This window comes from Numenius arquata, chromosome 2, assembly GCF_964106895.1.
Source record: "Numenius arquata chromosome 2, bNumArq3.hap1.1, whole genome shotgun sequence".
NCBI classification, from domain to species: domain Eukaryota; kingdom Metazoa; phylum Chordata; class Aves; order Charadriiformes; family Scolopacidae; genus Numenius; species Numenius arquata.
Window position 1 is genome coordinate 15,453,948 of NC_133577.1, and position 144,179 is coordinate 15,598,126.

Sequence of the window (144,179 nt, forward strand, 5' to 3'; positions counted from 1 at the left end):
GGACATCGCTAAGGAGCTGCGACAGACCTTCCTACAAGTGGCAGTAAAGCCTGTTTGTTTAAAGAACTATACGCTGTTTTTTATTGCTTGTTAAAATATTTTCCTTCTAAGCAATCGGTCCTGAAGCAGCTATTTGCAGACAAATCTGTGAGCAATTTAAGTTGTTGCGCCGCGGAGCCGGCTGCGGCTGTCCTGGGGTGACCCCGGGAAGCTGGAGTGAGCGAGCGCCTTGGCAGACAGCCCCCCTCAGCGCTCCGCTTCGTGACTCCACTCCCAGTATTTTGACTGGTTGTTTATGAGGAGGCTTTAAGGCAAAGAGACGATCCATATGCTCATCAAGCAAGCCGCAGAAAGCAGCTAGGTCGGTGGGATCTCAGCAGCAGCATAGGATGACTCCCTTGGTGGGAAGTCAAGACTCGGGGCAGTGCAGAGCCACAGCCTGGCCCCGTGAGCCTTTGCTCACTTGCAGGCTTGGACTTACCAACCTGAGCAGGGCACTTGAGTATTCAATCTGTCACCCAGACCTTAATCTTATGTAGCCATTTTAGCTGGCGCTTCCCACTGAATCACAGAGCAAGCCTCAGGTACTCAGCATGGATCAGGCCTTTAGTTGACTTCTCATCTCTGCTGTGAAGTCTTGTGCCCTGCTCTTGTGTAAGGTGAAGGAACAAGACATATATCTTCTTTTTTTTTTTTTTTTTTTTTAAAAAGCAGATCCATATCGTAGCTGCCTTTACCCCAGCCTAAACATGGTGAATTCAGATATTCAGCATCACAGTACCTTGGTGTTAACTAACAGGTCACCTCCTCACAGTGCCTTATGGACCACAGGGATTGTTTTGGTCAGTAAGCAGAGATGAAGCACTCCAAGCTTTGGTGCTTTGGCACACTGAAGATAAATTTAGAGATAAAATGTTCCCCTCCCTGTGAAACTGTTCCAGATTCGGGACAGCCCCTTCTCTGCTTTCACTCTTAGTCTGCCATCTGTGCACCGTCCCTGCCTGGGTCCTTTGCAAGCAAAGGAGAAGCCCCAGTAGGGCCTGCAGTCTCTTATGAAGAAATATATATGTGAAATATATATATATATATATGTCAAGGCCAGGCTGGATGGGGCTTTAAGCAACCTGCTCTAGTGAGAGGTGTCCCTGCCCATGGCAGGGGGGTTGGAACTAGATGATCTTTAAGGTCCTTTCCAACTCTAGCCATTCTATGATTCTATGATTCTATGATTCTATGAAACCTAGTGGAAAAGAAGGTCCCCTAGGAAAACTGATGGAATACGGGCCAGGAATGTCTCTTTCCAGTTGCATGAACTTCATACCAAAATCTTGTGGCTGAGAGTTCCAGAACATGGGCCTCATCCTGCCAAGGTATCACTCCAAGCTGCTGTTTCATTCTCAGATATGAAGCATGGTGCAGATGAGACAAGGAAAATCCAAACTTAAAAACTCTGAGAACAAATTGAAGCGTCACTCCTCAATACATGGACCTCACCAGTGAGACTGCCAGCACCAGCAAAGAGAAAGTGGGCTGGAGTCAGAGATGTACGAGGACTGTGTTAAGGCATTATCTTTTGGACATGAGGTATGTTTACTGGGAAATGAGGAGGTGAGGGGCAGTAGGTTTGAGGGATTACAGTGCTTAATAATTCTTAAGAGGAAGAGATTTCATCCCTCATGCTGCCCTTATGGCAGTTAGCTATAAGCCTTTTGCTAAAAGCTTATCTCCACCATCCCCTCCCCCCAACCCCGACTTCTCCAAGGACACTACCAGAAAACCTAACGTCATGAACCAGGAACAGAGCATTTTTCTTGGCAAAGCTGAGCAGAGAACTTCAGGCCTTGTCTACACAAAGAAGATAAAGGAGGATGTGAGGATGTGAACGCAAAGTAAAATGCCTGTTCCTGGCTGTCACTCTGTGGGGAAGCTCTTTTCCCGCAATAAAAATATCTTAAACTGAAGATAAGGACCTGGGAACAAGCTGCTTGCAGTAAATTAAATGTGAGGACACATCAGCTACTCTGTAGCTAGTGCCCATTGCACATCCTTACTTTAATGTCATATATGAGGTCTTCTGCCTCTTTCTTTGGAGGCACTTTCCTTGCCTCACTGGGGCAAAACAGGGCAGAAAAAAATCCACAGGCAGCTGCCACAAAGTAGTTAACTACAGGGATTCAAACCCTGATTTCCCTTGCCGTAACTCACATGATTTTGGTGTGAGCCATTTAGGAAACTGACTGCAGAAATTCAGCATAAGTCTCTCTGGCTGAAGGGTTAGAGTGCCTCAGCAGACCGGGGAGGAAAGAGCTGCAGAGGATTTACCAGGGCCCTGTGAATGGATCCCAAGGACGTAGGGGATCGCAGCCAAGACAGCAGGGCGATCCTTGCATACAGGCATCTCCCATTTCTCCGCTGTGGGCTGGTGAGAAGATGGTTTGAGGCACCCAGGGTTACCCACCCACAAAATACTACTTCCCTTTGTGTATGTCACAGCTTCATCTGGTTTTTTTGGGGGGGACGTTTGATGAGTCATATAAAGAGTTTTTGTTAGGAAAACAGTAGCCTCCAGTCGCAACCAGAATGTGCTGATTTTGTTGTTTGCCAGGCAAGGTGGACCTGTGGGGTGCCTTTGCCTCTGCAGGACAGGGCAGGGGTGCTCTGGGGTGTTTCCAAGGGCCCACGCACCTCTGCTGCACCCACATGCCCCCCCAGCACTCAGCTTACCCCACCAAGCTGCAGGCACCCACCTGAGGCACCTGAAAGCCAGTGGTTGACCCTGTATATCTTTGTAATCTTTGGGAAGGGATTCACACCTGGGAGGTCAGCTACAGCCTTTGGTGGCTTGGTCTTTCTCCCTGCTGGTTGAGCCCTCTCTGACTTTTGCCTCCCATCTAGCTACCATGGAGTGCATAGGGTGAGTTGAAGGAGTAATGGGGTTTTCTCCAGTTTTCTGCTTGGTTTGGAGACTATCCTCATGCAATCTTGCGGCTCTGTTTGCAGGATTTTTTTGTTACCTGCCAGGGTTTCGTCAGAGGGAGTTGTGTCCCATCTGTGTTAGTGCACGGGAGGATTAAAGAAAAGGGACTGTTGCTGCTGCAGTAAAGGAGACAGCATTGCGGCTGAATTCTCAGGGAGCAGAGCCAAAGTGCCACTATTTTCGCCCAAACTGGGGAATTAATGAATTCCAGGCCTCTCTGTGACCTCCTTCACATATCACTTTTAATCACCCTGTCCCTGATGTCAACAGGTCTCCAAGCAAGAGGTCAGTGCTGAGCTTGACTGTTGGCCCTGGTGTAGCCTCAGTGCAGACCACTTCCGTTTCCTCCTTACTCAGTCTTCTGTCGGTCCTTTCCATCCCATTTTTCCCCTGCAAGCAGCTGGTTACGCTGTGACACACTACCCACAGCAGTCGCACTGCTTTGCTACTGCTTGACATCCCAGCCATGCAACACTTCTTCCTGGTGCTGATACCTCAGTTTCCTTCTTTTAAGGATGTTTGAGGAGACAAGAACAATCATACTTTGGCAGACCCCAATAGCCTATGAATAATTGCTCTACTTTGGGCTGTCAGTGAGCAACTGGCTTGTGTCAGCTGCCCAGAGGAATAATCTGGGGAAGACTGCAGCTCCAAATTAACTCTATCTGTACACATTTTGAGATACACTTGCATGAGAACCACAGACCCGGGCTGGAGACCTTCCAGAACTGAATTCTCCCCCATAGTTGCTGTGGCTAGAGTAAACAGAAAAATAGTGTTTATGAAAGCAGTCTAGATGGGGAGCAGTAACTCTGAGCAGCTTTTCCAGGGTGCAAGCAGTGCTAAACCCACACCCCTGTTGCGAGGTCGGGCACTGGTGAGATGTGCTGTGGCCTGTAGTCACCTGCTGGTGAGCGGCTTCCCATGGGGACCTGCCTCTTTGGCCACACCAGGCAGCCCATGGCTGCCTCACTGATGAGGAGCATGGCTGCAAGGGGAGGAAGGCCAGAGGCTTTGCCAGCTGTGGGTGCCCATGCCAGCATGCAAGGGGCTGACTTCTTTTGGGGGACTTTACTGGGTGAACGGTGTACAGCTCTAGTTGGTTTTTGTGCTTGTGGTGCCCCTGGAGATCATCCCAAATCCTGCAGTCAGGCCCCCTGGGAGTGCAGTTTATAGTCCACACCAGGCTCGGTATCTGTAGCATCACACAGCATCTGCTTGCCTGGAAGCTTGTCCCATGGGGCTGTGTCATTCCTGGACCACAGGATCATCCCTCAGCTCCCCACAGTGCCCCTGACTGTGGTGAAAAAAATCTCACGATGAGCTGACACTCCATGTGTGTATGTGCGTGTGTATTACACACAGACTGGGCCAGCAGTTGGATAATGTATTTTTAAGTGCTACTCCTTTCAAGTGTCATCTTGGCACACCCCAGATATCTATCTTTCACTTTCAAACTGAAGGAAGACTGATTCATCTTGAAAAATCTGTCTTCTAGACACTATGAAGTTGTGGCTTATGAAAACACGCTCTTCCCAAGGATGCCGCTTTGTTTATGATTTCACACTGCAGAGATGTGGATGTTCAGAGACTACATGCAAACCCCTCACCTTCCTGTAAGAACACTGCAACCACTTGATAGATGTGCCAGAAACAAGTACGGGCCAGAAGCAAAACTTGAAAAGGGCAGGAGTCTGCACCACAGACAACGCAGGAGCTTGAGCACTCTGAAGCAACAGCAGCTCTTGTCTTTCTGGTTTTACCCTGCTTTTCAAACTAGTTAATTTAACATAATGAGATTGTTGTGCCTACTGGGAAGGCTACTCGCCATTGTGATTTCTCCTTTGCTGCTGTGTGTACCTGGAAGAGGACCCGGTAACACCCATGTCTACTTTTTTTCAGCTTCAAATCCCTCCTTAAAATACTTTTTAGTTATAGTACTTCCAATAGACTTGACAGTGGTTAGATCCTGAGTGAGATGGCCACCTCTTGGGCTGTCTCCCCGTTTCTTCATGCTCTTCCACATCTTTCTAGATTCATCACGCTCCCTAGCCAGAGGTTAGACCTTTTATGGCTATAGGGCTGGTTTGGGTTAGTGTAAGCTCACTGCCGCTACTGAGAAGAGAGAGAAAACTGCTTAGAATAACAAGATTAGGTTATTCGTGTAGTCGGTTAGATGGGCTTTGGTTCAATAGCATTACCTGTGTGTCTTTCCTCATTCAAACAGCCCCTGCTTCATACCACCCCGTTGCTCAGGAACTCATTTACCGGTGGGGCAGGATTTAATGCACAGAGGTGTGACGAGAGGGACTGCCACCAGCTACAGTGGCATTACCAAGTGAGTTGCAAAACCATGGCAGCTGGAAGCCCTGGTCCCCACTGCTGGAGCTGGGTGACAACTGCACACAGAGGGGTCTCCCACAGGTGCTGGCCCTGCCCAGTGCCCACCCTGCCAGCAGTGATGCCCCAGCCAGTCCCCAGGCATCTCCTGAGCTGCTCATTCCTTCGCATCTGCTGTCTTCTGCTGTCCCCTAGATGGGTGGCACAAAACTATCACCTCAGTCCCTCTCTCCCTCCATCCTGCTGCCCATATCTCTGTGCCATCCATACCTGGTGCTCTGGTTTGACCTCCACGCTTTGATTACCTACATCTTTGCTGAACAGCATCTAAGGGAGGAAGTTGCTGAGGCAAGCTTTGCCAACAAGCTGGGCGACCCCACATCAGCAATATCTGCTGGTCTCTGCACCTATTCCAGTGTGCAGAAAAGGGAAGAAGTGGTTGTCCATGAGCAACACAAAACTTCTGGGCTCTGGGGTGCTACCTGGGAAGCATCCCCTGTCCTCAGAGAAACTTTAGCATTTCAATGTGTATTTTTGTTCACTTCAATTAAATAAGAAAAAAAAATACTGAAAGGTTTTGTGCAACAAAGTATTCCAAACTGTTTTTGTTAGGGATAGCTGAAATATAAAGTTTATTTTATAATATGACAGTTTACACCCAGTGAAGAAAATGGAATCCGACATAAAAAACCCACTTGAAATAAAACACTGTGATGCCTTTTAAAATCTTTTTTTTGACAGTTTGATGAAGATCAGTGCATTCTCCTAAAATATTTCAAGTGTAGTTAAGGCATTTTCCTACTTAAATGCTATTGTCTTAAAAACTTCTAACTGTTTTTACTTGACCTAGAGCTTTGTCTCTTGCTGCAATTTAGCCATTCACCAGAAGGTGGGGCTTAATGTCTTGCAAGTGAACTAGAATTGGAAGACAATTTTTACAAAGTCCTTTGGATTCAAAGGCTTGAAATGTGTTTTCTCTTTCCCCTGTTTTGCAGAGGAAATCCTTCTGGATCAGCATGACAGCTCCCCAGGCCATAAAACCTCAAACTCGTGAGTCTTAAATCGTCCCAGCCTGCCTGATCCCAGCATAATCTAATTCAGCCAAAATATCATCACCTAAGACAAGTCAAAGTCCAGAATCCTTGTTCCAAGAGCGAGAATCATTGTGGCCCTGGAGATGCTACTGACTTTCTTCAGGTTTATGGGAAACTAATGAATGGGAGAGAGGAACGTTCGCCTCATGTTTCTGCCCCGGTCCCAGCAGGCACCCAGCGCAGTCCCTGTGTACCCGCAGGCCAGAAGGTGGGCAGCTGGATTCCTGCATGGTGGGTCGTGATGCTGTGCTCCACGCCCCTCTTGGTAATCTTGGTCTCACAAAAGCTCCCAAGAAGGCGCTCTCTGGCACCCGAACCCCTGCTGCCTTGCAGTGGAGAGTGCTTCTGTACCGAGGTGTTAACTCGTCAACTACAATCATTATGCTGCAGTAGCAGGAAGCCTTTTGGATAGCACGGACCCAAAGCCCACAGTGCTTCAGGGCCAAGTACCTCCAATATTGAACCTGCATTAATTCTCTGTGAGGCCGTGAGAGAGCAACAGGGGTGGATGAGGGTCTCTGCTGTCTCTGGGCTTTCTGCTTAGATGCTTAAGTTCACTCCGGGTCATGCCAGGTAAGTGTAGGTAGGGAACGGGAAGCTGGCTGGCTTTGGCTAGCTGCTTTATGGATGTGCTCAGGGCTAAGACTTCATACTGAACTACACTTGGCTCAAACCATAGCATGTCCTTCAGCTGCAGTTTGGGAGGAAGGATAGCTGCCTTCCCTGCACAATGCAGGGAGTGTGTGACTCAGAACAGCCCTTGTTCATGGGCCTCTTTTACGGGCCAGAAAGATGGAGTCTGTGTTCAGACATCTTCAGTGAAAGTTCATTTAGATGCTTTTCCTGGAGGATGTGGGTGGGATGAGGCACTGACACCTCCTCTGTGTGTGAACTTTCTACTGAAACTGGGTGACCAGAGCAGCTCTTCTCCGTCGTGGCAATTCACATCACAGCCACAGAAATGTCTGTTTTGGGTCACACTGACATTTCACCTAGATCAGTGTCTTGTCTTTGGTAACGGCCAAAGGCAGGTGCCTAGGGAAGAGGATAAGAATAGAGCAAATGTATCGTGATTGTTCCTTACAGTACTCATCCAGCCAGCAGTGATTTCCAGCTGAGAGATTCATTGAAGTAGAGGTGGTACCTCTACATTTGATAGCCCTCTTGGAGACTTTGAGCAGTTCTAGTGGGCAGTTTTCTTAGCTCCTATTTGTCCTATAGCTAATTTCCCACCACTTCAATTTAGAGACACTTTGAAAATTGTTTTGCTCTAATGGACCCATTGGAAATCATTTCACAGTTGAATGCAACAGATCCTTTTGATTAGCCATCTGGGTGCTGGCAACATTGATTAGTGAAGATTCAGTTCTTTCAGTTTTACACCATCCATCTGCCATTCACTGAAGACAGCAAAACCCAAAAGGAGGGGCCAAAAAATCAACCTATTGAATCAGAATGAGAGGCTCAGTGTGCTCTCATGAAAAAAAAAAAGAGAAATCATTTTCTGCATATTTTATTTCAAAATAACAGTCTTATCTCCATTTCAGTTAGTGTGTGGTTTATTAACAGTGAAGGTAAGTCCCACTGCCTATTCAAAACACTCCTCTCTCTTGCATCCTGAAAAGCAATCAATAGGCTCATAGCAATATTGGCACTTAGCACAAGTTAACCACAACTAAGAGTGATGTTAACACGGCAAACCTATTTGCTCAGGAAGTTCTTGAGACAAATCTGAAATGCAGTGTTCTTGTCTGGCAGCAGAGAACGAATTAAGCATTTTTCTTAGCTCTTAAAGTGCATTTAAATGCCAGCATTCTCATGGGGAAAATTGGTTTCTGAAAAGAATTTACATGAAAATTATCTTTGTACCCACTTCTCTAGAAAAGAGTTGATTGTCCTTTATTTTCATAACCTCTGTGCCAAGTATCCCAAATATGAGGAAATATTGAGCTGTGCATCCTACTTGCAGCAGCAGTTTCCCTTCAGGCGGCCTCTTCTCCTGCCAGAAAAACTGATGCCAGTTCCCCTTGCAGTATGGTTTGGATGGGGCACTGCCACCCAGCACAGCCCTGACTGGGAGGCGCGGCAGCTATAGACCTTGTTATTCTGGTGCTGCCAGAGCCCTGTGGAGGTTGAGGTCTTATTCCTCCAGCTGTTATACAGCAGGAGAAAAGAGAAGAACCCTGCCAAGAAGTGCTTACAGGCAGAAAAAGGAAAGACAGCCAGGCACCAGAGTTGGCTGAGAAATAACCATGATGTGGTGATGGTTTTTCAAAGGTGGGTGCCTGTGGAGGTAATCTACATTACTTGGAAGTATAAATGTGAAGGGAATTAGTTATGTCTCATCTCCATCCATCTGCATGGACATTCTCATTCAAACTGAAGATAACGCGGTTGATGTTATTAAGCAAGTTTCACATCACAATTTTCATGAATTCCAGTGAATTTTTCTGAATGTCCCGATGTAGACAGGCCACGGTACAACTCCATTTTCCAAGCTGGGGCTAGAGAAAGGAAGGATTGAAGGAAGAGGAGTCATTCTGCTTCGACAGGGTAGGAAACGAGAGCTGAATGCCTTGTTAAAGAGATGCGGCTTGAGCAGAGACCAGCCTTTCTCAGCAATTTGTCACACACAGAAGTCCTACGCTGGAGAAAGCAAGGCAATGTCAAAGGCTGGAGGATGACAGAGGCTGAAAATGGTCACCTAGGGAAGGTCTGAAAGGTGAAAAGAGAAGCCTTTGGTGACATGGAGTGAGCGGTGCTAGGAAGCAAGCGGGCAAAAATAGAGTTAAAATGATTTAGAGTAATGCTCTGAAGGGAGTGGGTGCAAGAGCAGACAAAACTGGAAAGGAGGAGGGCTGTGAAATAATGTGAGAAGAAATTACAGAATTTAGAGACACTGCAGAAGATGAAAAAAACTGAGACATAGAAACAGTCATATCCAGAGGAATGAAAGATGATATCCAAGAGGAGGACCGAGGGGACTTAGAGGAAGCTGGTATTGACTTGTCAGACACAGAGAGCAGCGCTAAAGCAGGTATCAACATCGCAGTCAAAAAGACCAACAAAGGAGCAGTCCATGGCAAAGGCGAGATCCGTTTCAGTGGGTTTGAAACATAGACCATGGCTGCAAGGCAAATCAAGGGAAAAAGGGAAAGATGCCAGGTAATCAAATGGGCGCCAGTGTGGAGGTGAGAGTTGGCAAGGGTGTGGTTGGGAGGAAATGATGTAAGGGAAAGTTAAAGTCCAAGGGAGGTCATCCAAGCTTTATCATGGGACAGCAATGCCAGGATGGGGCAGGAAGAAGAGCTGGATGAAGTGGCGATGATGGGAAGAGGGTAAGAGCAGAGAGTGTTGGAATTAGTAATAATGAGAAGAAAAGCCCAGCAGCTTCCCTTCACTTTCTCTCCCTGGAACAGAGGGCTGGACCTAGTTGCTAAGAAAGTTGGAGAGAGAAAAGGAAGGAGTAAGAGGACCATAAGGATGAAGAAATGGTGAGATGCTATGTGAGGATGAGGGATGAAAGGTAAAAAGGGAGGAAATATGACTAGGCAAAGGAAAACTGACAGAGGACAAAGCAACAGTTTTGGAGAGGACAGGAAGGTGAGTCCAGTTGAAGAACACCTTTGGAGAATGCTACTTGGACTCTAGGCTGCTTGCAATTCCTAACAGAAAGGGAGGGAAATGCAGGTCCCTGAGACTCAGAGATGCCTCCACCAGCTGCAGCATGCTCAGACCATCACTAGCTCTTCCTTTGCCAGGCTGAGCTCCATCTCCCTTTGTGGCACCTGGGTCCTGACAGCTCATAATCCACAGTCCCAGGCCAGGTGTCTCAAATAAAAGTACCTTGTCCCTGAAGCAGAGAAAGAAGTTAATCAATGCAAAGCTGAAGTATAAAACACCCTTAATGACACAAATACCACAGAAGAGCTTTGCCAGTATTGCCATATGCTGTGTTTCCAAACAGGTGTTTCAAGTATGTAGAGCCATCATGAGTTGGAAAAATCCTTCTCCTGAGGCAGCAGCAGAGATGTGCCCCTCCCAGCGTGGTGGTCTCATGTTCAGTGAAGGATTCTCTTTGTTCCTGGGTTGTGGGCAGAGCTGGAGCGTGTCAGCAGCATCCTCCAGCCCCATCCATCAGCCCCAGCTGTGCCTGGGGGGGCATGCTGCCCTGCAAGCTGCCCCCAATGAGATCAGCCAGGCAATGCAATGCCGTGCCACTTCGGGACCATCCGTCTGAGCCTGCAGGTCTGATGGAGATGGTAACTGCACGTTCAGGGAAACCTTCTTTGGGCGATAAGTCCTAAGAGCCAAGTACCAGCAGTGCCTGCTGCCGAGCACTGTGGCAGAAATCCCCGACTCTTGTAGGGTGGCAGGCAGGGCGTGGGGCGGGGATCTGGCCTTCCTCATGGCCCTGGTGACAGTCACACCATTCATGAAGAAATCAGGCACAACTCTTCAACGTTCTGAGGGTCGGCTTGTGCAACTGCGGTATTGTTTCCAGTCCCCGGGCTGACATGAAGATTTAGGCAATGGGGCTGCTTGGCGGGAGGGCTTTTGCTGAAGAGGAAGGGGAAGCGCAAACATCTCAGTGCTGCAGGAGACTTGCCTGAAGCGTGTAAGGAACCCAGGGGGCTCTGGCTCATTCCTGTATTTAAAATGAGTGAGAGGGAGGAGGCTGGGGCCAGGACCCCCCTTTAAAGCTGGCATTAAATAGCCCGTGCTCTGCGTGGGTCAGAGTGTTTAATGGGTCTGAGTGATGGTTTGTATTCACGTTCGTCAGGTAGCATCTTGTAAAGCTCTTTGGGAAACCTTGGCTTGAAAACATATATAACATCAATTTTTCTTGCGGGGGGAAATAATATTTTTGGGAAGATCTCTTGACCTCAAAAAGTTCATTTGTTCTTCTTGTCTATCTACTTAACAAAAAGTCATGTCTGGTCAACACTTTTTCAATTATCTGTTTAAGATCTGAACCACAAATAACTCCAAATATTTTAAGTCTTTGTGAATCACTGTAAAGGTTAAAAATCTTTTATCTTTCTTCCAAATGTCAGCAGATACACCCACAGTTAATTCCAGGTATTAAATACCACAGGTTCAAAGTCTCCTAACTCTGCATATCACCATCTGCACTTTACCATGTTTTCGGGGTACTTTTACTGAGGGATAACGTGACCTCAGCGGTGTGACTGGCAGCAAATTCATGGGGTCATGCTGTTTAGCAACTGGAAGGATTAGTCTTGACTAGTGAGATGCCTCTCTGCCTTGTAGCTGACAAAATCAAACACTAGTTTGAAATTCATTGCGCTGGGTGCCTGCCAGAAAATGCAATGCAATGCAGTTTATTTGAATTCCAAGTGTTCTGAGTGGGGCTGAAGCTGGAGTAAACAATATCCCTAAAAAAAACACTGCGAGAGCAAAGCAGTTGCAGTCATTAAGGAAAAAGCAACCCCAAGCCATTGATCAATCTTAGTTTTTTTCTTGCCAAATAGAGACATAACAATAGCCTGCTTTTTTAGTAGAAGGACCTCAGAGAAGGAGTACACTCTACTGCTGTAAAAAAAATAGATGTGCCTTCTCACTCCCTTGTTTCCAGGAATGTGAGTTTCTTGGAGGTGCCTATCAGGAACAGGCTATCTCTTGCTTCCTGGTGGAGGAGCAGGGGGAGCGTTAGGGAAAACGAGCTTGGACAAATCTCTAAATCAGCAGAGTTTATGTGGGTCCAGCAGACATTTATTAGCGTTGGGACATGAATCCTCTGAGGCGCTTATCATCACGAAGCACGCCTGATTCTCTCACAATCCCTGTGAGTACTGAGCCTGGTGAGAGCCTTTCCTTGCAGGACCAGAGTTCCCTGTCCTGGTCCCCATCCCGATCCCAGTCACTGTCCCAGGGCCAGCAGCACGGGAGCTTCCCTTCAATCACTACTCTGAGCTGCTGCCTGTGGTGTCACCAGACAAAGAGAAGCAGTGAGTAAGGGTAGCCCCTCCTGTGTCCTCAATGCTCCTGATGTCTGGAAGTGCTGTAGCTCCTGCAGTAGGAGTTAAGGGGAGGAGGGTGAAAATGAGGGTCTAGAAGTCCATCACATATCTGGGCTGTGCTTCAGGGCCTGTCCATTCAACTCAGATGCCCTCTACCCCTCGGATCTGTAAGGAAAATCCATTTATTTTGGCCAACTGGCATAGGTTAGCATTTTGTGTAGACCCCCAACCTCTGTCTCCACTTGAGGCTTTTTCCAATGTCATGTCTTGATGTTACCACCAGCTGCAATGTGGACACACAAGAGCTGCGGGAACTGCAGCTTTGAAATTCTATGTGCCTTTCCCGTTCAGTGATCTTCCATTGTGGGGGGCTCAGTGCAGAGGGATGAGGCATTTTTTCCTCTTCTAGTAGCAGCCACAGTTGTGTTTAATCTGGAAGAACCCATGGTAAGAGTGGCCAAGCTGACACACCTTTTGTTAGACTGCTGCTTGCCAAGACAAAGTTTTCAGGACTCAACACTTCTTTGTGCTGACTGTGAGCTTTAGCAATTGAAATGATCTTGAACCTCGTCAGCCAAGGTTGCTTCTCTCATGGTGCCCATCATCAAAATTCGTGTCAGTTAGTCTTTCTCCTGACACTTCCCAGGGTGTGAACACTGATGTCCAGGCATCACACTGGCAGAGGTCCCATGCCTCTGGGGACGGTGTGCTACAGGCAGTCAACAGCACCGAGGTTTGACAAGCTTCAGGGCTTGCTTCATTTACACACCTAGCTTTTCATTGAGTTGTCAGTGCCAGAGCTGGGCTCAGGTTGTGTGACACCATGCCAGAGCACAGGGATCTTGTTCTTGACGCTTTGAATGTAAATTTTGCAAAGGCTTTCATAAGCAGCACTCGTATTCTGCTATTTTATTGCTGGGTAGTGGCAGTGTTGAAAGGTGTCTGATGAAGCAGCAAAAGCTAAAACTCTACATGGCTGAATTACATCAACTCAGTCTCACCAAGAGATGAGGAATGGGGAATCATGCCATCGTATTCTTATACTCACTGTTCTGACAAAATCACATTGTAGAGCAACACAGTGCCGTCTCCATATCCATAAACACTCAAAGGAAAATATTAATTTGGTCTAGAAGCTGAAGCTGTTTAAAGGAGAGGAGCAACAATCTCTTACTGCCACCCACTCTCGTCATCTCAGGTAATTAGTGTCTCTATAGGCAGCGTACTTGAAACAGAAGATGGAGAATCGGGATTTGGAGGCAGATGCTACCATCGCAGCAATAACTGAGACACTCCTGCTGAGGCAGAGTGATAAACAAGTGACAAAAATGACCAAATGAAAGAATCTGAGAATAAGCAGACTAATATAACTAACTTCTGGAGGTGGCAGGCTGGGGTGCTGTACCTTCCCAAGGCTGCAACTCCACAAACCCCCAGCTCCCAGTGCCTTCTCACTGTAAAGCCATCAGCCTGAATGAAGCCATGGTGCTTCCCAACTGCTCTGCTTGCACTGCTCTGCTTCATGTTGTCAGCTCAGCCTTCACCAAAGCCTTTGTGGATGGGTGGCCTCACCAGCTGTCTCAAAAGCCATTCTCATGGGGTTTGCTCTCTGGACCAAGGCGAGCTTGCACTGCACGTGCAGGCAGAACTTGGTGTCTCCTTGGAGGAGAAAGTTACAGCTCATGTTGTGGCATTTGGTGCCACAGGGCTGGAAACCAAACCATCTTGCCTTGGCTTTGTGGGAAGGAGGAGCTGCTAAAATGGAACCCCATAGAAGTAGTGCCGGGCATTTTGCACCTAAAAGTCATAGAATCATAGAATCATTTAATTTGGAAAAGACTCTTAAGATCATTGATCACCGACATTTTTGCGAAGGGGATGACATGGAAAAGATACAGTTTCAGACATAAAAAACTCAAGAAGCAAGAAACGCCAGCTCTACTGCTGCCTGAAAAACCTTACTTGCTCCTTGTTTATGTGCAGGCATTCTTTAATGACATAATCTCCTCTTCTTTAGTTTTTGTTTAAATGAGTCTACCAGATGGCCACACAAGAATTCAGACTGCATTGACATTCATCTGGTAATTTAATTTAACTTAAAGAACTTTTCAATTTCTTCAGACAGTTTTTTTTTTAACCTGTATGTCGAAGCTTAATTGGGTAAATATCCCAAAAGGCTTCAGGAACGTGGGTCTGAACCATTTCAGTATTAAAACAATGGAAATCTTCCCTTTGACTTCAGTGGGAGGATTATCAAAATATATAAACAGAAGTAACTAATGAATATAGCAAAGAAACTGTTTGCAGACAAGTGATCACCAGAAGAGGAGGCAAAACTCAGCAAATGAATTATTGATTACTAGTCATTTGCCCATAACACGTATGTATTCTACCTTGTCTTATTTTTTAAAAATGAGCATTTATTTTATGCGATGCAGCTATTTGTGCTTCTACCAATCTGTGCATGTGCTCATGCTGAAACAGGACAACCTGCAGGGAACAGGGGTAGTTACCAGGTGTTCATAGGAGTTTTATGTGGCTGGTGGGCATTTCCTGGCTCTCCTTCAGTCTCTTTTCTCTCTGCTAGTGTCCTACAACAGAATTGTAGGCTTCAAATCAAAAGTATTACATGATTAACATCCTTAAAACTGTTTCTGTTCATCTTGAAGTAGAATAGATGCGAGGCTTATGCATATAAATAATCCTTGCACTTTGTGCAGGTTTAATGTTGTTAAACAGATGCAAAATGTTTACAGGACAAGGGTCTCAAATCATTTAAACAGAGTTGTTCTGAGTGATGATAGCCATTAGAATAAGCAGTCAGAAACTCTCTTAGCAGTGTTTAAAGCAGCATTCCTGCTTTCTCGTGCGTAAATAAAGTAAATGTCACTGGAATTTTGTGAAAGGCAGCTATGTTTTCACTTGGATCCAAAGCTGTGATTGCAGCTTGTGTGGAAGCTTGCTCTCTTAGACACTCGTCACAGCAGATGTGGCTTCAGCTGCTGGGTGGTGAGCCATGCCTGTATCCTGTGCTGCTACATCCATACCTGTACTGATGCTGTGGCTGAATCCTGCCTGCTTATATCCAAGTGAGCTGCAGCCAGTGCTCCGGATTGCAGAGGAGAGAAACCCTCTGTACAGAACCCTTGAGGTTGCCTATAAACATCTGGACAATTTCACTTACTATAATACTTTTTTTACATGCCTCTGTCTGTCTCTTATAGTTATAAACCTGCCTCTTACAAATGGTGGGTTCACCATTTCTAGCCCAGAGGCTGCAGCTATCTTTCCTTTGCATTAATGACAAACATTCTAGAAGTCAAGAGTGAATAAGTTAATTTGCTAAATGCAAACAGGTGTTTCATTAGCTGGTATAATTAGCAGAGATGAGGGAAGGAGCTCTGCTAGATTGTGCCAGCTGAGGGCCTGCTCCAATGAGTTTCTTAGAAATCCAGAGAGCTGCTGGTGTGCTGCATCTTCTCTGCTCAGGGATTCTCCCACGTGCAGTGATTATTTGTTTGGCTTCATGTGGCTTGAAAGAGAAGCATTGGCATAAACAAGAGAGAAAGTATCAGCAATCCCAAATATCCCTTGTCTTGGTTTGGGCTATAATTTAATATTATTTGTTACACATGTCAGCTGGGCTAATTACAGATAATGCCCTTCCTGCAAAAAAACAAATTGCACATTACCATGGGAACAGGTCCACACTCATTGAAACATGTCATCTTGGTTGATTCCTGAGTTTTTGACATTTTCAATGGAGTTCTGCCTTTTAAAAACCTCTAAGGCTGCAGAGCACCTGCAGGTGAGCGGGGTGGGTAGCTTCATCCAGGTGGATGGCTGCACTCCTGCATATTCAATCCTCTGTTTCCCCTGGATGTGCTTGCACCTGGTGAACTGTGAAGAATCAGCTCAGGGAAACATAAAGCCTTTCAGATTTGTAAACACTGCAAAGATTCACCCTTTCTGATACATCTATATACCATTTTCCTTACAATTGCAGTATTTTGCCTTTTCCAGAGCTATTATTTAAACAAGTGGTCTTGATCTTGCTGAGCAATGTCAGCTCCCATGAAGGGTCCCCTGCATTGCCTCTGCCACCCATGACCAGCCTGGGGGAGATGGGGGAGCATGTGGGTTCTGGAGGGGCAGCTGAGGCTGTGCCTCCTGCCTTGCCAGGTACCCTTTGCTCCTGAGAGTGAGCTCAAATGTCCCTGTCAGGGAGTACTGGCACAGCTGTATTGTCCAGTATCTACATCCACTGAAATTCCCAAATGGCACCATGTTCAACAATACTTTCCTCGCACTTTCCTCTTGCTACAGATTCTAGGCAGGATTTGGATTTCTTTGGTGCCGAGATCCCAGATTCTAATAGATCTTTACCCAGTTCTATTTACTAAAGCTTTTGACCCAAATATTCAGATCTCTCGGTTTGGGTGTTGTTTTTTTCCCCCTCTAGCTGTCATGCCTTGCTCGTGGAGTTTGCCTTCTCTCAGGAATATCTGCTTCTCTATGTGAGTATTGCATATTGAGTTAACTAGGCAGTGTTCAAGTCCTTCCTTGATTCATAATGCAGAAAAATGCATAAACTCTTTAAGAGTTGCACTCAGCGTGCAGGGGGCATTTAATGTACGAGGCTCGCTATGCACAATACCCCACTGCACGACTGCAGCTATTGCACTGCACGCCCCGTCCTTGAGGAGGCCCATCAGGAAGGGAAAAATCGAAGCAGTGATGCTCAAGCAATAGGGGTAGCATTCAGAGCAATGAGGGGGACGGTGAAAAGTGAGGAGAAAGTTACCAACTTTTCTTCTTTCAATGCGGAGCCAACAGGCTGCAACTGGCAGCCACATATTGAATGTGTAGTATTACAGATGTGCCTTACCTTGAGCTGTCTGAAAAACCCTGTCACCTAGAGACTCCTTCTTTTTAATACACTGCTTTGTTTTTAAAAGCCTCTCCCAGGCTGCAGCAGTCAGATTCTGGGCGGAAATATTCCAGGAGTGGTGAAAGACAGTCTTCTGGAGACCCCCACAGCTAGGGGCTGGGACCAGCTCCCTTTGCTTGTCACGGCATGCCTATGCTGTCGCATAATTTGGCTCCTTGCTTTAGTTCTGGGCTATGGTCCCCACCTTGCACATGGCTGCTTAAATCTCAGCCTGCTCCCCGGCCCCTGACTGGGGTGCAGTGATCACCTTGCTCTGAAGCAAAACCCAAGTGCTGTTCTGCAGGGGGCTGCCCCATAACCAGTATGGATAAACGGGCACCAGGTTTGGCTCCCTGTGCCCCAAAGAGCCCTCCAACACCATCTCCACTATAACATCACCAGGCTAGGCAGCCCACAGCGTTTTGCTATAAAAAAACCACCATTAAACTCACCAGTTAATACTGTCTTCCCCTTATTTTGGATGCTGCAAACTGAAGAAAACGCACACAAGTAACACGAGGGGCCCAAAGGTGACAGCATGCCCACTGTTAGCAGCAGAGACACCACCAGTGTGTTCCTGTGGGCAGGGGGGTCTGGGCAGCTCGGGTGGGAGGGCCGGAGCCGCGAGCAGGGCCAGAGTCCCTGGAGCAGGTATGTCCAGCAGCAGAGGTGCAGTCTGAGGTTTTGGAGGTGGCTCTGTGCCAGTCCCCTACACACTCAGCCATGGGGCTGTGCAGCAGCATGCCAGGATGGGCGTCTGGGCAGAAAGCAGGTGCAGAGCTGGCACCTGCCAGATTCCTGTGCGAAGCCTGCCCGTGTTATTTACCTTTCTTTGAATTGTGCTTTTGCTTCTTTGGTATATTTGGGATTAATTATTTTTTTTTTCTTGTCAGAAAATGTGGAGTTTATTTTTCCAAGTGCCTGCAGAAACTCTTGCATCTTACCTCTCCCTCCATAGCAGCAAGAACTGTAATGTGTCCCCCCTTTTTCATTTTTTGGTTTAGTATCTGCAGCAGAGGACCCATTAGTGATCGTTGTGAAAATATGGGCCTCCTTCAGCGATGCAGCAAAAAGTAGATGGAGTCGTGGAGGGAACCAGAGAAGTCTGACTGAGAAGTCCAAGATTGGACTGAAGCAAAAACCCCAGCCAGATGTGAGGTACGGAAAGTACAGAAAGAGCAAAAGATGATATGAAGAAGGAAAGACACCATAGAATCATAGAATTGTCTAGGTTGGGAGGGACCTTTAAGATCATCTAGTCCAACCATCAACCTAACTCTGATAAAAAAACCCATCAATAAACCATGTCACTAAACACTATGTCAACCATGTATAAGTCCTGTACAGTCATACCTGCCGGTGCCCTCCTGGAGCTGAATGCCCACCCCGGCCGGGAGAGCGCAGTGCCACAGAGGATGAGACCCCTAAGACGCGTGGGGCAGCTGAAACTCCCCGGGGTGCAGGGCTCGTCATCTCCCCGAGGAGAGGTTTTCTGAAGGAGCCAGGTGAGCGCAGGGAAGGACAGGGGATGCTGCGGGCACCGACAGCCGGGGCGGGGCGGGTGTGCCGGGACGCGGGCAGGGCCGGGCCCCGCAGCCGGGGCGGGCAGGGGGTGCCGCGGGGGGCGGAGGGCCGGCTCCCGCCTCCGCGGGGCCGCCCCGCTGCAGTCTCCCGGCAGCCCGGGAGGAGGAGACGGCGGGGCGCGCAGGAAGCAGCGGGGCAGCCCCGCGGAGACGGACGCCGGGCGGGCGGCAGCTCCGCGCCCCGCCGCTCCCCGCGACCCCCGGCCCCATGGCGGGGCCCGCCGCCCCCCGCGCCCCGCCGCGGCCCTGGGCCGCCCTGCTGCTCCTCGCCGCCCTGCTGCCCGCCGCCGCACCAGGTAGGCAGCCGCCCCGGGGGCAGGCGACCGAGCCGGGCCGCCTGCCCTGCCCCGGCGCCGCGGCGGAGGCACCTGCCGCCGTCCCCGTGTTTGTGCCCGTCCCTCCGGCGGTGCCGGTGTCGGTGTCGGTGTCGGGCGGCCCGGCCGCTGCGGCGCTGCCCTCCCGCAGGCTGGGGAGGGAGACCGGGGCGGGGCGGGGGGTTTGCAAAGCCGGGGCAAGCCCCGGCACCGAGCGTCTGGGGGATCGCCGCGGCTCCGGGAGAGCGGGACCCTCCGCGGGAGCGCCCTTGCGGGCTGCAGCCCGGAGCTGCCCCAAGCGCAGCCGAGCCGGCTGCGCTTGGGGCAGCTCCGGGCTGCAGCCCGCAAGGGCGCTCCCGGCCGGACGTGAGCCGAGGGTAACGGAGGGCTGCATCCCCCTTGCCTCTAGCCCGTGGCCGCCTTATTCCCGCTGGCACCGGGTGCTGGCCCCTTCGTCCCGTCGAGCCCCGCTGACTCGGGTAAGGGCGTTGAGGAACGGGGCAGCCCCCGCGCTGAGCATCTTTTCTGAAAGTCGGGCGGGATCCCTCTTTTCTTCATTCCCGCCGCCGGAGCCCTGTGGATCGGACCCCGGATTCTCCCGGGCGAGGCTGGGGCTGCTGCCAGGATTCCCCCGGCGCTCAGCCTCTGCTTTCAGCTGCTCCGGAGGTCGGGTCGTGGGGTGGGGTGGCAGAACGTCCCCGTCCGTTCCCGCCTGGAAGCGGTGTACGTGGAGAGCAGCCCCCGCGGCGCTGTCCTCACGGCGGGCAATGCTGCGCCCCGGATCTGCCTCAGCTGGTGCTCGCATGGTCTTTGCACCAGAGCATGGCTAGAGGCAGGGTATAGAGGGACGTATGGAGGCATTTCAGCACCAGATCTTAAGTGCTGGGGTTACAGTGGCCAGGGCAGCAGGGGGACACCTGCTCCCTGGCTCTGGATGCAGTGGCTCTCTCGTCTTCAGCCCGATGCTGTAGCTGCAGAGGAGCCAGTCAAGGACGGTAACATCTCACCCTGCGGCAACTCAGGGCTGGGCAGGACCTAATGTCACCCGCGGCTCCTGATGTGTTTTAGTGTGCAGCTAAACAAACTGGAAAGATCTGCTTAACCTGGAACAAGGAAAAGATCTTCAAGCCTGGTTTGAAGACCCTGGTGCAGCCCTCTCTTTGTGGGCTGCTGGTGGTGCGTGGCTCGCAGGGTGCACAGTCGCAGAGTGTGTTTGCAGGAGGCTGAGTGAGCACAGCTTTGGGGGCAGGTGCCCATATATCCACTGCTGTCTCTCTTTCCGTGACGTGCTGTGCTCGTCCAGGTTGAGCCTGGGATTGCTCTCCTGGAAGTGGGTTTGCAGAAGCACTGCTTTGTGGTGGTGGGGAATGGAGGGGGAACCGGGTCTGCTGTCCCTGGGGCTGCCTGCTGGCAAGCGAGAGAAGGAGGGAAGGGAGCAGGGGAGTTTGTGTACTGATAGCGTGGGTGACATCCATGGGAAATGTCATAGCCTGTGAGGAAGAGTGTTAGCTGTTGAGGACAGGCAGGCTTTTGCTTCTCTGACTGTATAACGTCAAAAATGATTCTAGGGGAGTCTGAAACTTTATGGATCTTACATCCAAAATTTCCAGTACAGTCTTTCTTCGTTTGCAGTCCCACACCAATGTGATGTAAAACCAAGCCAATTTCTGAACAAACCCAAATGTCTTGGCATAGCATTGCACAGTGCTGCATGCTTCCCAGCTACAAACCTCTGGAGCACACCAAAACCTGCTGAAGTGGGAACACCATGCTGTTTACCCCCAGAAGGGCTGTACAGGACTTCAGTGTGAGCTGCATGTGTGTTCCTTGTCCCTGATGGTGTGCTGGCCACACAGAGTGGGCATCATTTTCCTTCTGCAGTCTAAAGAGTAGTTTTTAAGCCACTAAACCCAGACTGTGCCCTGAAGAAGTGCAGTCTCAGACAGGAGGGCTAGTGGGTACTGGAGGCCTTTCTCAGAGGTTAAAAGCTATTGCTGAGTGCCTGTGCTGCCCTTGGCCCTGCTTCTAGCTATGTTTGAAATGGTCCCTTCCTGTTCCCTTTCTTCACCTTTCCAGCACATGCTTTGTCTAGGTGACCTGTCCCAAACTCACTCTGCAGTTTGGAACCTTTGCCTGAGTGCTGTGTCTGGGAGACAGGGAGGCTGCCTTGGCTCAGCGGAGGCTCTCTGACAAATGAAATGAAAGAGCCCTTCATTTTTTGTCCATGGAAAGAAAGAAAAGATTTTTCCCCAGTGAGGGTCTGTCATTGGGCTGGTACTCTCATTGACTTTGCTTCTGTTTATCAAAATGGAAAATCAGCATGGAGCCTGTGCCCAGGATTCCTGTGAGCAGTCTCTTGGGCCAAGGAAGCATAAGAGAAGGGTGTTGTGCTGGAGGCAGTTTGGGGACAGATCCCATTTATGGTTTGCCAAGAGAGATTTTAGTTGCTTGCAGCCAGATCGTGAATGTGGAAGGATGTCGAGCACATACTGACAGCAGAAAGCAGCCCTCCTGTAGAAACCCTCCTCCGTTGCTGTTATACAAACAATATTCAAGCAGCACCTGTGGCCAGTGGGAGAGGTTTGGGAGGAACGTTAGGAAGAGGCTGAGCTCAGAACAAGAGCCTTGCTGAAAGCAGCACTAACTCTCATTTTCCCTCCTTGTCTAGACTGTGTGACATAAACAGAGAAAGCAAAAGGATCTCCAAGGGAATTTGCCACTTCATTTAGCTCTAAGGAATGTATCTTCTCAGTTATTTAGGACAGTGCTGTAATGGTCTTAACTGTATAGCTCTGTACCAGCCTCTGGGTGTGCCAGAGGTATGAAAGCCCTTCTGCTGTCCAAGTCTGTAATTCCAGCTCTTCAGACAGCACACGGACCGAGGTTGGCTGGACATGTGGTTACAAAGATCCTTTCAGAAGCTGAGCTTTACAGAAAGAAAATATAGGGGGGCTGAATAGATCATGGAGCAAAATAAAGACATGGAATGCTTTCCCTCCACCTGCGGAGGGAATGGGATCTTGTCTGTACGATCCAGTACATTGAGTGAGTATTCATACGCCCAAAAAGTACAACTCTCTCCTCAGACACATTCCGTGCTCAAGCAATGGACATTTCTCATGCAGGACACTGAAATGGTAAATGTGGCTTCTGAGTCCCAAGATAAGAAGACGGACTTCATGTCTGCTGCAAGTTGTCTGTAGCCTTCTGCAGGTGGTCCATTATCTTCAGATCAATGAAGCAAAGCAGTATTTTCACCAGACTCAATTTCTGGTGCTCTTACAGAACCCATGGTTTCACCAGCTGGCAGCTGTGTCATTGTGCCACCCAGCTCTCTCCATCCCTGGGGAAATGCTCAGGTGTGTGGCTAAGGTGGCATCGGGATGTGCTGGCGTCAGGCATTGGGTCTTTTAAATTTACACTGCCACAGTTCAAGGACTGGGACCAGGACTGGGACCAGGACTGGAACCTTTTCCTGACCAAAGACCTCTGAGTGAGCCGGTGTTTGGTAGCCTGAGAGTGATCCCAAATATTCAATAACCTGCAGCCAAACCAGCACCTTTTTTAAAATTTTTTACTAGTTTTGAAATGTCAGGATCCACTTATGTTGTTTAACTTGAATTACCTGTTTTCATAAGTTAGTGTTCCTTAACGCCCCTTGTTGCCTGCCCAAGTGAACCATTTGTAACTAGGTGCATGTGTGTATCAAGGGAACTTTTACCACTTGTGCCTGTGATTTCTGCTGCGGGGGAGGACAGAGCGGGGGTGTTTAACTCTGCCTCCCTTAGACCGCTAACGCACTCAGCAGGTGAAGTGGTCGCTTCTCCAGAGGCAATGGCGTAGACATTGATGTGCCTTCCTCTCAGGAAGCTCCGTGCTGCTCTTTTCTCCCTGAAGCTGCAGAAGGACTGTGCTCTTGAGCAGCCTTGGGAGGGCACTCCCAGCCCTGCATCCTTGATCCCTCGGGCAGGTACCAGCACTCCCTCTTCTGCTTTTCTCCCCGCCAGAATCACCACTTGTCATCTCTGTTTTACAGCCCCCTAAAGCAGCAACGGTTTCTCTGGTGTCTTGCACTGCAGGATTGCTTTTATTACTCTGAGTGAGATTTTATTTGCTTGGAACTATGAGTGGTTTTGTTATTCCCCAAGATGAGAGATCACTTCACCTCGGCAGCCTGTGCCCCTGCCCAGCACGGGAGAGAGGAATGAACCACCTGGGTGTGAGGCAGTGAAATCCAGAGGAGAGCAGCAGGTCTGGAAGCCGGGGAGATCTTTTCTCTCTGGCTCATGAAGAGCCCCAGTGTTTTGCTTCCATGTGGGCTGGGAACATGTATTTTTGTTATGTTTGCACTGACATTGTAGCTTCTAAGGAGAGGTAAGGCTTATGTCTTCAGGGCAATAGAGGAGTGATGGGTCTCTTGAAGAAATGGCAAGTTGTTTGGAAGATCCTTCGCTGTGCGTGACCCAGTATAAAGTCTTTGATCTCAGATTTACATTTTCTTATACGTGTTTGCTATACTGCCGCTTACTCTGCCGCGCTGTTGACTGCAAAACCCACAGTCTGTGTTGAATGTTCGCAAACTGCAGCGCCAAAATAAGCACTGCCAAGATCAAGACAGTGGCTTAAAAAGCACAAGATTTAAAAAACAAAAACTGCTGAGATATTTTGCTTTGCTGTCTGTTCTGAGTCTCTGGGACACACGTTTCTAAGCTTTCCTCCACACCCTGGATGTCTAGGGATTTAGAGGGACAGCATGGTTTAGGCTGCATTTCCACTGCCTGCCTCTTACCAAAGGGGCACTTAGACCAGAGAGGAGATTTTGCACTGACTCTGTACCTGGTTAGATGGACTCCTGATGCTTTCATCCCAGCTCTAGCATTTATTCTTACTTGCGGGCACCAGCAGCTTTTGCCTTCAGCACCTCCTCAGTTGGATTCATTTCCTTTGGGGACATACAAGCACCTGGAAAGTGTGAGGTTTCCCTGGTTCCTCTTTAAGCTTTAGACAAGCTTGTGATGAAAAGGAGCTTTTTCTACAATGGACCACATGGCTGAGTGCTTAACTACTACACTGGCAGCAGAGTTAACAGAAGCAACATCAAACAGTGTTTACACAGTGGCTCCTTCATTGCGTGGTCTTGGCTTTCCTGGGGAGGTGGGAGGTTGTGCTGACAGCTCATGTACTTCTGGTCCCCAGCAAGACCTGTACAGGCTGCTGAGCTCCCTCTGCCTCCTTCGTCCTGGAGTGGATACTGGTACCCACCTCTCTCCAGACCTCTCGTCCCATGTCCTGCCTTCCTAAGGCACGTGGCTTCTGGGTTTCTGACACAGGTAGCTCTGCAGACACCAGTTCCTCCTCACCGGTTCCCCAAGACTGCTCTCTGGGTTATAATGTAAGGTCTTCTCTCTTCCTCTGCTCCTCAGAGTTTTCGCAAATATATGTTCAAACTTCAGCGTGTTTTGTACCATTCACAGCATTTTCAGGATGGTTAAAATCTGTGTAGGTTATATTGTATGTTTGCTGAGCAGCAGTCACCATACCTCACTCTCATCGAACTCATAGCCCCTGACCTGCCGTTAGCTCTTCATAAATGACATCTGCACAGCGGGACGTGGGAGCTCTTCCCGTGTGCCAGGTCGTGCCCTGGCTGTGTCACACCCCTGTGCTGCGGTAAGAGCTAGACGTGCTTCAGTGCTGCTGAAATCGGTTTGCGTGTATGGCTTCATTTTGGTGTAGGTGCTTGCATTTGGCAGGGTTGGTCGATATTGAAAGCACGTAGCCCCAAGAAGTGGAGAAGCAAGGAGAGGTGGAAGAAAGACCCAAGTCATGTAGAAATTGTGTGCTCTAAACAGAGAGCTTTTCCTAAACAAAGAAAAATTGTTAGTTACATCAGATGAAATACTGAAATCCTGTTGTAAGGAAGTCAGTCCAAGTTTCTCCTTGCCCTGGAAGAAAACCTAAAAGGTACATCCAAATTTAACTATGTATGGATTAGAAAGTGGTCTGGAGAAGCGTGCATTTTAAATCACCCCTCTTCAGTGAGTAACTTAATCATCAAATCAGCTCTTCATTGAACAGAGAAAATTACCCTTTGAGGACTGTGGAGTGTGTTCGTATTTCCTTGTTCCAGTGCAGCTATTTCGCTGTTACTCAGTCATCAAGTCCTCTTGGGCATCTTGCAATGGTCCCGGTTCCAGCAAATCTTTCCGACTGTTGTATTCTTCTGGCATTAAACTGATTATTTTTCCACTGGACAAGTCAGACGTTCTTAATATATACATCTGCTGTAAAATAAGAGGCATCCCTTCAAATGGTTATTTGTCGTCATGTTTACTGTATAGTTGGCTGCAATATTTTGGCTGAAACTCTTTTTTGGGAAAAAGTGCAGAACTGCTGGAGCTGGAATGTTAGTTTTTCCTTGTCTCCAAAAAGGAGACAAAAATAAGAGAAATTGAATAGTTAGTGTAATTTGTTGTGCTATTCTGTAATGAAGTGCTTTATCCCTCCTGTCACAGTGGCATCCTTGGAAGGGTGTACACGGTGGGAAGGGCTTTAGTTAGTAACAGGCAACAACTGCTGAGTTTACCTTAAAACTCCCTCAACAGAAAGCAGCAGATGTGACTGACAAACCATGCTGCTGTGGCTGGTGGCTTGTGATGCCCGGTGTCCATCCCAAGCCCTGCCACCTGCATAGGCAGCCCTCACAGAGCCCCGCGATGCTCCTGCTGCCAAGGGAGGGGAGCATGGGAGCAGCATCCCATGCCCACCCCTGCAGCCTGAGAAGTAGCCAGGCCTCACGTTTTCAGCCTCGGGAAGCCAGCGTTTAGTTTTACCTGTGCTGCTGAAGTCCTTGGGCCAGCTCTGAGAGCACCGCAGCCCGCCGGCTGTGGCCAGATAGGTGGAGGGCTGGATTTAGATGCTGTTATTCCTGCCGGGCAGTGTCTTCACGTGGCAGCCCCGCTGAAATACCCAGCGGCATCGGAATCCGGCCCTGCATGAGCAGTTGAGCTGCACTTTCGCACAGTCTGAATGTCTTTCCCTTTCATCACCTCTTGAAGCCGTGCCGTTTGGTGACATAACTCTGTGGTCTTCAGCGTCAGATGCTTTGCAGATGGCCCCGGAGCTCATGCACGGAGAGGCTGTAGCGGCGTGAGGCTGACAGCGGTCCGGGGACTTGGCAGAAGGACTTGCTGCACTTTGCAGGAGTGGCTGCTCTGTGTTCCCAGCCTTACTGTCTGTGTCAGCAGAGCTTCCCTTCGGCTTCTCTCCTAGCGGTGCCGTTGGTTTGACATTTCTGCTCTCCCAAAGTAAATGTGTTATAAACAATTTAAGGGCGAATGGCAGTGATTGAAAGGCTCCATCTGACTTGGCTGGACTGAGGCTTCAGCCTGATTTTGGGTTGCGTCTATGTTTAATATATTTATTTGGTATGTGGCTGAGGTCTTATTCCTGGGGAGGTGGGCTGGGGATCAGAAGACCTAGTGTCATTCATAGGTCTGAGACAAACGTTCAAAGTGACATCTCACCTTTCCTGGGCTCCATTGGCACTGTTTTAAAAATGAGTTGAATGCTTTTTCCACACTGTGGTGCCGGAGAACCGCCCAACCTAAGCTGCTGTTCTTTTCTACTTGAAACTTTCCAGATGAGAAGTTATGGCTGAAATCTTTTGTGAGATCCCCAGTAATATCTCGGCAGGGTTTCATCAAACTTCAGTAAGAGACTGTTGGGTTTGTACTGTCATCACACGTGGCATCCCTGCAAAGCAGTGAGCTGACTGTCCCCTGAGGTGGAGAGGGGTGCATGGGCTCAAGCTCCCCTCTGCGACTGAGGACACAAGTTCTGATGCTGTCCCTGCTCTAGACCCCCTCTTGTCTATTGTGTATTGTGCTGTGATGAGCTTACACACACGCTTATCTGCTGTGTGCGGTGGCACTCCCTGGAATCACTGGGCACAGCTGAAGGAAGTACATCCATGTTATTTTGTTGGATCAAACCTGCAAACTGATGTGGCTTGGTGTCTGCCTCTCCAGTCTGGGGATGTTAATCCAGCTGTACCACACAGAGGTTCTTGAGGATAAATTCATCTTAGTGATCAGGCCATGTTTCTCTGGTGAAAGAGACTGTGACCACAAGCTTGGAGAGCCTGAAAATGTAGAGTATCCCAGCTTCATTCCAGTCACTAAACTTCAGAGTCTACTTGGAACTGTTTAGAAAATGACTTTTAATTCCTGCTTTTTGTTGACTTCGGGGAGTGAAATGATTTACTATCAATCTAGCTACTTGCTACGTTGTAGGATCTTAGAGCAGCTTCGGTGGTGCTGGAGCCCTATTCCCAAGTGTCAGGTCCAAAGCTGTATGTACACAGAGGAGAGGGGAAGAGCTGCACTTGGAGTGTGTGGTTGTAAAGATGGGAATATCTTTTCCCATCATGATGGCCCACCAAGAAAGTACTGAATAACATCCACACTTTGAAGTATCTGGTGCTTGTGGACACAGAATAAATTGCTCTTTTCCTGAAAAACCAAACGCAACAAAAAATGAAATAAAACAGAAAAAATAAGCTCTTCTGTGACGGCACAGCTACAGTATTGAAAATCTAGAAAGTCTAAACCTTAAACAGCAATATTGGCAAGCCAAATTTTCTTGTTAGATGCTTATATTAATATACTTTTTTGTTTGGTATGCAATGGTTGCTGTGCTAGAGCACTGAGTACCTGTTCTTCACTCTTTATGGCTACCATAAGGCAAGTTGGTGCTCCCAGGCCTGGAGAGCCTGCTTAAATTGGTGTCAGGGGACCACTCAGCCACTACCGGGTGGGTCTTCATCAAAGCCCTTCCCAGCCAGGATCAGAGCTGCTGGGTTTCAGTTGCTGAGTGCAGGGTAATACCTGTTTATTGCCACCAGATGTCTCAGACCATACGTGCTCCTCAGCTGCAGTTCAGTCGCCAGCGCAGGATGTGCAATGCCCATGGAAGTGCTCATTGCTGAGGGCCAGACACCTCCGCAAACGCACTCGCTTTCCTCTGCAAACAGCTGTTTAAATTACTCTCGGGGAGGGATGATAAGTGGTATGAAACATCATTTAAGGCCAGGCTGGATGGGGCTTTGAGCAACCTGCTCTAGTGGGAGGTGTCCCTGCCCATGGCAGGGGGGTTGGAACTTGATGATCTTTAAGGTCACTTCCAACTCTAACCATTCTATAATTCTATGATTCTATGATCATGTGGTTCTGCTTGTGTTTGGTACCACGCTGTGCAGGTTGGGCTGGAAACCTGCAGCTGATGACGTGACATGGGAATGAACGTGAAAACTTGGAGGTGTGGAAATAGATTTCAGACCACCACTTTAGTAAAGTTAAAAGAGAAATGGCTTTGTATTGGCCTAAGTCTTTCCTCGGAGTGGTGACAGGCCAGCTGTCGCACGTGGCACTGGCACGGTGCCACACAGGCCGGCTGGTGCGGGCACAGCTGTGTCTGCACAATGGTGCAGTGGGAGCGCAACCGGGAGAGGATGGTTTCCACACTCCCCACTGGGAATGGAGGGAAGCAACCTTCCATGTATGTGTACCAGGGGGCAGGAGGAAATGAAAGAGAAAAGGAGTTTTTCTCTAGGAACAGCAGGGAGAGGGGAAGGATGTCAGCCCAGTGTAGAGAGGTGAAGCGAGAGCTCAGGTAACTGATGGACCTCAGGGTCTGGTGGGGTTGAGCATCAGAGTAGCTGCTGAGTTAGTATGGATGTTTCTGAAAGATGGAGGTGTGTGTTAAGAGAGAGGGGATTCTTTTTATCATGTTCCCACCATTCTACCTGCTGCAAGTTTTTTCTTAAGACTGTCACAAGCAGAACAAGCTGCTAATAATTGCAGTAAGGGTGGCAGAAACAGGCCCTATGAATCCAAACATAAGAGCCTCCATAAAATTAGCCATAGGGTTTGCAAGACTATAGGCAATGAGAAAGGAGCCATTTGGCTTTTGCAGAAAGAGGGGCCTCTTGCAAATATATATTTTAAGCTGCTTGTGCTGTATAAACATATATATTTTTAAGAAAAAACAGTTTTATTATGGTTACAAGCAGTCCTTGTAAAAACTGAGAAGGCAAATAGTGAAACTTTGAAATGTCTGCAGGAGCTTTTGAGTAATTTGGGGCCCCTTTTGTATGGAAGGAAAATCACTGTGTTTCAGGAAGCTTTGCTGCTCTAGGAGAATGTTTGTGCTTCTGAATGGTAGCAGATGGCCAACCCAGAAGGTGGTAGCAAGTTGCTTAAGCTACTTCTAAAGGAGTGCAAATTTCTGTGCCTCGCTAGTAGCAGCTAGCCTTGGTTTGGGGGATCCAAGCTAGGGCTTTGTCTGCTGTCACTGTAGGGCTGGTTCCCCAGTGTTGTCTGTGCACAACATCCAGGTCTGGGCTTCCCATAACTATGTTGAGCAACATCTCTTTGTATGCTATGCAAGTCTAGTCAAAGCACTGTGATGGTAGATGTTACTGTCGTAGGAATAAGGGTTGATTATCAGCAGCAGCTCATTATAGGAACTGGTCAACGTTGGTGACAGGATGTTCAGAGCTCACAATCAAAGCAGGAAATGCTGAATGGGTGTTTTAGTATTTAAAAACTTCATTGCTTCTGAACAGCACTGGTGCCAGTTCAATGTCAGAGGCTCACCTAGTACATCAGTACACTCTTTTACTCCAGCTCTCCTTCCAAATGTCCCACTTTGGGTGTTCAACCAAGGATACATGAGTAACACAAAATAGGAGTCTGTGCGCATTGCTAATGTATGGCTCTGGCAGGCTGCTAGCTGTAGCGTGTTAAAGACTCTGGAAGTCTACCATGGTCCTTCCTGAGGCTTGCTCTGCTGACTTTTACAGAGGCTTTGTTGACGTGAAGGGTTGATTTTCTTCCCCAGATGTCTCTCTTGCTGTATATCCCACTGGTCAGGGGTGCTCTGTGCTGTGTGGGGAAAAGCTGCAAGTTTTGCATCTCAACATTGGAGGCCAAAATATCAGTTGCTTTGTAGATATTTGTATTTTCAGTTCTAGATATCCCTGGGCTAAACCAAGGAAGGTGGCATGGATTCTCTTTTACAAACCTTCAGAGTGGTGAGTGCATCTTTTCAATATGTTCAGCTGCTTTTCAAGGGTATTAATTGGGTAGAATCTTTGCTGACCACGCCAGCTAGTAGCTGACAGACCATGATGTGTACACTGATGGGGTGATTGCAAGTAGGTGCTGCTGTTTGCCTCAGTCGTGTCTGTGCAGCGATGATAGCACAGGTTATAGAGTGCTGTGTAATACAGCCCGGGGCTTTGCATGAAGATGCTGCTTTGAATATGTCTGCAGAGGTTTCCTTTTTGAAAATTAAATTAAACAAGACAGTTGTTTATCAGTAATGAATATTTGTGTCTATCCGTTTCTCATCTGAGCCTAACCTACTGCAGAGCTCCCAAGAATAGCAATACTATTCTGGCTGTTTCCTTGGCGTGTGTTTTATCTGCTCTCTATGAGTTTTGAACTTTGGGAGACATGGATTGTGTACCGCCAGCTTCCCTTTCCAGGATATAAAGCTATGTGTGTACTTGTTGAAAGATCTTTTATGATAAATAATGTGCAATAAAGTTATTTAAAAGAATCAGGGCTGGTGTTGAAATTTCAAGACATCAATTGTGAACAGTTCTATATTACAGGTATATAAATAATGTTTTAGTGGGTTTTATTTGCATTTTTTGTGTAGAGGAAGAAGCAAAGACTGTGTTATTTTAGGATGTACTTTTTCCAATCCCTATGAAGAAGCTTAATCTCTGAGAGCTACTAATGAGAGAGCAGAGACTAAAGCTGAGCCAGTGTTTTGTTCTTAGCAAACCTGTACCTTGGGAAGCTCTCAAACTTTTCTGATTTATGAAAGGTTTGCAATGTGAAATAAAAATGGAGAATCTTAACTTCTTTTTTTTTGTTCAACGCATGATGAAACCTGAATTCCTACTCTCTGACTTTGTGAGTCTCAGGCATTTTTGGCAGTTTCTAGTGGAAAGTTGAACGTGCACTTCAGCTAGAGATGGAATGGAAAGACTTTACATAAACATGTGAATCTCCGGTAGATTAAAAAATCTGTGCTACTTTACAGGGTAAGGGAGCAAGTTTAGATATATTGAGGTTGTTTTAGAGAGAGGAATAAACAAACACTACCACCCCTGCAAGTAGTCCAGAGCCCTTAGGGATGATGATTTGGTGAAGTCTATGATATGCATAAAGGAATGGACCAAAAACAGCCACACCATCCAAATTGCCAGCACTATGGATCCAAAGCCAATCTTTCCTTAAAAAATGTCTCACTCACCCCTCCCCCCCCCCCCCCTTTGTTTTTTTTCCCTGTGTGTGTGTGTGTGTGAAAATCCCAGTTTAGGTACCTAAAGAACATTTGAAACTATGAGGTTTTGGCTAGTTGTGGCTTGGTTACCACTTGTCACTATTTCCACAAATGACTGAAGTAATCATTTTGGTGGGTGTTAAAGTGCCCAATATGAATGGGTTTTCCAGAAGCTCTGAAGAGTGGGGGTGTGAAGGTGGCTGAGAGTTGTCAGTCACCCCCCACAACCCAGCACCCCGAATCAGTATGGAGAAGGTTAACATTTGTCTCCTGCTTCGAGGGTCTGCCATAAAACGTCCCAGCAGCCAAAAGCTGAGCAAGGTTTGGAAGGGAATTAGGTGTTTGAATAGGAGTATTTCATTAAATGAAACTAAGCATATGAAGTGAATAATACGAACTAAACATATAAAGCTTTGTGCTTTATGGATGTGGGTAACCACTGCTTGATGAGGTTGGAGTGAAAGCTGGTGCAGATAGAGAACGGTGCTGCCTGCCGTGAATTTCCATAAGCCTAGTCCATGTTTCCCATCAGGATAATTACACACAATGTTTTTTTCAGCCTTTGAAAGATGCAGGGCCTTGTTCTTCACTTGACCGCCTCTGTAATGTGCCATTGGTTTTTATAAGATTGCACTAACCTGAAAGCAGAGCAATGGAGTGAAGATTTAGGTTCATAACAAGTAATCCAGGTGCACAGCATAAAGGTGCTGCCACGGTTTAGTTAGCCTCCTAATGAGCAGTGCAATTTTAGGAGGTGTGTTTTTCTCCCTGGAGATCTATGGCCATACCTGCAGGGAGCAGGACAGAGGTTGGCTCATAGGAGTGCACGTTCTCACCCTGACTTGTGTCCCCTGCCAGCCCACTTCAAAGCTAGCTCAGGCCGCTGAGACGTGGGGAGAGGGAGCAGTGGTGGAGGGGATGCATGACAGCCTAGAAACAATGCTCTCTCTTTTTTACTGCCTCGCCTGCGGACATCATTGGCGGCGCACCTAGAGGGGAGTAGACTGGTTCACCTGCAAGTGAGAAGAAATGTGGGTAGGCTGCAATGCCGTGACTCCCAGACCCTGGTCCCATGTCTAGACTGGGCACAGCGGCATCATGCAAGCTCCATGCTGGAGTAAGCGCTGGAGAGAAGGGCATCCTTGGGCTTGTGATTCTGCACAGAGCTGGATGACCTTTCCCATCTAGCCATACCAGTGTGGGCATCAGCTGTGGGTGGAGAAGTGTTATTTTCATCTTCAACTTTAACAAAGCTCTGCTTATGTTCCCTCACGTGGAAATCTCTAAAGAAAGCTTTTCCTTGGTGGCAGCTTCACAGAATATGAGAAAGCCTCTGAGATTAAGTCACTCTGAGTGAGTTCTGTGTTTTATTTCATGTTTTCAGGATGAAACCGCCAGAAATTTCAGATAAATGGAGCGGTGCTAGCAGGTGATGTCATTTCTTCCTGCTGCCATGGTGGATTTCACCATGTGCATTTGCCAAAGGGGTGAATTCTTTCCCATAGAAACACATGGAGAGATTATGGCTCAGAAGCGTCAGCTCAGTGTGGGAGTCAGTCTATTTTATAAGAGGGATAAAAGCCATCCTGGTGCAAACTTTGCACTGTCTTCAAGCCGCCTTCTCCTATTGTCATGGACAAATTTGCCAGGTTGTTAGAGGAGAACGAGAGTGTTGCTGCTCATCATGGGTTGTGCAGCCAAAATCCTGCCTGGGCTTCAGGGGCAACTTCCAGTACCCCCATGCCCCCAACAGCCTTTGGGTTCTGGGGAAAAGCAGCACACTGGGGCAGCAGAGAGCGAAGGGGAACCCTGCTTTCCAGGAACTTGCAGTGGAAGGGCCCGTTGAAACCCACAGGTTTTCCCGGGGCACCAGTGACAGATGGATCCTGCCCACACAGGCAGATATGCTCACGCCTGTGTGCCCTTGGGTCTGCCCTCAGGAGTTGCTCAGAGGGATCCTGCTGCCTTAGGAGTCTCTCATGGGGTTGTTTCTTCCCCTACCTTCTTCTCCTGCATTCAGAGAAATATGAAGTGGGCTTAAAGCCACTTTCTCTCCACTCAGGAAAGTGTTACCTCTTGTGATACCAACGGGGTGCTTTAACATCAAGTAAGCCATGCATCCGGGGCCAGTGCACCTAAAGACCCCAGGCTTTGTAGGGGCGGCTGTGAGAAGTGCGTAAGGATGGTCCACGCATGAGGGTGGAAGTAAGGGACATCCCAGGAAAGATGTGGCTTCCAAGTATTCATCACTGCTTGCGGATTTCTCTTCTGTGGTGTCCACCTCTTCTCTTCAATGGGCAGTGTATTTTCAAAGCCTGATTTGACAGCAAAATATGCATTAAAAAGCAGTATAAGTCAGGTGACTTTGGTTTTAAAGAGGAGACTAACCAAAATTGTAGGTCAGTTAGTTTTGTAGCAATGTTATATCTGCTGTTTACTTTCCTGACAGGCTTTTGAGGTACTGTATACTTTATTTTTGACTGTCAGAAACACAGAAGTTACTTCACTTTTGAGTAAATAAAGCAAACATAAAACCAAGAACAAATTGGAGGTGAAAATAATATGGAGACTACTGTCGTGAACACAGCGTGGAAAGACACAAGCTTTGAAGTGGGTATATTTTGTTCCAGATAATGTATTGCCCCAGCATTAGTTGCTCCGCGTGGTTTTACGTTCTGATTTTCTCAGGCAGGTTTCCTTCCCATCACTGAACTTCTGACTAGGGCTAGAGAACAGCCTATACGAGGATTATCTGGAGGAAAACAAGCTCAATTAACTTTATCCTGTGCTTTTTTCATGTTTGTGATTGCAGTCAGATTAAATTCAGGCTTCAGCACTCAAAGCACCCTTAGGCTCTGATTTGTCTCAAAAACAGGGCTTTAGATGCTGTAAGTTGATATTTGAGCTATTTCTGCAGTTGGACATCCACCAAAGCCAAGGAATGCGAGTTTCTTGTCTACTAGGAAGGGTCTGAGTGTCATGGGAGCCGCCAGCTGAGGCCTCCAAGGAGTCCTGTGGGGTGGTGCAGTGTCAGCGCTGGGAAACCTCAGGTGCATCTCGGGGGAGAAGCACTGATATTGCCTCCTTCCTGAGGACAAGGGACTGAACAGATGTACATGGAGGAACCGGTCGGGGATGAATGGCTTTATGAGGCTCGTTGGCAGCTCATGCTCTTCCTCTTTGTCGTATGGATGATGTAAAAGAAATAGGTTAGCTTTGCTATAAACTCGTTTTTCTGTTAAATCAATGAGTCCCCCTTCTTGCGAGCCAAATTTCCTGTGACAGGCATGATAAAGGAGAGGTTCCCACTGAAGCCAGGGAGCTTTGGGTCAAAGGTGGAATACCACAGAGGTCGAGTCCCTCTTTACCCCGTTCGATTTTTAAGCCCAAAAGATTAGACTTCAAGTCAGTAAACAAAGATTTAAAGGATACCTGCATATACAGTTGAAACTCACTCAAATATTACAGATTTGACATTTATTTGTTAACAGAAGCTTAAAGGCTGTAAGCCTAATTCTGCTGATGGTGCCACCTAATCCAGCTGTGCTCCCATCCTGCGACTGTTTGCGGGACTCTTGAGGAATAGCGGGAGTCAGAGTTGTGGCTCTGTCCTGCATGGGAAGCCAAATCCTTACGTTGTCAGTTGTTCCGGCCGATATGGTTGAGCCTTGTCAAAGAGAAGAGTACACCAGAAATAAAATTGGTTTTGTGAGATGAAGAACTTAAAGTATTTCAAATGTAAGCAAGCTAATAATGTAAGGACCTTGAAAGATGCATTGAAGAGAATCCTGAAGCAAAATTAGAAAGAGCCATTCTAGCAAGGAAAACATAGAATAATCCCAACATGAGTTAGTATTAGACAGCCGGGTGGAGGAGATGTATCTATACAAAGGGATAGTTCAAGTGGCAGGTTTAAAATCCACCTTCCAGTGCTGCGTTTGAAGTAGCTGGTTTTAGAAACACTTTTGAAATGGATGTCCCAAATGTTCAGCTTTTCCCATTTTTTGTTTATTAGGGAGTGGAGAATAATTAAAGTATTTATGACATAAAAAGTACATTCTTCACTACATGTCACTCCATTTTGTCTTAGCAATTGAGGATTTTATTGTAGAAGGGTTACAGCTCTACATACCTGATTTTATAGTCTGTGCTGTATCCATCCATCTCCATCTCACTGCCTTATGCTTGGAAGTTTTCGGGAGGCCTGGTGTTGGACTGGGTTTCATATTTTATTCTCCCAGAAGTGGCTGCTGCGGTGAACAGTGGGCTGTAGTTCTCCAGGATCTGAAACAGTGGCCTGATGCAAACCATGTGTTTTGGATTCCGGTCTGTGCACTTTGTGTGGGTGGCAGCAGGGATCCCCGGGGGCCGGAGCCGTGCAGCCAGGAGAGCTTGTGACCCTCCTGCTCAATTCTTCTGGACTGTCGGGGTGGGTTTTTTGTTGTCTCGATGGACCTGAAGGAGCAATGACTTGCTGCTTCCCCCTCTCCCTCCAGAGCACGAGTAGGTTTCAAAATAAGCTGGAGGCAGAGGGTGCTACCCTACCAAGGTTTCAGCTGGGAGTGCACCAAAGAGCTTCAAATGAAATCTTGAATCAAAAAACTCAAATGCATGCAGTGCAGGATGTTCTGAAGTGCTCGTGAGACAAACACCAGTCTCCAAGTGATGACCATAAATGAAAAATACATGCTATAGTGACACAATTATGTAAAATAAATCAAAGGGGCTTTTCTTAAGGCATAGGTCTCTATAGGATCTCTTGAGAAGAGTGTGGAAAGGTTGAAAAAACAAGCTTTCCTTTTTTAAAATTGTAACAGTGGTGAATCCAGGAGCTGTGTGGCTCGGAATGTATGGCTTTTGCTGTTACTGTTCTGGGCCCAGTCGGAGGAACTGTTTCCTTGATTTTTTTTGTTACTTAGTTTGGGTATGCAGCAAAGAACAACTTTTTGTTGAGTCTCAGTTCTCCCCTGCTGACTGTCATGTTTTTACCCCTTTGTCAATGGCTGTGTGTGAGACGTTATCAATGCCTTTTGTAGTTGCCATTCTACATGTAACTGGTGGTGGGCTTTAATCCATCCCTGTGTTTCTGTGCTTGGTACATCATTGTTTTTGTCTGGGAGTCTCAGATGACGAGCCCTTCCCAAGGGGTATGGTCCGGATGGCCACACTGGTACAGGTGAAGCTTTTCCGTCTCCTGCAATAACAATTCAAGCCAACCAGCAAGAGCTACCAGGCAGCAGGTTTAGAGGGCAGCTCTGTCCTCGTGGTGACTTACAAAAGGAGGAGGTCCAGCCAAGGAGTGTGCAAAGCAGATCCCTGTCATTTCTGGCGTGGTTGCAGTTGACTGTGCACTTCTTTGTTTTGATGCTGGTGTTCTTTGTAGTATCTGTGTATCATCGGGCCTGTACCTGCCTGATGAGCAACACTGTCACTGGTTTCTTCTTGCAGTTTAAAGTTTTTGGTTGTAAAATATAGGAGCAGAATTCAGTGAGCAGCATTGTGATTGGGAACATGATACCAAGTGTCTTTATTATTATATGTGTATCTTATTTTTCATAAATGTTAAAGCCTTAAATAATAGAAATTCAGGAAACTCCAAGTTAAAGTTGCAGTTTTGTCCCCACAGCAGTGCTGAGGTCTGTCCCAGAGGAGCTGGGAGCATGGAGTCCTCCACCTGCATTAGAGGGAGCAGCCCTGTGCCATTTCTGCAGCGGAGCTTGTGGAAGCCTGTTCATGTGGTTGGTTAGTTAAGTAAGAAGTCAGTTGAGGGAAAATGTTAAATTGTTATTATGATTTATGGACCAGCTACCAGGCTCTTTTTCATGGTCTAGAATAGTATTTGGAATGATTTTTGCTGTTAGATGCGATCACAGTAGAAGTATGTACATCTATTGTTTTGGGTTCGTCAGGAAAGGCAGGGATGAAGCTGTACAGATGCCATGGTGTCCCATAGAGCCATACCGCTAGCATGTCTTCTGACTTGTCCTCTAAGCTTACTGATGTTGAGCTATTAGGAAAATGTCTCGTTTTAGGGCATGCATTTGACAGTGGAGATGTGAAGCTTGCAGAGGAGGACACAGAGTGGTTTTGACTTTGAACATGATTGCTCTGCCATGCGTGGGATGAAGGGAGGTAGTGACCCGAGTTGGGATATGAGAAGGGAATCTGCAATTTTGAAATAAACTGGTTTCAGCCCCTTTGCCCTCCTGCCCCTGTGGCAGAAGTGCTTCTTAATCCCATGGTTCAGCCCAGTGGTGAGGTCAGCCACAGTCAGGGCAGCCCTGCAACTTTGCCAGCTGTTTTTGTCTTCTCTGTCCCTGCAAGGAGCCCCCAAAGGTGACGTCCCTCCAGTACCACCTTTCTTCCAACTCAGTGAAGAGGCAGGTGTTGGACAACACCCCACATGGCCACTTGCAGACCAGGGCCATGGCCGCAGTGTTCTCTCTTAGCCCCTTTGAGATTGCTGGGGATTTTTACCACCACAGTGGTTTGGTCACTGGAGAAGCCTGGACAGGACATGTCCAAAGGCAGTGGGCATGAGAGAGGAGGTCCGGCAGGCTTTCTTCAAAGGGTGCTGACACAGAAGGAAACCTCTGTGTGGACATCAGCAGGAGAACGTGAAGCCTTCAATAACTCACTGTTGGTTGTTCTTAATTCATAATGGATGCATTAAACATGTAGAAATACATTGTTGAGTTTGGAAAATGCCCTAGTCCTACTGTACTTAGCATTCAGAGGGCTCTTCAAAGGGAGCACTGGAAACTTCTGTTAACGCTGTCAATATAAAGAATGTCCTCTGGATGCCAGGTAACTCCTCTACAGATGTATAATGAATCACTTTGCTTAAATCAGGCATTACCATTGGATACTGGTCCTCTGCCCAAAACTCCTGGCTGGAGCCTGGTGAATTATGGCTCACTTTCCATTGTGCTTTGCAGGAACTAAAGCGTTCCAGTCCCTGCTTTCTGCGCCAAGCAGGAGTGTGTGGAAATGTGCTGAGAGTTTGGGGTTTTTTTCTGCGAGAAACAAAGGATTTATGTGTCACTTGCCTCCACTGTTTTAACTGATTGGCTTGTTTCCATGAGGAGATCTGATGCTGAGTGTATAAATTAGTGGCATTAAAAAAGTTGTTCACCCCACGTAGGGACAAGGTTGACATTGCGTTTTAAAATGCTAGGGGACCTACCAACCTGGTAAGCCTGAAGCTGGATTTGTTCTCCTGTTTCAGTCCTGCTTTCTCTGATCGTATACGTGGGCTTTTACATGTGTTAACTGCCGCAGTGCTACAAAGAGCCCCACTAGACTTAGTGCTATGCTCTGTGCCACAGCTGGTCTGGAGTAAATCATCAAGCCCAGAGTCTTCTGGAGTTAGAGCAGTCAGCACATCTCGATTTAGAGGGCCACATCAGCACTGTTTGAGCTGGCTCACTGACTGCAGGAAATATCTTTGCAGAGTGAACTCTTCTCAGGATGGCCCTGATCCAGCCCTCATTGAAGCTGGTGGAATTGCTCCCATTTTATCAACAGAGCTTGGATCAAACCATCAACTTGAAAAAAAACAACCAAAAATTCAGTAATACTTTGCCAAAGTGACACGGTGGATTAATTTTTGGGTGGAAAACAAGTGTCTTCCCATGATATTTTGTCTGTCCTCTTTCTTCTTTACCTTCCTGCTGATGTGGCTTTGGGATGGCTGTATGGAGATAGGTAACAGTGAGAGTATCTGAAGGCAAGGAGCAAAGCAGCCGTCCCTGTGTGGATTGTTGGATGAGAAAGGTGGGATGTTCCCTTTCCCATGTGCCTCTCAGTGATGGTAAAATGCCATTTTTCTTTTGCTGTTCATGAGTAACAACTAGATTGAAAGCCTTGAGTTGTACAAAGGACTACAGAGCTTTAGACACCTGGCTCTGCTAGTAAAGCTCTGCTTTCTCCTTTTTCAAATACACTCTGTTTTGTAATATATTTCAAATCGGGTGAAAAAGTAAAATGGTGTATCAGAGTTGTCCGACTTAAAGCCAATGCACGGTGATTTACCTGCTGGAAGATGCTAGAGCACCATGTGGAAAACAACACCCATTGCAGACACAAAGAAGAGGTGGACGATCATGTTGCAAAGTATTTTTGAAATCAATAAACTCTTTTTCCTGGCAAAGGGCTGGCCATGGTACAGCCCATGGTGCACGAACACTGCCGCCTGAGCAGGGGGCTGCCCCCCGGCCCCGGCTTCCCTGGTGTGTCCTGTGGGGCTGGTGTCCCTCAGTCTTTCTGCACCCCTGGGCAGATGCCTGTCTTGGTGTCACAAGTTGCCAAACAAGGGCAATTGTAGAGGTGCCCTAGGATGTGTTTGCCACGTGTGCTATGAACTCGAGTGTCACCACTCAAGCAGCTACATTTAGGAGAGGCCGACACACTAGGTTTTAGGAGTGTGGATGTTTTACAAAGGGTCTTACAAATGGAGTTGATTTTAGAGTTGCCAGCTGAAGAATCAAAATGGAGTGTCTCTTTTTTTCTGTACACTTACTCACTATCATTTTTTGCTGCAAGTGCAGCTGATACCTCCATGGTGGTAGGGCTCAGACACTTATGAGTTCAGAGATCTAGGAACCACAGCTGGCTGAGGTATTTTTCTAGCCCTGGTGGGTTTTGGGAAGGAAGTGTTTGTAAACTGAGTTGCTCAGCTTTGAAACTGGGTTGTTCTTGAAAATTGGCAGTGGTGCAAGGTTATTATCTCAGAGGACAATTGGTTGTGGTTAGGGAGCAGTTAAAGACTTCTTAGGACAAGGATCTATTCTTTGAGGAGAGTGAATGAACTGAGCCGTTTGGCACATTTTATTTATTCTTCCATACTGTTTTGTCTAGTAGCCAGCAGTAGTTTCAAATCCAGGGTTTAGAGTCAGTCTCCTTTGATGCTTAGAACTTAATTTTAAAGTAAGAAGAAAACCCCGAAATACTTCCTCACCCCCAGAAAAACAAAATAAACAAAAAATCCCAGCAGTTTGCTGTTGTAGTGTAGACTATAATGATTTTTGGTCAAGTTGTCCATGATAGGATTTCATTTGCCAGCTGGCGTTTTTGTCTTTTTCTGATAAAGGCATTTGATCACTTTCTGATGAGATTGTTATCTCTAAGCAGCTACAACTTCTCTCTTTAAGCTGTTACTTTGCCCATGGCTGGATCACTGTGCTTAGCTTCCCAAACTTCTGCCTGAAGTGAAAAGAGAGGGTGGTAGATGTTTATAGACTACGTCACTGTGCCAAATATGTGTCCCCTCTGCAGCAGAACACATTTTATAGGTCCGGTTTTCCAGTCCTGAAATAATGGCACATAGAAGGAAAATGCAGAAACGTTTTTGCTGACGAGGGAAGGCAAAAGCAAACATTTTTTACCTAGACTTGTGGTGGTAAATTGAAGTGCCTGCCTGATTTTTTGTGACATCATATTTCAGCTACTTTTTTGTACTTATATCTGAGTAGTTTTGAGTTGCTTAGGATATTTTTCCCCACAGTTACGGATTGATTACTAGGTCAGTACTGAAAAGGTCAGTACTTCCCTTTTCTTCTGGAGCTATTTTGTGTTTTCCTTTGCTGGATAATTGATGAGGCCCTCTGAAGAATATGTGTGATTTGGCAAGTGCAAGCTGCCCCCTTGTGTGGTTGTTTAGAGGATGTTTTACCCTCAGCTTAGACCTCATGCTCTGGGCTTACATCATGTGTAAAATGTTCTCCCACAGTCCTGACATGCACAGAAACTTTGGCAATACTAGTGGACGTTTCAACTGCGAAAAGTCAATATCAAGGCTTTAATTAGCCCTGCATTTTTGGGGCCAAGATACTATACACAAATTCCTGCAGCTGTAGGTAATGTTGGATTTCTACACTGAAGAGAGCACAAGGGAGTGACTCTTTCTCATTTTCCAGAACATAGAAAAGGATTTGATTTCATGTTAATTGCAGGTAGCTATTTAGATGAGGTCTGAAGATGTTTACCAGTTGATTTAGTTTGGCCAGAGCAGAGGTCCAGAAAACTATTAAATCAGTTTTGGAACCAAAAGTGAAAAAAAAAACCTTAGCGATATTTACGGGGGCAAATAGAGGGGAGATGGGGAAGAATTAACCTCTAGTTCAATCAGACACTAGTAACTCTTCCCAAAGTAGCTGTTCCCAAAATTTATTAGAAAAAAAGGGGTTGGAAATGAATGCATCTGAAGACTTAGCTTTTTCATTGCTACTGATTTGGGACCTCATCCAGAGTTTGCTGAAATCCAGTTGAGTTCCTGGTGTGCCAGAGTAGGTGTTAAATGGGGAACAGACAGCTGCAGTCCTGTACGCTTTCATGAAGGTCATATCTATTGTCTCTGATAGGAGAAACCACAGGCACTGTAGTAGTTGTCAGCTGTGCAGCTTTCATGCTCATCCAAATTCTTGCCTTGGGACCTGTTAGGGCCATCTTCCACTGAGGATTCAGGCAACCTGCCCAAGTTTAGCCCGTTACAAAAGGTGGGGAGAGATGCCTGGCAGGAGCGGACTGCAGCCCAGGGAAGTGGTGGAGATGTACGCTGGGCCAGCGGGCTCTCGGTACTTAGTGACACACAGGGCCGCTGAGAGGAAACCCAAATGATGTGCTTGCAACACAGCTCGACAAGCTGCAGGCACCCAGAGGAGTGTGGCTGGTGGAGGGGCGTTGTTACTCCCCTCCGGCCAGGGCTGAGCTGCTAAGGAGAGAGATGTGGAGATCTGGGAAGGTGGTGGCTGCCTACAGCACGTGGGCTACAAGGAGAGACTGCGGGTGCGGGGCTGGCCCAGTCTGGCAAAGAGGGGGACATCCCACAACAGCCAACTGCTACTTGTTTGAGGGCTGCAAGGAAGCCACTTTTGGTGGTGGCAGGCCACATGTAACGCTTGGGCAGCAGCCACAAGTTGCTGTTTGGGACGCTTGGGCTGGACATTAGGAAAGCTTTCACCCTAGGCAGCTGGTGCAGCACTGGAGCAGGACCACAGGGAAGTTGTGCTATCTCCATCCTGTGAGGTTTTGAAGACTGAGCTAGGGAAAACCAGGGCTGGCCTCAGACAGTGTTGGAGGTAGTTTGTCTTTGAGCAGGAGGTTGAGAAGAGACCTTCAGGGGCCCCTTCCAACTGGAATTTTGCCTTCTTTCAGTTCTTTGTGGTGGTGCTGTGAATGAATGCTGTGTGTCTACCTGATCAGTAACTAATGGGCTTTTGAAATCTGTGTTGAGCAACTGCTCAGGAGAGCAAGAAAAAGAAACTGTGTGGGAGCAGGTGTTTTTTTTTAATAGAGTGCATGACTGAGAACATTCCTTGAAAAGTGGTCAGGGAGCCTCATGAAACCAACCATATTTATTGTATAGCAAAAAGCATTTATTATTTGTTAAACACTTACAACCAGATCCAGTGCTGTGATCCAGCTAGTATACACTGCTCTGGCAACACAAAGTGCCTGTAAAACAATCTTAATTTGCTGATTAATCTGGATTTATAGCTGCTTCGTTTTGCTGGGGTGGTGAGGAGCAGCCAGAAGAGAGAAGCTGCTCAAGTCCATGTGTTTAAAATGGTGATCTGTCTCTCTGTAGGCAATATAAAAAGGCAAGGTTTACCACGCTGAGCTGCTGCCCAGTGTTTCAGTAGAAAAGCAGAGTTCCCTAGGAGTGTGCGGTTCTCTGCATATGTTGTATGCCTCATCAACACTGAAACCTTGCATTTCTCGCAGGGTTTTCAAGAGAAAATCTGCAAACAGCTTTAAGAGTCACTGTGATCTCTTCCAAAGGGTAATTTAATAGAAGAACATTTGCTGGGAACGTGTAAGAACATGCAACCTTGTCAGCAGATCAAGACCAGTGAGCAGTTTGGTTATAGAAGGTGTCACTGAGTAGAAATATTGGAAAAGGACCTGCTTTTGGTTTATGTAGGGACATGCAAACATCAATACATACTTGAAGTAACATATTTAAGTGCTGTCATGAATAAATATGAGCTCCTGAACTGGTGCTGGTAAGAGGATCTCACTGTCTCTGACAGGGGGTACTTTGGTACATCCTCTTTTATTGTCTGTCCAGGTCTCTGGCAGCTGTTGCTGTCCCAGCCTCTTATTCTCTCAACATTGCTGTGATTGTAGTGACTGGCTTAGCCAGTGAGTGAGAGGGTTCGAACACAGCATATAACCTCAGCGCTGGTAGGTTCATGCAGCCTAGTGCTTGGTGAAATGGCATTGCTAGAAGAGAGTGAGAGAAATCCACTTTGAGTGCAAAATATGAAAGATAAGAGCCAAAAAATCGCTACAAGCGTGGGAAATCTCAGTCCTGGCTGAGGACTGTTTTGCTGCTCTCTGCTCCGCTTGCAGCCTGCTCCCTAGCATGGTGCAGGTCATACACGATGGAGAATGCCATGAAAACTGGAGATGCTGCTCCGAGCAACCAGACTGATTGCTTGAGTAATCCTTGCATCAATGTCACCTTTTAAAGAGCGCTGCTCACTTGCCAGCAAATGTAAAAATAAATGACTCGCATACGGTACCTGTTACAGTGCTGGATGCTCAAGGGATCATATAATGGGAGTTTGGGAAGTCAAGAGTTGAAGCATGTGCAGAACAGACTTGTTAAATACGAGGCTGTCAAAGAGCAGAACCATTAGTGATGGGTTTAGGAGAAGAGAACCTGCTTTTAATGTGGATTAATTTCTAAAAGAAAGTTTAAAAATAGTGAAATGGTTCTGTGCTTCATTTTACACTGACCTTTGGCACCTGGACTAGGGAAAGGGGATTTTTTTGAAAAAGGAAAAGATTAAACAAGAAAAGTACAAGACATCCCCTGTTTATGGCAGGAGTCCTTGTATTACGATATGTTTTCATTTTTGGTGTCTTCCACCAGGCTGTCTGAAGAACCTGGGAAAAGATGCTGCTGAGTATTGTACATCCTTCTTGGAAAACTTGTTACTGCAGTTGGTTTTATAGCGAAATGAAAAAAATAAGTATAAAATTATGTCCTTTATTCTGATGTAATTTAATAGATGTGCTTGCAACAGACATGTGGGCTGCTATATGTCACATGCTTCATAATAACTCTGATGGATTTTGTGTGTGTGTTTGCTTATTTTTTGAAGAGAAGGACATGCCAAACAGACCTCTGAGAGTGCGCGCCCAGTCTCCAGACGGCAAGTTGTCTTTTCGGTGGAAGCCACCTTATGGAGCAGGCTTCAGGGGCCCACGCAGCAGATCCCAAGGTTACACCCGTGGGTACGGAGAGAGCAGCCGAAGGATGAGCTATGCTCCGCTGCTGCAAGAGCGACAAAACCAGGAAGCGAGAAAACTGGGTGAGTCAGATTTCCCTGGGAGCATCTAGCTGAGCTTGCACACTTGTGTAGTCCCCTGTGGCTGCTAGGTGATCACAAGTCATCTGGTGTTGTAACCATCAAGACGACTTCTTCCTTTAAATGAAAATGCTTGCTATGAGCACATTCTGTAGCATGTTCTTAACAGAAAAATACAATGACCAAGGTAGAAGGTGCAGCAGACCTTGACACTGTGTTAAAGAGACACCATGTGTGAGTTACTCGTATTAATAGCAGGGGGAAAGGCTGGAGAGAAGAGGCTTAGCTCAGATTCTCCTTGCGCGTGGTAGGGCCATTCTTAAATCCATTGTCCTCTTCTTAACAGTTGGTGCCCCTATATTATTTCAGCTCAGTGGAGAAAAAATTAATGCTTTAATTAAATGTACCCATGCTTACCATTAAAACTGTTTCATGGGCTCCATACTAGAGCATTACACTCATGTGCCCGTGTTCTCTCCAGTTCCTTCATGAGGTCCTGGTCACTAAGGGCTCCTGAGACAGTCAGGTTGGCCTCTTCCATGCTCCCTGTCCTGCCGTGCTATGATGGTTTGTACTCATGCCCTAGATGACCTGCCCTTCATTGAAAGGATTTCCCATCTAACGGTAGCAATGGGGTTTGCAACAGTTTTATTTCCCCAGAGGATGAGTGTTTCCCTTTGTGCTATTTGTGTCATTTGCCTGTGCCATGGCTGACCTGTCTCTGTCCTGATGCCTGAGCTCCTCTCACCCGAGCTGGCACTAGGTCTGCACTCACGAGCCTTACTTTGATCCTCTTCCTGCAAGCTTTGGCTGCTTTTTGCTGTTTGGGTGTGTTTGCTCGAGGTTAGGCTTCTGCCTCTCAAAATCTCTCCTGTAGGCTGGAAGCCCATCCCACAGATGGTCTGGTCCTGGGTTAGAAAGCGGGTGATGATTCCAAACTCACACATGGCTGCCAGAATTCCTGGCTTTGCAATGCAAATGTCTATTTCCCCTTCTGCTTTGTGGGTTTTGTATTAAATGCACGTCTTTATCTCTGTCTGAAGAGAGAGAATTCCTCAGTCACCTTTAGCAGTTATTCCACCTTTTCCTAACAGGAAACTTACGTCTCATCTAGTCTCTAGTATCCCTTCACTTTTTTATCTTTCTACGCACTGCTCGTGATGGGGCCGCTCTGGCATCTGTGCCAAGGTGTAAGGGTTGAGACGCATACGTGTGGAGGACGCTCCCCGCCTTCGTGTGATGCTCAGCACGTACCACTGCTCTGCAGGTTGAGAGCCCATCCAGGCAGTACACGGACTTAGTGGGAGTTCAGCAACAAACTTAATCTTGATGAGAAATACTACGTAGCATGGTTTTCAGCATCTGCTTCTTGTTTTCATTACTTTCATACTATGTTTTTTGAAAGAAGGAGAACAAATGTTTTTTTAAATAATCAAATTATCAGGAGAAAAACTCAAGCCTAGAATACAGGACTCTTGTAGTGGTCTTTTCATGTAAGTAATTTGCTTTCCTGCTTCTAAAATACCAACTTTACTGTTTTTACTGCATGCATATTGAACTCTCTGACATAAAGGCTATGTATCTAAATAAATTAACTTTCAAGGAAGTTTCTCCTCTTCTATCTCAGAAATGAATAAAACTGAGTTCTGCCTGAAAAGACAGAATTTTTTTTTTTTTTTCAATGAAAAAGACTACAGGAAAGCCTCTGTTTTTTCCCTGCGTGTACAGCCTCTGAATCAGTTCATGTGGTGTCGTTGCCATCAAGGAGCTCCCAAGGACGGAGCCAGCCTGTCTATAGGTCATCTTTAACTAAAAGGAAAGTCACAGGTATGTTTCTTTCACATCTGCTGTCAATTCGTGGAGCCATTTGAGCGCAGTGAGATAGCTTTGTCATTTCTAAACTGCAAGTCTAAAAGCTGCTAGGTTTTTTTCTGTGTGCTAAAGAGCTTGATGGATGTCTCCAATTGCTTCTCTAATTCAAGCAGTATTAATAAAATGATAAAATGTGCTTCCCTGCTGCCTGCCTTCTGTACGGGCAGTGCTGGGTTTTGGGATGACATGCTACCCGCTGAAGAGAAGGGCAATCTTTCCCTGCACTTCAGTCACACATGAGTCCCTAGAGAATGAAATCGTACTCCAGTTCACTGGCCCTTCTCCTTTCCTGAGACATCAGTATTTTTCCAATGTTACTCTTCAGAAAAATTTGGGCTGGAAAGTTGTGCCTTCTGCATTCTGTGCCTCCGTGAGACTTGGGAATGGTTGCTGTGATGCTAATGAGAAGAGTTAACAAATCTTTTTGGGGTGGTAGGTAGACTAGACTGGAAAGACTGATTGACAGATAGAAAAGGAGCCTCATCAAAATTAAAAACCTCAAAAGAATCAAATTAATTTCACTTAATTTTAAAGTTTTGTAAATTATTTGCATAAGGTATTCTGATATGTGAAAACAGCCCACTTCAATTATTTTTTTTCTTTCAGTGTTTTTTTTATTTTTGCCTTATGTACCATAAAAATTGAAAAGCTGAATTCAAACGACCTGTTTGAAGCACTGAAAAACGTAAAAGATGCAGAAATTCTCCTTTGTGAAGAATTTGACAGTCCCTGGTTTTATTGCCCTTCAAAATAGAACCAAATTTTAAAATATCAAGATTTTTCATCAAGCAAAATTTCTGCTCTCCAGGCAGTGAGTTTGCCAGAAATGATGAATGTCAGTATGTTAATAAGACATTTACTTTAACAGTTTGGGGTCTGATAGAGTATTTAAGGACTGTAGAATCTACTGGTACTCTGGTCTTGTAAGCAGAGAACTAACAGAAGAAGTGGTGTTTCCATGGGCCGCCGTCAGTAATCAACACACTTGGTTTTCCACTACAGCTGTATTTGTTATTCGTCTGTTCTCTGTGTGTTACAATGTCAGTTGAAGACAGTAACTGTTTTTTATGAGAACTCCGATGTTGTTATTGATACGCTATTTTGTTTTGCCATTTCAGAGGAGGAAGAGGTGGAGGTGGCACAAGACATAACTGTTCGCGTTATGTCCTCTCAGTCTGTGCTCGTTGCTTGGACAGACCCACTGTATGAAAAGCAGAAGGTTGCAGCAAATAGGTAGTTAGCCCTGTGTTTTCTTTTCTGAATGCATACTGTAGGTGAACTGCTGCCAACGCACTACCGATTTCTTTTGCATTTATTTAATTACAGCTCGTCATGAGAATAATACAGCTTAGGGCGTAAAAATTTGCACATCCCTACCTGTGACAGTGGCTGGTAGGGGATGCTTCAGAGAAGCTGATAGAAACCTGACATGGGTGGATGTGGGGTCATGCACCCTCCTTTCCTCCCTCTGCCCTGACCTCTACTATGTAGAGATCTGTAGGCATTTAGTTCCCTTCTGAAATGTGGTCAGCACCAACCTGGGATATATTTGCTTTGGGATAACCATACCCCAGGTGAAGAAAACATCACTCTGCAACGTGAAAGATGCCCATCAATGTCCCCTGCATCCACTGACCCTCCAGAAACCCTGTGCAGCTGAGCAGGCTGAGCAGGTCAGGGTCTCCCATGAGCCGGAGAGCCTGGCTCACAGCAGCATGCTGCAGCAGTTGGAGACCAAAATAAACAGAGAAATGGGCTGAAATACGCCAAAGCATTTGAAAGCACCGGACTGTGTTGCTCAGCCGGGTAACAGCGAAGGGGTGTACAACCTGGCACTGAAACACCCCGAGGGGCACATCAGGAGAAGTAGTGATTTTAGATGTTCTCAGTTTCCTTGTGGAAGTGGCTATCGTGAATTTTTACTTCTGTGTGTTTCTGGTCCCAGGCAGTACAGCGTTCGCTACCGGGAAAAGGGGGAATCGGCAAGGTGGGATTACAAACAGGTATCCAACCGGCGGGCACTAGTGGAGAATCTGCTGCCGGACACCATGTACGAGTTTGCTGTCCAAATCTTGGAGGGAGAAAAAGAAGGCAAATGGAGCGTGTCTGTTTACCAACGGACTCCAGAGGCAGGTAGGTATTAAAAAGGTCCTTGGGGTGATGCAAGATTTAGGGTTTAAGCTGTGAAATATGGCTGACTTGAGGAAAAGCCAGAATAAGTGGTTACTTGGGGCAGCAGCGGATTGGGAACCTGGGAAAACCCTTGGTCCTGCTGCCTGTGTCCCTGCAGCAGTGCCCTGGAGAGCACACTGGGGCTGCTCTTGCAGCAGGACAAGAACAGGGGGAGATGGTTTGGGTATTTCTGGGGGATGGGTCAGCAGCTTGGATCCCTGAAGCTGGATTTTCCCCTTCCTTTGGGAGGAGCAGCCTGTCTGCTCTCCCTCTCCGTGTGTAGCAAATTTAAACCCTGCCTCCACCATGGAGAAGCCATGGGGCCACTTTGGTACAGGGAAGTGGTCCATAACAACTGAATTACCACATCGTTCCAACTAAGCCACAGGAGCAGTCTCGTGCAGGCAGCCTGTTCCTAAAAGCACAGAATAAAATTTCACGACGGACGTCTGGTACAGAGGTGTAATACAGACACGCATGGACCTGAGCCATGTGTGCTCTTCACATTTATCTTTGAAATGGCCACATAAGAATTTCTGCCATGAGAAGGAGAAAAAGGTGTATGCTGTGTTTCTTACTTGTCTCTTCTGCATGTGGCTGTTTCACAGCTCCGGCCACCGCACCTGAAAATTTGGATGTTTGGCCGTTAAAGGGCAAACCAACCTCTGTAGCAGCATCCTGGGATGCTCTCCCAGAGAGTGAAGGAAAAGTCAAAGGTAAGTCATCATTGTTGGTTTTTAACCCCTTCAAGGAGCTGGTCTTCCCGAAGTCAGACTGCCACTCCGCAGCAAGCTGGAACCACTGACTGTGCCAGGATTTTTTTTCATCTGTTAATGGCTTATACCCGAGCAAGATTTTCTTGTTTCCAGCCCAGCATCTCCGCACCGCCGCTGGGAAGCCATCATCACCATGTGCCTGGGATGTCACAGAGCTTCCCGGGGCGTCATGCGTGCACACATACCTCTTCTTCCATTAATATGTAGGTCAAAATGGAGCTCAAGAGGGAAGTTTCCCAAAGGATTTGTAATAGTTAGGCGAAGAAGGAAAAGCTGGGTAGCTGCGAAGAAAGTGAGTGGGCTTATGTTGTGTTTTATTTATAGTTTATGACAGAAGGAAAGCCTTAGCTTAAGAAGCAAGCGCAAATAGCCTCGCGTACTATAGCATTGTCATACATGGTCATAAAGCTAATTTGTCGGTGGCTATTTACTTGCATAGGATTTTAGGCAAAAGCGTTCTGGGATTTTTTTTTTTTTTTCCTTTTTCCCTCTGAAAATGAACAGGCTGATTTTTTGGCTGCTCCAGTTCTCCAGTGGTTGATGGGATAGTGTTCTCGACTTACACAAGTTTCTGAAGGTGCCTTATCAGCACTGTAGCATCTCAGGGTTTAAAAAAACCTTTGGCCTGGAGGGAAGTCTACCGTGTCTGCATACACGACCTACTTTATATGTGTTCTTCAGGGCAGGGGTGGAATTCCTTCCTGTTTGAAGTCAGTAGGAGTCTTGCCAATTTCTTCAATGGAGCTGCAATTGTGTCCAAGAATTATTATTTCTTAAAGCAGGGTCAGGCAGGAACACTATCTGAAATTTCAAATCTGCTCCTGATTTTGAGCAGTCTGTAGCCCTTTGTCCATTTTTGTCTGCTGATCCTGAGATGATTCATCCAAGGCAATAATTTTAATGATACCTGATATTCAAGGGTTTAATGCTTATATATGTCTAATATATCGTTTTCCTTGAGTGTGAAGTATTACAGGAGAGGTCTTATTTTTAAACTAAATAAATGGCACAAATGAGACTTATACTGGCTAAATGAAATCACTGAATTAGCACTCTACAGTCCTTTTGATAACACATGGTAATCAGGAATTTTTTTCTTTTGATCCTTTTGTTTTTCAACCCTGTCGTTTTCATAGAATCATAGAATCACAAAATGGTTAGAGTTGGAAGGGACCTTAAAGATCATTGAGTTCCAACCCCCCTGCCATGAGCAGGGACACCTCCACTAGAGCAGGTTGCTCAAAGCCCCATCCAGCCTGGTCTTGAACACTTCCAGGGATGGGGCCTCCACAACTTCCCTGGGCAACCTGTTCCAGTGCCTCACCACCCTTACAGTAAAGAATTTCCTCCTAATATCTAATCTAAATCTCCCCTCTTCCAATTTAAAACCATTACCCCTTGTCCTGTCACTACACTTCCTGACAAAGAGTCCCTCTCCGGCTCTCCTGTAGGCTCCCTTCAGATATTGGAAGGCTGCTATGAGGTCTCCCTGGAGCCTTCTCTTCTCCAGGCTGAACAACCCCAGCTCTCTCAGCCTGTTTTCTATATTTATACCACATATTAAAGTAATGGGAGAAAATGCCTTCCAGTAGCCATTTGAGAGTTACCAGAAGTAACATCAGTGTCTCTGCAATTAAACCAACTCCTGTGTATCTTAAAACAAAAAACCCCAAACCCAAAGTTTACCATGCCTTCTAATACATTGATTTTTTTTCAAGTGAGCATTAAATGTATTTGCATATAAAATATTGATGTTTTTTTTCTTGATTTTGATGACCTATGCTTGCCTTATTTCTTAACGCCATGAGTATGGGCTGGTTTTCAGCAAAAAATTTAAATTTTCTGTTTTTAAAGGTGTTATTATGTTCTAGAGGTTTCCCGTCATGGTACTGTGACTCCTCAAGTGTTCTTGTGTTTCTTGGTGTAGAGAGAGAAAACTGACAGCCCTTGGAATTTATTTTCAAAATTCTGTTTTGGTCCAATATCTGTGCTTCTTACGGAAGACTGAAAAGAAAAGAAGCCTGTACATGACTGAGATCTTACCTACATTCCTTGGGAGTGTAATGGGAAGACTCCTTTTCATGCCTACAGTTGTTCCTACAGGGGTGAAATTTCTCTCGATACAGAAAGTTAACACAGAGCACAGGCACCACAGTAATCCTAAAATGAAAGGTGAGAGCAGGGTGAGCTTCCTAAGGGGCAAAAAGACCTTACGTTGCTCTCTCTGCAGTGGTGTTTGGCCCCAGCTGTAGTCAAGCACAGTGCATCCCATTTTGATTTTGTTGGACAGGCGTCCAACAAGCTATTGCTACCATTTGGCAACTTGCAGTCTTGTTATTTCCTGGTAGAAGTATATTTTCTAAATAAGAACCTCAATCATTCAGGCATCAATTTTACCTACTGGCCTGTAGCTTACAGCTAAAACCCCTCTAAGCAAAGACTCAGCTGGAAACACTTATATTTTACTGCAGTAATATTGTTCCCAAGATTAAAGTAAGTGCTTTGGTGTTTTCATGGGTATGGCCCTCAGGCTCCAGCACTGCTGAGGAATGAGTATGTGGCATTTGGAGCTGGTAGAGTTTCACCACAGTGGACTGGCAGAGCTGCTTTTGCATGACTAGGGCCTTAAAATACGGTGCAATTCTAGCTGTGTCAAGGCTCTGTTGGAAATGTAAGATAAGTAATTAATACTAATGCATAATGTCACCTGATTTTAATACTGATGTCTTGAGTGATAATTAAGTGAATACACATTTTGTTCTTCTTCCAAATAATTTCTGTGGGAAAGAAAACTTTTTAATGTTCTTATTTGCTGTGGACATAGCTGCGGTCAGCAATGCAATTGTGTGTTGTCTACCATTGTGAGCCATTTACGTTTTGGAATCATGTTCTCTGGATCATGTGTTGTTGATTGCAAATATCTTGGTAGCTAATCAGTAAGTTCATAATTTCTCTTTCCCTTGGGAAGTCTAAAATCTGCTTGTGGTCCATCAGCCGTAACAGCATGGGCATTCTGATTTTAGCGATCTGCACTACCTAACATTTACATAGTCTTTCAGACCAGATTTCCACAAGTGGCAGGACAGTGCGTATTTTCCTGGCGATGTTCATACGTGTTTTCTGCCTTCAGTGTATTTTCTCTTTGTAGACTTCCTCTGTTATTTCTGATTTTAGGGCAGTTGATTTTTTCAGAGGACTCATTTCTTTCCCTTTAGTAGACAGTGTCCAGAAACAGAAAAAGGTCTCCTGGTGCAGCACACCAAACCACGCAGTAGTTGGTGCTGTAACTTTCTCATGTCCCCTGCACCTCCTCTGGAATGCACAACTCTCATCTGGCTCCTGTTGGTGACTCTTCACTCTGATGAGCATTGTTGCTTATGTATTTTTATGAAGGTATAGCTAACATATTCTGTCTCAGTCATTAGGTCGTCACTGTGATTTGGTTTTGTCTGTTAAGATGAACAAATGTTTAACTTACCTACATATATATGTATATCTCTCTCTCTCTCGTGTCTTTGTACTCCAGCTGTTGACTCAGCGTGCATTGCTAGTGTATTAATTTTAGTAATGCACATTCTAATTCATCCTACCCATACAGTCTGTCCGCTGGAAACAGGACTGTTTTCAGTTTCCTCCTTCCAACCGTCTGCCAAATCATTTCAGAATACATTCTTTCATACGCCCCGGCTCTCAAGCCGTTTGGAGCAAAGTCCATCACCTACTCTGGAGCTACAACATCAGCCATAATAGATGGTCTGCAGGCCGGGGAGCGCTATATTTTCAAAATCCGTGCAGCAAACAGGAGGGGACCAGGTCCTCAGTCTAAAGCCTTCAGTGTCGCCATCCCAGCAGGTGAGCACCAAGCCAAGCACCGATTGCATGATCTGCCCATTCTTACCTCGGTCCCGCTTATCTTCATTCTTACCGACTTATTTCAGCTTCCTCTGCGCTCCATCTAACCCATCAGATTTTACTTCCTTAATACTGTTTCTGTTACTGCAGGATATTAAAGGACATTTTATGGACATTTTAAATACATGCATACCATAGTCTATTTCCTGCACGAAAACACTGTGTGCTATTGTTATCCAAAGGCCAAAGAATACAATACTTTGGTTCTTTGGTTGTGCTATTCCTGTCAACTCCCGGCCTTGAAAGTCAGTTAGTCTGGCTTACTCAGGTACTAACTCCTTGTGTTTGCTTCTTGCCAAAAAGATGCTGTTGTGGGGACAGAAGATTTGCTGAGTTAACTAAGAACATGGGCCACAGCCTCGGATGGGCTGATGCAGCTCCATGCCATCAACATGACTAAGCTCTGCTGAAAATTTGGCTCCACTGATACGATGTTGCAGTCCCTGCTTTTAGATGTTTGATGTTAATTGCTCTAAGTTTATCCAAGTTACAGATATTCCACATAGGCTGGCTAATACAGAAATAATTATTGTCTCATATTCTCATAAATTGTCTTGTTCTTGCTACCTGGCTGCTTTTTTTCTCTTAGTCATTTTTTTGTGCTGCTTCTATTGTTATGAATAAACACTTTTTCTTCCCCCCAGCTGCTCATGAGGATTCAGTTGCTCAGCAACAAACAAATATTCAAGATAATTCAGAGGCTAAAAAAAATGGGAATGCTGGCTCATCTCCTTCTCAAACTTCCTCTGTTTCTTCAAAAGTCCAGCCATCACTTTCCTCTAAGCGGTCATCTGCTCGTACACCTAATGTTAGTGATAAAAAGAGTCTTCTTTCTGAATATAAGAATAAAATATTGACTCGAGGAGGGGTCCTGAGTAAATCTCAGTTACCTTCTAGAAAGACAGGTGAGCTGGAACCTGATCTCCAATCCACTGAAGTGACAGACAATCGTGATTCCTCCCAGGAAGCTCCAACGACGCCACCAAAAGCCCAGGATCAGAGGAGAATTGTTAGACCCTTGTCCCCTAGTCGGCCGGTCCACCCTGTTCTTGCCTCAGGGAGGACCCCTATTCGAACACACACATCAGAGGTGTCACAGCAGACGAGCACAGAGGAACATGAGCCACCAGCACTGTCACCATCGTCAGCACAACGCTCTTCTGCCTTGTCTGTTCCTAAATACACAGATAATGAAACAAAGCAAATGAGGCAAAGCAACACTAATGTGCCTTCTAAAACCTCTTCCCATCCTCTGCCTGCCAAAAATAATGATCTTGCAGGTAATGTGGAAGGAAAGCCAGGCCCCACGCTGGTGAAAGTGTCCTCTAAAACTTCAGAGCCCAGTCGCCTGGCTTTGCCATCAGATCGACAGTCTGCTATCTCTCACGATATTGTCCCAAGCCATCCCAGTAGGTCTGGCTCTCTAGGTCATTCACATCAACCCTCTTCCAAATCAGCAGATTCCCATGCTCGTGAGAGCCATAATGAGTTTGACAGTGAAGAAGCAGAGGAAAGAGCAGGACAGACCAGTGCTAGATCACAGCAAACAAGGCTGCCCTCAAGTTCCAGTTCTCACACGTGGAAGAATTCGAAATTAGCTGCGGTGGCAGCCTCATCAAGGTCTGCTGTTTCTGGTTACGTTTCACCTCACTCTCGCTCCTCCAGCAGTGCCAAATCCAATGGAAAGGATATTCATATGAATTATAGGGAGGACTCACAAGATGCCAACCCCTTATTTCCTTCTCTACCCTCTTCTAGGCAGTCTTCTTCATCAATCTATTCCAAGAGAAGAAATCCTCAGGTCGATTCTGATTCTCACCTCAGAGAGACACACAGTGAGAAATCGTCCCGCTCTGACTCAGCGGAACAACAGAGTCGAGTGGCCGCTGCAGAAAAGCATTCTCTTTTGCAATCGTCTCTTTCCAAACATAAGCCTGAAGAGCAAGACAGTCAAGAGGTAAAAGAAACCCTTGCTCGATCAAAACCAAGTGTATCTTTGCCTAAAAAGACATTCCCCTCTCATCTTCCGTTGGAGAAGACCTCCCGCTCAGACCCTCCACAGACAGCACAAACGAGTCCTTCCTTACTGCATTCAAGGGGTCGGCGCCTCCCATCTCACGTTCCATCCCAGAGTAATGAAGAATTGCAGGAAAATGATGATGAGGATGCAACAGAAGGCAGTGACAGAGCAAGCAGACGCTCTGTATTCCCTAAAGACGTGTCCTCTTCTAGGGAATTACCTGCATCTTTCTCTCAGGGAAGCTCAAGTTCATCTCTATCAAAGCAACAGCAGCCAGGTTCTCAGGTACCTTCCTACAAACCAAAACTTGCTCAACCAGACTCCAGTTCTGCCAGTGATACAGCAAAAGACAACCAGTATAATCCAAGATTGTCATCCACTTCTTCAAGACAAGCTCGTCCTTCATTACCTACCCGCTCAATGGTCGTTACAAGAACAGTGTCCCAAACAGAGAAAAAACATGGCCTGTTGCCCTCAAAAATGTCCAAACCCGAACTTCCTCAAAAAGTTCCTTCCTCCTCTTCATCTAAATCTCGTCAGTCAGTTTCTAATGAAGAGGATGATTATTACAGTGAATATGATCAGAAAGAAGTGAAAGAGAAACCTACATCTTTGGCAGCAAAATGGTCCCCTTCTGTTTCTAGAGGCAACAAAAACACATATGATGACACTACTAGCAATAAAAGGAAATCTATGGACACCCTTCTACCTCACAAAGTAAGCTCTGAAGAGGAAGAGAAAGAAAAACCTCCAACATTAAAAATATCTTCTCCTGAATCACCAGGAAGCTCTGCCATAGCGTCACGGATTACTCAGTCCTCTAACAAGCACACCCCATCTAAACCAAGCTTTGTCTGGCCACGTTCTTCTGCATCTACCACTACACACACTGTTTCTCCAACAATTTCTTCTTCTACTTTGTCCCCTCGCCAGCGACTATTGAACTCCAGGCTACGGAGCCCTTCCCAACGGCAAGTTGTTAGACCTCCTTATAGACAAGGTATCTTGTCTTCGTTGCAGTAATCTCACTGAATAGTGTTTTTCCTAAGATCGTGCTCCTAAGAGCAGTTAGATGAATGCCCTTCTTCAGAATGCAGGTTCAGTTATTTAGTATAACGTATTACTTTTTATTTTGGTCATTCTCAGGGAACCCAGTTCTTGAGGGCATTGCTTCAACAGTGTAATGTGGTGCCCCAGACTTTTGGTCCTGTGGTTTGCTTGTGTAGGATCCCGTGATCCGCAGGGGAGATGACAGAGTTAGGTACTAAATTGGAAATAGGTCTATGTTCCTTATTGAGCCATAACTTCACTGAGAGCACATTTGTACTCAGAATATGACAACCTCTCAGGTATATTGCTCTTCCTTTTGTGGATTACTAAAAGGCTTTTGTAGATTATTTATTATTAATGACCACACCTTGGCAGTAAGGTGTTTCCTCATGCTGTCCAGGCATTCTATGTTTTCTTTAATTAATTTTTAAGCCACTTTCCTCTTTTTTTAAGTAACAGTTCAAGATTACACGTTCCTATGTGCAACAACACATTGAGGACTGCTCACGTCACAGTCAGGTCCTCTAATACCTTTATGGCTGTGATTTACCCCAAATGTTAGAGGCTTGCTTTCTGGTAGAATATTTGCTGACCCTGGGTAGTGGAACAGAGGATCCACTACATGTCAAGGTGTGTCACCTATTGATTCCCCATGTTACCTATGGAGAATCCCAGACAGTCTCAGTGACTTTGCTAGGTAGAAATGTTTTTTCTCCCTCCAATGCATGGACATGTAAAATAGTATTGAGTGACCTGAGTGTTTTAATAAGTACCTTCTATGCCATATGTAGATCACAATGTTTTGTTCAATGTGGCCTCACTGTTATTCAGTGAGAACCATGCAGCTGGGATATTGTATTTGCTATGCTTTAGTCAGACTCAGTGTTGTGTAGAGGTCCACCAGATTGCAGAGCTTTAAGGTGGAAGTGGACCTTAGATAACACCACGGAGGATGAGATGCATTGTATGAAAGAAGAACAGATTTCTCTGTGGAGGTTGTATACCAGCTTACTGGTAACCATGCCATTGGGAATTTAATAGCCAAGGAATGTTCAGATACTATTTTTTTCCCCAGTTAATATATGTATATGTTTTGATATATATTTTTCTGGAGGCAAATCTCTCAGCTAGGATGTGAAAATTGCTGGTCTTTCTGAGCCCCTCTCCTTTCAGTTTCTGACTACAGCTTTGTATAAGGATAGGATTGAACAAGTGGTTTCTTCCTTCACCCCACTCCTCAAATATTTACAGAGATCACAAACATTTGTGGCTGTAGTGCCATCTAGAAATATTGCCCTACTTTCTTAAAAAAACAAGAGGGAGCGAAGAGACCAAATAAACATGGTAGAGACAAACCATGAGTGTGTAACCTCTTCAGAAGAAACCATTTCAGATGCTTGTGTAAGCCACAGGGATCTGACAGTGTCACAACAGTTGCTCTGAGCAGAAAGGAAATGCCTGTTTTGCTGAGTGTGATGAGGACTCTTTCTGCTCTCACTTATGTCCAGATAGGTCAGAAAACACATTTCTTTGCATTTTAAAATGTGGTTTTCTGTATGCACAGCTTTCTTCAGAATAGTGTGTTTTCTTCTCTGTTTCAGGATACAATGGCAGACCTAATCTTACAACAAAAAATGGAAATGGAAAAATAATACCTGGTAATAATGGAAAACCAAGTGGACAGAGAGTAATCAATGGCCCTCAAGGAACAAAGTGGGTAGGGTGACCTTCTCTCCAAATTCAGGATGCTTTGGCTTTTTATTGTACTTACATTTTCCTTAAGAAAACAGAGGAGAATAGTGCCCTCAGTCAATGAAGCTGTAAAGTGAGGTTGTACTTAGGGATCTAGTTTCCACTGTTCCACTGAAATCTAATGACAAATTCTGTATTTCATTATTGGAATATTTTAAATGCCTGATTTAAAGCCTGATGGCTTGAATTTTCAACTATAGCTTTACTTTCATAGATTTAGTGAATCATTTTTACTTCAAAGTCAGTGCAATTTAAGCTCACCAGTGTCTCAGGGCTTGTCTGCTGCTCGGTGTGAGTGGGGACTGCCCAGGATGGCTGCTGTGAAGGACGTGTTCAGCAATGCTTCTCCCAGATTCATGCTCCAGGGAGAAGCACGTGAGCAAGAGTATCAAAAAGTAAATTTACTACATAAGTGTCAGAATGCTTTAAATGTACATATGTAGGTAGCTTTAAGCGTTTGCTGTTCATACAGACACAATTTCAGTGATATTTTCAGAACAGCTCAGATGCCATTGATAGAACCCCACTAGGTGCCTACAGACCTTTAGAAGCCTTTCCAGTGAATTTATAACCAATCACCACAGGGGAAGGAACTGGTGTTTCCTATGTGTTTGCCTGAACACTGAGCAGGAGGAGGCTGTGACCAGCCTCCCTGGCATCAGTAGAGCTGCTCACACGCTGTGTGGGTCATAAAGACATCTATTTTATGGCCAATTCAATCTTACCATTTTCATTAGAGGTACATAAAAAGGAGCTTCTGGTATGTCACATGCAGGGGAGGCATTTTGAAAAGCATACTCAAAGCCCTTTAAGTAGGCTCCAGAAAGTGGGCTAGGAAGGTCCTTGGAAGGCCATGCGGTGATTCTCTCCACCCCATGAGAGGAGGGCATTGCTGCAAGCAGGATGAACACCTTGTAAAGCAAGAGGATCTGTGTCAACATCTGGGGCCTGGAGGCCTTCAGAGACTGATCTCATGATCTACTGTCCCTCCTGCTACAGTCTTTTCCCCAGCGCCAAAAGTAAGTCTGTCTTGCCAACCTGGAACTGCTGCTCACGTCTTCTTCCCAGTTTCCTCCCAGCACTTAACACTTTTTTTGTGTTCTGTGGCTCAGTGTCTGTTACTCCTGGGTCAAACAGCATGCAGTTCAGCTATTTTGGGTTGAAATAGCAACAAGGACTGGGTTTTAACTGCAGTTACCTCTTGAATTCAATCCAAGCTCTCAGACAGATTTGTTTTATGAGACAGAGGCTTTTCTTCAGTCTCCCACCACAATTAACATCTTAGCTACTTTGTGTTCACTGGCTGTTTCAATTTAAATTAACTAGTTTAATTTTTCCTGGGGTTTGGTTTTTGGTTTGTTTTTTCTTTTTTTTGAGTAGTACACTTGCTTTTAAATCCATTCTTCAAAAGGACTCAGGGTCATACTCAAATCAGTATTACAGGAATTCACTGTAGGAGTTGCACACCCCAAGAAAAACAAGGGAGTTGCTCCTTTGCACATGAGAGCTACAGTAGGTGATAAGAACATGGTTGCTGTGCAACTCTGGAGCCCATCTCCTGGGGATTTGCTTTCTTCAGCAGTGATTTTTCAGTGATTACTGTACAATTAGTGACTCACTTTTAAAAGTCTATGGGTGTTGTAGCTATTCCTGAACATCACACTTAGCATCTGAATTTCCTCAGGATTTCTGTTATTGAGAAATTTCATTTCACCTCCTCCTGTGTTAGCTAAAATTGAGTCCATCTATTGCTTTCAGATTGTAGATCTTGACCGAGGGCTAGTTTTAAACGTTGAAGGAAAATACCTCCAAGATTCCCAAGGCAACCCTCTCAGAGTGAAATTAGGAGGGGATGGACGTACAATTGTTGGTAAGTGACAGCTTCCTTCTTACAGAAAAAAATCTGTTGGTTTTGTGCAGATGGTACAAGTCTTTGAGCTGTTGAATGGTTCAGGCATCCCCAGGTCCCGTGCAAGCCATTTGGAGTTGCTTGTACCTCAGGTCTCCATCAGGCAGTCAGCACATTGCAGGACCTGGGGAGGCTTCGGGGCCTCTTGTGGGGCTTCTGAGTATGGGGCGGCAAGAATCACCTGAGTCCATCTCACTTGTATCAGCATTCTGCAGAAAGGACTGCAGAACTGAACCAGAATAAGGTTGTTTATATCTCTGTATACATAGAAGTAATTATTCCCCACCACTAGCTCTATACCAGCCATGTGTTTGTGATTTATTTTGTTTTTTCTTCTGAAACTGACCACAACTAGTAAAAATCCCTGTGTGTGGTCTGTGAAAAGACTGCTGGTTTTTATATCAGTCCACCTGTATAGACCTCTTGAACATAAATTCAGTGCCTGCTGGTCACCATAAATATTTGCAGTATCCAGAATTTGGCACAAAAATTTATCTGCATCTCACCAGCTTATCCCAGTTTTTTCTTGTACATGTTTGACATTAGGGAGCAGAATATGGATTCATCATACCTTTCATCAACAGTTACAAGACTGGCTTAGATGAAATGCAGGCGCAGCCTGCACGTTGTGATTCTGCAGCGAAACCTCCCTGCAGTCTCCCCAAGAAGTGTTTATCAAACAGCTGATAAAAGTGAACACCACTGTGGTTTATCTGAGGTTCTTCTGAACCATTTTGCAGCTTCCGGTGCCATGGCTCTTTCCTAGATAACAACCATCTTTTCTGTCAGCTTAGTTACAGGAGGTTCTAATCACACTCTCTTGTGGTATCTACTGTTGATAAATACCATGCTATAAGCCTGAAATTGATCAGTGGTGAGATTTTTTTGGTTTTGTTCCTCTCTCCTAGATGAGAAGGGTGCCCCAATGGTGAGTCCTGATGGATTACCTTTGTTTGGACATGGCAGATTTAGTAAACCTGTAGCAAGTGCACAAGATAAACCAATAATAAGCCTTGGAGGGAAACCTCTGATTGGTCTTGAAATGATTAAGAAAACAACCACTCCATCAACTACTACTACAACAATACCCACAACAACTACCACAACAACTACTACAACCACTACAACCGTTGCTACAACCACCACTACCACTCCTGAACCAACCACCACTGAACCACCCACTGAGAAACCACCCCCGACCTGTCCTCCAGGCACCTATGCACAGTATGATGACGAGGGCAACTTGCTGCTGGGTTTTGACGGCCTGCCGGAGTGTAATGCAGAAGGTAACTTCCTTTGGCACTGTTTGAACTTCTTTGGTTGTGCTGCTTGTACAGCGGGAAATAATCTACCTCTGAAGGTTTTTGTCAACGTGACAAGATAGGAGCTGAGATTAGAGCAGCTGGAGAAGGGTTTGGGCGTTAAATGGCTTTTCATTGGAAAAATGTGAGCTTCCCTCAAAGCTGAATTTTTTCATGGAAATATGTTGGTTTTGGCAAAATTCTCACCTTGTGTTGGATCCAGTCTTGTCACATATACTCATGCATCTGAGCACAAGTATAGGCAGTAGTTTTGTGGTCAAAGTACTCACCTTAGTGAAGTCATCACTCCCATTCAGGCCAGGAAAGGACCTGAAAGCACTATACATTTTTTCTACTTTGTGTTTGTTTCTCACAATAAATTCTGAAAAGTCTCTATTTTGAGCCATAGCAGGACCGGCTTTTGCAAAATGAGATTCTTGTTCTCTTGACGGCCCTCAGAGATAGAGATTGTCTAGCAGGAATGTAGCACAGCACGGATGAAGCTGGGGAAAGACAACTCTGGCTCTACACAGATAAGGCAGAGAGTTGTACACTAATTACTTTCTCTTCTGAAAATATAAACCAGGGTCGATACATGTCGTTATTTCCCTGTTGCAGTTATACAAGCTTAGTGTGTGGTGCCAAACTGAAATCCAAAGTAAACAAATATAAATGCACTAGTCTTTCAGTGTTGAGCCAGTTCCTACCATGTTTTACCCTTTCATCACCTGAATGTTGTGTTGCAAACCAGTCAGCTGCTTATTTTGCAAAACCGGATCAGGGAGCACCATGGCAGTCCTTATCCTTTCCATTTGTAGGTAATCCCCAACTCAGTAAACAAACGGGCAGTAGGAGCATGGCCACAACCTAAACAAAGGGATGGCCGTCAGACATCTGCCAACTGCAGTGATCAGTTTTAATGGTTAATTAAACCCCCTTACCTTTACCCCATACACCTGTATCTCTGAAGCCAAAGTAGATTTACAAGTAGGCCATGTAACCATGGCCTGAGAAGCTGAACTATCGCTTAGAAGAGTGCAGAAGATATGGAAAGATGTGACTTCAGCAACTCACAGTGAGTCTGAGGATGGCATCTTTGGAAACGATCTCAGATGCAGAAGACTGAAAATTCCCTTACGAGCTACCCTGGGTAAGTAATGAGTCACAGATGTTATTGCCTTGTACAGATGAAATTACAATGATTATTAGTATTAGTATTAATATTTATCTAACAATTAGCCCCCTGTTTGAGTATGTATTTTTGGAAGTGTCATGCATATGTATAGAACATATGCATAGATATTTGTGTATACGCACATACACAAACATATGTATATATAAATGATCATCATTAAATATTTCTTTGAAGATTTTTCATTCTCCCTTTGGTGCTTTCATTGTTCTTAATTGTGTTTACAAAAGTGTTACAAATATTGTTTTATATGGTCAGCCTGGTATTTTCAAAGTTCTCTAACGGGGACTATGATTTTTGGTAGGGTTAGAGTTGGTCCTACTCCCACCAACTCCTTTTGCTTACCTTAGATGTTGCTTATATCCTGTAATGTTTCCTCTTTTTGCCCTGTGCTATTTCATACCTGAAGGACATTTTCTGAGAATACATGTTATAAGAACAATAAGAGTTTATGAAATATGGCTGGGCTTAGTCTGAGCATAGGCTCCAGAAGCTGAACAGTAAGCTTTGCAGTATTTTTTTTAGCAGAGTTGTGGGCTGGGGAATTTTCATGTGATTTTATGAACATTTAAAAACATTGTTTGGGTTTTTTTGCCTTCTACCAGATGAGCTTGCTGGATCCTTGAGCTTTCCTAGAGCCGTGAATGAAAACTAGTCTTTTCACACCGGCTGTGTGTTCAATGAGAACTGCTCTTAAGTCACTCCTAAACTGTCTGGCATTTCGACAGTATGTCTGCAAACGCATCAGAGTGGAAGAGTGGGAGACTGAAAGGACAAGATGGTGCTGCATTTCCACTTCTTACCTGCTGTATAGCTTGAGCAATATAAATCCCTACCTGGAAATTATGAAAGTTTCTCTGAAGAGTAATTATTAGGATTTTCTTGATCTTTTCCTTTCTTTTTTTTTTTGCACTATGGTGACCTGCCTTAACGTTTGACAAATGCAGAAGAACAACCTGCCTGTTCCACAGAGGAACTTGCTTGAAAAGAAAGCATCTTTCTGGTATTTATGTAATAATGGCTGGTTTTGTTTAACAAGTGCAGTGTCTGCTTCAAGAGGGATAAACAACTACTACTTGAACTATCAGAACACTTAATGCAGTTTTCCCTTGACCACTTCCAAATCATATTTTTATGTTGTCTTTCCCTTTAATCTGAGTCTGGAAAATACTCCAGATCATTTAATAAAATACTTATTCTGCCAAAGCTTGCTGTTCTGTTGCTAAGTGCTTTACTCCCAAACAGCCAGGGGCTGCAAGTGCCAAAACCCATGGCCAAATGTTCTACTTAAGCTTTGGCAAATTCGCTTACTCTCTGGCAGGATTTTTGCTTGACCCAGCAGAATTTATTGTCACCAATTCACTAGATTCAGCAATCTTTAACTTTCAAGAAGGAATTTGACAACAGAAGCGTGATTTGTCAGTGAAATCAGCTAAACTTTTTTTCGTGAACTCAAAAGTAAAAAAAAAAAAAGTGGAGTCTTAACCACTTGTTACATGTGATAAAATCAAGCAGGGGTTGCACAGTCCGCTGTCCTTAGAGATGCCAAAGGACTACGGCAAGTGGAGATGGCAAGACTTAGCCTCATCTGGTAGTGGTAGGATTCACTGAAGAGCTGCAGTGAAGGGTGATGGAGCAGCTGGAGAACCTCAGCTGGTGTACGTGGAGAAAATTATAAAGAGAGAGGTCTTTTGGAATGCACCATCTTCATGCCACTGCTATTACTAAAGAAGCACAGAAAATGAAGTAGAAGAGACTGAAAAAGCACAAAAATAGAAAATAAAATTTGTTTATGCTGGATTGTACATAGATGAAAGGCTGAGCGGCTAGTACTTGTGAAGTTTAAATCTGCCTGTGAAGGACTCCAAATTTCTGCATATCTGAGCCTTTTGTTTACTTGGATATAGTCAAAGATAAGTGCGTAAATTGTAAACGTTGGTTGATACTGGCCAACTGTGGTGAGAAGATCTGTAGAATTCAACAAAGGATTTACTTTATTGGTGACTACCCTCACAGAAGTCAAGTGGCTTCCAAGTAGATGATCTCCTGAAGAGAAAATGTCAGATTTTGCTATATGGAAGTCTGACAAGAATTAACCCATCTCCTCTGTTTTCAAAACTTAGGTTTGCATTAAAATCACTACCATGTATTTAAAAGATACTTATTGTAGTAGAAAAAAATTAGCCTTGTACAATAATTGTTCGTTCTAAATAAACAAAAAAATCCCTGCAAAATTAAAATGTATCATCCAGATTCTATTTTGCACAATTTGACACTGGCAGTTGAAATTTTGCACTGTTCGTATAACTGGCTTAGTAAAAATAACATTGGTGCTTCCATATCAAATGTTACAGGGACATTATCAGTTTCTGTGTAGTATCCTGAGGTCAAAGCTGTCTTTCTCTTGTCTTTGTTCACACACTGGCCTCTCCCCAACTCCAGCATTTCATCGAAGACTTCTAATTGTAGCTGCAGTGGGTTCCAGCACAATGCTTTTGTTTTGTTTTCATTGCTTTTCATGGCTAATCTGAGCTTTGTGTGCTCTTTGGCTTCCCTGTACAACACGTGGAGAAATGTATTTCTCAGAGTGTGCAGGGAAGCATCCAGGAATCACAAGATGAGGTACTTGATGGTTGATGTATCTGGTGCTGGATACGTGACCTGCAGAGATATTGGGATAATATTTAGGCATAGGCATCTGGGAAGTCTGTGGGTGTATTTGCATTGGGTTTTGGGGTGGATTGGGAGCGTGTTTTTGATGTGCACCTCACAATCATCTCTTCTTGCCATGCTTTCGTTTGCGTCATGGAGCAGTCTTGGTGTGCACAAACTGAATTCCTGTTGGATGAAACTAAAACAGAAGCAGTGCTTCAGGATGACACGTATGTGCCCCAATCTCTAATGGGCATTCAGTCCACAGGATCAGACTAGAGCTACTGTGAAGTAAAACTCTGCGAGATACAGCACCAATTACTTTATTCTATAAATCCATTCCTAGAATCATAGATTACTTTATTCTACAAATCTATTCCTTTTGGGCTGCGTTACTTGCTAGCGTAGACACAGTCTGTAAATGTCATCACTCTGTGGGTTGTTTGATTTTTATTTCCAGGCAAAAATATTTGAATAGAAGTTTTCAGTTTATTTGAATATTTTGGTTGGGTTTTTTTTTGCGTATAAATTTCTCACATTTACTGCTTCTGAGACTATAAAATGTTGTCAAATCCTGACCTGAGGGTTACATGGTTGCTGGCAGCCTGCCTTTGCTCCAGAGCTCCCAGGGCCGGGGCAGAGCTCCTGGAAGGTATGTTACTCTTGATTTTGAGTAGCAGCCCTGAACCCCTTTTCCCCTAGCAAAACTCCTGGCTGCTGCAGTTAGCTACTCAGCTGTTATTCTAAATATGCAGAACGGACTGTCACTGTGTTATCTGGAAACTAGGCAGTTGTCTTACTTCTTTACAAATCAAGTGGCTAAAGACTTTTGTTTTAAATTTTATTTCAAAAGTATTTTACTAGGAGGATGGGGATGAGACCATTGAATTCTTATAGCATTTTTTTCTTTCTCCCTCAATAGATACGTTCTCAGGACTGGATTCAGATGTGACAGCAACTCCAGAGGCATATGTGATATATGATGATGGTACTGTTTAAATGTAAAAGTCTATTGCACGTGGCATGTTTTGGGTTGGGTTTTTTCCCCTCTTCTTTCTTTGGAATTGTGTTTGAGGGGGCAGGTTGGTGAATGGGAACTTAAGCAAGCAGTGGTGAGCTGGAAAAGCTTTCCAGAGTCCCATGTCACGTCTGAAGTTCAAGGGTGCAAAAGCAGCTGTTTCTGGGCATGAAGGTCCCTTTCTTTTGGTCCTGCAGTCTAACAGGAACCTATTGCGGAAATAAATTACGTTCAGATCTGGGTCATACAGTAACTGCTTCAATCTCAGACTTACTTCCTCTGGTACAGCTTCTAACTCCAGCCCACTCAAAGTCAATGAACTCTTCTAAAACAGAAAACCAAAATATTGTCTGAGTACTGAAATACCTTAGTGAGGTTTTAGCACTCTACAGCACTGTGAATATATTTTCTTGTCCTTTTTTTTTTTGATGTGTAGTCTGCATTTAGACTATAAAACACACTCATACTGAATGAGATCACCTATGTGTAGAATACTTAATCTGCTGAATTCCTGTGGAATTTAAATTAAAGGAATTTGAAACTAGATAAAAGGAGAAGAGGGAAAGATTTTTGCAGTTATATTCATGCCATCTTGAGACTATAATTCAGGACAAACAAAACTTAGCTGAAGAGGAAGCCTTGAGTCCCAGCTTTTAATTATAAGTTTTCACAGGGAATGCAAATTCTCAATTACTGGAACTAACACTCACTTTCTGCAATTACTGACTTCTGATCTTCTACTGCTTTAAATCCTCAAATTCCCCCTCCTACCCCGACATATTAAAGCAGGTAAGTACAGAACTCTGTTAAAGTGTTTAACAGAGTTAAACTCAACTTTAACTTGAGTTAAATAATAAGGTTTTTTTCTTTGTGGATGCAGTGCTGGGATCTTAAGTCAAACCACCACCAACAACAAAAAAGGCATTTAAAAAGAGAGTGCAGCAGCTGAGAGAAAGATATCATAGACTTTTTTTGCTTTTTATTCTGATCACTTCATACTGAGGCCAGCTGAGAATGTGTGGAGGAGAGGATTAACCAAAAAATGCACAAGTCCTGCACCCCATGTTCCTTAAATCCCCATGAAAGTGGAATGTCCTCAGTGCACAGGTCTTTTTCCAGGCTTCCTCTTAGGGACAGGTCACCTGCAGAAAACAGATGCTTTAGCAGTTTAAGCAGAAAACACTCAAAGCCATGAGTAGAATCCCACAGCCTGTATGAAGACACAGCAGGGACGCAAAATGCTTTCCCTTCATTTTGTGTGTCAATCTGGTAGCACAGCAGCTTTTCAAAGAGCACTGGATTTAATGGTACTGAATGTCAAAGAGGACTGAATCAGGATATTCGTGTGTGCCTGTTTGCCTTCCCTCATGGCCCTAATGGGACCACAAATGGCAGGTAAAAGACTCCACGTTTCTAGGTTGCAGGAAGCCTTAAGAGCAGTGTGAACCAGACCTGGCATTTTAGAATAATAATGGAGAGTTTTCTTAAAAAGCCATTTTTTCATTCCCGTATCTCCTTCCTTTGGCATCTGAGGGCTGTGGCCAGGGATTCAAATACTGTGCTGTCTTTCTTTGGGAACTGTAAGGGGTGGTGGCAGACAGACTGTGTTCAGGATATTGCTGTATGAATACATTTGTTTATTGTCACCCTTTTTACCTGTGTGAGCGAGGCTTAATCGTCAACAGCACTAGTATTCTGAGGCAATTTGTCCTCGCTGTCCATCAGTTTGGTAGAAACCCTTGCAAGGCTGAGATGTGACCAACCCTGACTTAGAGGCCCATAAGGAGTGTGTGGCAGCTGGGGCAGGGTGTGTGGCACTCCCTTGGGACTGTGGCTGGTGACGGAAATGTTTCCCTTTTCATAGTTAAGCCAAAATAGCATGAATCAAGCTAACATTTTCATCTTATGTTTCCTCCGAAGACTATGAGTTTTTTGAGAGTACTTTGCCACCAACCACCACCACCACTGTCAGCACCACCACTGCTTCTACAACGACAGAATTGGAAGTTGTCTATCCGGAGACTAGTGTTGTTGGCACCGGCCCTGTGTCAGAATATGATATTGCTGGGAAGAAACGGTTCACTGGTAAGGACATCCTTTGGTTTATGTAGCTTACTACTCATACTGCAAAGAATTCTTGTTCTAGTAAGGTCAGCCCTTAAACTGAGACCATTGCATAAATATGCCAAACAGATTAGTGTGTGGTCCTTACAAGGACCACCACCTGGGACACCCAAACAGCAGTACTTTGTTTGTAGCTTCCATAGTTGCATGTCTACGTGTGGACTCACACCAATTTCGTTGAAGCAGTGCAAACCTCTTTGTACTCTTTCAGTGTAAGTGCTCTGCTTTGTATTCTGCATTGTGTTTGGTTTAGCTGAAGTCAGAGCAAGAGTGTCTACTCTGGTGCTCAGTTCAGCTCAATTGCATCATTTTAAGTTCACACCAGTAGTTCAATTAGTGCAAGTATCCATTCTTTTCGACTGACCCATGCAATCCCAGTGATTTCACCCACTTTGCATGAGCATGTATGTCAAAGGTGTGCTTCAAAGTCAAGGAATGAATGGTATTTTGGATATGAACTTTCCAAAAAGTAAAGCCAACAGAGATAAATTTGTCTTTGCTATTTGTATCTTTGCTCTGTAGAAGAAACTTTGTGAAGGAACCCCCAATACATTGACAGGAGCCATAAGGCTGGCTTCTATGTACACGAGCCTTTCAAGTGTGTAGGTAGGTGTTGCATCTCTGACTTCAAACCTGTGCTGCTTCTTTGTCAGAGAAGCAACTGGAGGGATTTGGAGGTGGCAGGGCACTGCATTCCAGCCTCCACCCCAGACTGGTGACACACCTGCCCAGCCCTTTACAAACCTCTGGTATTTGACCTGAGGTCCGGTCAGCTGCTGGCTCACCTGGCATTTCAGATGGGAGTTCTGGGAATGGAGAGTCAGCTTTGACTCATATCTTGCCTTCCCTTCTAATATCCACAAGCTTCATGTGGCTTAGAGTGGAGCTCTGCTGCTGGAGTAAAAGATTTGTTTTTATATATGCCAAGACTTTTTCCAGTGCATCTTCAGTTTCCCTGTCCAAACAATTTCATGATGTTTCTATTCAGGTCTCTCACTGACGGTGCTTCTTGATTCATTTAGCTGGAGAGGCTAAAATTAACTTCATTGCAAAATCTGGAAAAAATCCCTTTAGGGTGTGACATCCAATAAGATAAACCAAGAAAAGTTGGTTTATGAACATTTCAAGGCACTAGGGAAATAACATTACCATTTCAATTAATTGTATTATTGCAACTGAATAAACATTTCCAAAGCAAGTTTTATAGTCCTTACTTCCAATGTTACAGTGACTTTTAAGGTAATAAAAAGATGGTTTAATCTTTTCCTGAACTGATGTGCAATTCCAGTCAGTATAAAGCTTTTGAAAATAAAAGTTACAGGTTGGGAGCACATGTCTGGAAAGTAGGAACTCATGACTCCTGGTCCCTTAGTACCCAGGGAACCACAGGAATAATCCCTTCATTTAACCTGGTTAGATATCACCTTGGAATTAGTCTTCTTGTTCTCTCTGTTGTTTCACCCCAGCTCCCAGATGTTTGTGTAAGAACCAACCACTAAGACCTGGTAAAGTCTTAGACAATCTAAGGCCCTGGCAGGGATCTGTTCCCACACATGGAAAGGCAGAGAGTTTGGCTGACATTTCCACCCCACCTCCAGCTGAAGGTAGCATCCAGAGGGTCCTGCAGTCAGACCACTCTGTTCTGCCTCTCGTAGCAAAGACGATCCTTCTGTCTTTTCATAGCTGGGTACAGTTGTGGGTGTGGGCTAGACCTGAATATTGGCATCCCATTCCCCCTGCACTCAGATGGAGCGTGAGCCATGCTTTCTTGGCAGCAGTGAACTGTCTCTAGGCTAGAAGGGGAAGAATTTTAAAATGCATCACAAAACTTGACTCTCTTCAGGAAATTGCCAGCCTGCGTGCTACTCTGTGGTACCTACAAACTGCTAACTAAACGCCACCCTTCCCTGTCTCTTCCAGCTCCTTATGTGACCTATCTCAATAAAGATCCAGCAGCACCCTGCTCCTTGACAGAGGCCCTGGAGCACTTCCAAGTGGAGAGCCTTGATGAAATCATCCCTAATGACCTCAGAGAGAAAGATCTGCGTCCCCTGAAAGCCCCTCACAACATCACTGTCGTGGCAGTCGAAGGCTGTCACTCTTTTGTCATTGTGGACTGGGCCAAACCTGCTCGAGGAGACATGGTAACAGGTACTCTCCTGAGGGTTGCTTTCCTGATATGGGGTAGTGGGGAAGGGGAAGGTTTTCATAAAGGACCTTTTTTGCCTTAAACTGAGTCAACAATTCATGAAGTTCTCACTCCTCTGCAATCTTCTGAGGGAGGTGAGCTATTTTCTGAGAAATTAGAAAGGTCCCTCTGTCATCCCTCAGTGCCAGACCAAGCAGCTCATGCATGTCCAGATATTCCAAAGATTTTGCCAATGCTTTAGTGCCAGTGGTTCTGAAGGCATCACTTCTCACGTGGATGGTAGCTGTGATAGCACTTTGCTTGACTGAGCACTTCCACCTCCAGGTAGTGCCCCCAGCATCACTGCAGGCACCTCCCAAGCCTGGCTTTGGAGCATCTTTCACAGTTGGCTTCAGTCCTCTCCAAGCTGAGGTAACTGGAGTGTGGCTGGAGCCACTCGGTCCTGCCCAGCTGTGAACGTGCAACTGACTTCGAGAATGAATCTTGAAAGTTGCTGGAAAGACACTAGTGTAAATAAATAACAAAAATATTTTAGAAATTAATCAACCCCTGTTTGTTGTTGGACCCAAAAGATGTGAATTAAACATTGGAAAAGGCCACTGCTTTGGTGCTGATGTCCAGTTTCCAAGGAGCCTCATCCAGCTCTGCGGGTGACAGAGGGGTGGGAGCTGGCGGAGCTGAAGCAGGGATCATGGTTGGGAAGGGAGAAGGTGGCACTTGAGCAGGCTGTGTGGTGTCTGTCCCACAGCGTTTCATTCTTCAAGGCTGTTGATCCAGTACCTTACTGAGCATAATCTGAATAATGTTTTTTAAAAAAAAACAAACCACAGTATTTCTAGCTGTATTAGTTTCTGCACAGTCAGTATGTCACTTAAAACAGTGAATATGTTGCCTCTGTCATCTTTTTGCCTTCACTGTTTTAAATCAATATTGCACCCAGGTACCATCCTCTGATGTAGTGCTCCATCATTATTAGCTAATGACAGGAAATTCTTGTAGCCTGGGATTTTCCAGGGGAGCTAGGCACTTTAATATTCAAAGATGCTTCCACTCCTTTTAACCCATAAAATCTACCACAACACCTAGGGATATAATTTATTTAAAATTTCTTTAGAATCCTCACAACTATTTGTTTTTCCCATTTACAGGCTATCTGGTTTACAGTGCATCCTACGATGACTTTTTAAAGAACAAGTGGTCAACCAGGACTGCGGGGACTACTCATTTGCCAATTGAGAACCTGAAGCCCAACACACGGTAAGGATTTGATCCACTCTTTTTCAGTTCCTTTAGGGAAGTAAAACAAATTTTGAGAATTGTCAATTGTTTTTCTTGGCCTTAGTATAAATGTTGACATCTGATCTAGATTTTACTCACTCTGTTTGACAGCAAATTGTTTTACAAACTGCACAACTACTTACATGGTATCTTTATCATATTAATGCTGGAGCAGATGACTGTGTGTACATGTATATATGTTTGTGTATATAACAACATGTATCGGTAACAGAGAAAATGTTGTTTTTAAAATGCGTTTTCTAGTCTTATACATAACTGAATCGAGTTTTGTGGGGGTGGGGTGGGGGGTGGGGGGAAGAGTCTACTGAAGTACACCCTTGGTGTGATGTGATGTAGCCATTCTCACATACTGGCGTGGCCAAGATTTGATACCTAAGAGCTGCTACCACGCTCTGGTCTGTTTTTGCTGTCTGTTCGTATGAGTTGTGCTGGAAGAGAAGGCCTGGTGGTATATAATGAAGCTGTGGATGTTGCTCAGAAGTTAGTTTGGCAGGAGTTTTAGGTCTTTCTCTTGCAAAAAATCTCACTGAAATGGCAGAACAAGAATCCATGCTTTGCATGATATTGGAGTAATTCATGGCAATTGGGTGGGAAGTAAACGGCCACAAAGGGACTACATGAAAATTACTTCTTTTGTCAGGTGTTCAGTGGCTGTAATACTTTTCTCAGATTCTGAATCTGAAATACTTTTGGTGCTGCCTCGGGCTAAGTGATTGCTCTTCACATGATGATGCCTACAGAGTCTCTCACCAGACACTGGTGGCAGGTGTTGCTCCTGTATGTGGTAACATGGGAGATGCACTGGGATTTTGGACTAGGACTAGCGTGCCTGACTTCATGAGGAACTGAAGATCAGAGCACCCACTCCTAGGACAGGCACATAGGGTTTGTGCCAGGGCAACACAGGAGAAACCTAAAGTGTCACCTAAAGTATCTTTTCTTTCCAAGACAATTTATAGATGAAGGGAAGGTTCTGCAGGTTACAAGCAGTTAATTGAGAACTTTAAGCTAGAAAACAAAGAATTGTTTGAACATGGCCTTCATCTAAAATCTTAATAGACTAAATAATTAAAAAAGATAAAATAAGTAAATTAAGAAAAGTCACTGCAGTGTAGCATTTGGGTCTCAAATATGACCAAACATATTTTTTCTGACCACTTTACAGTGTTTCTCCACGCAACCCTGACTTTCGCATAGACTCACACACACCATGCCCCTGCAGCTGCTACTGCTGGCCCTGTAACATCCAAGCACCAAGAAATCTGAGCATGTATTAAGAAGAGGGTCCTGTTCCAGGACAGGGGACCTCAAACCAGGACATCCCCTGTCTCCTCCCTGGAGACTTCCCTCCAACTAAAGAGTTCTCTGGGGATGTGGCATCTCTTTGGGAGAGCCAGCACCAGAGGAACTTCAGCGGCAGCTCCTTAGGTGCGTGCACCAGGGACACATCCACCAGAGGATATCTGCAGCATCAAAGACCCAGGAAATTAGCAAGTAAAAAGTGTATGGAGAGGCAGGACAAGCATACACAGGACACCCAAAGATTTAAAAAAACTGAAATAAGATGTTGCAGGAAAAATGTTATGCTATTTTATCCTCTGCTTTTTTCTCTACAGCACTGTCAGTCACACACTTCATGAGGCTTTTTCTCACATATCCAAGAGATAAAAAAAGGTGACCTATTCTGAAGATTAATAATCTAGACCAAGAGTGGTGGATGGTGGATTAAAGCAGTATTACTTGCACAGTAGAGAGCTGCAATTGTATGCTCCGCATCCACTAGTGCCCTGGTTGTAAAACATTATTGTTACAAAAGTATGGAGGGAGATGTGTGGCACAGTTTATCTGTCAGGTTCACCCATTATAACAAGACGGAAGAGGTCTGAGATCTCCTAAGCTCTGTTCCTAGATAGTGAGAGAAGCAGTTGCAGACCCTCCTGCCTTTGTATGTCCACATCCTTGTGCCTTGAGGACATCCTTTCCCTAAACCTCTCTCCTCCTGCTGCTAGTCCCAGGTCCTGCCCCCACGTTCCAGACTCCTGTACGTCCTCAGCCGTTTTCCCCTTCACTGGTTTTCCATAGCCTCTCCTCTGCTTCCCCACTCTCACCCTGTCCCCCACGCAGGCCTGTATGACCCAGCTTCTCCTGGCCAGGCTCCTACGTCTCTGGCTTCTCTGCCATTTCCAGCTTCCAGCCCCAGCTCCTCATCTCGTTGCTGTCTTTCAGTCAAGTTTCCCTCTCCTGCTGCCCCAAGGACAGTTTTGAAGGCCAGTGATAGCTCTCTGCTTCTGGTGCCCAACATCTCAAGGACACCAGGTCACCAGAAAGAGCAGTTGCAGTGAAAGCCCCCCAGGAGTCCTGCAGCCACTGTCCTGTCTGTGCTTGGTGCAGGGGAACTGATGGGAACGGAGCTGCCAAGATGTACCTTAACTCCAGGCTTTGGAATCATAGAATCATAGAATCATGGAATGGTTAGAGTTGGAAGGGACCTCAAAGATCAAGTTCCAACCCCCCTGCCATGGGCAAGGACACCTCCCACTAGAGCAGGTTGCTCAAAGCCCCATCCAGCCTGGCCTTAAACACTTCCAGGGATGGGGCAGCCACACCTTCCCTGGGCAACCTGTTCCAGTGTCTCACCACCTTCACAGTAAAGAATTTCTTTCTGGTGTCTAATCTAAATCTCCCCTCTTCCAATTTAAAACCCTTACCCGTTGTTCTGTCACTACGCTTCCTGACAAAGAGTCCCTCTCCAGCTCTCCTGGAGGCTCCCTTCAGATATTGGAAGGCTGCTATGAGGTCTCCCCAGAGCCTTCTCTTCTCCAGAGAAAGTCACAATTTAGCTGTATTTGAATGGAGTTTTATAGGAACAGCAAGGTTATAGGTTCATGCATTTCCATGAACCTAGGAACTCCCCTGTCACATACTAAGATTCTGTTTCAGAAGTAGGGAGGTTCAAGCAAGTGCTATTTGTTTTAAACATATTATTTCCTCAGCTTCTTACTGAAGAATAGTATAATCCATTGGCCTCTGCTGTACGCTCTGGGGAGGCAATAAAGGCTTCATGTGGGGTCTGTGGTGGAGAAGGAGGGTTCTTTATGACAGGGAAATTGTGTGTATCAACCAATTTCATTTACGTTCTCCAAATCCACAGACTGAATTGATTGCATATTTTTCGTCTTAAAAATAACTCCCTAACCACTAGGAAAGGACCCCATGCCTAACTAAGAAAATATGGCATGAAATCTGAAATTAGTCTAAAAATTTAGTGTTTGCATTGTTAGTGCATTTTGTGAGAAATCTCTGATTAAGTCAGTTTTACTGTATGCAGATGCTATTGACTGCCGGGTGTCCCATGAGGGGCCATTGGTGGTGCAATCTTGCAGCGTGCACAGTGTATCAGAAACGGGTTGGCATCTTGGCAGAAGCCAGCCCCAGAGAAGGTTTGAAGCTGTCAGCACATCCTGGAAAACATCTGCCTGGTGTTTAGGTTTTACAAACAAAACAGAAGTCTATGTTTAACCCCTGCCATAAGTTTTCTTCCAAGGCCTGGTCTGACCTCCAGTTGAGAAGAGGAAGTTTTTCCATTAGCAAAACTGGTCGGCTTCAGTGGGCACAGGAGCTGCTTCCTTGTGACATGTGAATATAAACACTAAAATTACTTTAAACCTTATTAAATCTTAGAAACAGTAGTCTTGACAATGTCCCTTCCCTAACCTTAATTCTCAGCTGTCAGAGAAGACTGATGTAAAGGGCTGGACAGCATCTGCTCAACCACTAAATCCAGTCTCCTGCAGTCACAAACATTATAATCCTTGTCATAAACATTTCAATCTCTTTCTTGAGCATGGTTAGGCTTTTTCCTGCCTTTCTGCGGGAAAGCTGTGTCAGTGCCTGATGGGAGTGGCTAGATAGTCTCATGATTTAAAACATTGTCCTTTACCACCATATCTCCATGTCTCATCAAATCTTCTTCCCTGTCCATTCAATTTTTGTTCCCTCCAGGGACATTTTGATCCCACAGTGCCTGCTACCAATTCCAGTGTTGTACAGACCATTTCATAGGAGGCTCTCAAACATTTACTCAGGGCTCACAACTGCAAACAGAGCCTGAATCTTCTGGCTCTGGGGGCCAGATAGAGTGAAAATTTCTGTTTCCTTTCTGTATCTCCATGAAAGCAAAGCTGCAGTAGGTCCAACAAGTAGCAGCAGCCACAACTGGCTGCTGGGTATCACCAGACAGCACGAGAGAGGTAAGATGTTAATGAAACCCTTGTTCTGTGCAAACGGTAGACCTGTATGGCATCTATCTATCTCCTACCAGCTGTGTAGGAAGCTCCTCTTCCAGCTCTGCTTTTGTGTCTTATTATAATATTTGTTGTAAAAATTCATGGTGGATGTAATGCTAGGCCATTTTTGATGGAGGAAGACTCTTTGCACTAGCCTGTGAACCTGCACTCAGTTGATTTATGTGTTTTTCTTCTGGTGTGATGGTGCAGTTGCTGGAGGAGAGTTTCAGCCCCAGCTGCCCTCTCCATTTGCTCGTGAGAGGAAGCCTGCCTGTCTTTCCTGGCCCCCTCCCAGCCTCTTTTCCTCCTCATCCACCGATCCTGCTGGGCGGTGGGTCTGTGGGGTGCTGTCATGTCAGCTCGTCCCCTCCCCTTCCTGGGCAGCGCGTGGGTCTCCCTCCTTGTGTACCCTCTGCACTTCCACCATCTGCACACTGACGCAGGAGGTCCAGCAGCAGCCATCCCACTGTCCCCATGGCTGGCATGTGGTCATGGTGCTGTGGATCCTGCCCTGTCACTTGCGGATGGCGCTGCTGTGGGTCCCAGCATCTCAGCTAGCTGCTGGGCGGGGTGTGGGGCCAGGGGGTCCATGCAGGCATCCCTTCAGAGAGGCGGGAAAAAGGTTTTTGTGGTGAACAAATTTTTTTAAAAAAACAGCTGTTTCCCTAATTAGCGTGCTGAGTGATTATCTCACTTTGTGGCTACGAGTGCCAGCTATTTAATTCAAACAGAAGGGAGACACCTTGAATTAAGTCATAAAATGATTTTGCTCGAAGTGACAGGTATGGTGATGCGATTAGTCATATAGTCTAAATGAATAAAAATATTGCATATTCATTGCCCCATTACAGTTTATTATTTTTTGACATGTCAGTAAAAGTGGCATATAAAATCTCAGGAGATTTGTTCTCAGGAGGAAAATCTTTTTTCTTGTCTGTATTGAAAATGAACAGCGAAGAGTATTGCATCTCTTGCAGTTGCGATTCTTCTGTGCCTATTGGTAACAACTCATTGCAGTTCTGCCTAAGCAAAGTGTAATCAAAGCACAATCAACTTATATATTACAAGTTTTGTTCATGTATTTATGTGGTGAAGAACAGTTGAGCTGTACTAGTTTGAGATTTCCTGGCAAATTCATCAGCTGAAGGATTCTGACTAATGAAAATGTCAGATGCCTGGACCTAGGAGGGCTTTGGCAATTTCTATTTTATTTGTCATGTCTGAGAAAGAAATATATTCTGACTGCATTACTTTATTGACATTCTTAATACAGCAATCATAGCATCGTCTATGTTTAAATCACAGGTCAGCAAGTCATGAGACCTGGCTCTCTTTCTGGCGTTACTAAAGGCTTCTTGTATATATAAAGGCTTAGGAACTAATTTTCCAATTTAGCAAAGAAAAATGTACCCATAACTTCATTGCTGCTTTTTCCAGACAGTTGGGCAGGCATCTTGAACAATCATGTGTCCCAGACGGGCTTTTATGTACACAACAGGGCACCTGAATGGACAGTTGCCCTGATTGCATTGGTAATCGTAGGTAAGATGCAGGCTGGAAAACATTTTTCTCCTGCTCTTCTGAAGTAGTCACACCAAGTGCTGGGCTAAGCCAGTGCAGTTTGGTGCTGGATTGCGGCCGTTTGGGCAGCCAGTGTGAGGATTCGCTGCCCTGTGTCCTGTCCCTGTGGTCACCCTTGCGCCGCTGGCCCCTGTCCCAACCCGAGTGGAGAAGGTAGGAGTGGGTGAAGGAGGTGTGGATGGATGCAGGTGTCCCGTGGGAGCACTGACAACTCAGGGGATTAAAGCAGTGCTCAGGCTGCCATGCTTGCTTGGGTGGCCAGAATCAGAGGAGCGCACGGGAGGCTTTTCACCTCCCCTCTCCTCGTTCTCCAGCCGGGCTAACCACTCACAAGCTGCAGTCAAGAAATCAAGGCCAATACTTAAAACCACTGGCACATATTTCTGCCAGCAAGAGGATTGTGCTAGGAATGAGCAAAAGGCACAGCCTTGCTAAATGTCACTACTTAACATGGTTTCTTTTTGCCCGACTGTGTGCGTGTCTTTCTTTTAAAAGAAAGTTGCGAGTCCTGTGTGAGCATCGCGTAGCCATTAATTGCAGGCAGAACTGGCTGCAGAAAGCAGGAATGGAGCTGGTTTCTGTTGTCAGCTGTGGGACGCAGCAGGGACAGGGGGCATGTTCCCCGTGCTGGGGTGGGAACATGTTCCACAGGGGGTCTGACCATGGATGTGCTCCAGGTCTGGCACAGATATGAGGTAAATCTCATGCCACAGATGAAGCCCAGAATATTTCAATTCCTGTAGCTTCCACGTTGATCTTGCCTGAAAGACATGTCTGTAGTTTTTATGGAGTGAACAAGATGATCTGATGCGTACCCTGGAGGTAACCAGCTGGCTTCACAGCAAAATCCTGTGTTCACATGACTGCCACCCTTCTGCTGAAGAAGTGGGTGTTATTTGCATATCTTTTCAGTCTTTTCATAGGGATCAGTTTGATTTTGACACGAAGCAGTTCACTTTACATGAAAAAAAAAACCCATTCTTTTTAATGGAAAAAGAGAGTCACCTTTGCCAAAGGGCTGGTTCAACTGAGTCCCCTCTGGTTTCTCAGTGTGAATAGTTTTGTATGTGCTTTGTTGTGGTTAGGCCAGAGAGGTTCCTTTCAGGAGCGACCTCCAGACCCCGCTCTCTGGCTCAGTCCTGGAGGAACAGATACATCTCATGGTATAGGAAAATGCACCCAGTAAAAATTGAGTGGCAGACTGCAAATAGCAAAGTTCCTGTAACAAGATCGTGTTGAATTTGCCTGCTGCCTGGTAGGCTGTAAATCATGAGCATCTTACGTGGCATTAAACCACGTTACACTCTTACGTTGCAAGGGCTACTGTCATTTCTTGTGGACAGAAGGGAAGAAAAGGGAGACAAGTTCTTAATGTGGATGGTGTCCACACTTGGTGCATAAACTGTGCCAGGTGGCAACAGCTTCCAGGGGATGTCAGACCACAGTTGCTGTGAACCATGTTGTCTGAACCCAGCGTGGGCCATGCAAGTGGGTTTCTGTGCTGGATGGGGAGAGCTTTGCCATCAAGAGCAGCCTGATGTTTTTAATGGGGCAGGCTCACTTTCACCAGGAGCATCAGGCCTGCCACCCAGGTGGGACATTGCTGTGGGAGGTAATCCAGCACTTGGTGGCACCTGTAAACGCTCACCCTGTTATGTCGGTCATGTGTGGTGCTTTTGGAGATATCTGCTTTTGGATGAGAGGCTAAATCAAGACCCAAATGCTATGTGGATATTACAGAGGTGTGGTCTTTTTTTTATTAATTTCTTTACAAGAATGAAATTGAGCAAGCAGGCAAGAAAGAAAAACCTAAACTCAGGCACTTTAAAAATGCTGTGCTGGAACCTTTTACAGTAATCTTCCATTCTAATTGGTTTCTGCTGGACTGGATACAAAGAAAAAAAAGGAAAGAAGAAAACATTAATCTGGAGAAAAAAAATGTCAGGATAGGCATCAAATAAAAATCATTGTATTTGGAAATGAAATAAAAATGTGCTTGCACATTCTTCTCTAAGAGTGATAATAATTTTCCTTCTATCGAGCAAAGAATGGAGTTCTATTGGCGAGTCATGTGCTTTGAGTTAAGCATGTGATTTAAATACTTTGGGGAATCAATAAGGCAACGTGAAACTTTCTCATATTACTCAAGTATTGTGATCTTAATGCTGCTAGAGTTTTTTACAGAAAGGTCAAAAACTTAGCTTCTGATCTCTTATAAAACTGATCTAGTTTTAGTTTGCAGTTCATACCACTGCTTTTGTAGGACTTGGGGTTGGACTAGATGATCTCCAAAGGTCCCTTGCAACCCCTACCAGTCTGTGATTCTGTGAGTTAATCTGGTTTAAAACTGTTTCTGAGATCAGAATTTAATTTCCTTGCAACTTTTCCTTTTAGTCTATTGCTATTGGTTGTTTCATATTAAGTGGATGTAGTTGTGTGTATTTTTTGGAAGTGGGGTGATAAAAATAAATGATCCAAAAATATGCATGTGAGCAATTCCAAAAAGGAAAAATCTGTAACAGCCAGCTCATACCCTGGCTGAGTATCCAACTCCATTTAATGCAAAGGACACCTAAACTCAGTGGAATTCTGCTGGCTTGATTCTCACCCTGTTTTAGTATTATTTATAATAAAGCAATTGCAGTGGAATCAATGTTAATCTTATTTTTCCTATCTTTTTTGTTTCAGGTATTATTTTAAAGTTCAAGCAAAGAATCCCTTTGGTTATGGACCTGTAAGCTCTTCGGTCTCATTTATCACAGAATCTGGTATGCTTTGCTTTTTATTTTCATCTCAAAACTGAATTCCTAGTAACAGATGTGGCAGGGCAATGACTGAAACCAGCATGGTAATAGTGGTGATTATCCTGAACTTTCTGCTTTTGAGATATTTGGTTTTAGGTTAATTATATTTTTTCAGTAAAGCTAGGAAAATAATATGCCACTATGAAATTATAAGTGACATTAAAATGAGCTTCAGGGGAACAGGAAGTTAAATTTAAAATACAAAAGACTACTAATGTTCAACAATACAGAAGCAATGGGAAGTTTAACGTCTTTGATAGATTGACCAAACATTTAGTAAATTAGCTTCCTAATTGTGAACAGCTGAACAATTGGAAGCAGTTGTCTCTGGAAGAAATACAGGAAACAATTGTTCCATCAGACGGGCAAAGTTCTCCATTCTTTTTTTGACAAGGCATGCTTCTCTGTCACAGGGCTAACAGTGTGTTCAAGAGCAGCACTCCCTTCTAAAAATAGTGCGTTAAATGAGCTATTTTTACTCATTTCTTCTTCTTCTTCTTCCATTGAGCCAGAGGCCAATGACTCCACTGAATAATAAAAGGCAAATTATTCAGTCTTTACTTGAGTGAAATGTCTGTTGTCTCTTAAAAATTTTGCCCTTTGGACAACATGGGGTTTACACAGTCTCTGCCTTTGCTCATTTGGCTTCAACCCATAGCACTTGCTTCAGAAGCTCCTTTAAGAACCATGGAAATAAGTCTTCACAGAAGGGAGACAAAGATGCAAGATAAGTAAATGGTCCTGTGTAACATATTCAGATTTTTTTTTAAAGGAGTAAGAAGCTCAAGTATAAATCCAAGCATAATGTTTAACACTGGACAAATACAGCATGCTGTATCCTGCAGGGAGTTTTGCTGATTAGCTGGCTGCCAGGATATGAGCCTGGATGCCTAGTCTTCCTATCCAAAATCCGCTACCTTGTAAGCTTTATTTAACAGGATAAATCCACCAGGTTTAAAGTTTTATTTGCAGCACTGATCTTTTCGCTTTTCATGTGGCCAAAGGTGGCTTTCCAGCTGGTACAAGTACAAAAGCAGTTGCTAAATCTAAAGCCAGATGGTATAGTTACAGTGATGGACTAGGTCAGAAGAGACAGAAATTGGTTGTTCAGAGTACTCTTCAAGTCCAATTGAAAGATTTGAGCTGATGAGAATATTCAATAAAGAATGCCGCTGTAAGATCAAGCAGCTTACTGAAAATGTTCAGTGTGTTACTGGTCTTACCCCTGGTAACCCACTGAAGAGAAGAGAAAAACTGTTACTCCCTTTCATCAAACTGGGAAAACTCTCTGGAAATTTTTTTCCCCACTGGTAGACAAGCACTGTGCTTTTTCTTCAGGTATTTTGTGCACAATAAGGGCTGGTTAAGAGATGACAGAAATTGCAATGTAATGAAGAGAGAAGCTAATGCATTAGATCATGTTGGTTTGTTATCCTTACTCCAGACCTATTCCATCCTTCTTTCTTTAAAAAAGAGAACATTTCAAGCAAGCAGAAGCCCCTGAGGTAGTGGACAGTGCTCCCTGCACTACCCAGGGGACTCCCACAAAAATTCTGTCACGACGACAAAAAGAATCAAAATTATATATTTCACATATTTATGAATACCACGAAACAACTGTACTAAACACAATGGACGTCTGAGACCGAGATTCACACACAAGAGGTAGGATACATTTCCCTTTGGGAGTTCGGCCTGCAGGGGTAACTTACACTGCCTGTTCAGAAGCTTACAGGGAAACCGTCCTCCTGCTCTGAGGACCTTCCAAGAGGAGAAAATCTGTTTCAAAGTTGACTTTAAACTCTGATACTCTTCTTAACAGCTTTTTTTTTACAGTATCAGAATAAATATACAATCCTGTGGCAAGTTTCATCAATGGAGAAAAACAGTGGAATAACAAAGACTCATTAGCTCTGCAAATCAACGAGACATGGAAAACCCGCATTCAGAATGCAGCTAAAAGTAGTTACTCTGCAACTTACATTTTCTTGAGTGACACTACGTCTTTCATATTATAAAACAAGGTTTGGAACAAAATATTAATTTTTTTAATTTGTTTCATTCTTCTAGACAATCCCCTCCTCATTGTCAGACCACCTGGTAAGTCTTATTCCGCTATTTCTTTCATGATGTGCATAAAACCTGTGCAACAGGTTATAATATAGTTGTTTGTGAAACATAACTGTAAAAACAGTAAAAAGAGTGTAAAAACTGTTAAACAGTTATAATATTGGTGTTTGAAGCATATTAACAGGAGGTTTGAATTACAGTTATAAGCGAGAACAGGTAGTAGTTTGTTGTGCTAATTCAAGAAATGTTTTCTGTCCTAAGATCCCTTATTCTGGTCTTTAAAAAGAGAGCTTGTAAAGATGTGTCAGATTAAGCACTTCATTTTGGCCTATCTTTTACGTGGTACAACAGCTTTAATCACTTAGTAATAAGCACTAAACTATATTGCTTCTGTATCTGTGTCCCTTAGTTTCCTGAGCATTAATTGGACAGTGGGATCAGTTTTTCCAGTCTCTACTTGTTAGGCTCATCTATACTGATCATCACGCCCTTATAAATAATAAAAAAATTCAAGGATTTTTGTCTGACCTGAATGACAGGGATATGCCACGATGCTGTTGAGCCTGGCTTGTATTTCCAAGCCTACTGACTTTCATAGAATCATAGAATGGTTAGAGTTGGAAGGGACCTTAAAGATCATGTAGTTCCAACCCCCCTGCCATGGGCAGGGGCACCTCCACTAGAGCAGGTTGCTCAAAGCCCCATCCAGCCTGGCCTTAAACACTTCCAGGGATGGGGCAGCCACAGCTTCCCTGGGCAACCTGTTCCAGTGCCTCACCATCCTCACAGTAAAGAATTTCTTCCTAATATCTAATCTAAATCTCCCCTCTTCCAATTTAAAACCCTTACCCGTTGTCCTGTCACTACGCTTCCTGACAAAGAGTCCCTCTCCAGCTCTCCTGTAGGCTCCCTTCAGATATTGGAAGGCTGCTATGAGGTCTCCCCGGAGCCTTCTCTTCTCCAGGCTGAACAACCCCAGCTCTCTCAGATATATAGATATAGATATACCTATTTGACCTTCAGGGCTGTCACACACCAGGTCCGTCCACAGTCCGATACAAACTGAAGCAAGGCAGCTGTGTTATTGTAAACCTAAACTAGTCCTAATACCACCAGTTTGGAGAGCAGGTTGTTAAGCCAGGCAAGCTGGCCACTGCTACATGGTTTTCGCAAGCCTGGACAAATCATAGGCAGATTTTACTCGAGTGAGAGAATGTTCAAGAGACCTTTTAGACTTACCTATGCACAAGTAATGCATTTTGCCTTTAGAGTGTGGTAAGGAAGGACTCCCCATTTTACAAGCAGAAATAAAAGTATGGTCAAATTCAAAGACTGACTTTGCAACAAGCCACTTCAGCCCCTCATCAGAGGAACTGTTTTCCTGGTGCGGGTCTAACCTCACTGCCGTGGACATTGGTAGGGTAATCCCAGTCAGTGCCTGCTCTGGGGAGAGAAGCAGGAAAAAAAAACCTCATGGTTATTACACTCTGTCAGCTTTCCTAAGCAGCTCAAATGGTTGGTTCTGGGGCTTTTAGACTGCATTCTTCCTGAAAACAATGTCCAGTGTCTCCCTCCCTTCTATGTTTTATTTCGCTTGTTAGTCTGTTTTTTTCCATGTCCTCTCAGATGTCTCTGATGGTGCACAGAATCATAGAATCATCTAGGTTGGAAGGGACCTTCAAGATCACCTGGTCCAACCATCAACCTAACTCTGACAAAAAAAACATCACTAAACCATGTCCCCCAGCACCATGTCAACCCGTCTTTTGAACACCTCCAGGGATGGTCCCTCAACCACTTCCCTGGGCAGCCCATTCCAATGCTTGATAACTCTTTCAGTGTAAAACTTCTTCCTAATATCCAACCTGAACCTCCCCTGGCACAACCTGAGGCCATTTCATCTAGTCCTGTCGCCTGTGACTTGGTAGAAGAGACCGACCCCGCCTCTCTACACCCTCCTTTCAGGTAGTTGTAGAGAGCGATAAGGTGCCTCCTCAGCCTCCTTTTTTCTAGGCTGAACAACCCCAGCTCCTTTAGCCTCTCCTCATAAGACATGTGCTCCAGACCCCTCACCAGCTTCGTTACCCTTCTCTGGACCCGCTCCAGCACCTCAATGTCTTTTTTGTGGTAGGGGGCCCAAAACTGGACACAGTACTCGAGGTGGGGCCTCACCAGTGCCAAGTACAGGGGGATGATCACCTCCTGAGTCCTACTCACCACTCTGTTCCTGATACAGGCCAGGATGCCGTTGGCCTTCTTGGCCACCTGGGCACACTGCTGGCTCGTGTTCAGCCAACAGTCGACCAACACCTCCAGGTCCTTTTCTGCCAGGTAGCTCCAGCCGCTCTGCCCCACGCCTGTAGCGCTGCATGGGGTTGTTGTGACCCAAGTGCAGGACCCGGCACTTGGCCTTATTGAACCTCATCCTGTTGGTCTCAGTCCATCGAGATCCCTCTGCAAAGCCTTTCTACCCTCCAGCAGGTCGACACTCCTACCCAACTTGGTGTCATCTGAAAACTTAATGATGCACAGAATTTGGAGAGCACAAGCACACTGTGTGTCTGGCAGTCAGTGGGGGAGGCCTCTGAGAGCATTAGCCTTCCCGTGTCACCAGTCACCACCAGTCACCTTCAAGTTTTTTTGCTGTCAGTTATTTTGTGGGTCTGGTCATGGAAAGGAGGTTTTGGAAGGTGATGGCTTTTGCACTTGTAGTTTCTGCTTCGACTGGACAAAGAGAAAATATTTTAGTCTAGCTGCAGTGGTAGAGATAAGATAGACCAGAAAGAGCTGGCAGAGCTCTGGGAACCTGTGGAAATGAAGAGCTTCTGAACATCCGGCACAGCTCTTGCAGGACATGCTAAGTTTATCGTTCAGGAATTTCTGAGGTGGGCAAAAGTGATGGACAAAAGCAGGCCATTCACAGCAATAAAACTACATCCAAGAAATAGGTAGTTTATTGCTTTATTCTAAAGCCAAAATCCTGAAATCCTTTCACTGTGTTGACTAATTGTGTAAAGTCAGTCCAGTTACATTTGTGTCCATACTGGTGGAGTTTTGAGGATTGTTGTCGGTGATGGCTTCTCACGTGGAAGTGTTTGCAGGGTTTGGTCCATGTGCCTAGTGAGAGGGAGGAAGAATGACTAACAGAAAAAATTTTCAATCACATTTGTAAACCACCTCAAAACAGCAGAGTAAAAACAGGGCTTTGTGCTGTAACTGGGGAGAAAAATATCAATTACCACACTGGAAGCTTTTTGTGCGATTATATATACATTACTACAACAGCAATTTCAAAAGAAATTATATTGTCTTGGTTAGTATAAAGCAAACATTTAGGCAAGCCAGTAGGAATATTTAGTCTTTTGCCATACAGTTAAGCAGTCTCCTCTGCAGCAGCGCTCTGGACAGAGTTCCCCAGGTAAGGTCTCGATTGGCTGTTGTTGGAACCTCATCTGTTTTGATGTAATGTGGGAAAACAAAACAGAAAAGTACATTTCTGATTTGACCTTTTTAGCCAAAGAGCAAGAACAGACTTTAATTCACATCACAGGCTGTTACTGACCACAGAATTTTTGAGCAAAAGGTTTAAGTCTTGTACTTAGTGTTAAAATGCAAGTGACTTTATTCAGACAATGTCACTGTCAGACCTAGGATCAAGAAACTGAGTATCATGAGGTAGAGAAGATGTCTTACAAAAAAAAATGAGACTATTCGTTTACTTAAAATGGTGGTTTAGTACATGAAATCATATTTTTTTATCACTTTAACAGTTATTGTTGTCTACTACCTAGAAGGGATTTAATCAAGTCCCTTGCTGTTTAATATTTTTTTTAATGATATTTGTTCTTGAAGTAGCATTTCCAGATATAGAAAGGTCATGCATTAATCTGCTGCAGCATCTCTTGTAAAACATATTATCAGATGTTAACCTCAGCAAAACTCAGACTGAAGTGCTAAAGTCTGTCCTTGATGTTCAATTTTATTTTCTCCAAGGTGGTGAGCCTATCTGGATCCCCTTCACTTTTAAATACGACCCCACCTATTCAGACTGCAGTGGCAAGCAGTACGTGAAAAGAACTTGGTACCGCAAGTTTGTAGGAGTGGTTCTTTGCAACTCCTTAAGGTACAAGATTTACCTCAGCGATGACCTGAAAGGTAGGCACTGAGATTAATTTCCTGTATATGATTACTTGTCATCTCCATCTTCTCACTTTCTTCACCTTGTCTGTGAAGGAATTGTGTGATGGCTGTCTGGCAATCCGAGAAGGTCCGATGTGACAGCTGCGCTGCCCTGCTTTTGTGTTACACTCACACCCTGGCATTAGCTTTCAAGCAGAGCTCTTCAGACAGAGGACAGGAGGAAGTTTCCCTTGAAAAGCCTGGGTGGATTTGTATCCTGAGAAAGCAATGTGCTTTGTACTGTGAGAACAAAGTTCTGCGTCCCACGCTTGCTCCGTGGGTGGATGAGGCCCAATTGCACATGGTCAGACAGAGCAACAAACCCTAAAGAGCCCCAGGGCAGATGGAAGTGGGGAATGGTGGAGAAAAAACTGGTATTACAGTGACTGGGTACTAGCAGTATCCTAGGGGTTATCACTAGCTCTTACACAGGTGTATTTGATGAGAGTTAATGAAGAAGACTTTCTGTATTGTTGATCTGGGGTACTGGGATTATCTCAATGGCTTTTCAGATTTTGGTGGTGTGTTATTTTTATTGCAATGCATTTATATAATTTAAAGGCAGTGTTTGAATATACAATAAGAAACAGTCAGGGTGGCAGGACCCACCTCATCTGCTAGAGGGAGAGTTCCACAGTTTTTAGTTTTCATTTGAGACTGAAGTCAAGCTGATGGTATTGACAAATGGAGTCTTTTTTACTTTTTTATGACATATTGAAATGACTGGTTTGGTTGAAATTCCCTGCTCCTGTTACCTGTGGTGCAGTGTCCACAGACTTTCAAAATAGGGAGTATTCTTTACTGACCTATAACCCATTTCTCTTTTCCATAATATCTCCTTCCATACTGTGAAGGTAGCATTCTACCTCTTTTCAGCCATCGTTTGTTCATTAGAAATACTGTGTTTGTCACTGTGGTACTTACCCTACTTTCTCTCACATCTATTTTCCTGGTGGTAAAGAGCATCCCAAACAAAAATAATGCTGAGTTGAATAATCTGTATCACCCTTCAGACACCTTCTACAGCATTGGGGATAGCTGGGGAAGGGGTGAGGACCACTGCCAGTTTGTGGATTCACACCTGGATGGAAGAACAGGACCTCAGTCGTACGTTGAAGCCCTGCCCACCATCCGAGGTATGGCGATGCGGGAGTAGGATGCTGGCCAGGTGCCTGTCATCCCGTCCATAGGTTTAAGTAGTAGGGAGCAGGGCACAGCAAGGAGCTCTTTGTCCATGGCTGCTGGCAGCTCTCTGAGGAGTCCTGCTGATGCAGTAGGTGATGAGCTGGTCTTGTACTGAGGCCCAGCTGGACAGGTTATGAAAGTCCCAGAAGGACTTGTGGGTATTGAGAGAGAGAGAGAGACAGAAAAAAAGAGAGGGGCATATGACACGGATAATTTACAGAAACAAAATGCAAAAACAAAAAGAAAAAATTCTATAGGTCTGTGAAATGTATAGGTCTGTGAAACCTTCCTCCAAATTATAAGACATACTTCATTGAACAGAGGTGCAAACTCTTCCACAAAGGACCAACTGCATCTTTGCAAATATGGCTTTTGCAAATGGTTTCTGACCAGTTAATTCAATGCAAAACACATAGGAGTATGTCTAGTGACTTAAGGTAGGACTGCAGGATGTTTTTTCTGGCCTGGTAGATACCCTCCTCCGAGTGAAAATTCTCACCTTGAAGGAGTTCCTCTGAGTAAACTGCTTAGCTCACATAGCCAAGAGGGTAATGGCTTTCTCCCCAAAACAAACCCAATCATGAAAGTCAGCCAATCTTTTCAATAAGTCAGTTGATTTAAATTATTCAGTTGGCTTTAATGGTTTCCATGTTAAGTTGTTTGTTGATAATCTTTTCATGGTGGTGTTACCAGGAAGAAACTGAAATAGCCACAGATATATATATCTGTATATATCACTGGGAAGTACTGCATTTCTCAGTTCAAAAGAAGGATGGTTAATCCAGATGTGTATTACTAGGACAAGGAGACAGAGATAGAGAGCACACAGAAATTATATTATTGGCACAAGACATGAGTGTTTCAGATGTTCCAGTGCACGAGCTATGCGCGGAAGAATGCTGCACCTCTCCTAATGCTTTAAGCAGTCACATTCTTTCTGCAGATGAAGAAAAAGGCTATCGGAAGGGGGAGAAAGGGCTTAGCTCCACATTTACTGCATGGAATGATACCTTTTTATTTTGTGAAAAGCTGATGTTTGTTGATCGTCTCTTGAGCCCTATGAGATAATAGGATTTGATGGTATTTTTTGCCCTAGAGTCCTTCATATATTCAAACTGACTCGCAAACTTCATAAACACAGCTGAAATATAGCCACCTTTTGGAGTGAAATGCAGAAGCGCTTTGGCAGACTGCAGCATTACACAATAGTTCAAGAGATTTTGGACAGTAAACTGAACCAAAATTACAAGAAATATAAAGGACCAGAGTGAAATCATTCAAGAAAGGTCTAAAGCAAATACCAGGGCTAGCAAATACTCTTTTGACAAAACTCCCTACCAGACAGCTTCTAAGTTTTCATTTGGGCTGTGGGATTGACTCTTGCTGCATCTGTTACTATTGTTAAATTATTATGTCTCTGTTTTGAAATGCAAATGGATGTTTTTCTCCCAACAGGGTATTACCGCCAGTACCGCCAGGAGCCTGTATCTTTTGGACGCATTGGATACACAACTCCCTACTACTACGTGGGCTGGTATGAGTGCGGCGTGCCTATCCCAGGGAAATGGTAGCAGTCTGCTTTCCTGTCTCAGGCAGGGCAGGCTGACCATGCTTTTCAAAAGATTTCTACCAGCGGACTGTGAGCAACTGATTCGGAAAGGAAAAAAAAAATAAAAAATGAGGCAAATCAGTGAAGATCAGCTGCTTAAGAAACCCCCGTGAAGCCAAACATGGTCCCCACTTTACCAGCCTAAATCTGTGGTGCTGCTTGATTTCTGCTTGGAAGCAGGGACAGGATATAAGTTTGGTGTCCTACCTTCTTCCTCTGGGTCTTTAAGGCACGGAGAGGTGGTTGCAACGTGCGTGACCTGTAAAAACTAGAACTGTATTAGCCATGAAAGTTTGGAAGTTTCTTATATCTTGCAGGAACGACCAAAGCATGCTGTGCTTGCTTAATGGGATGCTGAACTGTCCTTTGCTGCCCAATGGGGCTCTCCTATGCAATCATGCCATGTAACTGGCCACCCACCAAAGGCAATATATGCTCCTGAAGACTTGCCCTGTGGGTTTGCCCACTGCTGGACTAATCACCACATCACAATGTAAATTCACTTTGAGGTATCTATATCTATATCTATATAAATACAGTACTGTACATCTGCAGAAGTACTGCTTAGAGATGCTGAGTTTTTCTTGTTCACTAGATAAATATGTTTGGAATTTTTATGTAAAGGGTGCTGTTAATTCTTTGAGATATTGTTATGCACAATATATTAACCAAGGAAAGAGCTGTATTCTTCTTGTGAGTACTGTTGATCTAACATTTGAAATATTGATCAAAGACCTGTGTCCCACTTCCTTGGCAGCCTTTGGACTGGATGATCAATGGGAATCTACCCCTCTATCCATGTTAGAGTGGCACTGTATGGTCCAGCAAAACCACATATTCAACAGTTTATCACCATCAGTTAAGCTTTCTATCCTCTACTGTTTAAAAGTTTTAGCGCAACTTTTCTTCAATCCATTCTCAACTTATTTTGTATGTTATTTATTCCTTGTCAGTATCTTTCACTTCACTGTGCAGATGCATGGGATGAGTAACTTGCAAGTTAGAAACTGCTTTTAACTTATTTGCCCTCCAAAAAGAAGCCCAAGCCACCAATAACAGAGTCAACTAGCAGGAAACTTCTTTGATTTTGATCCGTCCTGGGGACAAATTGGGATACAGTTAATTTAAAATACTACCAAAATCTCTTCCATCCAGACCAGAAAGCAAAAGCTTGAAAGGTATACTGGTGTGTTTTTTAGCAGGCATTTGGAAGCTTGCAATAATGTAGGATTTTAGTAGTCCTCCTGGGAAATCTAGCATTAATGGTTTACTCAGTAACTTTCACGGTCTTACCATTTCGTGGTAACATCTCAACAGCCTTTGCTCATGTTAGTAAGACTCCCCCATTCTCACAACCTGGGAGAGTAGCAGCATACCTGGGGGATGGATCCGGTCTCTGTTCTGTCTCTCATTCTCATTCCAACTTACAAGTAGCGTAGGACTAATACGTTATCACTTGCTTCCTGTAGTTATTGTAAATTGTATGGGGACAAAAAAGGAACCAAAGTGATTAAAAGAGCATTTTATTTTTCATGGTGATTTGGGTTTTAACATTTTAATTATTCTTGCATACTTTTGCTTCAGTACAGTGCCCAGTATATGGTCTTGACGTATAACTTTTTTTCCCTAATAAACCTATGGTACATGGTTCCATTTCTATTTCATCCTTTTTGGTCATCTGTGTCAAGTAATCTGACAAAGTGACAAATTGTTAGTTTTCAAGAAGTCTTCCTTGGGAGAGTAGTCGGTGTCAACTTTTTCTAAGGGACTGGGAGCGTGTGTGCTTGTAGCCAAATTGGTGGGATGTGGCTTGGATAGTTGGACTTCTAAGGTGAACATAAAATTAGCTGCGTTGTGAGGCTCAAAGGATTGTGATCAAAAATAGCGCAACATCCAAATGACAGTTGGTTGCAATTGTAACCCCCAAGAGCCACTACTGGGGCCAAGACTGTCTAATGACCTGGACTATGGGATGGAGTGTATGGATGGAGTGCATCATCAGCAAGCTTGCAGCTGATACTAAACTGGGACTTGGGAGTGGTTGATGGGCTGGAGGGCAGAGCTACTCATCAGAGGGACTTTCACAGACTGGAGAAATGAGCTGCCAGGAACCTCATGCAGTTCAGCATGAAGTGAGAAGTCCCACACGTGGGATGGAATAGCCCCTTGCAGCTATCCAGGCTGGAGAGACTGTCCAGAGAGCAGCTTTGCAGAAGCAGACTTGAGGGTCCTTGTGGACAACAGATTGAATGTGGTAACTCCTGAGATCCATTCCAATCTAAATTATTCAGTTACTTATTATGAGCCTAGAGGAGGCATCCAATAACAAAATGTATTTTTTTTTGTTCGTTGAATTAAAGCCATGCCTTTGTCCAGGGCCCAGTCTTCAGCACGTGTGAGTGGGACTTGTGCCACTGACTCTAAAGAGCAGGGCCTGGTTTCACCAGTCATGGTTTGGCCTACTGCTTAAAGACGGATGTTCCCTCCCCACAGCTACTGCATTCTGCATTTTCACCTTCAGAGACCAAAGGGGTTTGATTTGTTCATCTGCAGAGATGTGGTTCCTTCATTCCCTGCTGGAAATATCCTTGGGGTGAGACATCCCATTCAGGGACGTCACCATGGGTGAAGACTGAGGCCATTGTTTTTTCTGCAGCCTCAGCTAGGGAGGAACTGGGGGGTGCTGGGGACAGGGGTGGAGGGCACTGTGCTCTGTTCCTCTTCAGTGTAAATCTTCTCTGAGGCTAAACCAGGCAGGGTGGATTCAGCAGTAGGACACAACAAGGAAACACATGTGCAATGGTGCACAATCTGTTCCCTTCACTTTGAGGTCTGGGTAAGTCCTCTGTGCTGTATAAGGTGATCTGATTGACACATTTACATCCTTTGCCCCATGCACAGAGTAACACATTATCGTGTTTCTTGAAGAGATTATACTATTTTTGCTCTTTGTTTATCTAAGAGGTAGTGGGATTAGAGGCAACTAAAACCATGTGAGTCAGGAAAGCCACTTCCTATCCAGATCCTCTCTCCAAGGCCCTGGCAGTGCCCTGACCAATGGGCCAGCCTGCACTTTCCTTCTTCCCTTCCCTGCTGTCCTTGTGACACACTGGTCCTGCTGTGCCACCGTAGGAGAAGCAGCATGCCCACTTGGGGGTAAACCCTGTCTCCATTGAAATAGCTGTACGGCTTTGTGACTGCGCTGTGTGACAGGGGATATCGTATGGCTCTGGACGGTGTTAATGGGAGTGGGATGGGTCTTTCCCTCCATCAGCTCTCCTCCCATGCCCCCCTTGCTGGCCAAGCCACATCTGCATCTCATCTCCAAGCCCTTGGTGCCAGCTTGGAGAGTGCTGTGTCCTTTCTGAGGCTTTGAGGGGTATTGCACCAACCCTGCCTTCTTGTCGGAGTGATCCTTGAGGGAACAGGATGGAAAAGAGGGAGGATCCCCACAGAGAGAAAATACACACAGCTTTTGCCTGCATTGCCTCTGGTCCAAGTCTCTCTGGGGCAGAGGGACGCCAGGGCCCTGCCTGGTGGGGAATTCTACAGAGCTGGAAAAAAAAGGGAGAAAAACACAACGGGGGAAGGGGCGGGGAGGAAAAGACAGGCAAAGAAGTTGCTCAAAGCATTGTCTGGCCCTGGTCAGTTCCAGATGCTAATCTCTGATCACTGTACCATATTTTTGTGAGAATTGGGATTTCTGCCTCAAAGGCATCAGGAACAATTGCCAGCATGTGAGAAATGACAAGGGCTCTCGGGGGCAGCCAAAGCCCAGCATGTGGACCCGAGATGCGAACAGAAGAGCTCTTTGGTAATGAAGGAAGCATTGGGCGTCTCTTGGAAAGATAATTGAAGGCCTTCGCAGGAGGTAACCCAACCCACTAAACAATGTGAAACTCTCTTTGTGGTTCCTCCCTACAAGAAACTGCAGTTTTCTGTCCCCAAAACCCATGTCCTTTTTTCTAGCTAGGCAGATAGATGTTATTAATGTGAAGAGCTGTCTTCCTCTGGCAGAAGAGAACGAGGTAAATGCAGAAAGGAATGAGGTCAACGCTGCAGCAGACACAGCCCTGCTTTCCAAGGCGAGACTGGCATCTGTGGATGTATAAAAAATCCCACCCCTGGAGAGCTGCCAGTCTGCCTGAAGGCCCTTAGCTGGTAACATTTGAAAACAAAGCCATGCCTTGTACTGCTGCTGCCTTTCTCATTGTGCTTCTGTGTCCCATAAAGCAGGAAGAACTCCCGCAGGATTTGTGCCACATCACTGTGCCAGCTGCACCACAAAAGTCGGTGAAAAGTACGGACCTGGTGGGAATGAGCACTTGGAGCAAAATGATGGCAGAATCATAGCTGAGTGTGAGAATTGTGATGTCACCATCGGGATGTCAAGTGTCAAAGGCTACAGGAACAGCCTGGGGTAGGTCCTTGGGTACAACCAGTTGCCATGACTCCTCAGTGCCAGTTGTGTCTCCCAGGTCCAAACACAGCCTGACCAGCAGAAGAGCTGGGGGAACCTCCACAGGGCCCACACCAAGGAAGCACGTACTTGCGGCAGTGAAGGTCAGCCACAGACCGAGCTGTGTTAGCAAGAACACAGTCAGTGGGCTCAGTGACGTGCCGCTCCTCTCTTGAGCACGAGTGAGCCTGCACGTGGAGTACAATTTGCCCTCCAGTACAAGGCAAACTGGAGTGGACCAAGGAGAGGGTGACCGCAATGGTTAGGGGGCTGGTGCACAGGATGTACAAGGAAGGAGAGGCTGAGCACTGGGTTTGTTCAACTTTGGGGAGGGAAGGCTTGACTGGTGGCGTTGGATCAAATTGATCTTCAACAGCCTAATGGGATTGTAAAGAAGATGGAACCACACTTTTCTGAGAGACAAACAGTGAAAGGAAAAAGGCTAATGAACACAAACCGCAACATGGGCAATTCCAATGAAGTATTAAGAAAATATTTTTATCACGGGGGTGATCAAGCACAGGGACATCAGCCTAGAGAAGTGTGGGAAACTCAATCCCTGAAGTTGCTCATACCTGGCCTGGAGAGGGCCATGAGTAACCTGATCTACCTTTGATGTTGGCCTTGCTTTGAGCCGTGTGTTGGACCTGAGTTGCAAAGGTTCCTTTCAGCCTGAAGAAGTGTACAAGTCTGTGAATAATACCTACCACTACATCATGCAACCAGATAAAACCATAATCAAAATTTCACAGAAGCAAAGCACAAATTCCAGGATGTTTTCACAGCGCGTTTATTTATTGGGCAAAATGATTATAGACTGACAGCATGGCTGAGGAAGGAAGGGACCTCTGAGGATCATCTAGCCCAATCCCGTCTGCTGAAAGCAGAGTCAGCTATGGCAGGTTACTCAGGACCGTGTCCTTTCATTTTTTAAATATCTCGTGAGGATGGAAACTCCACAGTTTCTCTTGGCAACCTGTGCCAATGTTTAACCACCATAAAAAGTTTTTGTCTTTTGTTTAAATGGGATTTTCTCTATTTCAGTTTGTGCCAATTCACTTCTGTCCTGTCACTGTACACCACTAAGAGAGTCTGGCTCCATCTTCTTTACTCCCTGCATCCCACTGAGCCTTCTCTTCCCCAGGCTGAAAAGTCCTAGCTCTCTTAGCCTTTCCTTATATCAGAGATGCTCCAGTCCCTTCATCATCTTCGTGGTCCTTTGTTGGACTCTCTCCATTATCTCTCTTGTACTGGAGAGCCCAGAACTGAACACAGAGTACTCCAGGTGTGGCCTCACCAGTGCTGAATAAAGGGGAAGGATCACCTTTTTGGAAATAAACATCTTCATTTAAAAAAAAAAAAAAAGCCTTTTTTTTTTTTTTTTTCTAAATGGAAGTTACAAGCTGGTTCCCAGAGGAAAGCATGACCATTTGTGAAGGAGGCTGTGAGGGCAAGAGAGGGAAGGAGTGTAGTCTCCTAGACTGCCATGAAGAATTTCTGATCTTGATTTCTTGCTGTGAGTAGTTCCTGCACATCCTTTCCAAATGTGACTTGTGCAAGCTCACAGCTGCGTTTGGGGATCAGGTCAAATGTGAGCATTGGAGATACCCTCATGCTTATGCAAAAAGCCTCTAGATGGCAGGAGATGCTATTTGGCCAGACCTTGCAGCAGGCCATTACAGCAGGGGATGAGCGGCAGGAGTGCAGATGGCATGTACGTTCAGCATTGCACACACATAGCAAGAAAATTGTTTTAATGAGAGCACTGTTTTGATTCAGGAGAAGCAAAGTCCATTCCCAGGTCTTAGAGAGAATCTCTAAGAGCGAACCCATCCCTCACAAGGCAAAACTTGCACTCTGTTATGTCTAAAGCTTTGGAAGGTTATAAGTAGAAACAGACAAAGTGCAAATACACAATGTGCTCCTGCTGTGCTTTCTCAGGAGATACTTTCCTAAAATTGCAGGCACTGTGATTTTCTCTGGAGTACTGTGGGCAGCAAGAACCAGTTTATCTTGCAGTAGGAATAAAAGCATTACAGAGTGTTTCCAAGCGGCTTTCAGACTCTTCTTGAATGTAATTGCAGTAGCGTTTCTGCCCACCTAATTGCTTTCCACACCTCATTCTTCTGGGAGTCTTTTTTTCTGTGAGCTGCAGGTCCTCTTCATCCATTAAAAATATGGACTGTGTTTATTTAGGCTGCTAATTAATCCCCATAAGCTTTCACTGATTATCCATCATTAACTTCCATTTTTCTGTACATTCTCCCTTCTGTAATTGGAGTTTCTTGGAGCTGAGTGAAGCACTGACTGTGTCCTGAAAGTATGGTCTAAGTTATGTCCAAAAATGCTTTACAATGGAGGACTCAGAGGTTGGTGTTCCCCCCTGGCGCCCATGCACGTGATCTGTCTTGTCCCATTTGATGTCTTCTAGCTGATGTTTAACCTGCCTCACCCACACGTTTTTCTCCTGCATAAACAGAGCAGATGTTAATGCCACAACCCTGTATGTCCCCCAGAACAAACCAGTAGCAGCATTTCCGCCTTCCCTATAGTCAGTAGCATCATGAGGGAATGAAACGGAGGCAATAACAGATAGGAAAGGACCTGATATTGAATCCTCTCCACTCCTCCAGGTCATCTCTGTCTTCATGCAGGCCCCTGTCCTGCCTGGCCAATTGCTGCAAAACTTCTCCTGTATGAACCCTTCTTATGCTGCCTATGGGTGTCCCTACCAAGCAGGAGTGTTGGCATCATGTCTCTTGCTTGCGTCAAGCTCACGGGCTGAACTCAAGCCCTACTGAGTCACCTCCTTCACCCAGGCTACATGTGCCATCACACTGAGTGGTGAGGATCATTTTGGCCAGCCTTGGAAGGTTTGTATTCATAGATCAGCTGTGGAGAGGACAATCACAGAATCCTAGAATACCAGGTTGGAAGGGACCTCAAGTATCATCTGGTCCAACCTTTCTTGGCAAAAGCATGGTCTAGACAAGATGGCCCAGCACCCTGTCCTGCTGAACCTTAAAAGTGTCCAACGTTGGGGAATTCACCACTTCCCTTGGGAGATTATTCCAATGGCTGATTGTTCTCATTGTGAAAATTTTTCCTCTTTTATCCAATTGGCATCTCCTCAGGAGTAACTTGTACCCCCCATTACTCCTTGTCTTTTCCATGTGACTCCTTGTAAAAAGGGAGTCTCCATCTTCTTTGTAGCCACCCTTTAAATACTAGAACACGGTGATAAGGTCTCTCCTCAGCCATCTTTGTCTCAAGGCTGAACAAACCCAATTCTCTCAGCCTTTCCTCATGGCAGGTTTCCCAGTCCTTTGATCATCTTTGTAGCTCTTCTCTGGACCGTCTCCAGCCTGTCCACGTCTTTTTTGTATAGCAGGGACGAAAACTGAACACAGTGTTCCAGGTGTGGCCTGATAAACACAGAGTGAAGGGAAGAGGCTGCTCCAGATGGCACCTCACAGGGTCCTGGCTGCCCTGCTTTTTGGTTGGGAAAGCCTTGAGAAAGGCAGAGACCACCTGCAGAGCTGCACCCCTCATCCCACCAGGCCTCCTTGGGCAGATGCTGGGAGTCCCGTTGCCCAGGAAAGGGCAGGGTGAGAGCCAAAACCTCTATGACATGGTCACCTGTACAGGCAGAGCTGCCTAAAGGCACCAGCATACTGATGAGAGCAGCCCACAAGCTGCAAAGAGCGGATACACTCTGTGGTTTTGTTCTCTACCCAAACAGCAGGGTATATAAATAAAAGTCAGCTGAGGTCCTGTTTAGTTTATGCTAATCGGCAGTGAACAAACAACAGAAAACAGTTCCAAGCTGTGAATATGTTACCGTTTCCTCTCCCTGAATGTGAGAAAAAACAAGACCTGCAAAATGAATAGTATTGTCAACACCGGCTTTAGGCAGCGGGAACCTAAACAAAACAGAGAAGTAACTAACCAGAATGAGGACTTGTCCATTAATTTCAAGGAGCACTATGGGTTATTATTATTATTTTTATTATCTCTGCAGTTCATTTTTTGATACTTTCCTGCTCTGAATGTTTACCTTTCAAAAATGCACACTGATAAGCTTGTCTGCTGTACTGCATCAGCCGGGGCTCCTGCACAGTGTCCATGGTCATACTGCAGCCCACCAGGACTCCTGCCAGGTGCTCTACTAGACCTCTATCTGCAAAAGCTCAAAACTGATCTTTCCAACAAACATGGCATGACTTTCAAGGTGATGGGGAATCTTCCTCTGGTGGGGAAGCTGGTGATTCCCAGCTTCTCAGCTTGCTTTTTGCACAGAAGTGGTCTAGGTGAGGTCAGAGATTCTTGTAACTGACCAGCCATTTCCCGGTTGCCTTTGCTGCTGCTGCAGCTCTCATTTTACATTTAAAGGTTATACTATTTTTCTGGATTTTCAACTGTCCTGCTATAAATATGCTTTAAGATTTTTCGTTCCAAACAGAAATCTGCTTAGGTTTCTTCCTGTTGAAATTTTCTTTTGAAAAATTATTCTGCAATCATGTGTGCTGAGAAATCTGCTTGGACTGGTTTCCTTTAAAAGCCCAGGGGTTCAGAAACAAGAAAAAGCATGTTTTTCAGAGTAACTGAAATGCCATTTACTTATACAGTTATTAAATACCTGTGTATATCTGGAGTATATTATAATATTGTATATGCCTATTGATATATTATATTGCATCACATTTGATTAACCTTTACTGAAAACAGGATTGCTTCAAAGAACCATTATATAAAATATAGAGATAAAAAGGTTTGTAAGGATGGTTTGAATTGCATCTAGGGAGAAAAATGTATGGCACTGAAGTATATAGTGGATGTACAACACATGGTACTATATAGCAAATTCTTAGTGAGTCTTAGTGATACACTGATATTTTTAAGATTTGGATTATGTGTGTGTTAGAAGAGTTATGATGCTTGTGCATTTTACCCAAGACTGAGTTTGTGTCACTGGACAGAGTGAGGGCACGGGGTTGCTGTCATGCTGAAGACCCACCACCACGCACTTCTGGAGACTTTGCAAGGTTATTAGACCTGCTTTAGAATCCCAGCAGTGGGAGGAAAAAGATATCCTCCTTAGGCAAGGGAAAGGTATACTAAGTGTGTATCAGTGGGGGAGTGACTTAGTGCCTGTGAAACCTGTGTGCAAGGTGCAAGAACTTGGAAAAGTCTGAAAACATTTGGAAATCTTTCAAGGGTCCACCCGCTGCGGCCCTCTCAAGAGGTTGCACAATGTCCCTCGCTACTGCCAGTGACCCCAAACAGCTTGGGGTTAATTCAGCTGAGTGATCAAAATGTGATGAACTTCTTGTCATCCTTCAGACTTCTGAGATTCCCAGGCCTTGGCTTCCTTTGCAAAAAGGGAGAGCTGAGCCATGGGCTGCCAATGCAAGCATGTTTCCTTCAGGGACCTTTGCTCTGTCATCAGCAAAAGCAAGCTGCTGAAGACAAGTGTCTAGTTTCTCCACACTGAGGGGTGTTCCTATCATCTTGGTGCCTAATTGCAGTTTTCCATTCCTGTCATCCAAATTTTAATTTGTACAAACATTCTGTGCACCTGAGGGGTCGCAGCTCCAAAGAAGAGCTAATGAAAAACATTTTCTTGAAATAATCGTGTAGTGTATCAGTAGGGACGTAAAAATATTGTAATGCAGGTTAATGTCTGTAGCATATAGAATATTGGGATTTTTATAGCTGTTGTGTAAAACGAGCAAGATGATTGCCAAATTTGCCTCTCTCTATTCAAGGCTTTATGTGCTGGCTCTGTTATTGTGGAGGGGAGTGTGCCTCTCCATGGTATATGTTCATTTTTCTATAGTTATCAGCTGCTGTCAGCCACATCAAACACAATACATTTGTTTTCCAAACAGAAAAAAAGGCTAGAATCAGTATCATAGTGAGTTGTCCTCTGTTTTTTTGCTGGCTTTGCCATGTCTCCCTTGTTCATCCCTTTACGATGATAATATATGTCTTTGACATGCAACTAAACTTGAGGTCTTCTTACGTTCAACACCTGGCATTTCATTCAATAGCGGTACACCAAACGAAGGCTGCTTTCATCCTTTTGGATGTCACCCTGCCAAGGGATAACAAAAAAGGAGATTTGCAAGAGTGTCAACCCATCTCTGAGGGTTTTCCTGTATCAGAGAATCCCCTGGTAAATATTATCCTTGTCTTAATCTTGCTTTTTGCAATTACAGAAGTATAAAAGGGACCTTCTGGAATCCCCACTGACTCCTGATGCTTCACAGGGCTGGACTCGGATATCTTGGAGATCCCTCAGCCAGGTCAAAATCTGGCCATGGGTTTCTCCAAGTTTCACTGCTCCTGGAAGAACTGTGCATTATTCAGGAAGCCCAGTTATAGCGAAGGCACCTCAGTATGAGGCCTTGTTTTCAATCTTGTGTATTTTCCACCACCTTTTGTTTCTGTTGTGGCCACTGAGCCTGAAAAACTTTGTGAAAAGCCACTTTGATACAAGATCCACAGTTTTCACACACATGGGTCTGTAGTCCTTTTTCAGGGCCTCAATTAACAGCCAGAATTGCAGGTTCCTCTGTCATTTGGATACCCAGGGTATGGGTTAGCCAGCTGCCAACAGCTGCAAGGAAACAGACTGGAGCTGGAGTCTCCAGACCAGCTGATTAACCCCCGCCTCCTTCCCTAGATTGCGGTAGAAAATCTTTTCACTTCTTGAAAATGCAAAATCTGTCTTCTGAAAGCTGAGGTTTCCTATAAAAAATGGCATTAATTAGCAAAAGTTGGTTGCCTCAGTACTGGGTTGGGGACAAGTTATGGTTTCACATCAGTTGTCAGCCTCAGGAGAAGAACATTTAGTCGTCTTGAATTTGAATTGGTATATAAAATTGGACAACTAACTGTTTACAGATGCAATAAACTAAATGCTTGTGTTTGGGCTCACATTGCTATTTCTGCCTTCCTGTACTGCCAGGCGGGTAGAGCAGCTGTGAAAATATACCCACATGATGTGTTGGCAGAGATGTCTCTGCTCCACCTATGAGGCTCATTACTTCTAGGGTTGGAAGTGACTGTAGAAAACTCAGTATTTTAGAAAGCATGAACAGTGCTGTGTAAGGCCTTGTTTGCCATTTCCCCCATTCCTGATTGATTCTAGGAGTCTGTTTTACCCTCACAGCAAATGTGGCTTTCTTTACATGCATATTATCGCCACGTTTCCCTATTTTATGAGAAATGTTTATTTGGCTGCTGTTATGGTGCTTTGTGTTTTATAATGTTGAGCTGGGAAGTGGTTCTCCCCCAAGATCTAAGGAGGTCTAATGGGAACTAATACATGTCAGAACATGCAGACGTGGTTCGACAGAGACAGTCAAACCCCAGACGAATTGAAATTCTTCCACTTAGGTAGGAAATGGGGATCTTAATATCTGGAATAACCACAGAGAAGCCAACAGAGTAGTGCCAGGTTTACATTTGGCTGCCTTGCCGTGCTGATGCTCCAGTTGTTGGCTCTGTCAACACGGACAGCTTAACCCACTCATGAACTCCAGAAAGCGTCTCAAGGAATGGTGCATCCACATCTGAACATGTCTTGCTTGCTTAGACTTGTCTTCCAGAGCTTTCAGCTTTTCATATAGAGCTTAAATAGGCCACATTCAGACACATGTATTTGCTTATCCAGTTTGTCCCTGTGAAACTAGCAGGAGCTAGCCAGCTGTAGAGGGGCTGGAAGCCAGCTATAGAAGAGATGTTGCTGTTTCTGAAAACAGTCAGTCAATTAGTCACATGCTTTTTGCAATGTCATATGGTGAATACTTCATATGAACTAGCTACAGGGGAAACTCCATATAATAAATGTTGGCACAGTTACCAACACTTGATATTTCACTCTTGCAAATGGTCTTTAAAACAAACTGCACTGTACTTCCAGAGTTTCTGAGTGAACAGGCTCAGACAGTAAGTAATTATAATCTAGAGTTGCATGAGAAGGAAATGGAGAGAAGTGATTTCTCATCCTCCAGAAAATAAAAGTGGCAAAAAAAAATTAATTAAGAAGGCTAACGTGGGTATTCAAAGAGACCTTTTGCAGGTCTGACATCAACGTAGGAGGGATGTGAGCTTGGACAGTGCTGAGGTTGTGTCACAGCGAGATGTGGGTGTTACCTGAGACCATGGGGCTTTGTTTTACTGTAACCTGCTCCTGGCACAAGGTGAAAGAGCTGCCAAATGCCAAGACCTTCACTGGAACTTTGCTTTCAGGAGCCAGAGTGTTTCTTTCTAAGTCAGTAGCATAGATAGTAGTAAGAGAGATGAAGGCATATAGGTATGGGTAAGAAAAGTTCCCATATAAGAAATGGTTGAAAGCAAGGAGATTTGAGTGTCCCTCAATGGCCAAGAAAATTGAGACCGGCCCATAGCAGACTGCAGTTGTCCCAGGAGAGACCTGGAGATGAGAAGGACCCAGCAGAGCCCAAGGACAGGATGCTTAAAAATCCCTTCCTCTTCTCTTGAGGTTGGTGTGAAAGAAGAGTAGCAGAAAACTTGGCATTCATTGTGTGGGAAGCCAACTTCTATGTAAGTGAGAGGAAGAAGAGTTAATTGCTGAGTGGGAGGGAGGCAGAACTTCACACTGGGAGGTTTTACTTATTTTATGGGGCTTGCTCTGGGCTGTAGAGCTTTTATGAGTCTCTGAGGAAACATCTGAGCTGGCTAAAAGTTCTGCTGAACTGGAAAAAGGACAAAAGTACAGTGAGCTGGAGATAAGAAAAAATACTTAACCCAATTTATTTTTACCCTTTTTTGTAATTCACACATTATTCATATACTAATATATACCTTCCCCCGCAATGATAAGGCTTTCAAAGCACTGAAGTGTCAGAACAATTTTTTTTTTCTAAAGAACACTACAAAAGTCCCTGGAAATCTTAAACTGGAAAAAAAAAGTTACATTCCTAAGGCCTGCCATTTCCAGGATGTTGGGGACAGGGACAGAAATCCCTCAAGAAATGAAAAGTCGTCAGCTTGGTTTGGCGTTTCAGCGGTTTCACTGTTTGGCCTGTGCTGAGAAGGCATTCCAAAATACACAGCTCCTGCTAACGCCACTGCCAGAACACTGCTCCCTCACCCGTGTTTTAAAGAGTCTTCTCAAACATATGAAGCAGAAGAAAGGGCCAAGAGTGGAAAGCCTGAAGACCTAACAGAGCCAGAACATTTCTGAGGTAGGTACCTACGTTTTGCATCCAGACCATAAGTGGCCAGGATGAGTTTATGTCTGATCTGTACTTCCAATACAACACAGACCAGTACAGGGCAGCTCTAACCCCATGCTTTTCAAACCCAATCACTTCCCTGTCAGGTTTCACCAAAACTGTTTCTTCTCCAGGTTGAGCAGGCCCAGGTCCCTTGGCCTCTCCTCAGAATGCAAGTGCTTCTGCCCTGACCATACTGGTGGCCCTCCACTGAATTTTCTCCAGTTTATTGATGTCCTCCTAGTGTTGGAGCACCCAAAAATGGACACGATATTCTGGCTGTTATCTGTCGAGTGCTGAGTAGAAGGACCAGCCATTTCCCTCGATCTGCTGGCTGTGCTCCTGCTCATGCAGCCCAGGGACCCGCTGGCCTTCTCTGCTGCCTTTGGACAGAAAGGGCAGAGAGAACAGTCCAGGCTTTGTTCATACTTAAATTAGTCACTAATTTTATCCCAGTGGACCCAAGAGCAGAATATGGACCAGACTAAATAGCTTTCAGCCTCAGTGCTTGAGCTTTTTCTCCCATCATGAGCTGAGGAGAGCAACAGAGGGATGCAGAAAACAATTTAAAAAAGAACTAAAATACATTGAACCACAAAAACCAATGAATTTTTAAACTGCTAACTACTAAAACTTCAAGGGATGAAAGCAGAGGAAACTGCTATTTATCTGATCCAATCTGATCTAAGTCCAATTCCCAGCCACACACTAAGACCTTGCTGGGCAGGCGCCTCCTTCTGCCTAGCACCAGACCAAAGTCCACGGTACTCTCAGCCTGAATCTTTAACTGCTCATCTATTTTCTACACCCATATGATTAATACACACAACACCAGCTATGAGTTTGCTGGGGCTCAAGGCTCAACCGCCCCTCTAGGTTTCCTCGAAAGCACTGCCCATGCTCCCTAGCAAGTGGGTGATGTCCCCAGATGCATGACCGTACAGTGTCCCTGGTCATACTAGAGCTGTATCCACTATTGCAAAATGTGAGACTGATATGGAAGTTCAGAGATGTGGTGAAATGCTCGCTCTACAAAGTCAGTGAGAGCCAAAGGAAAATGTTTGTATTCTTTTGTCAAGCTGAGCTGCCTGTTTAGATCTGTGATTCCTTTACATACTTTGCACACATGGTCATGGTACTGCCTGTGAAACATCTGCACTGGCTCAAGATCAGCTGCCCACAGCATTCTGGAGGCCTGGCAGGACAGATGCCTCCAGCCAGCAGGACACTGGCAGTGGCATTACAGTGATGAGGGGCCTGGACTGGTGACATGTTGCGTTTCAGAAAACAAGAAGGTTCAAGTTAAAAATCCACTGAAGGGTTGACTGGCATGGACCTGGAAAGGCTAACCATTTCTCATAATGCGTCATATTCTTTCCGTCTGCAACAAACTTTTATTGCCATTTCAGCAAAGTTTGGTTAATTTAATTTCCAGCAATTTTTTTTCTCCATGATCCTCTTCTGCTCTTCGGCAGTCTGACTAATAGTAGAAGTGCTATAAGTCTTTCCGCTGTCTTACTCCTTGTATTTGCAGCCAAGTGTTGCCGATCCAGAAGGTTTACATAAGTGTCATAAGCATCCAAATCTCTGCACTGGACCCCTATCCATCCAGAATTTTGCTGATCATTGCTAAAAAGATCCTTTTTGGGGACCCGGTTGCGCAAACACTTATGTGCATGAGCCACTTCCATAGATTTATTGACTTACGGGCATTCACAGGATCAGATCATGAAGTACTTGTTTTGTATTCAAGAAATTTCCTACTTAAGCCCAGGAGTTATGTCTTCATGGGTCCAGGAAAAGGTTTTAGGTCATTCAAGATGAACGTTTTGAACTCTTGTCAAGGATGAGAGTCCATTCTTGGACAAGGAGTCAACAAGTACATGGGAGATACTGACTTGATTTAGAAAAGAGAGAAGCGTTTAGCTAACCCTTAGCCTTAGAGTGTGCTTTTTAATTATTGCAACTCACACAAAATCACCAAGCAACGCTGTACTTCTCACCCAAAAGACAGTTGTATCAATTAAGCATTTAAAAAAAAAAAACAAAAACAGTAAATTTAGAGTTCTCTTCATTTCCATTCTTGAGTTGGAGCACTTTGCTCTCACAAGGTTTCCTCTGAGATCACAAAAGCTGGGCACAAGAAATAAAATACCTCTGGTACATTTCTACCACCTTGATTTCAGAAATTACAGGGCAAGCAGAACACCAAACACTGTAAGAATTGCCCTCAAAGAGGGCAAATTTGCCCTTAAGAGCTGACAGTTCTGCATCTGAGCAGCACCGTGCTCTCTCAGAACAGCTCAGGGTTGCACTGCACTAACTGCATCTGTCACCCTTGTAGGGCTTGAGGTGGGTCAGTGATCAGGGGGTTTCAGTGCTTTCCCTCTTCGCTGCCTGCTCCTCCAAGGAGGAATAATCCTATAAATGACAATTAAAGTGTGCCTGAACTAGTGACTCTCTTCAAGCGCAGTCCAGAGATTGTGATTTATGTTTTTACAGGCTGGATGAACTGCAATCAGCCCGCTAGGTGTTACTTGCATCCCAACAGGTAGCTGTCAGCACCTGAGTGCAAGTTGAGCTGCTGCATTTTAGGGAGAGGTGACTGGAAAGGAGCTTTCTTCCTCTCCCTTTCTTAATAATGCCAGCTTAGTGTTTAACTCTTCATTAAGCACTTCTTACACAGTCATTTCTGTACCCCCAGGTGCTCTGGGTGGGTTGGATTAGCATGGTTTGCTGTGACTTGTGGGAAAAATAGTCAGAGATGCCTATAGTTAATGTCTTGATAGCAGCCAGATCTGACCCTGCAGGCTCATGTCCCAACTGGTGCCACAGCAGCACTTTCCAAATGGCATTGCTGTAGCTGGGAGCACCGTGGTTCAGTCTGCTCTGATGGGGCCAAAGAGGGGAGCTATTCTGCTGTCCCTGCATCATAGCTACCTGGGGCTGTGGTGCCACCAGCACTTGGTTGGAGCAGGAGTGCGCTTTTAAAGTGAGTGTCTGCCTTCCCCATGCCCAACCCGCAAGGATTTGTACTGCAGACTGACCTCAGGGACCTCAAGCTGGGTTCCCGCCAGGTGAAACCAGGGTGAGAGTGGTCTCTGTGAGCGCTTGTAGCGTGTGCCACGTCCTCCTGGGCACCCAGTCCGGGCTGGAGCTGGTCTGAAGAAAACCCCAAAGTGATGAATAGTGTGAGGTGGGTCCTCAGCACTGACTCACTCTGCAGATCTGCTCCAACTGAGCTGCACTGCTTGTTGGTGCAGATGGAGCCACGGACTCCTCCAAAAATCCATCTCGGTTATGAAGCGCAGAGTTTTGAAAATAGCTAAACATTCCTCAGAGTGATTACATACAGCAACAGGAAAGCTAGGAAATAATAACCAAAAAATAATCCTGCACGCAGAGAGTGAAGCTAGGAAATCTGGTTTGGATAAAGGCAGCACAGCCCTGAACTTTCACCCAGTTTCAGGCTGTACTTTTATGCCCTTCGAAAAAAAGTCTTCACCTTGCCTTCCTCAGACCTCCTCCCGAACCACTTCCACTCCTGACAGCCTCTTCCAGCTCTTCATTGCTCTGCTGCTTTGAAATCCCTTTGTAGCATCCCTGTGCAAAGTGCATGGCATTTGAAGATATTTCTGCCCCGCTTTGAGATCTCGGAGCTACTTGTCTGAATTTTCCCTGTGGTGGCCTGAGCTACCTCAGCTGGGGATCCTATGCTGGGGAAGAACTAAAGCCCGTGGAAACACTTTGATCAAAAAAATTAGGGGCAAAATCTTACCCTTACTGAAGTTCATAGGAGACTTTCCATCATTTTTGTCTGGACAAGATTTCATCCTGGAGTGCTGCTTGCCTCTACTGTCACTGTGAGGGGTCAGTGTGCAGCCACAAAGTTTTTACTAGGCTGCAGACCTGAAAGGGGCAAGAAATGCATGCTAGTCAGTGTTGAAGAAATCTGTCAACCTGATACTTATTTTAGAAGAAATAAAATAATTTCCCTCCTTTCCCCCACCCCCTTGCCCCCAAATTCTTAAAACATTTCATTGGAAAGAAGTGTATATTTCAAAGGATTTTTTTCACACACACACAAAGAGACCTTCAATGCTCACCTGGGGTGGTGGTGGTCATGGCATGCCCCCAGATGGGGGGGTCTCCAGCATCTGCAGCACAGCTGCTGACACCTACCCATCTGGGTGGATGGATTTCCTGTACAAAGAAGAGAAATAAGCACATTTAGGGAAAGATTCAGCTCATCCTGAAGAAGGGGAGGGATCTAGCTCCAGGCAAACACCTGAATGTTGGTACCTACATGCTCTCTAGTGGTGGGATTCAGTTGCTTAAATACAGGCCTCTCCCTGAGATGCAACATCCTGTCTTGTGTGGTCCCTAGACACGACCCTGGAAGGTTGTAGGTCACCCATAGGTCTTGTGTTGTACCTGACAGCCCCATGGGGTACTTACCCTTAGACACCTATGTCTAGGCAAGGGAATGAAGATGAACTGCATAGCTCTGTAGGCTCTGCTGGCTCCATAGGGAAGCTCTTCACTCAAGGCTTTAAATGTTACCACAGGTCCTTACATGGGACACAAACATCTCCTCTCTGGGGAGACCTAATAGCAACCTTCCAGTACCTGAAGGGGGCCTACAGGAAGGCTGGAGACAGTCTGTTTACAAAGGCCGGCAATGACAGAACAAGGGGTAATGGCTTTAAACTGGAAAAAAGCAGATTTAGATTAGACATTAGGAATAAGTTCTTTACCATGAGGGTGGTGGAGCACTGGAATAGGTTGCCAAGGGAGGTGGTTGAGGCCCCTTCCCTGGAGACATTCAAGGTAAGGTTCGACGAGGCCCTGGGCAACCTGGTCTAGTTGGGGGAGTCCCCGCTGACTGCGGGGGGGGGTCGGACTAGATGACCTTTGAAGGTCCCTTCCGGCCCAGATGATTCTATGATTCTATGATTTAGGTACCCATATCTAGACATAAATTCCGTTGTAGCTACTTAAGTTGGTCAGATAGCTCTCATCCTAAGGTTTGCTGCTGCTTTCTATTGCCCTATGCAGCGACGTTAAATAGTGCAAAGTTACTTTTAGGCAGCAGTGTAGCAGATGGCTCAAGTTAGGTGAGAAGAGTGCCTTTTGATGTGACCTGAGGTCAAACTCTATATCTGGTCATGACCCAGGCCTGGAGGGATGCAGGCTACATGGAGAAGGTAGCTTTTCTGGGGGACCTTGCCCTCAGCCCCTCTCCACAGCTGAGGAAAGGCCCAGGATGCAGCCTCGGGAATTGGGAGCTAACCTGGGCATGGCCCCTTTTAGCAGCTGGTGCCAGATCACTGCACAGCCTGCAGCTGGCTTCCCTTCAAGTCCATTTTTAATCTCAGCCATCACCTCAGAATCAGGTAAGGTCGTAGCCTCCATGGTTGGGGGTCAGGGCTTGGTGATTCAAAGTGGATGGCTTGGGGTACCAGAAGCTGGCCATGCAGAAAGACACTCATGTTTATTATTTTAGAAGAGTTCATGCATTCTGGGCAAAGCCAATAGCTTGTAAGGCCCTTTAAACTGTCAGAGTGAGGGGGACAGGATACCTGCCTCTGGGGAGGGGTGCTGAGCATTCGGGGCAGCTCTGAAACTCTACCATGTGGCACGGATTTAGAAAGTCTCGTAATATTAGCGGAGGTATGACAACAAGGGGTCTGAGAAGCTGAAGTTCTGCCTGGCAGCACCACTAGTACACAGGGAGGATCGCTGGGAATTTGGAAATTCCAAATACACTATAGTGGGAGCAAAGCATCTGTCATGGCTTCATTGCTTTTAGGATATCAGATGCAGAGTGAGAATAAATGCAGGGTTAAGTAAGCCTGTACTCGCCGATAGCCCTATGAGTGAAGCCTAGAGATGTCCCAGCCGTCTCGTGCTGTTGCCTTCACAGGGTCAGAGAGAGGGCACCACCAATACCTTAGAAATCCCCACTTGTCAGAAGATAACTTTTGAAATAGAGATGTTTTAAAAATAACGCCAAGGACAACAAACAGGTTAAGACTGAAGGACAAGTTGCAGGATGACTGCAGGCACAGGGTTTCTCTTTTATTTAAGAATCCAAATGCTGTAAGTTTTGTTAACAGTTTCAGACTTCAATTATTAGATTTTTTTCTTGACTGGGAGAGAAATGATGAAAAACAAGAAACTAGTAATAATGTTCTACATCTGTTTGGCAAACAATTTTCTCCTATTGCTTTAAGCATGTTCAGCAGCTCTACATGTCTGCCAATCTGAAAATATTTAGTGAGCAGCAAGGGTGAAATATATTGACTTCTAAATAACTACATTAAAATTGCAATGAGAAAAACAGAAAGAGAGAAAACTTCAAAGTTACAGCTCTTGTATGGCTTGGCACATTCCTCTTTATTTATTATCTGTACTGGTGTAGTGCCTGCATCAGGGAGCAACAGCCCACTGTGCTTTGGAAAGCGGGTAATAAATGTATCCCTGCCCTGTGGACCTGACAAGCAAAGTCAGAGAAACTAGAGGGAGCGTAAAATTCTCAGAATTCAAGTGACACATAACTGGGAGAAAGATAAGCTTTAGGTCAAGCCTGCAGAGGAGAGAGAGTGGGATCTTTGTTTTTGAATGACCAAGCTGGAGGAAATGGGATACAGTGGAAGCTGTTTTCAACACTGATTTCCTTTATCACATTAAACAATAACTTTTGTTCTCGACATCTTTTTCTACTCTGGTGGTGGTTTCCTCTTGGAAGCAAATTGCTCAACTGGTTTACAGTCCAAGGGCCCGTTTCTCATATGAACGATGCACAGAAGGGCTGAGTTGGAGAGGCTTCTCCAGCCACACAAGGACTGTCAGGGTCTGACATTCTTTTCTGACCAGAAAAGAAGAAATGGTAAGTCCTTGAAAAAAAAATTGTGCACAGCAAATCCAAAGGAAATGAACATTTCAGACTGGGTGAGTGGATTCTCTGTTTTCCAAATGTTTATTTTGATTTTGACCTTTTAAAAATGTTTCCAAATGTTTTTTCTTCTCAACTTACCAAACCTTTGAAAAGGAAATGCCATTTCAAATGTTAGAAAGTGAATCCTTGGGATGCCAGGGTGTCCAAATATTCCAGCTATCCCTAAACTTCTCTCTTCACACCGAGACACTGCACAAGTGTGAGAGCTTTGTGCAGCGGCAGCTCCTCAGTGAGGCGTGAGAGGCTAGAGGCAGGGAATGGCAAGAGTTTGCCCATGGCATGGCTCTGGTGGCCAGACTGGTGTTGGCTGTTTCTGCAGAGGCCAGCCCCAAAAAGATCCACACCCAATATCCAAGCGGTCTCCCACGCCATGCAGAAAGTATGTACAAGTGAGGTTTTGACCTAAAGCCATATGTATTTTTCTTTCTTACAGTGGCTTACCTCCAGCAGAGACAGCTGGAGGTACTTATGGTCCTCAATGGTCCTGTTCAGTTCCAGTTTGCTTCTGACCACATCAGCTCTTCTTAAAAGACAGGTTTTGCCTCCTGTCCTTTCAGCCATGACCCAGACAGTCACTCAGTGTATAGATGGGGGCTTCTCGGCTCATGTGGCCTGCCATTGTATAATTTGAGAGAAAATTGGCAAGGGATGGTCCAGCAGCCTGCCATGTGGAGCTGCTGTGAAAAGGTTCTCAGTTCTTGGAGAAAGAGCCACCTGATGGATTTTAGGGTTATGAGAGACTTTCTCAACTGATCCTAGGACAGGATTCCTCAGCTTCAGGACTGCATCTCAGACTGATGTTTAAAATAGTTTAGTTGGTTTTATCCACCTGCCTATCAGAAACTACAATTCTTCAGCTCTCCTCCTCTGGAGTACAATTCATGATAGCTTGAAAGCCCTCAGCAGAGTTGCATCACATACCCAGCACCTTCCAGGCATCCCAGACCTGAGTTCCCAGAACTTCTCTCTTCTAAATCCTTCCAAGCCGGGCTCCCTTACTCAGTGGTTTTGGCTGCCGCAGGGAATTTATGGCTTGAACTTTGATGGAGCTTGAGTTCTGCTATCAATCAAAGGAATATTTTCCTGCCACCAAAAAAAAAAAAAAAAAAGAATAGGGTGTAGCATGTTAAGTCTGGAAAGTTCTGTGGCTCGGAAAGCAAGCTTAAGCATTTAAGTAGAGCCCACCCAGTCTTTATCACAATACCCTACCCTTCTGAACTGGAAAGGACAATAATGACAGGATGAATCTCGTCAAGAGCTACTGTCTCAGAGGTGTTTATTCCCATTTCATCAAACAAGTGAAATCTTGGACTGCAGACATTTCCATGCCAGAAGGACTAAACTTATCTCTGTAAGTTAATGGGAGAAACTCAAGCTAGCCAAAGGAGGATGAGTCCTTATGGTAATCAGCAGTTTTGTAGCTCATTATCTCTTTCTTTCAACTCATAAGACTCTTTTCCCCATAAATATTTCAACATCCAGGAGAATGTGGTGAGAAGCCGGAAGCACAGCATGCATTAACCTGCTCTCATAAATTTGTCTCACACTGAAGTTGTCCTGAAGCCTGACCCAGCTGTGAGTATTCTCTTATACAAGCTGGAAGAACGGGAGGAGAGCTAGCCACCTTGCTCCTTCAGTTGCCCAGTGTAACTGGTCTGCCTTAATCATTTAGTCTGATGCACAGAGATGTAAGGTAAACCTGGCTCCCATCCCTCCATCTGGGCAACAGAAGTGAAGCCAGGCACATGGCCCGCTGCTGCTGCTGGTAAATGGAAATAATACCATGCCCTTTCACATTCTCTTGGCATGACCACTGAGAAGCAGCTCTCCCAAAAAGATTTCTTCAGATGCTTAGGAAGAAGCTCTACAGCCCATTTTTGCATGGAAAGGATTGCTTTACTTGCTTCCTTTCCCCACAGTGAATACACTGCTCCTAAATCACTTAAGTTGTTAAAGACAAAGACTTTGGATGTATCAAGACATATTCTGTATGTCTTATACCTCTCCAAAATATTTCTCTCTTTTACCTTTTGGTCTGACATTCTTTATTATGCTGATCTTTCTTTGCACAAATATATGATTTTCTTCTCTGATCTTGTCATTGGCTCTGAGCTCCTATTTCCTCTGTGCATTCCTCTAAACCTTTATACTCTTTTCAGTTGCTTCTGTCTCTTCTTCTTTTCATCTTCTTTAGTAGGTCTTTCAGCCCCAGTCCCATCTTTCAAATCAGAATGACCAATACATTGGAAAGCTCTGATGCTTATGAGCTCTTACAGTGCTCAGTGGTAGGAGGCTGTCTAGGTGTGGAAAGTGAACATTGCAAACACTTGGAGGATGCCTTGCTTGACTTACTGGCCATTTGGGATCCATTCTTGGGATACCTGACCCTCTATGCACTATACACTGTATGTATGAGGAGTCTGAAATATAAATACATCTTGAGGCCCCAGATCAATTGGTTATGGGGACTGATTTTCTTCACCTGCGATAAAGTGACCTAACAGTGCTGAAGCTGGTGCAGCCATACGAGCTTACATCCCTTCTTTTGTCTGTGAGCTGATTGATAACTGAATTATTTTTCATATCTTCCAAGGTGAACCAAGGTTCCCCATCATATCACCCTGCAAGGTGAATGCAGATATTATTTTGCACAAATCACTTGTCCTACATGGCAAAAAGCCTCATTTTGTCCCTGTTGCTCCTGCCATTTCTTTGCCACAGAACCGTAGAGACTGGTAGCCTACCAGAGATGTATAACATTGAGCAGAAACATCAAGAGAGAGGCAGCAGAGTCACCTGTTAATGGTGAGGCAGGGCAATGAGATGTAGTTGGAGGGGACACAACATACAGTCAGCAAAAAATGCGGAAGATGATACACAAGGAAGAGTCAAAGAAGATTAAAAAAAAAAAAACCACCCTGATATCCATGTTGAATCCATGGTGGCTTTTGGATCAGGAGGCAGGCAGGCTGTGCAGAGCACGTGCCATGGCCTGTGGTAGCCGTGCCTTAACAGTGATTGCAGGGACAGTAAGCTGCTAATCGGCAACATAATGATATGCGTCATGTAATAACAAACCGGTTATCAGATTTCAAGCTGGATGAGAAAGGAGCAGAGGCCTTGGGGTGGGAGATGCGACACCCTGGCCCTGCAGCTCAAAGCAGCTGCTGGCAAGAGACAGGGCAAGGGCAAAGCCTGAGGTTCTGGCCCTGGCCGGGGAGGGTGGTGGGCAGGCTTGTGCCCTCCCGGGGCTTGCTGCGAGGGGCATGGTGTGTGGCAGGGCCGGGGTGCAGCCCAGTTGGATGCCAAGCAGACATGTGGGCTGGTCTGGCCAGGACATTTCACGCTGTCGCGTCAAACAGTTTGACAATGGCCCCGCTGAGACGCGGCAACGTCAGGTTGTTTTTACAGCAGCAGCCCCTGTGTGCTGAGTAAGTCGATACTTTGCTAACCCTGTGGTATTTGGAATAAAAAGAAAGGAAGGGAATCAAAAAAACAAATCCTAAGCATGCGTGAAGCAGGGCTTCGGGATTTTGGTTAGATACTGAGCATAAAGTGGCCTGGCCCCAGTGATGGCAGCACTAACGCACTCCTGCTGGTGCAGAGGCTGCGAATCCCACCCAGCCTGCCCCGTGGACCTTGGGGAGACCCCAGCCATGTCCCACCCATCCTGCCCCACGGACCTTGGTGAGACCCCAGCCATGTCCCACCCATCCTGCCCCACGGACCTTGGTGAAACCCCCGCCATGTCCCACTAAGCCTGCCCCGTGGACCTTGGGGAGATCCCAGCCATGTCCCACCCAGTCTGCCCCACAGACCTTGGCGAGACCCCATCCCAGAGCCACCCAGCCTGCCCCACAGACCTTGGTGAGACCCCATCCCAGAGCCACCCACCCACAGCATGGGGGAGCCCAGTGATGCCCAGGCCAGGAGGACACCTGGGCTACTCCTGGCTCCAAGCAGCCCCTGGGGAAGGCTGACGAGCCACAGGAGTGCAGCAGGAACTTCTCTCTGCCAGGGCATGGGGAACCTGCATTTTGGCTCATTTTGGCTGTACCTCATGCCAACGCAGCTCCTTGTGATATTCCTGCTCCTGTGCTCTGGGAAACAGGACATCAGTGAATACAAAACCTTTGGTAAAGCTTTTTGCCTGTTCACAGTATGACCAGCTTCCCGAAGTCCCTCCAACCAACTGACTGATGCACAGCAGGCTCGGGGAAAGACAGGGGACAGGTAAGTCATGACATGAAGGTTTAAACATGGCCATGGCTGGTCAATCTGAGCCCCACCCATCCCAGTTCCCTGCTCCCCAGCAGTGGCAAGGCCTAAAGGTCTATGTGCCCCATGGCCACCTCCACTGTGTCAGCTCAAGGAGGTACCCTGGGGATGAAGAGCTGGTGACCAGGACAGAGATGAACCTGTGCCAGCGAGGTGTCTCCATCGCTCTTACAAAGCCTCGTTAGCTTTGCAGGTGGAAGTAACGATGCCCCTGTTCTTGGTCTGCCTCCAAAGGCAGGAAGATAAATCCTACCACTGATGCACTGGGAATCAGATGGCCATCTCCAGCCCAGTTTTACAGCCAGGATATCATTCTGTGCTGCTGTCCTCCCTCTCCCCTGCCTTTACAGAGCAGAGGATAACACGAAGCAAGAGCACCCAGGCAGGAAAGTCAGGGTTTTCCTCCACCTTTCAGAGGGTACAGGAGAATAGTAGCTGTCCTAAAGCCACACAGGGCTTATTCCTGCATCACTCCAGATCCAAAGCTGCAGCTACAAATGTGTAAATGGTGTGGGGCATGGTGAGGGGCAGAGTATAGAGCTATGGTGTGCCTGCACCCTGACACAAGCTTGCAGACTAGCCTGAAGGGCTACTAGCAAACACAGGTAAATGGGAGTGGTCTGAAGGCTGACATGTTTTGACCAGTTTTAGGTCAAGCCAGGCCAGCAGGGGAAGGGGAAGGACACAAAGGATCATACATTTCCTTTTAACCAGTTTCCATTTGATGTTATGGAGAGCACACGTTTTTTGGATAGCAGGGTGTCAGCATGGGGCACAGGGCTGTAACAAGATGTGGTGGTTTTAAATCAGCTCCTAGCAAAACTGGTCTGACCTCAGCTTGCAGCCTGCTGTCCAGTATCCTGGTTTGAAGACACACAACACTCTGTATGCCAAGTGCTGGATCCAGCGTGGTTCCCTAGGCCAGACCAGGAGCTGAGGCTGGTTTGCATTTGTCTTTGGCTGCTTCCATGCTGTCTGAACTCATACATGTCCATGTTTATGATCTATTATCAGGCTGTTTGTTTGCTCCATGCCTCTTAAGATTCTTATTTATAGATCAAAAATACATCTTATTTTCATATGAGAAATGTTGTTTGGAAAACTGACCAAAGTAACAGAGGGCTGTGAGGCTGCGAAGGGGAAAAGTATCTCCAGAAGCAGCTGAAAAGAAGTGAAAGCCAAATCCACTTCTCATTGAGAAGGTGATTATAGTTAGTATAGAGGGGTTCTGCTCCATTCTGGGCTGTTTATGACCACACCTAATCACGACAACCTTCTTCACTGCTTTTGGACAGCTCTTGTAATATCCCTGAGCATTTCCCCCTTCTTCTGGTTTACAACTATCAGTCAACAGCTTGAGGTCATATTTGTATATATAACACCAGAAAACAATAAAATACTCACAGATTTGGTAGTCACATCACAGTTACCATTACATTTTCTTCTCCTTGCTATTTTATTCAAACCTCAAGGACCAGCAAGTGTTTCCCAAGGTCTGGAAAAGATGATACAGGAACTGTGTTGCCTGTTGGCACAAAACTAGAAACAGGAATTGCAGTGGATGTGGCAGTAGGAGGTGGTGTGGTGGCAATCGATGTGGATTTCTGCAAATTCAGTCCAGTATATGGAGAATAAGCTCTCAAAGATACTCTGGAAGGCTGTGTAAGCTGTTATTTATTAAGACTGGTGCTTCATTTTACTAAATCGGTCCATGCTCTCTTTTCCACATTGCAAAATCCTTTCATGCTAGAATTCATCTCTTATGGGAACTTAATGCCTAGAAGAGGCAGGCTGGGATTGTATACAGTGAGGCCATGACTGCTGGGTCAGGACTTAAAGTCACAGCTTAATTTAAAGAAAGATTTGAGCCAGATCTTAGCTGCAGCCAACAGCACCTGGCAGAGGAATTATACAGGAATATTGCAGGAGGGGAACCCAGGGTTTCTTGGGCAAGGGAGAGGTGGAGGGTGTTCATAGCATCCCACTTTGGGCATCTGACTCAGAAATATGACAGGAGCCTCTTGACAGACTTTCAACGAAGACCAATCAAGACTACCTTGATGCCTCACTTAATACCACCACCTGTCCTCATACGACATATCCTTAAAGCTATGTGACTGGTACAGGAATTATCCATGCAATAAAAGATCAGAAATCCTGGACTCCAGTAGTTTCATTCACCCCTTCGCACCACTTTTTACCTGGGAGAAAGCATGCTGAGCTCAGTGTGGCTTGTGACTTGGATAAGGTAAAAAATCCTTTATTGAAGAGTCGTTTTCTTTGCTGTCAAGTGTGGAGCAGCTCTATGGTGGCCAGCCATGTGTGGATTTGGCAGACAGTGTGAAAAACTGGCAGGCTGGACTGACTAGACCCTGCACAGGGTGTTAGAGACTAGAGTGCGAGTGCAAAAGCCCAGGAGAGCTCAGGGGTTCTGGACAGATGGATGAGAGCCAGCGCCAAGGGGCAAGAGTGCCAGTGCTACACAGTGGGGATGTATTTGCTGTTCACTCCATTCTATAGCATTCAATCACCACTCAGAATTCAAAGTTAGTGACTGTGGTCCAGATCTTGCAAAGCAGATATGTGTTGAGCTTTGCACCCGTTACAGGGTCAGTTCTGGCTTTTTTGTTCACCACAAGCAACGTGCTACTGCCTGTGCTGAAGGGATGGTCTTGCAGAGAATAGCACTGCCCGGGATGAACCAGGCAGGGAAGCCTCCTTGCATGTCAACTGCCTGGTGCAGGAAGACTGTACAGGGTACAAACTGTACTGCAGCCTTAGACAGGGCCTCACTCTTCTTTCATGCCTTTCCAAACCTTGATTTTTTCACAAATCTGTACAAACAATATTAGTCCTCACATGCACCAACAGGGCAATGAGCAAAGGAACCTTGGTTATTACCAGGCAGCCTGCCAGAGAAGAAGAAAATGAACCCCTATGGCTCCAAAAGTTCGGACAGATGGCTGTGGTAAAGAGAAATTTCCAGACCTTGCTAAAACACCTTCCTTCTTATAACAATGATGGAATTACGGGGAACTTACTGTCCTTGGTAATCGATCAAGCTGTTTAAAATAGTAAGAAAAAACATCAGTTGCAATGTCAGTGAAAAACATTTACAAAAGTGCTGATGAATATGATTTTAATCCCATATAAAATTGTGGTGAGAAAAAGGAAATTTCTATTGGATGCTCTCCACAGAAAACCTTCCTTTTTGGTTGGTATTAATCCTCCTTGAATAGCTTCTGGTCTGATTATATTTTACAATAATGTGAAAAGGAACACCAGGCCAATCATGCCCTGTGCTTTATCCAGGTAGCTTTTCACATGAAAGGAGAACAGGAAATTAACGCTGGAAAAATAAAAAAACATTCTTGATATCGATTGGACTTTCCGCATCCTTTTAAGCCTTCCACAGTCCAAGAGGAGAAGACAGTAATGAGTGAGCTGTCTGCTACTGGGAGACTGTTGCATTTCACAAGCAAGACCTAGCCCTGCCAAACCCTTGAAGGGCCAGAAATTTTGAAGGATAGTTTAAGGTTCTGGTTTGGTTTCTTTTCCTTGGGGGGTATGGTGGGGTGTAATGGAAGTTTCAATGGAATTTTTGCAAAGCTAATGCAGAACTAAATACAACCAGGGAGTAAATTTCAAAAAAGTTTTAGTCTGCCTTCCATTTTTGTTCTTCTAAGTCAGGAAATTAGATTTCCAGGGGAACATCTACACGGACCACAGTATGGTGCAGAGATACATAAACTTGCCTTGAACAAGGTGACCTGAGTACCAGAAATAGTACTGCCGTTGCAGCATGAAGTTCCCCATCGACTGCTTTGCAGATGCCTGGCTCAGCTGAGGTGTCTCCCCCTTCTCCAGAGGCTCTGGGGTAAACATACTCCACTTCAGTCCCATCAGCCTTTTCCCCAAAAGCAGATTCTGGTACGTGGACGTCAGTCCATTCTGTGCAAAGGTCCCTGGGGACCTGACATCAAAGTCTCCAGTTCCTGGGAAGGGTTGTAATTACAGGATGCAAAGACACAGCAGATAAGTTCCTTGCGGCTAGGACTGTTCCTTTGACCAGCTCATCCGCGCTAAGCTCCAACTACCCTGAACTGTTCATTCTCCTTCAAAGCGCTGTATTATTTAGGGGCCTTTCATTGGCCAGGCTGGATCTTTCTGAAGGCTCACATGATGTCAAAGCAGAGTCCTGACATAACTGTAAAATACATGCCAGTGCCAAGGAAGTAATACAGAAAATAGGACAATAATGACAAGCTGGGATTTTGTTAGTATTTAGTGAATCTTGGGGGAAGAGTCATCCCTGACTAAACATGTTGCCTTCTCACTGAGCTCATGTCCTTACTCTATAGAAGTCTGATTTAAAGAGCTGTCAATTAACTACAAAAAACCCGTTGTAAGACAGGCCAATTATATTAGTCAAGTTTAGTTAAACCCACACAGTGTTTTGCATGGATATTTTCTTACATGGCTGCCAGGAATGTTACTGTACTCAAATTTACACAAACCAGGTTTAAACCATCATTAGTGGTCCCATTTAGTCTAAATGGACCACATTAGTGTGCAGATCAGGTCAACAGAGCAGACTGCAAATTTCAGTTCTTTTCTCCAAACATCTGTGACTTAATCTCTTTCTAACCTGGTTAGTACTCAAAGCCACTGACAAACCAAGCAGCTGCTCCTAGAATATTAGGCACAAGCTGCTGGGTTTGTGCAGTGTATTACTTATATCTGTCCTTTGTGTTTAAATGAAGAGGAAGGAAAGGTCTCACTCAAACTTACACCATGGTCCTACCCATCAAAAATGTTTTCTGCCATGAGAAACATTTGCCAGCAGTGACTTTAAGCTTTTTCCTGTGAAGCTGAGGTCACTAAGTCACTTACTTAAGCACTTTTGAATATTGGTCATCACCGCCCTTTTCTTTGTGGCATTCACATTAGAAACAGCATTATTTAGTTCACTAAGTTATGGGCGCTGATGCAAGAAGCTCCATTTGCAAAGCAGTTTGCTTTACAGACCTAAATCCTCATAAGATGAGAAAGTTAAGTACACAAAATGAAAGAAATTCAGCTTTCCCCGATTTAAATCATTGTCACTTTACGCTTTGGATATGAAAAGAAAACTTGGAATAGATTGGATTGGAAATGATAGCACTCTTTCAAATTACAAATTACATTTTGTTACAGAGGCACCGGAAAGACATTATCAGCAGGGTGTCTATAATTTGTTGACATGTACAACAATCTGGAATTATGCACATTTTAATATAGATACTCACTTTGATCACAGTGTGCTATCAAGGATTTTCATGCTGGGATCTGACCTCTTCTGCATGAGAGCTCTGTGTTCCCTAGTACCGAAATGGCTTGTAAACACTTTTAGCTGCCCTTGTGAGTGGAGCTGTTGATTCTGCATGTTGGTGGGCGGAAGATCTATGAAAAGCCATGCACCCCTGTGAAAGGATCTTTGACTCCAGGCACCTGTTTCCCTTAGATTTGTTTCTTCACCTATTTGTGTTTCATTTTTTCTTTATTCTGCATTTGCAATGGGTTTCTGTGTATCTAGTACTAGAAAGAGCACACAGTGATCTAGGACTAGAGTACACTAGGTCTAGCACTGGAAAGAGTACAGTGACCCATTTCACTGATAATTTAACATGGTTTATCTTCTACATTTGTGCAATATCTGTTAAAGTGTGCATTTGGCCTAGCACTGTCCAAGCAGTGGGCACTGCGAGAGTCACCATTCTGCTCCAGGAAGAGACACAGATTCAGAAAGTCAGGTGTGGGAGGGGACCAGCTATCAATGACATGCTCCTGAAGTGGCAATTCACACTAAATGGAGGAAATGAAATACACTACCAGTCCACACAGCTGGCATGGCAATGAACGATCCCAAAATCAGCAGGGAAAAGCCAAGCAAAAAAATTGTCTCAAGATGATCCCTCATTGAGAAGATTTTCTTAGAAATAGGCAGGAAAGCAGCGGGGAAAACCTGCTGCAGGCAGCAAATCAGCTGCCTCAGCTGTCGGGGTTTGGCTCAATGCAAACCAAGCTTGATTGCATTCCCCCAGTGGGGCAGAAGAGTCTGAAAACGAAGAGATGAGATCTGGGTATTCCCAAACTACTTGAAATGTGAAATTGCTTTAGAGGACATTTATAAAGAAAGCTTTGGGATAAAAACAATGCCCTTTATAAAATTGTCTTCTTTTTCCCAAACTGGGATGGCAATTGTCAACTTGATTTGCCTGAATAGATCTCTGGGGCATCCTGAATCAGTGAAACCCACATCTGCTCTTAGCTTGGACAATCAAGCAACAGTGGGTCAGAAAAAGGCCACCTGGGCTGCTGGGTCCTGTCTCTGAGTCCGGCTGGTGTCCAGGACCGAGATACTTGTTCTGGGAGGGCTGGCAGATCCCACACACAATCAGACACAACATACTGCCCAACACCTTGCAGCAAACTCCAGGCCTTTAGCAGGTGAAACCAGAAGCCAAAAAAAGACCCTGTGCCTCAGGAAAGCAGAAGGCAAGATCAAAGATACCATCAAGTGCCCTCAGTCCATGCAACAGCAGAGAATTTATGGAGTTAAAATAGAGTTGTAAGGAAACTGCCTGTAAAACAACTGGAGTTGCTTTTCTGCCATCTCTAAGTTTGAAACCTGGATGATAGAAATCTGTGTTACTGATGCTCACCAGGCTGCCTGCCACATCGGTCTGTTCAGATGGGGGGTCATTTCCCTTTTTTCACCTCAGAGGTTAGAAATAGTTGGCAGGGCTGTCCTACAGAGACCAGGAAGAAGACTTTATTACACATGAGAGTGGCCCAGGGCAGGGTATGGCACAGACTGTGCACACGTGCCAGGCTGTGGCTACCCAGGGATGGTGAAAATTTTGCCACACACACCTGAACCTGCCCAAAGTCCCCCCAGCTGGATGAACTGGGGGAGTAAAGACATGCATGTGCACAGCCTGTTCCCAGCCTGCGCTGCTCCCCGGCTTGCTGCTCGCCAGAGGCAGGCCACAGCTGCGTCCCTTGCTGCATTTGAGCTCTCCAGGTGCCAGGAGAGAAGCGGGAGCTCCTGCTGCCTGCGTGCTGCCTGACGTAGCTGGCTGACAGCCTCTCGGCCGTCTGCTGTGTGGCCAGTGGGTGAAGTCATGCAATTGTCTGCAGCGGAGAGGAATTCAAGATACCAGCCCAGTTCTGGTCTGTAAACACATTTATCTTAGTGCTGTTGTCACTAACATGATTAAAAGGGGGAAAATGGAGAGAGACAAAGTGTCTGAGGAAGAATAACTTGATGAAAAGGGAAAAAAAAGAAGAACAAAAAAGAGCTTGATTAATGGACTTGTATTCAGGCCAAGGGACAGATACACTGGAGTGCTTTGATTCATTCCTATCCACTTCCCATTTTGATGCACATTCAGTTCATTGAGGAAGGGCTTGACCGGTCTATGCCATGTGCATACTGCTGCAGTGGCAGCGGTGACAAGAAGGTGGTTATGCTGACATGTGTTGCTCTGTCATCTCTCCTCCCTCGGCTTTCTCAAAAGGTATCTGCAAAGGGATGGGAAGGGGGCCCTGACAAACCTTATTGTTATGTTGCCATTCCTGACATACTACTTTCCATACTAGTTCCTTTGTGTCCCTGAAGTGACCACGGCCCAGGATGAACAGGCGACAATGCCACAGCAAACAATGAAATGAAAACTACTTTGCAGTCACTGAAAACTTCTTCACAGTCACATTTAGGTATCATATTGTGCCCTTCCCAGACTTGTCATTAGTATGAAAAAGTGGCATCCCCCAGAACACCTCAGCAGTGACGAAAGTGCAGAGCTCTCTGCACTGCTTGGGAAAACCTTCAACTCCACCGTCCAGAAGAAATTCTGAGCCTTCATTTGGAGAAGCTTAGCAGTAGATAATCTCTCAGTGTGGGCTCTCCTGTGTACCTGGATATTAACGGTGATGGATAAGGTGTGCTCCTTCCTGTGTGAGAGTCACGAAAGACTGAAAGCAATACCATTGAAAAGCTCCATGGGCAAAACTTGGCTGGATAGCAAAGGAGTGACAATCTTTGTCACAAAACTTTGGCTTAGTTCCCAGACATCTGTTGAATACTGTTATTTCCGGCCATAAAATGTAAGGTTCTAGCATTACTAGCTGGAAAATGCCATTGGGGTTTTATCCAGAGAATTTGCTTGCAGTTTTGCCTTGTTAAAAATTTGATTTGTTTTCCACGTCAGGAGACTGTTCTAATGCAGGTTTAAAGAGCAGCTAGGATGTCAGCAGTATTCAAAACTATTTTTCCAACTTGTCATTTACTAGAAGCACTGACTTCTCCACTCCCTTCCCAGTGCCTGGGGGAGCCCTGCTGTTTGGGTTAGCGTGGGAGAAGGCTGTGGTAGCCTTGGAGAGAATGGACAGGCCGTCAACCTACTATTCTTGCAACATCATGTCGGCAATATACTGAGGGCCTGTTTCACTAACTGACTCCAGCCCTGGGAGACATCCAGTCACTTTACAAAAACAGTTTTTCATGGCTTTTGCTTTTAAAGAATCTGCAAATGGCCTGGATACCCAGAAGAACAGATGCTGAGGCTCATCAGTAGCTTGAAAGCAAGGAGCTACAACTGGCAGGCAGAGCTGAGAAGTTAATATAATGGAAAAAACAACACATTTTCCATGTAAAACTTCTCTGTTAAGTACAATATGGGTGCATGGATTTTTTAAGCGTTAAATAGTCTTCAAATCCCATTACATGTCCCAGAGAAGAGGGAGTATACGCAGGCCAAATGCTGAGAAGAGGGAGGAGATGTAACTAGTGACTTTCAGTCTGGTTGCAAGGAGTGCTTTGCACCCAGGACGGCCAGAGATATCCTGTTCAGTGCATGCAGTTGAACACCTAATCTGGCCACAGGACCAACTTCTGACTGATGTGAGACTGGCTGAATGAGATCATGTTCATGAAAACGTTCAGAGCCATCTATTTGCACATCTCATTTATTCTTGTCATAGTGCATGTGATTAGTCCTGCCTTCCTCTCCCCGCCCCAAGGTCCACAAAGCTATTCTTGTAGGCTGAATCGCATCTAAAGGGCATAGACTTGCATTGCCAGTGACACTGTCCAGCTGGTGACTGGAGGAAATCACTCGGAGGACAGCTTCCATTAGGGTGAGAACCAGTTATACAAATGGAGACAATCTGACATGACCTTCCGAGGAGGTAGGGGCAGCAGCGGTGGCTGCCAACTCTGTTCCTAAACCTGCTGGCCCGGCAGCTTGTCAAGCTTGAGCTGCCACTCACATTGGGCACAAATCCTCCTGCCTTTGCCTGTTCAATACACACCCCCCAGCCCACCACCAGAGAAAACCCCTGTCTGTTTGCTGGGGCTGCTTGCAATGTGGCTTGCAGCAGCCTGAACCTCCCGCTCTTTTCCTTAGACGAAAGGTCTTGACAGCTCTTCAATCTGACAGCTCATTCTGCCATGGCTTTAATGAAGCCTGTAATTGTCTTGGACTATAGTAGTTAATTTTGGACTGTAAAAGCAGCCAGTAATTGGATAGGAAAATAAAGGACCTTTATATTGCCTGCCAAAGTGACCTCCCTTTCTCAGACACCCTCTCTTCTTCCACAGAGTCTCAATTGTGACTTTCTTCTACTTCTCTCCTCACTGGCTCCAGGCACCTCCTCGTCCTCCCACGGAGGTCCATATGGCTCCCCCTTCCCCTGCCTCCCTGTGATGCTTTCCCTCTCTCCCTTTCCCAGCTGGTGCCAGATGCCGTCTCCCACCCTATCGTGGTCCACTCTCCTCCCAGCACAGCCTTGGTCCGGGGTTTTCAGCAGTGGCAGGGTGCTGGTCGTGCCATGGCTGACAGCCCTGCCTGCAGAGCTTGCTGGAGCTGGGTTACACTGGTCAGCCAAACGGGAGATGTCAGCTTGAGTGCATTTTTAAATTGCCTTAATTTTTAAATCTGACTGAATTACATGGGTGCAGCTCCATAGCAGAGAAGACTCATGCTGTTAAGCAAGCAACAGCCCAAGGAAGCCTTTCCAAGTGCAGAAAAAGGTTTCAGCTCAGTGAAGCCCCCTACCAAGGCTCAGGACAGCACGGCACAGGTACTTTGAGTTGGGGAAGTGATTAAGTACTCTGCTGTCTCAGAGCCTCAAACTGTGCAGCTTCGTGACAGAAAAGAAAGATGTCTCAGCAAAATGGAGCCAACTTTCTTTTACAAAACTTGTGACGTCTTGGATACTGTTCCAGAGAAAAGCTGCGAGGTATCAGGGCATGTATGACTGCCTGTTGATATCCATGTGTTCATATGTTGAGCACATTCCCTCATGGAGTTTGCTTGCCTTGAGATGAATTTGATAAATGAGAACTCCTCACAGGAAAGACAAGTTTTGATTCTGTTTGAAGCAGGTTATCAGAGCAGAAAAGGTAATCTCGCGTGCAGGGCCACCTGTCAAGCTGTGCTTTGCTCTGGGGTGGCAGTGTCTGTGCCAAGTGCATGGCTGCCTTGCATCAAAAGCCATCAGGAAAGCAGCCGGGGCAGTGCTGAGGCATGGGGTGGTTGGCAGAGCCGAGCAGCCTCTGCTGTCAGAGGCTGCAAGCACCTGCAGCGTTGTTCAGAGGGGTTGGTGGGCTACTGGTCTTATTGCTTGCTTTAGTCTGGGAAGTGCTGGTTTCTGCTCCTTTTGCACAGGACTAGTGTTATATTCTGCTGGGCATGATGACATTTTAAGGGATTCTGCAAGTTTCTTTGTTAAATCAGTCCCTGGCAATCTCAGTGCTGGGTCCTGTTGTTGGTTGGTTTGCTGAGGCACACTGAACTCATCAGTAACGATTGCAAATGCATTGAAAGGTTACTGCTCGCCACAGGCCTGCAGAGACCTCCAACGCTTCTACCCGGCTCGTGCAGGTTGCCTAATTTTGCTTTTTTTCTTCTGGGCCTTTTGTATTGTAACAGTGTAATGGAAAAATCCCTGTGGGGTCCAAGCCCCAGCAAGCCCTTTGCATTACGGCTCCCACACTTTCGGAGCAAGTGGATCCATGGGGGCTTTGAGATGAAAGGGGCCAGCTGAACTGCCAGGTGCAGAGCTAATGCTGTTCAAGCCCCTGGGACTTCAAAGAACAGAGACGAACCGGGAGTCGGGGGGAAAGAAGGGGTGTGGAAAGGGGTTTAGAAGCTGTCTCGCTCGGCAAGGCATTTTACGGGCAGCGTCACGCAGAAGCCCAGCAGTACGAGGCAGACGGGAGTTCACTGCTGTCCCATGCAGAAATTGTGCAAGTGACAGGGTGGCTGTTTCTGAGGTGTCCTGTTGGTGCCCCTGAGGCTCGAGGGGGTCCCCGGGCTGGCACTCCTGGCCATGCGCAGAGGTGCCTCAGTTTGGAAGTGCCAGTCATTCTGCAGACTGGGAACAGACCACACTTCTGGAAACAAGCCCGTTCCACACCTGCTCTGTTCCACTTCAGTGGGTAAGGCAAACCCTCTGTCCACATGTTAAAACTCTGAGCGTGCTCTTTTCATGCACAGCAGTGGCATCGTGGGCTGGAGCTGCCACAAACCAGGCAGGGTTGGAGCAAACCCCTGGGCTCTGGTTTCACCAGTCACTCAAGTAGGCTTCTCTGCAGTTCGCCATCTAACAGCTACCGTATTAATGCTCCCAGAAAACAGAGATGGGGGATGTACTTTGAGGTGCAGATGAAAGTTGCCTCCAGTTTCAGTTTGCCGGCTGCTGAGACGGTCCTGGGGCAGGGGTGTGCAGGGGAACCAAGGCAGCTCCAGGGAGCCGGCAGCCAGGGCTCCCCACGCTGAGCTGTGGCTGATGCCAAGGCCTGGCTCAGTGAGATGCTCTGCGCCTCCACATGCCGTGGCCAGTGAACAAACACATCAGCTCTGCAGGTTTACACCACTCCTTGGGTGTTATTGCATGGGTGATATGGGAGATGATCCTTCCTTCTGCTTTTAATTTGCTGACAGATGTGTTGTTACCTGTCAGCAGGCCTTGTTTCAGAAAGCATTTGTGTGACTAGCTTTGCCTCCTAGTGACAGTCATTTATCAGGAAGCAGTGGTGACTATGCAGTCTGCCGCAGCGCTCCCGTACGCTCTCTCAGTGCAGCACAACCACATGGCCTTCAGTGGCAGTACTGGAGTCAGATCCCCAGTTCCCAAGATAAATCTCATGCATGGGTATGTCTGTTTAACCTGATTTCTTTTCGGCATAGCAAGCACTTTCCCGCCTCTGTCTTATCATGTCAGCAGCTTCATTGTGCTCAGCTCTGGAGAGCATAATCAGGTTTGACCTGTGCATTTTTCACGGTCATTTTCCAAATGGCCCAGAGTGGAGTAATATGTGTCCTTCCAGTTTTTCTCACAAGTACATTTTGTTGGCCACATTTGATTATGGGCCAATAGTTATGCCAGCAAGACACCCATGGACCAGGCACACGGCTTGGATTCCTCACTAACAAAGGACGCTTGTTTTTGCAGAGGTGTTTCAGCGTGGAGACAATATCCAGCTCTTAACATTGAGGAATGGCTGGTTTCTGGGTAAGCCTCACTTTTTCCTGTATGCTGTATTCTCATAGCTCCCGAGCAGACAGGAAAGTTTGGACTCCAGGAGTGGAATTTTTTGTTCTCAGAAGTGGATTTCTAGAGACACATGACATTGGATAGCAACATGCGAAGGGTAAATTATTAATTTCTGTTTTAAAAATGTGCTGTTAGAAATTGCTCTCCTAGCAACAAAGCACCTTTGTTTGCCAAGTGCTGAACCTTAACAACACCATATTTCTGCTAATTCCATCTGTTTCAGTTCAAGACAAGAGTTACTAAATGAATCAACAGCAAGCAATGTGCCAATTTCAGAGATTTAATAAAAAATAGAATATCATTGCCATGTAACCTGTCATGTCTTTGAAAAACTGAATTATAGCAATTGTCCCAAAGCTTCTGGATCATGTGGAAGAAGTGTGCAAAGGAGGGGAAACACTGCTATGAGGTGCTAATAACTTTATGTTGCTCACTGATACACTATTGGATTTAATGCACTTATAAACCTCCATTTTTAGGTATTTCCCCAAAGTCTTGGCTAATGTAAACAGAAGAAGCTGGATGGCTAAGTACACCGAATAAATGTTTTCCTCCTCATTATATAGTGTTTCTTTAAATAACTATGGATCTCTGCTGGCTACGTGTGCTTTCCTCAAAGAGACAGGGCTAGATTTTCTAAAGCCTGCAGAAGTGAACACCATTGCAATTAGCTTCAGTTGTGGATGAGGTTACATTGCCTACTTTGGTGGGAACCTCCCTGCAAGCCAAGGGGGATTGGGTCTCACCAGAGGCAACTCATGTTTCTTCTGGAAACTCCTTCTGTCTTCTCCCAGTTTCAATTGCTAATTTCAACTAACAACAAGCAGCTTCCTTTCTTGCTCTGTGGTGGCTAGTGTCCCTTCTTAAACTGTAACATGTGTTGCTCTGAAAATAAATGGGGATGGCACAGGAAATCACTTAGTAACACAAATTTGAATAGTGGCATGGTACCCTCTAAGGCCTCTTTACGTCTTTTAATGCCTCTCTTCAAATTTCCTGTCTGCTGCATGGTTTCTGACACACAAAGGCCTAATGAGGAATATGCTGGAAAGTTTTGAAGAGAAGTGCTAAGCCTCGAGATGGATCCATTGAGGATAGCAAGGGTTGCCTTCTAGGGCTGCTCTACCCAGCTGCAGTTTTTTCTCCTTGGGGTAAACCCATGGGACCAGAGACACACTTGTTGAGGAAGGTCTTGGGAATTTAGTTGGGGCACAACCCAAAGCACCTACGGCTGTACCTCTCCCCCAGCAAGGGAGAGCTTCGCTGACTTTGGCAGACTCCCTCTTGATCTCTTCTCTGCAACCAGCCACGTGGGACAAACCAGAGCGTGCTGTGAGCCCCCTGTCAGCAACACATGGCCAGATAAGAGAGGCAGAAAGTCTCTGAGCACTTGCAGAGCCAGAGAAGGGAGCACATGCCTGTGGCATCTCCAGAGGAGCAGAATTCACTGATGTTGTCAATTATAAGCTTGTTTGTTATTGTTGTTTGTTTCCTTTTAAAAGATAGACTACAGGGTGATATTACAAAGCAGCAGGAAATTATTATAAGCTTAAGAAGCCTCCTTTTGCAATTGTTGGCCTGGCACAAGCAGGTTCAAATATTCCTCCTTCTGTCTTCCCTGTCACTCCCCCTCAGGAAGAAGTGACTTTTTATGTACAGCTGAGTGCATGTCGATTCTGAGTGACTGGCTGCACATAAGCAATACTAGGTGCTAGAAGAAGGTGCTAGGATGAACTCTAAACCCTATTCTCTTATCCTTCCTAAAAATGTTACAGTTAAAATTTCCTAAGAACTATTTGTAAAAGTACACAGGGAAAGTTATAGGTCAGGGCATGATTTTCTAATGCTCACACATTAAATAAAGTGAAGATCTTTAAAAATCCAAATGTTAAGAAGTGTTTTTTTCCATAGGAAGGCATGGTCTTGGGCTTGTTTATTTATTTATATTTAGAATTGACATTTAGAAATACACACAGCTGAAAATGTCAAGAGTTGTGGGACTGTGTGATCTAATGTTGCTAATGACAGAAGAATCAGTAAAGGCATCTGACCCAGCAGAAATAGACCGCGGCTGGCATAGTAAAATAACCACTTTTAATCTCATTCCAGATGAAGCTCAGTTTAGTCATATTGTTAGCTGAGCCTTCCATCATATGGGCACTAATGGCTCCAAAAGAACACTTGCAGAGAAATAAAGACAGCATCTGGGTACAAGGAAATTGATTCATATGTTCTCCAGACAGTTAGGCACATGCACCCTTCACAGACTCAAGGACTGTAAAAGTAAAATGGACAGCCTTTGCTCCAGCCCCTGTTAGACACTTTCAGTGCAGTAGTCAGCTGCAGGTTAATCCATCTGAGCCAGGGTCCCGGCAGGGCTGGCTCGGATGGTGTCTTGCCATGTAACAGGCAGAGAGGAATTCCCTGCCTGGATGCTTCCAGCCTGCGGCATCAGGGCCCAGACTCCTGTCACCTGCTGTAAAGCAGAGTCACTACTTGTGTTGGTGATAACAGGTAGTCACTTCTCCTGTGAGGTGTCAATACCAACAGGGGAGGCGGCCTCTCTGTACATGAATCTGTTACAGAGGTGTATGCTCCTTTTGTGGCCACAGGTCAAATCATTTTGAGTAAGGATAGGTGGATGATCAGGTATGAGCGCAGGAATGATCTATGCAATGGAGCACTGAATTTCTGAGCTTGCTCAGTGAGACCTGAGGGCACCATATTCACCCGGTTTTATACCAGTATGATTATACTGATTTCCACAAGGAGTAAAAACACATTTTGTTCCTGCTCTGACATCCGAAAGCTCTTCTGTAGTTACCTGAAATGTAATGGACTATAACCATTTTCACTGACATTTCAAGTAGCATACAGAAAGTTTTGTCAGCAGAGCTGGTCCAAATTACCTTAATTCTTTCTGCCACAGCTTATTACACAAACAGTGATTTAAGTAGAGCACGTGACAGGAACAGAGATAAAACTGGTTAAAGGAACCTAAACTAAATTTATTCTCTGTCTAAACTGCTCAGTTTAGGTTTGTCTCAAAGTGAGGAACTACAGATGGGCGGCAGCTCACTTTCTGTGACAGCAGCTTGTCGTGACATACACTCAGGAGAGCATTGCTCAGCCGTGAGCGTGTTACAGGCACAGCACACAGCACCACGCAGGTGGGATGCAGAGTGCTTCCAATAAAACATTCCAGTTCTATGAGCTGGAAAACAACTCTTCCGGATATCAGAAGGGCCTCAAGGCTAGATCCAAAAGGGATTTAGGCAGAGTCACACACAGGCTAAAAAATAACGCAGGATCACATGTGCCTATTAAGGAGTATTTAATTTTTGTAAGTAATGCAACCTCTTCTGAGTACCAGCCTGTGCTACTGTCATGGTTGGGGCAGGACAGCTACAGGACAACTGTCTTATTCCTCCAGTACTTCTCAGGTCTTAGCCCCTGAAGTAAATTTTCAGGTCTTTCCCAAATGTATTTCCTACTTCTTCTCGGAGTTTTCCTATGTATTTTATAAAGCTGATTCTAAGGAATAATTCTTTCCTGTATTTTTCCTGCTTTGTGTCATCACATAGTAATTAATACCAGCCTCCATAAACTCCCCTTTCTAAGTCACTTTATAGTCTACATGCAAAACTCCATACCAGCTAAGTTAAAAGAGTGTTTTTTTTCTCATGAGGCAGTTCCCAGTAGGTTATAGACAAGTATTTGTACTTCACAGTATGAAGGCTTCATAAGCATGCTTTTAATTACACACTGGTACTCAGCAGAGATCATTCAAGACTGCTCATTTTGGGCTGTGTGGCATTGCAGGCATAAATTTTTCATTTACTCCCATCTGTTTTCAAAATTGTTTTTTTCTGGAAAAGTGATAGGGGCTTTAACGAAGTCTGTGAAAGGTCAAAAAACAACCTCACTAATTGAATGCACTCTTGGGAATTCATTTGGAAATAATACGCTTCATTTCTGTCTCCCTGTCTGACTGCCAGTGTTGAACCACAGAATTATAGCAGACCACTAAAATAAGCTGGCTTGTGTGTCAGGTCCAGCCACAGCCATCTCTAAACCTTTCCATTTGCTGATACCCCAAGAAGAATGGAAGGGAAGCATGCAGCTGGGGTGGAGTGTAAAGAGTGCTGAGGATGGCTTAGCTGGATATGAAAAATGCCTTCCTTTTGGTAATAAGCCCCTGCAGTCCATATGTGAAGGACCAAGAGTGAAAGGAAAGGGTAAATGACAGTTGTTTCAGAAGAAAGCTGTGCAACTCGCTCCCTTATCTGGGGCACACAGGTAGTGTGTCCGTCCAAGTGTCCCTGTTAGTCCCTGAAAAAATCTCAGAGACTGAGGGAGACAAGCACTTGGGGCTCCAAAATCTAAAGCAGTGGATGACAAGCAGTGCACAGCAACCTCTGTCACTGTTGCCGGTGGCTCTTGGCTAGGCAGGAACAGAGGAACCACTGTGGTCTCCAAGGGAGGGGACACACGCAGCGCTGTGACCGACTGAGACTAGCCTCAACCTGCCTCCATCAGGGGCTGCCAGCTTGCAGGATCAGTACAGAGTGGGCTGCCAGACCTGCCAAGAGGCTGTGTAAACAGTAATTAGCATCTCCCACAGTAGCTTAGCTTATGGTGAATGGAAGATGGCCAAATCCCACACCATCTCCTGCAAACCATCCCTTCAACATCTTTGGTGCTCCTCCAGCCAGTGACAGCTACTGAATGGTCCTCGCATTACTCCAAGCTCAGGGATGAGCTGAGATCTAGATATGATGGGGTTTTGTCTGTTGTTGACAAGTCCCTTGAGACATGCAGTCACCCACAGGCATAGCCATGGAGACGCCAGCCTCTTTAAATTCCATGCTGGAAGATCAGGAAAGAAATGCCATCAAATTAGATCATTTTAGTGTGCTGCCAAACTTTTATTAAATTGAAAAGCTTAGATCTGAATGAATGAACAGGCATCTTCAGATACCAAAATGGACTGCATAGGGGCATCTGAGACTTTGTTCTACAGAAGGTTCATTTTTAACAAGTGAGATTGGCCTGATGTGCTTTCCTTCAGTCAGTTTGCTCTCATTTTTAAAAAGCCTCTTGAGAATTTTGCTCATGTAGTAAAACAGGGAAGGATTATTACTAAAGGAGTGCCAGATCCGTAAAGGTCCAAGACATAAATGAAGCTTTTGTTAATTGTAGGAATACAGGGATCTATACTTCTAAAATCTGTTTTCTTGTGCTATAAACTTACTAGATACTTGAACATGGTCTTCACAGCCTTATCTGTGTTGCTGTAATGACTCAGTTCTATGGGATTTTGTACCCCATCACTCCTAGCAGTGTGGCAATGGTTTGCCATTAAGAGTGCTAAAATGACAGTGATCTGTATTCATGTCTTCTGAATTAGCTGTCACAGACACTCAGACAGGCGGAGTAGGAACAACATCAGGAAGTAAAGGAATTCTTCATTTCTACAGTGAGGTTAAAGCCATGGTGTCTCTCCTGCATGGCAGAGCTCTTACCACCCCTCAGGACACAAGCTGCTGAAAATCTGCTGCTCCCAGGATTTCCCATCTGAGGCCACCTCACCCTACCAACGAGGCACAGGGTGACAGCCCAATGCAGAAATGCCATTCCTCCAGAGAGAAAGCTACTCAGCCAGGCACCACATCACATCCAGGGAATCATGCTATTTGTGGTACTTGTTTTTGGTGAATTAGTTCCAGCAGGGCTCTGCTGAGAGCCAGCACTTGACACAGTAACCTGCAGTTGGGCTCTGCTCACACAGATGTGCCAGGAGAATTTTATCAAGGTGTAATTGAAATAATTCATAATTCACCAATACACCAATACACACAATATGACAAGTATGACTCTGGGGTTGCTCTAGGGCTAGTTATGGAGGGCAACAGACACCTGATTACAGCAAAATGGCCAAGAGCCCACTGTGCTTTTTCTTCTGTGCTGGGTCTGTCACTTCTGGAGGGGTGGGATAGGAGATAAGGGAAGGTGACAGCTGTGGGAGTCATCACTTGCCATTCTTTCTCCCACCCTTTTTCTCTCTTGTGACAGACATGATAAGGCCTTATGGCTCTGGACCTGCCCCTCCTTCTTGGGCCAGACACTTTCAATTTTCCTCCGCTGCTGGGAAACTCAGCATGAGCTCTGGCATGACTAGTTCAGCCAGTGAAAATTCTGGATGAGCTGATTTGCTCCAGCTCTACAGCTGTTCTGTGTGAGAAGATCAATAGGGTGTGCAAAATGTCCACTTTTCTTCATTGCCCTTGAAATGGCAACCAGAGCAAAGGTACACATACAGACATGCCTTTGAAGAGTTTCTAGGCAAATGCAATCAGTACTGAGTAGCAGTTTTTCCTTTTGACTAAAACATGGATGCAACATGACTTGTTTGCCTCTGAGCAGGGTGAGGTGGGAAATGTTGTCCTTTTCAGTAAACTCCAGCTGTAGGTTTTATAAAATAGTCAATAGCTGTGGGTCTTCAAGAGACACGTCCTCGGTGCAGCTGCGGGATCTGCAGCTGCTCTCTTAAAATTAAGCATAGGAATGCAGGACTGGTTCAGTGCTGGGTGACCAGGCCTGACAGATGTTCATCACATCTGATTTTCAGAACTTCCAGTGGACAAGAGCCCACCACCTCTCTGGCACTGAAGGGAATGTTTCCTCATCCCAGCAGTCACAGTCTTCCCTCATATTGATCCAAAACCTCTTTTGCCACAAATTATGGAGACTTCTTCTTGCCCTTAAGCTATGTTGAGAAACCATTAAAAGAGAAATGAAAAGTGCTATAAGGCAGAAGTGAAAGGCATATATATAAAGAGGAAAACAGTCAGCCAGACAGGAATGTTACAGAGAAAGGTCAAATAGCTATACACAATAAAAAATAGAATGAGTCAATAATGTAATTTTGGTATCGTCTCTCAGTTTTATTAAAATAATTTTAGATTTAATGCCTGCTCTCACCTGTCTTGCCAATAAATTTTACAGGAGTTCTCTCTATGCCCAAGTCCAAATTGTAAATAGAAAAAGTTATGGAGCAGATCTTTGGATTTCCTTGCTGGACTGGACAGCCTGACATACAGACAACTGCTCCGTGCATGTGGTTATAAAACTGGTTGTGCACAGTGGTTCCACAGAGACTATTTCACCTTGTTTCACAAAAGAAAATCAGAAATCCACTCTCAGGTGGAGAGCTTAAAAAACCCCAAGATAATCTGGCTTGTTTCCCCATTACCCTCCATGTGAATTATCCCTTCAGAGGAAGAAATGAAATTGGTCTGAGGCAATTGGTTCTTGACAAGATCATGCTGATGTTTATTTTATCCCTTCTTTCTCTTTCAATCCTTATTAATTGTTTTGTTAACAGCCATGGTGCCATGGACATCATGCTGATGTCTGAGTCATTAAAAGATCATATGACTGTCTGCTTCCTGCTGCTCTCTTTTGATGAAGGGGTTTGGGTCCTCTGGGGCTAAGACAACAGATGTTAGTGAAACACCTGCCAAAAGAGCAGGAGGGGATAGAATGATGCATGTGGTGGCATCCAGCACCAGACAACTAATAAAAACCAAAGCCTGACTTTCATCACTTCAACAGAAAGCCACAACTTAAATGTAGATCAGAGAGTATCATAACACATTCTTGTGGGGCATCCCAGGCAAACCAGGGACTTCTCTCCAGAAGGATGCTGGTTTGGGCAGTGTCTCTGAGTAAACACAATTTTCAGTGCCACAGACAACACGTGCTCTGAGTCACCCAAGTACGGTGCACTTACCTGCCTCACCATAAGGGTTGTTGTGCTGTATGTCCTGATCTGTGGGGAAGGTTTGGCGTGCTTGTGGCTCTCATGCTGAGGACGAAGGTGAGGAGCAGCCAGGCTGGGGCTGGGCTGCTCTCCTCTGCCTGCTCAGCCCAGGTAGGCAGGCTGTCCCTCAGGTGACTTTCCCTTCCCATCCTGTTGGGATGCCTGGAGGAGCTGGCAGGGCAGAAGCTATGGAACACATGGAAACGGGGCTTTAAGAGCATGTGATGCTGCCCAGGTCCTGCCTGACCCCTCCTCTCAGACCAAGGACAACAGAAACAGTAAATGCCAAGTTTGCAGATGCCCCTTGACAAGACCCCTTGGGGACATCCCAGACTGGAGGGGACTGCTCTCCCACTCAAGTCAGCAAAAGACGTGAGCAATCTGTAACACTTTTTTTTTTTTTTTTTTTTATGCCATGCAACAAAAAGTCTGTCTTGGTCCTCACAATTTCCCTGCTTTTGTGCTCTTCTTAAACTCAGTGAGCTCCCTGCCATGAGTGGTTTGGACTCCCGTAGGCTTATAGGTGGAAAATACTCTCTGACACTTGGAGTTGGCTGATCCTGAACCGCAGCCTGGAGTTAAATAGCTGGATTTCAGGCTGCCATCACCTTGGCAAAGCTCTCAGAGGACAAAGAACAGAAACTTTTAAGAACTGAAATCCAGACCTCTCAAAATGACTCAGAGGCAACTACCCTCATGGGTATGGAGAGAATGGGAAGGGGACCTAGAAGAAATAAAAACAAAACAAACAATAAAGGTGTTTCTAGGGGAAGCATAGAGTTCTGCTACTGCAGGCTTCTGGAGACATGTCTCTGCAGAGTTCCCCATGATTTGCTCCAGATTTATACATCGTCCAATGCAAATGCAGCTGACCCAGTGTCTTTCTGAGAAGAATGCTAAAATGAGGGGAATTTCCAAAATAAAATTGCTAATGTTTGAAACAGTTGTTTTACTAATGGTCACTCCTAATTACTTAGTCATGAGGAAGCTAGAGGTCCAATTTATACTCAGAGATTTTTAAAACCATTGTCCTGGAGGTGTTGCAATACCTTTTACCTCAAATGCTAACATCGGCATATACATTTTCCTGCATAACTGTAGCAGAATATTCCTAGAAGATGCTACCTCTATATAATTTTGATAATAATGTTTTAAACATATAAACTACCTTCTTCCCAAAACAGTTTGATGAATTAGTGGGTTCTGGGCTGAGTTCTTCTCTTACTTATGTCATTAAGTGTCCTATTAACTTTAATGGGTTGGAATGGGAACAGTTCTGTCCCCTGCAAATCAAATTAAACTCTTGTTTTCAGAACATAGATTTGCAAGGACAGAGAAATCCAAGCCTGCAGTACAGCAGTTCTAGGAAGTTCAAAAAAACTGCCCCAAAGCCCTATCTGAATAAGTATATGCCTTATTAGCATCATAAGCATGTTTAAAAGTATGTTAATATTTAAATCACTGATTGCGGGAGGGAACTTTTATTTTTGACAGCATTTGCTGCTAGGCAGTGGTGAATAAACATGTATTTTCAACAAGCATTGTACTGTAGCTGCTCCTGTAGGCATTCAGATGTGGCTGAAAAGACATGCAATACCATATGACTGGCTAACTAGTCCCATAGCTCAAATATTTGATGTCAGATACGTGAACAAATAGTTGTGGTGAACAACTCTTGAGCCAGTCACAGGCAGATGTTAACTTGTGGAAAACATTTAGCTAATAGTAAGTATTTCTGGAGAAGTCATGGAGTGCTTACAGGCAATTTCTGGTATGAAGGGATTATATTCATCAATTAAAATGTTTAGTCTGAATTGGTTTCCAACTCTAACTGAAAGTAAATGAAGAACTAGCTAATCTGGGTTGTAGCACTTTTCTTTTAAAAAGCTCCAAGACATATGCCTCTTCTTGATGTATTGGTAACTATGCATGAGTTTATTCAACTTCATCTTTTCTCAAGGGTGTGGTAAGCATGCTGCTTTTCTTGATCTTCTGTGCTGGCCGACACCTTCTTGGTGAAGTTTCTCTTAAAACTTAAGAAAGAAGGAAATTAGTAAGAGCAGGAAATTGTAACATTTCCAAATGACGTTACCGATATCACATAGGTCTGCCCAAACCATGGCAACTCATAGCTAATTGCAAAGTGGGTGTTTAGTTTAAGAAGGAGCATCCTCACCTTGTGCCTTTCCATGGAAGCTTTGCTCTATCAGGAACCTGGCTGGGGCTGCTCAACAGGCTGCACCACTCGCTCTGCCAGCAATAGTTGCCACCCAGCCAGGGAGACCCTACTTCCCCTGGCACGTTTCTCCAGTCTCTGTAGCTGCTTCGTATCGGGAAGGAGAAACCTCATGTCCCGCTGCAGCTATATAACAGAAATAATCCGCTGTAGATGTCAGGATGCTGTTTGGCTGCAAAACCACTGTAAACCAAAAACATTGCTGACAACAAAAACCTTGGGCTGGGAGGACAGGAGGACTCTGTAGTTCACGTATGCTGCCAGAATTCATGGCAATCCGTGAAATGAGAAGCCCCTTGAAAGGTCTGCCCCAAAAGAGAAAAGGCAATTGGGGTATGGATTAATCCTCAAATTCAGGTTAGAGGTGAGAACACCAATAACTGCTGTTGCAGTCTGGGATACGCTTTGAAAACAGTGTGTGATGTGAACTCTGCTGGTCCGTCCCCAAGGATGTGAACCAAGGATCACATCAGCACACACTGCATGCCTCCTTAGATGTCAGGGCTCACCCAAAATCTCAGACCACCACAGGGTATTCTTCACCAGGAAAGTCCATAAGCACTTCCCAAGTTGGCCTGTCCATAGACAAATGCCAGACTGGGGCAAAACAAATGGGCACCTATTCCTCCCTGCCCTTGTTTTCACGCAAGAGTCGGGTGGGAGATAAAGTGTGCACTCTCAAATCAGTTTAGGCCACTGCTTCTCACTTCCTTGCCTGTAAAATGGAGCTACCAAAGGTTCATATAGACTGGTTCTGGCAGCCAAATGAGTAGTGTTGATGAACCAACTATTGCGGCTGCTCACCCTTGTGATTTTCCAGGCATTTGAGGAAAGCTGGATAAGTCTATAAGGGAAATGCGACATGCTGTCTCTTAGTTTTATTGTTGTTTTTGGCAATGTGGAAATATCTTCAGCACACTCCATTACCCAATACCAGAAGAAACACAGCCTTCTCATAGAGAATATGGTTTCAGCTTGTATCTTACAGTGTAATGAGCAAGACAGATTTGAAAAATATTATATTTAATGGCAGTTTAACTGTATATACAGCCTTTGGAAATCATCAACAGCTAAAGAGAAAACCAATATTGATACTCAGATGTCTCTAAAACCACAGAGCTTGTGACTGGAGCCAAGAAATAAAGCCAGTATTCTCACTCTATGAGAATTAAAACAAGAGTCATTTGGGAACTAGAGGTGTTGACCGGGCTGCACAAACTGCTGGAATGATAGGGTGTGCTGGAATAGTCACAGACACGCTAATGTCTCATAAAGTTGAGACATTTTCAACTGAGTTGAAAACTAGCTGGTGCTTTTTGGATAAACTTGTTACTGAAATGCTGGAAACGTCTTTGTCTTTTGTTTTAGAAGGAAAGCCAGATGCAGTAAATTAGGTAGGTTTGCTGGGTACAGATATCAGAATAAAGATTTTCCTTTTGCCAACTTTATTCAGGTTTTCTACTATGCTAATGATGACAAATATCAGAGGTCTCAGGTGACTAGAAAAATGTGACTAACCTTCCACAAATGTCTCCTCCAACTCCACTGTGGAAAATGAATGGAGGAAGCAGAAAGAGCAGTCACTACTTCAGTGCAGTATCCAATGTCATTTCTTCAAGACACTGTTCCATGACAGTGAGGGAATGCTGGCCTTGATCATTAAAAAATGATCCAGAACAAGACAGGCTAGTAAAACTGTGTCTTGAAGGCTCAAAAACCTGGAGACAAGGAAAAAACCCCAAACCGCCATATATATTAATTTTGAAATCCTGTGATTTCCTAAATGAACCTGATTTACGACTTCTGGGCACTGGTCTTGGCTGCACAGCAGGCTCAGACAAGCCACAGCAGACAGAGGAGAAGAATGGGTGGCAGAAAGTGGCTCAGTTCCCTTGCTGGAGTAGCAGCAGTTCTGGCTTGGCTGGTAAAGCAAAGAGAAAGCGAACAACGCACCGAGCCTCTGCTGGTAAACGCTGTTGACTTATGTCAGTGGAAAGAGTGGCCCTGAGCTCAGTGAGCACTTCTGGGTGAAGGCAAAAGCCGAAGCTTTCCAGGCAGGACTATTGAACAAAGGAAAGTCCAAAGGGAAATTCCCATGGGAATGCTGTCAGCATTACCATGACAGACACTGGTTGTGGCCCTGGGCATGGGTCCCTGCAGCCCAGACACAAACACCCTTCAGCAAAATGCTGGGAGATGCCCTGCACTCCCAGAGAGCCCCAGAGGCTGTCCATGCAGGGGTTTGGTTCCATTGGTGTCCCAGTCAAGCATCTCCACATCTACTCGTTCGCGTAGCCACCAGAACATTGCCATAACCCAGAACTGGCCAGAGGTCTGGCCAATTTGGAAGCAGGTTCTCGGGGTCTAGAAGGGCACAAGTGAAACATTGGCTCTTGGAAAGCCCATAAAAATTTCTCAGCTTGTCAGCAGCTCTCTGAGAGAAACACAAATTTCTGAGGCTCGATATCTTCTGAATGATATAAAATAATCGTGAGATTGGAGAGCCAGGCCAAAACTGTAGCTGCACCGAGCTCTTTCCCAGGCGGCTGGAAGTGAGTGTACATGCACGTTAGAGACTTTCAGCCCCTTCACAGCCCCAGCACCTGCTTCCTCCCCCACCTTGGCAGCAGACGACAAGCAGGGCTGAACTCAGCTCAGGTACAGCCTGTCCCTTGAAGGTATGTGTGGACTCTGCATGCCAGGGGAGGGCTGCAAACCCTGGGCTCCCAGTGTGCTTTCCCGTCTGGCACCAAACTTCCTCATTATTTTGAGCGACAGGGGCTGTGCTGCCAAAAGGAGATAGTTTAATTACTGTTTCCCTCCCTCATCCCTTATGAAGTGGCTGTAAAACTGCTCTCTGCTGAACCTGAGCCATCCCAAGGAGCCGAGTGAGTGAAATATTTAAGAAGGCTATTGATTTAGGCATCAGCCCCACAGGCTTCCTTCATAGCTTAGTACAACTCTGAAGCCACCAAGTATTTCCATAGCAAATAGTAATATTTATTAGGACTATCTTGGAATCCTATGCACAAACTCTCTCAACCATCTCCATGGATGGATGGTGCACAATGGAATCAAATATCAGAGGAGCTGGTTCAAATCAAGAGGCATCAACATGAGGCCACCCCAGACTGGAAGGCACTCAGACCAGGGTTTCTGGACTCACCTATTCTTGAACATAACAGCTTGTATGAAATCTTCAGGGGTGGGACAAGACGGATTAGTTTATTGGGAAACAAGAAAGTCAGCGTGCATGTACTTACTCAGAGCACTAGCTTGATCATAACGTCTCTGGAAGTTTTTTCTCCCAGTAAAAAGCCAGTTTAGCTGTTGCAAGATTGTAATTCCCTTGCGCTATCTGCCAGCACACAGTATATGGAACATGTTGGTAGCCATTAGCCTAGTGAATCCCACAGCAAGGAAGTGGGTGTGATTAATAGACGAACAAAGTGGCAGATGGGAATAGACAGCGGGAGATTTTCAGACCACCAAGAAAGCTGGTTGTCCAGATAAAAAAAAGTCTGAAGTATGAACACAATGAAAGCAAGACTTTGGTTTACTTATTGAACTTACTTGGGGGGGGGCTGGTAAAGAAAATTGAAAGTAAAACACTTTTCTATCTATTTACTATGTGGGGGGAGTGAGGCAGGGTGAATAAAACATTGATGCTTGCAGAAATTCTTGAAGCACCTTGAAAGAGCAGATAGGAGCACTGCAGTATTGTGACTCGAAACAGAATTTAGAGATGTAATATCAAAATATTCTAAGATACTTTTTTTTTTTTTTTTAAACCTGAAAGCAAGAAACAGAGAGGGATCAAGAGTTCAGAAAGCATTGTTATACTTTGGCTCTCATCCCCCTGCGTATTTTGAGGTATTAAAGAAGGATCATATATGGAAGTGGGATTCCAGCCTCTAGGGTGAAAGAAAATAAATCTGGCCCCATGGACAGGCTTCCAAATGGAAAGAAGAAGAATCCCAGTGATGATGACCATATCATGCACAAGGCCACAGACTCAACCTGGAGCAACCCAGGAAGCAAGACAGAGACAAACCGAAGTAATAAAGCCTGAAGGAGACAAGCTATATTCCTGGAGATTGAAGAAGAGCAAACACAGTGCCCTTCCTTTAGAGGAAGGGGTAAGAGACACAGGGAATTACAAACTAACCAACATAATTTTAGTTAACCAAAGAAATATCAAAGAAGCAGTCAAACTATTTATTTTTGGGCTCCTGGAAGGTGAAAAGAGATGAAGAGCAATTAACACAGGTGTCTCAATGACAGATCTTTTCAAACCACTCTTCATTCCTTCAAGGAGAAAGTAACAGTCTTAAGAATGAGGTGAAGCAGAGATGGAATACATCATGACTTTATAAGGCTTTCTTCCAGTGTTTTACAAGATATCCTTATAAGACAGCTTGGGAAACAGGAACCAAGTGGGTACAAAACTGGTTGGAAAACCATATAAAAAGAGTAGCTGTCACTGGTGCAGCATTGCATTTGAAGTTGGGTACTGAATAGACCTCTCCAGGGGACAGCAGTATTCAGTTTTCCTCAATGACTAGAAAGATGAAAGAAAGAGCATGCTTATTAAAGTCAGATCTGCTGCCAAGTTTCCAAAATGCTGGAAGACAGGGTGAGAGTTCAAAATGATCTTGACAAGTTGGAGCAGAGGTCTGAACTGATGGAAAAAAGGGAAAAATTTGGGAAGTAGAACGTAAAATGCCATGCTTGGAGAGAAAAAAAATTGTCTGGTTCAGTATACCAGAAGATAAACTGACAAGATTGTAGGCATGTAGAAGATGATCCAGGGATTACACATGATGTCAGGCTGCTTGAATCAACAGTGTCAGGCTGCTGCAGAAAAAAACCCCAGGTGTTTTACTGGGATGTGTAGGCAGAATTGTAGCAAGGCATGCAAAATTAGGCAAGGTTGAAAGAAAGGCAGGAGCCTTGCCAGAAGACTAAAAGGACATGTTCTAGCAGTATTCAGATACGTAAAAATGCATAGAGGAAGATAATTAGCTCTTTTCTGTGTCCCCTGTAAGATATGGAGTATCGAATTAAACTGAAGGACAAGAGGTTTGAGGTTACTTAGACATTAGGAAATGTTTTCTCAAAGCAAGGCCAGCAGCTGCTGAAACAGATTCCCTAGGGGGGCTGTGAAATCTCTGCCCTGATGAGAGACCAGAAGCAGATGGAGTTGATCCTACCCTGAGCAAAGGGGACAGATACATGGTTTTACAGAAATGCCTTTTCAGCTTAGTTTAATGTTCTGGGGCCAATAAAACAATGACCCAAAACAGTGGCAAAATCAACTATCCAAGCTGAAGTGTGGTAGATACGGTGTAAGAGAACTGCAGGCTCAGGATTGTGAAACTTGTGGAACTGAAGACAGCAGCACTGGCGTGAAGGCGAAGAGTGCACAAGCCTGGGAAGGTGGGATTAGGGGCAGTGCTGGTAGGACTCACAGGCTGGTGGGCAGCGGTGCAGCCCACTGCTCTGGCCCAGCAGGTACACCCTGCCCACCTCCCTGCTCGGCACCCAGCAAGGGACTGGGGGTGCCCCAGCCCTGGTGCCCAGCCATCTCCTGGGATATCTGGAGGAAACCTGGCCCTGTTGGCAGGGAGGAAGCCGTGGTGTGAGGGATGGTGGAGGCTTGGGACCGCAGAGGATGGCAGGGAGCAGGCCATGACCGTCCCTTGCAGTGCTCGCAGATCTTTTAACACTTGCTTCAATGGTTTGGGTTGTCAAAGGTTGTCTAGGCTTTTCCACTCTAGAGAGATTTTCTTTGGTGGCCTGTAACTTTCTAAAGGTATCATTTGGGAAAAAAAACTTTACAGTCCTAAACTCAGATAAAAGCAAATTCTCAGTGACCCTTTCTGAATATTGAGGGAATGAGGACAAAGAGTATTTTCATTACTATGCAAGTTTAACAGTCTGCTTTGAACATATGTATCGATCTGCAAGGCAAGCAATAGTTTTGAAATTTGTCAGGAAGACAGGGAATAATAGAGATCCTTGAAAGTCTACTGATAAATGATATTTAATAGTCAGGTTATGATGTATGTGGTCGCTTAGGATTTTAATAGAATCATAGAATCATAGTTTGGGTTGGAAGGGACCCGTAAAGGTCATTTAGTCCGACCTCCCCTGCAATGAGCACGGACATCTTCAACTAGATCAGGTTGTTCAGAGCCCCATCCAACCTGACCTTGAATGTGTCCAGGGATGGGGCATCTACCACCTCTCTGGGCAACCCATGACAGTGTTTCACCACCCTCATTGTGAAAAATGTCTTCCTTCTATCTAGTCTAAATCTTCCTTCTTTTAGTTTAAAACCATTATTCCTTGTCTTATTACAACAGCCTCTGCTAAAAAGTTTGCCTCTTCTTTCATATAAGCCCCCTTTAGGTACTGGAAGGCCACAAGAAGGTGTCCCCAGAGCCTACTCTTCTCCAGGCTGAACAACCCCAACTCTCTCAGCCTGTCCTCACGGGAGAGGTGCTCCAGCCCTTTGATCATTTTTGTGGCCTTCTTCTGCACTCACTACAACAGGTCCATGTCCTTCTTATGTTGGGGGCTCCAGAGCTGGACTCAGTACTCCAGGTGGGGTCTCACCAGAGTGGAGCAGAGGGGCAGAATCACCTCCCTTGACCTGCTGGCCGCACTTCTTTAGATGCAGCCCAGGATATGGTTGGCTGTCTGGGCTGCGAGCACACATTGTCAGCTCATGTCCAGCTTTACATCCAC

At 45.2% G+C, this 144,179-nt stretch overlaps 1 protein-coding gene across 1 annotated transcript; it reads left to right on the forward strand.

Moving 5' to 3' along the window:
- Positions 1 to 19,116: 19,116 nt before the first annotated feature.
- FNDC1 (fibronectin type III domain containing 1) lies at positions 19,117 to 90,497 on the forward strand. Its single transcript, XM_074144650.1, has 23 exons — positions 19,117 to 19,373; positions 38,864 to 38,913; positions 44,695 to 44,904; positions 46,630 to 46,728; positions 47,892 to 48,006; positions 48,719 to 48,906; positions 49,554 to 49,661; positions 53,385 to 53,573; positions 54,278 to 55,046; positions 55,623 to 56,653; positions 58,305 to 58,420; positions 60,214 to 60,325; positions 61,273 to 61,650; positions 63,170 to 63,172; positions 66,432 to 66,497; positions 68,448 to 68,612; positions 70,572 to 70,802; positions 71,949 to 72,057; positions 80,655 to 80,734; positions 82,841 to 82,870; positions 86,834 to 86,995; positions 88,033 to 88,155; positions 89,660 to 90,497. Exons 1-23 carry the CDS (start codon positions 19,117 to 19,119, stop codon positions 89,773 to 89,775), a joined length of 4,707 nt encoding a protein of 1,568 aa, XP_074000751.1. The 3' UTR covers positions 89,776 to 90,497.
- The last annotated feature ends 53,682 nt before the right edge of the window (positions 90,498 to 144,179 follow it).

What these genes read in the sequence shown, in the direction of transcription:
- FNDC1 (XM_074144650.1), top strand. Translation starts at nt 19,117, where the DNA reads ATGGCGGGGCCCGCCGCCCCCCGCGCCCCGCCGCGGCCCTGGGCCGCC. An exon ending in TCGAGGAGACATGGTAACAG is followed by an intron (nt 70,803 to 71,948) that starts GTACTCTCCTGA and finishes TCCCATTTACAG; the next exon opens with GCTATCTGGTTTACAGTGCA. An exon ending in CCTCAGCGATGACCTGAAAG is followed by an intron (nt 86,996 to 88,032) that starts GTAGGCACTGAG and finishes ATCACCCTTCAG; the next exon opens with ACACCTTCTACAGCATTGGG.